Genomic DNA, 126,936 nt, shown 5'->3' with positions numbered 1-126,936 from the left:
GAACTGTTCTGAAGATTAGCAGCATCCTGGTATTATACACACACACACTCTGTATGGTCATACATAAGATTGTATAATTTTCTGCACTTGTTCACATCACAACTATCACACAATTCGGCACTGTTCTCTGCTCAAAAGAGACAGAGGATTGGAATACTGAAGATATTGCATGTCTGTGCCAGGAGAACTTGATTAGTGCACTAATTCTTGGTTCACATTAATACCACTGATTCCACTTTCATGAGTACTGTACTAAATACATTCACAAAATATCAAATAGTCCTACCACATATAAACGCAGGTAAAAGTCATACAATATAATTCCCTGTACTTTTAAAAATGATACTATGTGTTATTGGATTCAGATTTAGGCATAAAACTATGATCTTTTGTACTCACTTTCATACCTTTTAACCTCATGTTCTCAGTCATTTTCACTTACTACTTTTCCAATTTTTCCAATTTTGAAGTTCTCTTAATCCTCCCTTCTTAAAACACCTAGTAGCAGCATCTTATGCTATTTTTATCTGGCAAATATTGGTATAATTTTATGCTTTTAAATGAGCAAAAGTAATGTTAGGCCTGGTCCCTTAGTAATTACACAAGCAAGACTTCCATCACCTTCAGTGCAAGTTGTGCCCCCCCACACACACAAAAAAGAGGGGGGATTGGAGGACTAGACCCAAAAATATATCTACATAAACTCTCATCGTTCATTATGCCCATAAAAAAAAAAAATCAGCCGAGCTGCAGCAATAATTGACAAAAGCACTGCAAAGTTGAAAGCTTGGATAATAGGCTCCAGTCTGAGGTTACACCAACTCAGTTCACTCTTGATTTATATCAGTAAAATAATGCAGATCTTAGACCAACACTTTTATGCATCCTGTCAAAAAAAAGCAGTTAATCTTTCTCCATTTTGCTGAGAGTACTAAAATATTTAAAGTCAATGATATTTCCTCAAGAGTTGCTACCCTGGGAAGGGCTAACTAACATGAGCAGGAATTGTATCCAAGAATGCATTATACTCACACCAAACTCCCAATGAAACCAAATGAGAGTTTTCAATGAGTAAGGTGAACAAGATTTTGTCCTTGACATCAGAACAGCTGGTAAAATAACATACTACCACAGGACAGATTCTAGTTCAGAAATTACTTTAGAACTCTCATACTCAGCAGGATCTAAAAGCATCAGAGATGGTTTTCAATCTCTCATAACCTGCATCACTTTCCCAGTAAGTGATTTTAGAATGGTATTGCAGCCCAATGCAGGTTGTTCTTTCCTAATCAGAGAGAGTTTATGGAGACAGCATGCACCTACTAAAAAGCAGCAGAATAGTATGGGTAAAGGGGAGAGGCACTTAATGAAGAAAGGATGGGTAAAAAGAAAATCATGCAGCATGTTCTAAAACAATCCTTAGTCATTGATCTTGGGGATACCTGGGCTGGGAATCAGCTGGACTGATAAACAGCCCAAGTCTGAATGCTTGGGACCTATCTGACATAAAAAGAATATTTGTGGTGGTAATAGGAGACCTCTATTCATTACCACAATAAATTTTAATATGTATTTTTCTTTATTTAGAATCCCTTTCATTTCTCAACATTTCTCTGAAACTTCTGAAGCACATTTCACTTTATCTACTTGCAAATGTTCTCAAGAGAAAATTGTTACTATGTTATTTCTATTGCCACCAGTGATGGGCACGTGTCAAATTTGATAATTAGCATTAGCGTGTATGCAACCTTGCACAATAAGCTTTTCAACTAGTTTATTAAATCCTGGTTTCCTTTTCAAATTAAGTTAGCATTCAATTGCCAATACTTTATCCATAAATATCTTCTCATGTATTTTTGCTAAAAATTCAATATTAATACAAGACATTACATGTAACTACAGTTTTCCCCACAATCAACTTTTTATATAAATGTATTTTCACAAACCAGTTCTTCCTACTTATATGCTTCCCAGCAATTCTTTGTATTTTCTGAAGGCACAATACCTAGATAAGCAATGTAAAACGTGTTTCCCACAGAAAAGTCTGTTGTCTCAAAAAATCAGAAAACTGTATCAAGAAATTGTTTTCTTAAACCTCAGCATTCAAAACAGATCTTAACAGAGCTGGAGAATAAAGACATCAGCCTTAAATAAAGTCTTTGTGGGCACCTGACATCACATGACAGAAGGGAGAGTAACAACATCTCCCACTTTCATCACGTTTAACAATGGCCTGATATTCCAGGCAAAACTCCCAGCAACTGAGAGCATTAGCATCAAATGAAGATCCAGGCAACAATCTCTGGGAGTCAAAGGGTAGTTTTGCCTGGGTAAGGACTGCAGGATCAGCCCAACATAGGAACAAATCAAAACCTGTATGTTCCTACATACCAGATACACAAACTAAGGGGATGGAAAAAATGAATAGTGCTATACTGTGCACACTGAAACTCCAGCTTTATTCTAGGCTTTTATTTATACCACTTGATCAGCATGCCAGAAGTATGCTTCAAGTATTTTATCTATCCATTGCAGTTGTTTGCACTACAATATATATAGATGTTTATTTAGTTTGCACACATGCAAACCTTTTCAATGTTATAAAATGTCCATTTAAATCCTGTACTTTTTTACAATACGTAGATTGTAGAAATATTTATTCTGCTTTACAGTAACTCCTTGATATGTCCTTCAAGGCTACAAGACTGTTGTGATGGCAAATCTCATGAATATAATATAGTGGCACTTCAATGTAAATTTTTAAATACAACCTTTTAAAAAACCACCAATATTTAAAGAAATCTCTCTTTTGACTATGTGCATATGGCCACAAAACCTACACTGCCGTTATGTGGTTTGTACTTATTAGTAAGAAAGCAGCTTCTAAAACAGGAGGAGATAACATGAGGAAAGTTGCACCCCAGGCCTGAAAGCAATTAAAAAAAAAAAGTGTTGCTATCAAATGTGTATCTGAAGTAAGTACTTTTTCAAGCTAGACATAAACAATGTGTGTGATTCCCAGACAATTGAGGTAATTATAAAAATGAATATCATTTTTATTTAGATCATATTTGAATATTTACTTTTAATACAAAACCCCAGTTCCCAATATGATGTTTCCACTGCACACCATCCCCACTAAGACAGATGTCTCAGAAATTGCACAAGTCTTTCATTAACACAGTCACAACAAGAAGTCTGTAAACAAGATTTTGGTACTGAATCTCATCTTGGGTATAAGAGAGGGAAGGGGCTTTACAGATACCATCAATCCTAATTTTTTTAAATTATAACCCAGCAATGCAAAAATGTCAATGTATATTACCCACAAATGGTCTTTGGAGGAACTCCTGGATTCCTTGATGAATGCTTTTGTAAGGAATACTAGATTTTTTTTTTCCTTATTCCCTCTGTCAAGCAAACAGGACTGTTTCCAAAGCTGTATTTAGCTATCTGATCAGTGGCTAGCTGTCCCTTTGGAGAGGGTGCCTGCTGGCATCTTTTCTGGCCCATTCACAGCCTTGGCTTCCTGAGCAGTGTTTTGCTTAGGTCTTTCACCTCTTCAGGGCTGTTGACTCTCTCGTAACCCAGGACGGCCATAGGTTGGTGGCAATACTCCTCAATCTGTTTGATCTGCTGGAAGCTTAATGCTGTCCTCCAGGCATTCACTGCCTGGGTGGCATTTCTAGCAGACACCACAAAGGGCTTGGAGGAGTAGCCAGGTCCACTGGTCATGTTGAGGGCAAACTTCTCCATTTCCGGGCTTACCACCAGGTTGACAAAGCCATACACCTGCCGTACAGTCTTAATGGGCTCCACCACTAGGTCCTCATAGCGGACCACCAGATAGTTGTTCTTGAGCCAGTCAGGTGGGTGCAGGGCAGTCTGCAAGGTCTTGGCCATGCTACTGCAGATCACCTCCATAGCCCCCAGGGCATGGTAATCCGAGCCACCTGCGCCCTCCTTCTTGCTGTTCAGCTTGTGGCCTGCATCCAGGAGGGGCATGCGATGGATGCGGGGGTCCCGGCTCCTCACCACCTGCAAGCTCTCGCGGATCAGGCCATGTCGTGATTTGATCCTGGAGCTGGCCACTGCCCGGGGGTCCCGGACCAGGTGGATGACTTTGAGCTGCAGCACCGGGTCCTGCATGAGAGGGGCCAGCACAGCCAGGTCAAAGACCCGCACACCCTTGATGACCATGGTGCGGTACTTGTGGCACTCGTCCTGCAAGAGGCTGAGCTGCTGCGGGGGGCACTTCTTGCAGACCTTGTCGTCCACCATTCCCACCATCTCCTTGCGGTAGGCTGGGCAGAGCGGCGAGGAGCAGATCACCTTGTTGGTGGCCGCCCCGAAGATGCCCAGCGTGGTGAGGTTCTTGCCGGCGCCGGCCGTGTTGTAGAGCTGGAAGACGGCCAGGTCGCAGCGGTAGAGGGAGCTCAGCATGTCCCGGGCCGCCCCCTGCAGGGAGACAGCATCCCCCGGGTACAGCTTCTGCCACACGTGCCAGACCGGCTCGTAGAGGAAGAAGACCTCGGGGTTCTGGTTAAAGAGCTCCCCGAAAAAGGACGAGCCCGAGCGCCAGGTGGTGAAGACATAGACCAGCTGGCGCTGGCGGGGCGGCGGCGCAGGGGGCCGGTAGAGGGAGCGGATGTCCGAGCGGGGCTGGAAGTGGGGCTGCTGCGGGGAGGAAGGGGCGCGCCGGGACGGCTCGTTGCATTGCTGCGGCTCCTTGTGCCACTTGTAGTCCAGCAGGTTGAGCATGGTGAGCAGCAGCAGCAGCACGTAGCCCAGGCACAGCACCAGCGCCTTCCTGCGGAAGACTTTCATGCTGAGAGGCGCCGGGGGCCAGGGCAGCAGCACTGGCTCCGCAGGGGCGGCTGACCAGCGCCAGCTGTTGCTCCTCAGCTCACACGGAGCGCGGGGCCGGGGGGGCTTCCCGCACGCCCCCAGCAGAGAGCCCTGCCCGCGGCGGATCTGGCATTTCGCAGGCTCCGGGGGCGGGGAGCCCAGTCCCGGCGGCCCCCCCTCGTCGCCAGCCCGAGCTCCAGCCTGGGGCCAGCGGGTCTCATCGGCTCACAGCAACTTTCGTTTCTTTCTGCCCTTATAGCCGCAGCTGGCGGGTGGGGGGCGAAGGGGGGGCGCTCGGGAAGCGGCAGCGATCTCCCCCCCTTTGGCCGATGCACCCTAGCGGCCGGCCGGGCTCTGCAGCCGGCTAGCGCGCGGCACGGCGGCAGCTGGAGTTTCTGTGCCGCAGCCCGGCGGCAGCAGCAGCAGCAGGGAGCAGGAAAGGAGCAAACTTTAGGGCGGCGCTGAGCTGCTGCTGCCGGTCGCTCCGAAAGTGCATCGCGCCGGCTGCCGCCGAGGGGACCAGCGCTGCGAGGGGGTCCCGGCTGCGGGGCAGCTCCCCGGCTTCGCTCCGCATCGGTCAGACGCCGCCGCCTCCTGCCTCCCGGGGCTCAGTGGCCAGCCCAGGGTCCGCGAGAGACTCGCCGCACGCGCTCCCGGCCCGAGCAACCCCGGCACGCGCCGCCCTCTTGAAGCTGCTGCCGAGCTCCAGCCTACAACGCAAGCAGCCCCGCCTCCTCTTCGCCCCCGCGCTCCCTTATTGGACACTGTGGCCATCCCTCGCTTTCTCCGCCCCGCTCACCCAGCTCTGCCAAGGTTGCTTCTTGCTGCGGCCGGGGAGTTCCCCGCTCTTGCGCTGCGCACCCGCGCAACGGCAGGCTTGGAAGAGAGATATGCACAGTGGTTGCTCCCTCAAGCAACAATTATTTATACTGGGCTTGATAGTAAACACCTGTTTTTATTAAGTATAAAAAGTAGGATTTCAGTGATGGTAAGTGAAAACAGACAGATCAAAGTACGTTACTAAAGCAAAATAAACAAAACACAACAGCTAGTTCTAATCCACTAAGAAACTTGTTACATGCAAATTCTTACCCTAATCAGTTCTTATCATAAACCAGATTTGAACTTTTTCGGTAGTCCGCACAGCAGTATTATTTCAGAATAACTGATGTTATTCTTACTCCAATGCATGTTAACACTAATTTCATGACTAAGGGAAGTCAAAGGAGGAGTGTTCTTCCTTTGACTTCCTGCTGTGTATACAGCATCAAAAGCTGAATTAAGCTATTTCGACATAAGCTATGCAATTGACTTAGCTGAAGTTGCATAGCTTATCTTTAGCCTTGCTGTGTAGCTGTAGCTGAAGTTGCATAGCTTATCTTTAGCCTTGCTGTGTAGATGTACCCTTTCTGACCTGGTCCCAGCAGCTTTGCCTTTGCCCTTTCACTACAGTTCATTGTTCCTAGATTTCTTCATATATATCCTCTTAGCATGGAGAGGCAATTTCAAAAGCCAGCTGAAGACAAAGGCTTGATTGTTTTCCATTCCTTAAATAGACTTTTTTCCCCAAGGCAGGAACCTTTTGTGCAGATTACCCATTCCCATGGAAAAGTATTAGATTCAAGATGGATTCCAGTACCAGGTGGCATGGTCATATGTCTTTTTAACACCAACCACAGTGTGAGCTTACAAGAAAAATGAAACCATTCATGGGTTATTGGTTTGAGTACTGAGCCATTAAGTTCCTAGAGTATCACTAAGGACCTCATTTTCACATTTAGAATTAAAACCAGATTCACTTCATATTTCTAACTTCACATACAAGGATGATGAGTGCACAAGAACAGGATACACAGATTCAGCAGATTTTAACTTTAAAAATTATATGTTACATGGCCTGTTTTACATAAAGCATCTTCATTTGATGTAATTTCCTAAGCCAATTTTCATAAAACATGAGGGGGCTATGAAAATAGGATGCCACTGAACTTCATTAGAGCAGTGGTCCCCAACCTTTCGAGGTTGTCGGGCGCCAGGGGGCATGGCCGATCACCTGCCCGGTGCCAGGGGGCGGGGACACTTGCGCCCCGGGGGCGGCCCTCCCCATAGCTGCATGCCCGGGGCCGGCGTTCCCTCCCGCCCAGCGCCGCGTGCCCGGGGCCGGCGCTCCCCCGCCCAGCGCCGCGCGCCCGGGGCCGGCGCTCCCCCCGCCCAGTGCCACGTGCCTGGGGCCGGCACTCCCCCCGCCATGCGCCCGGTGCCAGGCCAGCCCTGAGCACCTGGTGGGTGCATGGAAATGCCCCCACGGGCGCCATGGCGCCCGCGAGCACCGTGTTGGGGACCACGGCATTAGAGTCTTAAATATCTAAACATTAAATAGGTATTTAATTTGGAATCTTCATGCATATGTAGGAGTTTTCTATTCATCACAGATTTATTTCAGGTAAATTAGGAAGTACTAACACCATACGAACAGGAAGGTCCAGGTCCTCTTTTTGCCCAGATCCAGAATAGACATATTTCATAAACACATTTTGTTCTATAACAGCTCTAGGCACCATTCCAAAATGGAATTACCTTTAACTAAGTGTTTATTCTATACAGAAGCATTGTTTATAGATTGAAGCAAACAGGAGCCATGGTACAGAAGTAGTATCAACCTACTTAATCTGTTCTCTGATCCTCAAGGATATTGATTTAATTTTTACTTCAAGAAAAGTTACAGCCAGCTGTATTTTGTCCTTTTGTGCAAGTATTTGCTCAACCAAGGTCTGCATTGACAGATCTCACTGCTTCACCCTCCCACTCAAGCCCCTCGAAGCATATAGCCCAAAACAACAGTGGCTCAATCTTCAGGCTGTTTGGCAGCATTTAGATCCTCAATCCCTAGTAGGAGATTTATTCTCTCTCAAGATACCTGAATTCTTATCCCAGCTCAGTCACTGGCATGAACTGTTCCATTACACAGCATTTTCAGCTCTGTCTTTTTGTTCAGTTAATTACTAGTCAATAAGTTTAGGTGGCACAATGATATACTGAGGATGTTAAAACTAATGGTGAAAATACCTTTTTAACAACATTAAAAAGACAGGGTGGGTGATGTAATATCTTTTATTAAACAAACTTCTGTTCATGAGACTAACTTTCAAGCTTATACATAGCTCTTCTTCAGGTCTGGATAACAACATGTCTGTTACCAGGCACTCACCTACTCACTGTCACTACTCTATTCATTGCCCTCCACCTCATTTTTTCAAAGTGCTGTTCTGTTCTTTATCTCTTGGCTCAGGTCCTGTCCAGTCAAGTGCAGAACACATCTGTGGAATTTTGGCTGTTACTCTGCCCTCTCTTTAGTTTTCCAAAGTAATCTAATTTCGTTCCATAAATTTGTTTTCAATCAGAGCATTTTAAGAGGTTCTACTTGCTCCAGAGCATATGGTTCCAAGACTAAACATTTTTACGGGCACCACATCCGTTGTCTTTGGTAGTTCAAAATGTTTGACTGATCTGTCAATTTTTGTATTTTTTAATTGTCCCATTTTACACAAGAATGTTTTCAGTGTTGCAGGCAGAGAAGTCTTCAGTGTTTGTCCAGCTATCAGTCCTGCATTATAATGGCACTACATGATAAGCCAGATGTCATATAGAAGTCTGATCACGCTCTTGGGGTTTTTTTTTCCAGCAGTAATAACAATCTGCATCCCCCCCTTTTTTGTCATGGTTCTTACTTGGAAACACCATAGAGAACAGGTGGCATGTTTGAATACATGAGTTGAGACTGCAGCTACTGCTGTTGCATGCATAGTTAATTTAGGTTTCGGATTCATTAGACAATAACTGGTGTTGTGTTTGACAGTCAAAGTCTCTGGAAAGTTTGAGTAATAGTCAGTTTTGTAAAGTCCTTTTCATAGCCATTGCTATGAATAAATAAATCTTGAGCATATATTTTCAAATAGGCATGCATGCGCTGCTCATTTGCCACCATTGACTCTTTGGATGTACAGAGAGACATTTAAAACAACGTGACCTTATGCAGCATCTTCATTCATTACAAGTGTCCTTCAAATATTTCAGTTCCTAAATATCCTTGATGAATTCATTTGGGCCATGGAGTTCCCAAAACTGCACCACCAGCTAGTATTCTGCAAATACTAGCTGATCACATGGCTCTGAATCACCACTTCCCCAGGTGCTAAACTGTATTAAAAAGGAGTCAAAAGTACATACCTAATATTATTTTTCCTAGTAATCAAATCTTATAATTGCCACAGGATGTTATTTAATTGCTAGTAGGAAGGGGAAATGGCCTGTGCAGTCATCAGCCAAATGGTAGGCTGGGTAATGACTAGTAGGAGAAGGCATTTGGTCCATGAGATAGTCTCTCTCAGGCTTTGCCTACACTACAGGATTTTTGCATAAAAACTCACAGAGTGTCTATACCTCAAGCGCATTTTTGTGCAAGAAAATCTACAGTCAGTCAATAGAACAGAGGGCTTTTTGCAGTGTTGGTATACCTCCTTCTACAAGATATAACTCCTTTTTGCAAAAAAGTTCTTGCTAAAAAGGTACACGTCGATGTTCAACAGAGACTCTTTTTGCGCAAGAAACCTATCACAAAAAACACAGGTGCTCTGAGGGCCATTCTGTGAATGGCCATCAGAACTTCCTTGTGCAAGAGTGTTCATGCAGTGTGGACACTCTCTTGTGCAAAAGCACATTGCTTTTGCAATGTGCTTTTGAGGTGTGGACGTGCTTTTGCGCAAGAAGTTTTTGCGGATCTCTTCCACAAAAAGCTTGCTCAAAAATCCTGCCGTGCAGACAAAGGTTCAGTATGAGGCACATGTTAGGAGAAAGATTGAGAACACTTGCTCTAGGTTTTCATTTGTGATAGACACAAGTGGCAGATCTGTCCATTTTTATAATAGTCCTCCTACAAATATTTGGCTGTCCACAAATGGTTGGCATTTTTAGCATTCAATAAGCTCCAAGGTTCCTCTTTTAATAAAGAATAGACATCTTTTATCATAGTATTTTGGACTCTGCTATCATTACAGTTATATTGTTGAAACAAAGTTTACAAAACCTTTGTAATACACCTTTATAGAAACCTCTTTTCTACAGATGTATTCACAACTAACAGCCAACTTGTCAATAATCTTATACACATTTAATTGTTCACATATTTGACAGACTGAGAATTTTTCCCCTCTGTCACCACAACAAACCTGCAAACTTTTGTTATGCTCAGCCTTTGGACTCCTTTAATTTTACTTGTTTGACAAATATATGCCTTGAATGCATCTTATTGTTTATAACTCTCACTCTGTACTAGAGAGGAGCAAAAAAAAATCACAATCAATAATTTATCCAGCAAATTTAACCTATGTTTCTACTTATTGAATGTTCACAAGCAGGCAAATTTCCTCAAATATATAAATTATTCAGCAATATTCAATGATTTTTTAACCCTGTGGATTGATTATGAGTGGGTTTCTCCCAGTATGTGGTATTTGCTGGATGTGAAATTCATGCCTGTGCTGAGAGCCTGCACACGTGCTCCAGTGTTCGTATTTAAGCCCCGAAGTTAGGCACCATAAGTACCATATTAAGGTATTTGAATAAGTGTCCTATTTTTTTTTTACAAGTGCTGTGTATATACAGTAGCTGCAACAGAAGTCAAAAGATGCCTGCTAGATGCTCTAAACTTTTCAACATCAGGTGATTTATTTAGATTCCTAAACAAGTATGTAGAACTAACTTTAGTCATCTGTTTTTTAAAATTCTGGCCTTGGGGTCAAAGATCTGTGACAAAGGCATCAAGTCTGTTGCGATGTTCTATACATCCTATCTATATGTTGCACTCTTTCCTGTGAACAGTAAGCAATAAATTTTTGCAAGATCACTGATGGACCAGAATTTTTGAAAAAACTAAATTGTTCCTTTTTACTTTTTTATGACATGTAAAGTCCTGAAATAAGTTTTGTCGACTTGGAAATCTCTATGATGGTTGAAGAAATAATGGATTATATTACAGGACAAGATACTTGATGTGAGCAATTTAAGAAGGAAAGAACTTTTAGTCAGAATGTTTAAAAGACTCCATTTATTCCTGTTAATGTTTATTTAACTCAAATAATTGAGCAATGCTTGGAAGAAAAGCAGCTTTCATTAAAGGTTCAACATGCACTCCACTCCTTCAATTAAAGAATGAGAATGCTTCCAATGAGAAACCCTCAAACATATCCTTCAGCAAATGCAGGGAAGACCAAATTTGACATTCGTAATATTTCTCATATAAAAAGAAACAGAACCTTTCTTCCCCCTTCTAAAAATTTCCTGTACACTAACTACTTATTTTGTAAATTTGTATTTGCCTTTTTAATTTCCATTTTAGATTTTAGTCAGAATTCATAGCAACACTTAAAACCCATTGAGATTCCCAGATAAGATGCATATAGAAATGTTAATTATTGAACATATTAAAATATTAGAACATCTTAAAATATTCCAAATTATTGGACTAGCCAATTACCTAATGCAATAGCAAGAGATTATTATTAATCAGTATTCAATGGAAAGTGATCAGATTATGTTATATCATTGCTTTCCTGAAGTTCACAGTGCAATACACTAAAACTTAACATTTTCTGGTTTTCAAGTTGAGTTTGTAATGGAAGGGAGGGAACAACGGTCTACCTTCCCTAAGACACCCAGAGCTCAGTCCTGTATTCTTGTCCTATCCAAAAACCCCATTACCTTCAAAAGGAGTTTGGGGTGTCAGAGAATGTAGGTTTGTAACTAAGAATATGAACAGATAATCATTTATTAGATGATGCTTACCAGATAAATGGTACCTGGGAGCAGCTCCCATGGGTGAAGGGCTGTGGGGGAAGGGAGGTTGGGAGCAGAAGCCCAACGCCACACACATAGAAGGTCCAGGAGCAGGAGCTGGCAGTGCCAGCTCCATGTTGCAGGGAGGGGGCATGGAAGCAGGATCCCACTTCATCGGTTAACTGGGATTTTACATCTCTATTTGTACCAACGCTACCATTTTAACTTTTTTTTCCTTCAGCTATATCTATCCAATGCTTTTCTTCAGCTGCAGTACCACCATTGCTGCCTAGACCAGACTGAAAGTAGATACTGTTGCCTCTATTGTTAATTTAGTGCTGCAGCTGTGTTTCAGGTTTAGTGAAGGGTTGGGTGAAATATTCCACCCTCCTTCATGCCAGATGGTATGTTCAACATCCTAGGTCTGAATTGTATTAAAAGTCACTTGAGGATACATTTGCTTATTATGATTCTAGAAGAACTCATCATCTTTTTATTCCTGTTAGTGCATTTTAGAGGTGTAGCATTTTAGCAGAAAACTAGTTGATCTGCATTCTCATGGTATTTTATGATCAAGTCTCCAAACAAACCTCTTTCACAAGAGTTACTTTGGCTGGAATAGAACATACTTTCACAAATGAAGGGAAGATGACTAATGTTTTATATATCAAGAGATACGGAAAGAGTGAAAGTGTATTCAAGTATTATTATGTAGTATTTGTTTTGCTCTGACATGTTTGCTATTGCACAAGATGGAAGGATAAAGACATCCTATGCCTAAGGAGTTTTTAATACTTTTCCCTTTAGTAAAGTAAATATCTATGGACAACTTTTCATTTCACCTCTTTTTTCCTCAGTTACAGAAAATGCAAGATGTGCCTATACAAATGGTCAATAATGTTAACATGCTTGTTAAAGCTAGGGTAATTATTTGTTTTTCCCTCTTGTAAATTGAGAATTGCTATGATTCCGTTTATCAGAATTGGATTGCAAAGTTTCTGCTTGAAAACATTGCTCTTTTCCTGCTTCTGAACATTCTTTTGATAATTAGATTTATTATGTACAAAGTATTGGTCCTAATGAAGCTAACAAAATGTGAGGGCTGCGATCAATGCCTAGGATTAAGACACTTCTCTTAAGACAATAAGTCATTTGTTGTTTGTGAAACAATACCAATGTAACTATTACAGTTTCCTTGTAACAAGTTATCAATAGCAGCAATGAGTAAAATGTCATTGCTACTTTTTAAATTTAAATAGCCTTTTTCTTAAAAAAAAAAAAAAAAAAAAAGAAGAAGCTTGAAATTAATACCAAAATGGTAAATATGCCAGCAAACTCTCAATTTTATTTTTAAAAACTAATTTTTACTGGCCCATTCTAGGTACAATTTTTGAATGCCATTCTAGAGAATTAATTTTCCTTTAGTTGATATCAGGTTGCCAGGGTTTCAATCCGATGCAAATCAAAACTACTGAGCTATAAACCTTAGAGAATATAGTTTTGAATGAAAAGGAGGGGTACTTTTGAAGCACCCTGTAGTAAATAAACTCACCCTGTTTAAAACTCAATTCCTTTATTTACGGTCCAAATCCTTGAACAACAAAAACTCCCATTGATCTCAAGTGTATATAGTTAGCCGCTGAAGAAAAAGATAAAATAGACGGGTAAGTGATTAAATAGATGCATCCTTAAATTAGGAAAAAATTTCCGTTACCCATGCAAAGTCCAAATAATTATTTTTATGTTTAGAAAAGGTTTATGATACCATGAATTGGATAATAGTAAGTCTTCAGTACTCATGTGAATACCCAATAAAGTGAATGATATGAAATATTTTCCTCCTGCAAATATTGTACTGCAGCATTAATGAAATAAAGGATAAGAGCTAGTTGGACACTATAGAGAGGGGAAACAATTCTTAACAGTAAAAAATTATTTTAAAAATAGGATTTGTTACAACTTCCTTTTTCTTTTCATTTCATTTTTTTTTTTAAGACAGGCAAGAATTCTATCTCTACAATTTAAAAACTAAATAGCAAATTATAATAAACAAACATGAACTTTCAAAAAATGGCGACATTCAGAATGACATTACTAATCAGGAAAAACTAAATGTTAAAGGTGTATTTGGATTCTATGCTTCCCTGCTTGTACCAAATGGTGTAATCCGTCTGCCTAGAATGATAAATGTAAAAATATTCTGTGACATTATCTCACAGTTAAGGCGTAGCTAGGAATGGATGGGCGTAAGTAATCGTTTGATTTGGCCTATGCATACACATTGCAGAATGGAGATGTTTGTTTAAAACAGGATATATATAATCTTCTTTGTATGGAAGTGGAATAGTACACACATGCAGAAACCTAGTGATGTCAGTGTGTCTCTGAGCAGTTTCTGTGTTTTCCCTCATGGAACCAGTTGAAGGACTAGGACTTACAGCAACAAGATACCAGTGGATATTTCAGAATAAACATAACATCCTGCAAAATTTAGAAAGTCAGCTTTCAACTAACTATATGCAACCTTGGGATTATTTTCTTTGTTGTTTTTTTAACTGTCAACACATTAGATATAAAGCACAGAAAGCCAAACATTGCAAAGCCACAGACACATGGCTGTTTGAAAGTATGTAGGGATTTATGTATTAAAGTTTATTTCTAAATCTGGGGCTCATTCTTGTAAAACACATTGTTTAGAAGCAAACTATGCAAAATATGGACAAAGCTTTTTCTTGGGATTCGTGGATTTCATGATTTATTTTTCTTTCCATTTATAATTTTTGGCATTTGATTGTGAATAGAGATTTTAATGGGAAACAGATAAACAAACAACATTGAGAGCTGCAAGACCTTGGATTGCTTGGGAGGTTAACAGAGAGCAGTAACAACATTGCAGCAATGCAAAGAATCAGAGCCATAGATTTGCAGCAAGTACCTTAATTCCACATGAGAAACACAACGTTCATCTTCTCCCTTTCTATTTTAAAAAGAAAAGGCTATTTTAGAACATGGGGAGCCTGAGATATGATTGACTGATCAAAATGAATGGTTGATTCCCAAGTGGCAAAACCTGTGTTCAAAACCATTGCTAGACCTCATGAATTGTTCTTGCTGTCTGCATTTAAAGTAGAAACATAGAAACTATTGCAGTTATAAAACTTAAGGTAATTGTGATTTCATGTCTATTTTTAACTATTGCTCTACAGACCAGATCCTGAAATTATCATAGCGCCATTGACTTCAAGAAAGCTATGAGAATTTATACTACAGTTTAAAACTCTCTTAACCAGGATTCTCTGGTCTGGCAACATCCATGGTCCGGCACGGCTGTTGCATGGCTGTCCAGGTTGAAGGTCAGTGGGAAGGATCCCTGCAGGGCCAGCAGGACAGCGAGCTGCCTGTGGCGAGCTGATGGCAGGGCTGCCCAGCAGGGTTGGGAGACCCGCTGCCTAGCAGCGGCAGTGGAGCTGGGAGCTGCTGCCCTGCAGGTCCCGGAGTCATGGCAGCGATGGCTGTCCAGCAGGGTCAAGCAGGGCAGTGGGGCCAGCAGGAGATGGGGACTGGAGGCTGGGGTCCAGAAATTACCTCCAGCAAAATCCCTCATCTGGGACATGTTAGGACCCGAGGGTGCTAGACCAGGGAAGTCCAACCTATAGTTGGGAATCTGTCCCCATGATCTTAACTCTTTTCTCAGGCTTCCTATGACTTCCCCCCCCCCCCCCCCAAAAAAATGCTGTGATAAAAATACTGCCTTAGATGCCGATTCAGGAAAACATCCCTGTCACACTGTCTGGAATGATTCATGACTGGGAGTGCCAGCCTCAGGACAACCTGTTGAAAAAGCCAGGCCGACACCCGAAACTGGCATTTTATTCTATAATTAGATTTTGCCAACCCAGTAACAAATGTGAACTCCTGAGACACTACAGCAGTTTTAACATGGAGATCACAGACAGTCCTTTTTAACATTCCAGTCTGTCTTCCCATCCAGGCAAGCTAGACTTTGTGATGGTTAGTTGCCATACACCAAAGATCACAAGTGATTTCAGTTGTTTCTAGTTGTAATAGACTTATCCTAGGTCAGTTTGTGCCTCAGATATCACACCAAAGACACTACTATACTACAGGAATGACTGACTAAGGATTTATTAACTAGGACAAATAAATGAGGGAATTATTACAAGTGAAAGCGGACAACATACGTATTCAAATGACTTACAGTCTATGATTCCAAAAGGTGATGGAGTTGTAGCAATCTGTCAGCAATGAATGCCTTTTAGGGATAACCTGGGTCAGCAGTGGTCAAATACTGGCCCATGAGCCAGATCCCATTCAGCAGGGTTGGTGTCCTGGTCTGGGACTCTTCCCAGAGCTCCCATTGGCTGGGAATGGTGATCTGTGGCCAGCAGGAACTGTTAGCGCCCATAATTGCAGAGGCACAGGTAAATACAGTGGTGGTAACCCACCCTGGTGAACCACCATTGTCTTAATGCCCATTCCTGACCTAGGTTGACCCTGGGGCGCTCTGCTTCTGTTCTGTAGCTCTAGCACTGCAAGAGTCCAAACACCCAAAGAAAGATCCAGTGTTTCCTTGTCAGAGATTTTTCATCTCATCCGCCCCAAGCTCCAAACTGATAAGTTCATGAGTGTCTCTTTCCTGAAGGGAATTAGGAATGCAGTCAACATGGGCTCTGTCCTCTGACATCACACAATACCTCAGTGGTCTTCAATGGAACATCTTGTATGCAGGACGAGATCGTCTCCTTATTTAATGCTTCTTTTCCTGTTTGGTGAGTTACGCAATTACAAAGGTTTGTACTGCAGACATTCAATATAACTATATACTATGCGCTGTTGAAGTTATAAGTGAGATCAATACATGCAACATCCCACAAGTATTTCTTCAAGTCTAAACACAAATTACATTCTTATATCAACTTCACTTTAATATCTGTTTGATAATGCTAACTCACAAGTAAGCAAGACTGGTTTTCAGTTATGCATTTGTCAGTGGACAGTGTAATCTGGAGCCTTGGGGTGAGCTGTTACCTGGTCTGCTAGCATCACAAAACACTTAAGCATAACCTTAACTTTTAACATTTGCTTCAATTTCATTGAATTTTGTTGAAATGGGATTAACTTTAAGACCACGTTTAAGTACCTTCCTGAATCAGGGCCTTAACAAATGGATATTTATATTTTCAAATAATATGTTAAGCAAGATATTTCCAGCTCCCTTTTTAGGTCCCAATCATGCCAGTTGTTCTGCCCTTGCAGAACACCACTGTGTAGCTAAGGCCTGGCCTGTTATGAGGAAGGCATTGTTTTTTGGGAGATAGAATTAGAGATGGAAATGAATCATCAGGTTGAAAACAGAATGTTTGTGCTAAGTAAAATAAGTAAATAGGTCAGTAGACTAAGGAGCTAGAATGTCTGAGCTAACTAAGATAAGCGGAAAAATGTCCAGGGAACTATTTACTATGAATTAGATAACCAGGGCCCAAATAAACTAGGAATGCAGAGAGGCGGTAAAGAATAAGTTGAACCATGGTCAGTGCCTGGACAGCATATACTGCACAGGGATTGGTTCCTGAAAAGTAATGAAGCCAGTCTAAAAATGTGAGATACAATGTATAGTACATAAAATGAAATGTGTATAAAGGACAAGGTTTTCTGTATAAGTTGGGAGCTGTGATGTACCCCACATCCATCCCCCTGTGTTTCAAACTCTGATTAACTCAGAACTGTATTGCTTTATGCCAAGCAGAGATATCGGAGTGTGAAAGCTGGAGTTGAACTAAGGTTTTGGGGAGCTGAGTCAAAAGAGGTCTTGGAGGGAATCCCAACACACTAAAGACAATGAAGTCTACCCAGGTGTTGTGAAGTAGGGACCTCTGTCAAGCACAGTTGCTTCTAAGGTGTGTGACAGTGTGGCCATGCACAAAGAATTCTACACCCACCCACCTCCTTCGCAGAGCTGCGCAGCAATACTCACTTTCCTGGCGGAACTGGGTTCCAGCTGCGGCGGAAATCACGTGGCCTGGCCAGCAGGGCCGCATGGCAGGCGGCTGCCCTGCCATGTGTGCTGCCACTGGAGCCACGATGAAGCTGTCCCTCTAGGGCAGCCTCACCATGGCCCCAGTTCCTGCTCCAGTGGCTGACACGTGGCCTGGCCAGTGGGGCTGCGTGGCAGGCAGCTTCCCCATGTGCTGGAGCTGCTGTGCAGCTGCTCTTTGGGGTTGGGGCAGGACAACCACACCATGGCTGCAGCCACTCCTCAGCCCCAGCTTGACTTTATCATTTTGACTTTCTGCTCTACCACACCTCCGCCCCATTAATTACTATACTGAAACTTAACATTAAATTTGCATAAAGTGAGAGTGCTTCCTGCTCAGCCTTATGTCCTGCACAATATTCATCCCAGGGTAGGCTTACCATTTTGTAAGCAAAAAGCATGGAGAGTTATCATTGTAATCATAGAGAATATGTTCATCAAAAAGGCTAAGTAAAGGAGCAGTGGGTTTTTTGTGGCTCAGTGATTTGGTACTCAACATTTGTCAGCATTTTCAAGAAAGCTGGGTCTCTTAATGTCACTGCCACTCATTTGTTTAAGTGTAGGCTTGTGTCTGTCTCTCTTTGTTTTACACTGCCACTTTTCTCAAAGCAATTGCATAGTCTTTCCATAATGACATACAATTCATTACTCAAACAAGAAAAAAATATTAATTTGCCATCTGAGCCTTTAGGGTGCATCTGCTTCACATTTTCTAGCTTTCTTCTGCAACTGTGAGGACTACAAATACAGTATTTTTTAAAATGTAAAAGCAGACATTATGATGCAAACTCTTGTTTCCAATAAGGCTTTAAGAAAAGTAATGCAAGTCTCATAATGAAAATCAAAAAATGTGGCAAGACTAGAGTAGGAGAAATGAACAAAACAGCTTGGGTCCCACCATACTCATTAAAAACTGTTGTTTACACCAGGGATGGTTGACAATTTTTGAAGGAAAACGGCATCTGACAACAAACCTTTTCTGTGAAAAATGTTTTCTTCTCTAAAAAAAAAAAATTTTTTTTAGTATTTTCTCCCACTGAATTTTCAGCATTTTTTGACTAGCTCTACTTGTTGTTTGTGAACAAACTAGAGTAAAAATCTTTTGTTATACATGTACTGCGGCCCTGGCCCCAGGAGCAGACACACTGCAGCCCCGGCTTCAGCTCCAGCAGCTGGTACATGGTGCCCTGCCCGGGAGTAACAGGGCAGCCACCATCTCTCTATCCATAGCAAAGCACTATAAAAAATTTAGAGGTGGCGGGCCAGGTTCTGCCAACCTTGAGAACAGCAGCAGTTGCTCTTTACCAAGGAAACCATTCCTGCCACAGTTCATTACTTTGTGTAGCAGCACAGGACAGGTCTTTAAGAAAAACAGCTTATTGTTCAAACTTTGTAGGTGTGTGGAGAGGTGATGTCTTTTTACCCCATCTGTAACTGATGGCATGATACAGAACACATTGGTACTTTGGGTCAGCTATAAAAATAAGGATACCTGGGTGAAAGTTCTGATTTAATTGTTCATTTTATTCTTTGTGAATGGAGAAGGGCTGTTTTAGTATTCTTTCTTCCATAACAGAGACAGAGAGAGTGTGCACATCCAAATGAGCACACATGACCTCAATATTGATGCACAAGACAAAACTCACTGCACTCATGGATGGAAAATCTTAGAGGGAACACTTCTGTCAAAAGAGGCATAGTATCTTTGTGTGAGAAAACTATTGCAGAAGAAATAAATTAATTGAATTACTGCATCAAAAATAAAGCATAAAGATGTAAATAGCAAGGTCCAAACCCTGAGATGTGCTGTGAACACATAATTCAACTGGCTTTAAATGTAGTTGCTGGTGCTCAACATTTCAGAATTTGATCTGAAATTTTGAAACAAATAATAGAGAACATAGTACAGTAAAACTCTGATAGCCCAGCATCCAACTGTTCGGCACTCCCGATACTCCAGCATCAAAATGCCAAGCGATTCTGACCAGCTGATTAAAAAGCCTGCAGCTCAGCACAAATGCTGGCTGTAACCCGACAGAGCATAAGGTTTAGGGGGGGGGGCAATGGGATCATGTTACAGTATGGAGAAGAGCGTTTTGCTTCAGCAAAGGGGAAAGGGAAGGGGAGAGGGAGGAGGATCAGGTTATAACAGGGAGAAGCGAAGAGGAAAGGGGAAGGAGATTATGTCTGGCCAGCTGTTAAGCTGTGGGGACCTCCCAATTCTCCAGCAAATCTGATAATCCGGCACCACCTAGGTCCAAAAGGTGCTGGATTATTGGAAGTCCACTGAATATACATTTTATAGGAAAGTGACTTGACACACAGACCATACATAATATCAGTAGTTAACATTTGATGAGGCACAATGTATATGAAAATGACAAAATGACAGTATACAAGTAAGGTTTGCTGAGCTGGGGGCAGTTTTTTCAGCTCACTGTCTTTATAGAAAACTGTCAATTCAAAAATATTTTAAATTATAAATAAACTACATTTCACACTTCTTCTAAAGCAGTCTTAGCAAAGGTTGCAAAATCAGCTGTAACTATTCAAGTAGAGGCCTGAAAAGCCACGCCAAATGTTCATCTGCTTCCTACTTATCTAGTGAGGGGTGGGAGTAGGGGGCACATTTAAAGATAAAACTGAATGGCTTTCAAAAATGTGACAAATCTCTAGGCAAGTTCTTCACATGTCCTTACAAGTAATATCTGACAGTCTCAAGCCAATATCCTGAAATCTATGAAGAGCCTACAGTAGTAATGCAGAGCTTCTGAAATTAAAATCTGGTTCAATGTTTCAAAGAAGTAGAAGGATTAGAGCAAATTGGAAAGAATACCTTATTTTAATGAGACGGCTTTACTTGAGCCCATAAGGATTTAACTTAGGAATCCTTGAGTTATGAAAGGAATCTGATGAAACAGTCTCTATTCTGAATAAGGGGAAAGGATTTCCCATCTTGTGCCTCAATCCTGCAAATATTTATACCTATACTTAACTTCATGCAGATGAGTAGCCTCTCTGAAGTACTCAGGTGCATACAGTTACTTGTTCAAATTTATAGGATCAGAGCCTCAGTGGGTCTAGATCTCAGAGTCTAATTAAATTTATTATAGATGACGTTTCCAGCAAAGCCATCTGGTTGGCCTCATCTCCATTGGAAGACCCAAGATTCAGTGTGTTATTACTTACTCCAAAGTGCTCTGTTCAGCCACTTAAACATGAGCCACATGGTACATGAGCAATAGGGAATTGGCCCAGAACTTGGGCGATTGTTCATGGAGGGAGAAAATAATACGGGGGCAAAGTGTCCTATTAAGCTAAAGAAAGGGAGGAACTGTCTGAAGTGAGAGATCCCGATTTTTCAGTGTCTCAAGTTATCCCTTAGCTCTTTGCCAGCATCAAGTTAATCACAATGCACTGGGACATGAGCAATAAAGATCACATGTCTTTGGTGGGGCCAAATGACCTAGGATTTGGCAACACTGTCAAAACTGTCCCTGCTAGACCTTGCAGAGCTCCCAGCAGCAGTTTAGCTGAAAGTTGGTCAACACCTGAGGTTAATCCAGATTTTATCTAAGGTTTTGGGCAATCATTTTCACATTATGTCGACTGAAATGGAATGAGATGTAACAGTTAATCCGAACGAAGGACTTAGTTCGGATTAATTTTAAACTGTCGTGTGTAGCCACGAGCAGTTTGTTCGAACTAAGGGGGATTTAAAAATGGCAGCCAGACGGGAACATGCAAATAAAGCCCGGGATATTTAAAACCCGGGCTTCATTTGCACCTACAGTTGCCTGATTTGCCTACCTAGCTCAAATTAACGAGCTAGTGTAGACACCCTGAGAGAAGCAACAACTGAGGCAGCAGCAATCAGCTGGTGGCTGGGAGGCAATGCAGAGCTAGGTGAGGAGGGTGGGGCAAGCACTGGGAGCTCTTGGGGGAAGGGCTAGTGCTGCAGTGCTCTAAGAGGCAAGGGACTGGGGAGTCTCTGGGGGGCAAAGCTAATACTGGGGGGCTCTGGGATGAGGCTAGTACTAGGGAGCTCTAAGGGGTGGGAGACTAAGAGGCGGGGGCTGACAGTGGGAGGCACTGGGGTTTCTGGGGTGGGAATCTGGCACTGGAAGGCTCTGGGGGTGGGACTAGTAGTGAGGGGGCTATAGGGGCAGGATCGGCACTGGAGGGCTCTGGGGATGGGGCTAATATTGGGGATGGGTTTGGCACTAGGGAGGGCTCGGGGGGTTGGGTGCAGTAGGGCTCTGGAAACAGGATGTTGGCACTGGAGGGGTTCTGGTGGTGGAGGGCTCTAAGGGGTGAAGGGCTGGCACTGAGATATTTGGGATGGGAGGCTGGTATGGGGGGCTCTGAGGGTAGGAGGCTGGCACTGCAGGGGTTGGGTGCAAGAGAATGTGGGGTCAGTGGCTGGTGCTGGAGGGGTGGAGGGCTTTATGGGTTAGGGCTGGCTCTGGGGGCCAGGGATTTTGGCAGATTGGTAATATCTTATTTGTACATTTTCATGTTCATTATTTGCATAATGAACATGAAAATAAGATGTTCCCAGTCCGCCAAAAGTTTGTGAATGGGTTTGCTGGTCCCCGGTATAAAAATAGTTGGGAACCACTGCTCTACAGTGATCAGTGGTCCCCATGTCCACTGAAGGTAGGACAAGAAGGGAGGGCATAATCGGCTGCAACAGATTTAGATTGAAGATTAGGGGAAACCTTGTTAACTATAAAGATAATTAAATACACTGGAGGTTGTGGAATCTCAACCACTAGAGTTTTTAATGAACAAGTTAGACAAACATCTGTCAGAGTTGGTCTAGATTGACTTAGCCCTAACCCTGTGTAGGGAGCAGGCCTATATGACACAGGGCAGGCAAAACTGCAGGGTCCCAATGTTACCGTGAGATTCTGGTTTTTGGAGAAGAGATTTAGGTTTATTAGGAACCAAGGAGCCTCTAGGGGAAAAGAAGAGCCTATACAGAAGGAATGAGCTCCACCTAAATCAAAACAGAACCAGATTGCTGGCATCTAATTTTAAAAAGGACAAAGAAGAGATTTAAACTATAAGTTGGGGAAATACTGACAGATGCGAAAGAGCACTTGATTTGGACAGACACACCTCTTAAGGAAATATTTATTGAAGTGGATAGTCTATGTCCTAGTTAACAGTACAAGGTAGCAGCTGATCAAGTACAGGGAGGGACTGAAGAAAAACAGTCAAATTAACAAGTCTCGTTGAGCCACTTCACATGAAGTCAGAAAGCTAAATATTGACATATGACAAAGTGTTTTGTGAAGATAATGAACGTTCTTCTGAGGGCATAGGCCAGCATCTGGCTGGGTCCCTGCTGCACGTGGAAAAAGAACTGGAACTTAATTGACCAATGCTCATGAAAAAAAGACAACAGAAAACAGGATACCACAATGCCCTCCAGAAAGCTGAGGGGGCCAGTGTAGTCTGTAACCTATCACTTAAATCAGCCTCTGTACCAGAGGACTGGCAGATAGCTAATGTGATGCCAATTTTAAAAGCAGCTCCACAGATGATCCTGACAGATGATCCTGATAAGCCTAACTTCAGTACCAAGCAAATTGGTTGAAACTATCATAAAAAAACCAGAATTATCAGGCATACCTATGAATATAATATGCTATAGAAGAGTCAAAATGTTTTTTATAAAAGGAAATGATGCCTCATCAATCTATTAGAAGTTGTTTGAGGGGGAGGTCAACAAACCTGGACAAGAGTGATTCAGTGGATATAAACAACTAGGAGTCCTGTGGCACCTTATAGACTACCAGGTTTATTGGAGCATAAGCTTTCATGTAGTGGAAATTCCAGAGACAGGTATAAATATACAGGCACATGAAAAGAAAGGAGTACCAATCAAGAGGAAGGCTAGAGATAAGGAAGTCAATTCAGCCAGGGAGGATGTGGCCCACTGATACAGCAGATGTGGAGGTGTGAACACCAAGAGAGGAGAAACTGCTTTTGTAACTGTCTAGACATTCACAGTCTTTGTTCAATCCTAAATTGACTGTCAAATCTGCAAATGAATTGTAGCTCTCCAGTTTCTCTTTGAAGTCTGTTTTTGAAGTATTTTTGCTGCAGGATGGCTACCTTTAAATCTGCTACTGTGTGTCCAGGGAGATTGAAGTGTTCTCCTACAGGTTTTTGTATGTTACCATTCCTGGTATCTGATTTGTGTCCATTTATTCTTTTATGTAGGGACTGTCCAGTTTGGCCAGTGTATATGGCAGAGGGGCATTGCTGGCACATGAGGGCTTATATTACATTGGTAGATGTGCAAGTGAATGAGCCTGGGATGATGTGGCTGATGTGATTAGGTCCTGTGATGGTGTCACTGGTGTAGATATGTGGGCAGAGTTGGCACCAAGGTTTGTCGCAGGATACATCAGTGGATATAGCATACTTGGGCTTTCAAAAGCCTTCCAGAAGGCTCCCTCACCCCAGGTTCTTACATAAAGTAATAAGTCATGGGATAAGAGGGAGTGTCCTCTCAATGATCAGTAACTGATTAAAAGATAGAAATAAATCTTCAGTTTTCAAAATGGAAAGTGATAAATAGGAAGTGCCGCATGGAACCTGGGGTCAGCTGGGGAGTCCCCCGCTGATCCCGGGTTCCGCTGAAATGCTCTGCGGAAAAGTGATAAATAGGGAGGTCCTCAAGACTCTGTATTAGGACCAGTGCTATAAAGCATATTCATAAATTATCTGAAAATGGGGATAAATCATCCAGGTGGTAAAATTACACAAGTCCAAAAACTAACTGCCAAGCATTACAAAAGGAATTTATAAAATTGGGTGACTGGGCACATGAAATTAAATCTTGATAAATGCAAAAGGCCACTCCAGTGAAGCAGCCAGCAGTGGCTGCTGTCAGAAGACAGGATATTGGACTAAATGAATCATTGGCGTGACCCAGATTGATAACTCTTATGACCCAACATATTCATCTTTCCAAACGTAGGGTATGTCTATGCTACAGACTTACCTCGTTTAAATCTCTGTTTATCTTGATTCAGACTAGCATGAGACATCATGAACACACTACAGCTATCAAGAATAAACTTTCTGGCATGCCAAGCATCCACACTGGTGCGACATTTTACTCCATTAGATGCCAAAGCTTTTCAGAACATACTGCATGATTGATAGACCCACTACAAACTCTGTGCCGAATGCTTTCAATGGATATTGTGAGTGAAGGTGGTTGTCCCTTTGGAGGAATATGGGAAGAAAAAAGGAACTCCTGCAATCCAGCTGTTTCTGCATTCTCATTTCTGTAGCAGACCTGCATCACTGTTGCTAATAAAATGGAGACTGCATTCGGACACTCCTACCTTTCACTTGTTCTTACCCCTTCCATAGGCCACATTACATTCCTTAAGTTTCTCCTACACTAGTCTCCAGCGCAATGGATTCCCACCACTGCTAGCTTTTGCAAAATGTTGTGATGTAGGTTGGCATTTCACTTTCTGCTACCAAAATCAGGCTGTGCACTAGCTTCAAACCACGGCACAACCAACACCTTGATGTTATGAGATGGCAGCCTCTGGTGAGATGGCATCATGCTGAGATAGCGGCTTCTTTGCAGCCATTATCAGCAGATTTCTGTATCTGAATCTGCAGGCATTGTTGGAACTGGAAGCAGCTTGGAATCTTGTTCAGGCGATATGCAGAGGTGCTGGAAGTTTCTAGAATGGAGGTCCTAAGAACCATTGAACCAAATTGTAAACCCTGTGTAAATAATAGAAGCTGCTTCAAGCCAGGCGAGCAGCAGCATCCCTGGAGCCAGTACCTCTGGCTATATAAATTGGTGACTTTCAGACAAGGTCAGTGCTTAGAAATGGAGAGTAGATAGAGGGCAAGAAAGGCCAATGTAGGAAGTTTCTTGGAGGACTGGGGGATATCAGTCAGTTCGTCTTACCTTGAGATCCCTCCTTGGCTGCTAACTAGGATAGTGAACTTAACTTCTGACTACTGTATCAGTTGCAGTTCTCTGAGGAACCCATGCTAACATCCCTTCACTTAATTTGGAGAGGGACTGCTGGAAGACATTTTCATTGAGGTGCTCCTAGACTCACTTCCAACAAGTGCTGCAGGACTCATCCTTCTGTCTGGCTCCAAACTATGAACCTGTTAAGGACAAGTGTATGAGCTGCTAGTTTCTCAAACACTGTGAAAGCTGTGTTCTGAAACCAAGACGTGAGTTAGGAGAATACATTGCATTTTTCAAAATATGAATAGGATATGTACTCTGCTGAACAGATGCCCAAAAAAGCTGAATGAAAGACCTTGAAGATGTATCAAGCTGTAGAAATATTGATTTTATTTTAGCTATACTGTTGCTAGGGAAGGGAGAAAAATGAAGCAGCAGTCTTTGAAATTATAGCATGATTATATTTTGAAGTGTTCATTTTTAGCACTGCTTATAACTTCCAGCAGCTTACTCAATGCCTTACCAAGTAGCTGCTGATTTGTTTACTTATTTGTACATTCCTACTAATGGCAAAAGTCTTAGGCAGATATTATATTAAGCTGTTAGTGTAGCAAGGAAACATCTATTTTCCTTTAAGCTGTTTCTTCAGAACTGCTCACTCATAAGACTGTGCTGCATGAAGTATCAAAAGTAAGTGATGTGTCAAAATGAAAGTAGCAGTTGATAACTACTGCTTAAAATTTAACAAATTGGGCATCCAATCTGTAGTGAGGTGCTTTTCCCCTCTAGTTTCTACTATACATCTGTCTCCAGTTAGCAAAGTGGCATTTTCAATAAAGTTTTACTATTCTCAGTTTCTTGTTTTTGCAGTTGAAGGAACATTAGAATGTTATGAATGCCCCAAGGACATTATTGCACAATGAAGTCACCATTTCTGAGTTGTACCAAATTGCAATTCCTGTTTCAATTGTTATGTAGTTGTACTATATTCCAAATGGAAATTAAGACCATCATTACACAACTTTTATACTTTAACCACACTGCCCTAAAATACGAATCCAGATTGGCAATTGTTCAGTCCAATATTGTTTAACTAAACCTACAATCTGCTAGAAAGGGTGTGTATGAAAAATAACTTTGAAATGAAAACACTGTTTAACTCCTGTGGGCCTGCAAGTCCTTGGGAGCTAAGGAAGAGGAACAAGCCCTTTACTTTCTCTATAGTATTAACAAAGGACTCCAAGCTCTCATTCCAGGTCACCCAGCTAAGCACCCAAGAGGCCAACTGAATGGCTAGTAATACACACTGACGCAGCAGTCGTCACACATACCCAGGAAGAACTACTGTCGCTGATGAGCCGTTTTTCCATGGCCTGCAAAGACTTTGGGTTGACTATCAGTTTGAAAAAAAAAAAAAACGTCCTAAGCCAGGACACTGTCACTCCACCAGCCATCACAGTAGACGACTACCAGCTTGACGTCGTCCACCAGTTCACGTACTTGGGCTCCACCATCACCGATAATCTCTCCCTTGACGCTGAGCTCGACAAGAGGATCGGGAAGGCAGCCTCTACTTTAGCCCGCCTGACAACCCGAGTGTGGACCAACCCCAGGCTGACAACCGCAACAAAGATGGCAGTGTACAATGCCTGCGTCATCAGCACCCTGCGTACGGGAGCGAGACATGGACCACATACGCAAGACAAGAGCGGAGACTGAACGCCTTCCATCTACGAGGTCTGCGCCGCATCCTGGGCATTACCTGGCAAGACAAAGTCTCCAACCTCGAAGTTCTGACTTGAGCCAGCCTCCCCAGCATGTACACCATGCTCCGACAACGTCGCCTGCGTTGGCTTGGCCATGTACGCCGCATGGAGGACGGGAGGATCCCAAAGGACATCCTCTACGGGGAACTGGCATCTGGGAAGAGAACCACAGGGCGCCCGAACCTGCGATTTAAAGATGTCGTGAAGAGGGACATGAAAGTCATCGACATAAACACGCAGTCCTGGGAAGACCTCGCAGCAGACCGCCTGAAGTGGAGGGGCACCCTGACCACACAGCTCAAGTCAGGCGAAACGAACATGATGCGTGCATCAGAAGAAAAGCGAGCCCGCAGGAAGTTACGCAACAACAACAGCCAAGGAACCACCTACAGCTGCGACTTCTGCGGCAAAGAATGCCTGTCCCGGATTGGCCTTTTCAGTCACCAACAACGCTGTCCCCGACGCTGTCCCAGACAATCCGACACGAACCAAGACAAGAACTAGGATACGTCATCCATGGTCAACATGACCGACGGAGGCCAACAACAACACACTGATGCATAAGTCCTGATTGGGCTTTCCTGTTGTAAAACTTATTAATCCTGCCTGTCAACTGGTTTCTAACATAAGGGAGAAAAGAAATCCCCCTCCCACTCAGATCAGACTCACTAGAATTCTATGGCCTTAAATTAGCTAAATGCTTATCTCTTTCTAAAAATCTATGCACATCTAGATGTCTGCTTTGACAAAGTCAGGCTAGAGGGCTACAGGCAAGTAGTCCTAATGGAAACCAGATGGGTGAACATAAGCCAGCCTACATCTAAAGGACATCCCCCCGGCTTACAGGGAGGATACACTGAACCCTGGAGTCCAAATGATTACGGGGTGGGGATGGGGAGGTTGGAATAAATAAAAACAGTGGCACGCGTGATGGTCAAAGGGCCAAAACAAGGGAACCAGATGTACAGGATAGTACAGGATAAACGCACATAATTATAACTGCCAACAAAATCAAAAAGATTAAAAATAAAAATGTTACTCAACTGAATACTGACAATTTTATTCTCAATGTGATTTGGAAAATTTTCTGCACGTAAGTGAAAAAATCAAAGCAAATGAGGCAAAAAGTGCTAACCATTTCCTCTTGAAGTGACTGCAGAATTTTCTAGCTTACTACAGAGTTAAACAGCAAAACACAATACTTGCCCTTAGGGAAATGTTATTAATGTAACAGGCTTCATGAAGGTGGTGTTAAGATTGAAAGAGGTAAAACAAAACCAACATGCATTTGCTTCAGATTGGACCCCAGAAATGTTCCTATCGCATGAAGATGAAATTCATTAGCATGTTAGTTGTAGCACTAAAATGAAATTGGCTCATTTAAGTTGGAAATAATTTATAACAGTATGAATTAATTTTAAACTATGGACTGTAACTCATCCATTGACAAGAACAAAGGGGAATTACAACTGCTTTAAAAACTTATTTGATATAGTTGTACACTATTAAGTATAGCAAACAGATTTTGGGGGGAAGGTAGCTCTGGAAATTAATTCAATTTCCTCTCTCCATAATAACCCAATTATTTTTTAAATGGAAGTTCACTTAATGTGAAATGTCCATAATATAAACATTAAACAACAGCTTGAAAGAGTCACAGCGAATTCTCATCTTGTCCAAATTCAGGCATCATTAACCTCAATTGTAAGCAGCTTGGTTGTCTTGCTGGACTTTCGTAGTAACACACAACAAGATTGACATTCTGAGAAACATACAAGCAATTTGAGAAGAAAACATTAATGCTTAGTATAAATGTATACAGACAAACATGCTCAGATCAAATAATTTCAATTTATTTATCTTTAAGAATAGCTACAGAGAGGATGACCTTGTGACTCCAGTTGCAAGACTGGGGCCAAAATGAGTCTACAGAATAAGGTGACTGATTCAGATTGTAGGCAATCTCCATCTAGTGTAGGCATTTTACCTTCTCCTCCCAAAATTTCTGTGTATGGTGGAGAGAGAAATGCACAAAATTGCTCAGAATGGATTGAGCATTTCAGGCTAAATCTTTTATTCCTTGCACACTCAGAACTCCTATTGGTTTTATTTGAATTGTTTTTAAAAAGTTGAATGAATGCAAGGAAGGTTTTCCACACACGAATACTTTGAAATGCAGCGTTTTCTTCTTGCTGTGCAGAGACTTGCTTAAAACATTGGCTGACCATGGAACTTGAGAATGAGTTGGACTTCCCCTGCTATAAACTTTTAATTCTGATGCACCACATTTTAGCTGTTTTAAACCACAGACTAGTTATTTGTGCAATTATTTTTAGATATGGCTTTAAGTAGGGCTTGACAAACCGTGATGAGACCAACTCAACAGCCCTGCACCGTGCATGTACCAGACTGGCACTGTGCATGCGCGCAGCGCTGGTGAACGGGGCATCCGGCTGAAATCTACTCGGTATGGGTGAATAGATATAACGATTTGTTGAGCCCTGGTTTTAAGTATGGTTCAAAATTCTAATAAAGCTGACAAATTTGAAAGTCATCCCATTTTATAAGTCTTTTCGAAGTTAGCCACTGTAGGATTTGTATTAACCCATTAATTAAAAAACTGGTTACCTACCTTCTCATAACTGCTGTTCTTGAGATGCGTTGTCCATGTCCATTCCAATCAGGTGTGTGCACACGCATAGGAGCTGAAGATTTTTTTCCTCTGGCAGTTAGCTGTAGGATCTGCATGGGCACTCCCTAGTGGTACTAAATGGCGCCCAATGTAGGACTCTGCTGACCCGCCCCTTGCCTGAGTTCCTTCTTGCTAGCTACTCTGAGAAGGGAAGTGAACACACGTCTCTAAGAACCGTTATGAGAAGGTACGTAACCGTTTTTCTTTCTTCATGTGCTTGTTCATGTGCATTTCAAGTGATGCTCGCGTGTAAGTCTAGGAGGTGGAGTCAGAGTTCTTCACCAGCTGGAGCACTGCACATCCAAAGGCCGTCTCATCTCTAGACTGCTAGGTGAGTGCACAGTCTGTAGCAAATGTGTATGTTGACGGCCATGTTGCAGCCCTACAGATCTCCAGAGTGGGGAGCTGAGCCAGGGACACTGGTGGATGCTAGAGGTCAAATGTTCTGTTAGCGCTGGTGGAGGAGACCATAATTCTCTCAAATACAGGAAACTATCCACAATGAAATATGTTAAGAACCTGGCTGTCCCCTCATTCTGTTCACAACCACCACAAACAATTGCTGTGACTTTTCAAAAGGCTTTGTCCTGTCAATATAGAACTAGCTAACACTCTATGCAAGTTAAGAGAGCAGAGGCTCTGTTCTTTAGCATTTGAGTGCAGTTTAGAGTAAAATACAGGTACAAATATGTCCCAATTCCCATGGAAACTGGAGACCACCTTTGGCAGAAGCACTGGATGTGGGTGGAGCTGTACCTTGTTTTAATAAAAAAAACTAAGGTGGTTCAGATTTGAGGTGGCTCAGAGACCCTGCTTGCAGAGGTTATTACCACCACAAAAAAACATCATATGAAAGGTAGAGAAGGGAACATATGGCCAATTGTTCATATGGAGGAGCCATAAGTTTGGGTAAAACTAAGTACACGTCCCAGGGAGGCACAGGTTGGCAGACTTGAAGGTCTTTGAGAAACCTGGATGGGAAGACCACTTGTGGCCTCTGCTGAGGTGATCAGCCAGTTTGTTCTACATGCCTGGAAGATATGATGCTTGTAGCAGGATCAAGTGCACCACACAAGAGTCCCAGAGAAGGAGGGATTCCCTCCACAGGGGAGAGGAGTGTGCACCCCTGTTGGGTGATCTAACATTGCGGTTGTGTTGTCCACCATTGCCGATACGCAATGTCCTGAGAGGTAAGACTGGAAAGTCTGAAACACCAGGTGAACCGCGGGGAGGGTGCTGCACTCCATGCCCAGGGACAGCCAAGACTCCAGGCTGGGTCACCCAGAGGTTTGGGCCGTCCCTCCCTTGCACAGGCCTGCTGGTGGGGGGTGGGGCCGTGGGGGCCCTTGGGTGGGTGGGGGTGTGTGTGTACGTGCGCGGTGAGGACAGAGGGAATCATGGGGGGGGCCAAGGGAGCGCACACTCACCCCTGCCTTATGTGATGTGTTCCCCTGTGTTTCTCTGCACCCTTCTGCAGGTCGACCACGCCATCAACGACATCCTGCTCCCAAGAGTCATCCGCCTGCGCAACGTGGATGCTACCATGGCTGACTTCGCTGCCCTCAGGTTCCCCAACTGTGGGGGAGCCCTGGATACAACCCACATCCCCGTCTGGGCCCCGGAGCATCGAGCAGCTCATTTCACGTACAGGAAGGGGTACTGCTTGATTGTTCTCCAGGCCCTCATGGACCACCGGGACCGCTTCCTGGACATCTATGGGGGCTGGTCCGGCAGGTCACATGACACCCGCATCCTCCGCAACTCCGGACTCTTTCGCAGGCTGGAGGCGGGCACCTACTTCTCCCGGCGGGACTTGACTCTCGGGGATGTGCCTGTGCCCATCTGCATCATCGGGGATGTGGCCTACCCCCTGCTGCCCTGGCTAATGCGGCCTTACACGGGGCAGCCAGACCAGAACCGGGCCCAGTTCAACGACCGCCTCAACCGGGCCCGAAATCAGGTGGAGCTTGCCTTCGGCTGCTTGAAAGCCCGCTTCCGTTGTTTGCTCAACCGTCTCAAGATGGGTGAGCGGAATGCAACAGAGGTACTGGCCGCGTACTGCGTGCTTCACAACATTGTGGAGCGGAGTGGGGAGGCCTTCCTCCCTGCATGGATGGCAGCCGAGGTACAGACGTTCTAACAGCCCCACACAGCTGCCATCTGCCAGGCGCACCAGGATGGGGTGCGCATCAGAGAGACCCTGACAGACATGTTTGCACAAGCCCCATAGTAGGGTCGCCTGGGTCTTCCCAAACAACTCCCTCCCATCCCCTCCCTTTTCCCCCCCTCCCCATACCTCCTCCCAATTGTAAAGCATCGGTTCCACGCACATCGGCCGTCATCGTGAATGTTCGTCGGGTGCGTCGGACGTAGTTAGGGTTTTTCTTTTTAGTTTAGGCTAGGGTTTAGGCCACCATCGCTTGTCCGAGCTGTCCCGAAGAACAGGAAAAGGATTCATGGTTCGTGCGGAAGGGCTGGAGTCAGCGTACCCGATTCCAGTCATCTTCAAGGGATCTCCTGGCTATTCCTCTCCCGAGGCCCGGAAGGACCAAAAGATTGAGGTTGCCAGCAACACTACAATCGTCCCCTGCGTCGAGATTATGTTACATATTCTTTTGTGTGCATCTTTTAACCTTTCTTGCTTGTTTGTTATCTATGTTAATATAGTTGTGGTTTTTACTTAAAAGTGTCAGTATTTATTTATGCACCACAAAGCAATGACCACTTAAAGGGACGACCGGTGATAGAAACAGAATTTGGGGTCCGCATTTTGTAATCCTCTAAATTTAGGTGGCTAATTGGCATCTCAAATCATTTATTACAGTTACCTTGAGAAACACAAACACAATAATCAACTGAAAAATTGTCTATTTTTATTTACAAGGGGGAGGGGGAAGGAGGAGGAGACCTTCAACTGGGAGGGGGGAGGAGACCTTCAACTGGGACAGGGAGGGGGGGAGGAGCTACTCCTGGGAGGGGTGGCCCCTGCAAGCGCTCCTGCGGGGGCGGACCTGCACGTGGGGCAGGCTGCACGGGGAGGTGAGCAGGAGGAGGGGGCATTGCAGGGGCAGGAGGGGGCATGGGCATTGCTAGGGGAGGGATGGTGGGGGCATGGGGTAAGGCCATGCCATAGTGGACGGCATGTGCTATGTGCACTGTGAGGGTGGCCACGGAGTCGGCCATGCGCGTGCACTGGGCCTGAAAGGCGGCCCAGGCCTCCTGGCGCCATTGCAGGTCCCCCTGCATGTGCTCACGAATGGAGCCCTCTATTCACTCGACCACCTGCACGTGCCAGTGAAGGAGCTGGTCGCGGTGGCGGAGCCTGTGCCTGCGTGGTTGGGCAGCTGGGGGTGCCGCTGCTGCTGGACTGGAGGGTCCCTGGCTTGTGCTCGGTTCCGCTGCAGGGAAGAGAAGAAAAGACGGGTCAGTCAGGCAGGCCGGCCACTGTCCCCACACCTCATGCCCTCCACCCCTGAGCCCAGGTGACCCCATAGTAGTGTGGCTTGGGCCCACTCGGTTTTCCCCCCTACCCCCCATGTTGTATGTTTGCAAAGAGGACCACCCCTGGAGTAGGGTCCTCCTCCATGTATTGTAACCACCGGTCTGTGTCCTGGCCCCATGGAGGGCGCTTGTGTTGCATTCACCTGTGGAACTCCCTGCCGGTGGAGACTGTGAAGGCTTTGAGCTAATCACTGGTGCTTGACAGGGAGCAAGATGCATCCCCACACAGTGCCTGGGAGCACATCTGGAAGAGGTGGTCTGGGCTTTCAGATCCCCATCGCGTGGGATATCTCCTGGATGGAACCAGAAGAGTGACTGGGGGGAGGAGGGGTGTCCCATCCTTGCAGCAAAACTCAGACGGCCCTAAGGACGGCCCGAGCGCTTTCCCCCCTTCTCCCTCCCACTATCCCTCACACACGGTAGCCTAAGGACACGTGTGGCCACAGTGGGGACTTCCCTCGGGGAGCCAGCCAAGGCACCAGGAGCAGGCGAGGGGCTCGGTGGGGGCCACGGTCACAGGGCTGTGATGCTGCGGTTTACCCAAGAGCAGCTGGCTGTGCCTCACAGCCAGGCATGGGACAATATGCCGTTCTCCATGCTGCACCCTTGGCGGAGGTGCGGGCTCTGGGCTGAGTCCCTGGGGCCCTGGCCAGTTCCAGCCGGCATCCACCCTTCCCCCTGGTTCCGCCGAAATGTGTGTGAGCAGCACAGTCCCAGGTGTGCCCTGCAGCTGCCTGCTGTGGCCACATGCTGCTCGGTCACCAGGCTGCACATGGTTGCACGTGCTGCTTGCTGCCTAATGCTACACAGCGTACAACTCACATGACCTGAGTGACATGCTCTCCCCCTCTCCCCTCCGGGCGCCTGGCTCCCCGGCCCCCGCCCTTGTGAGTGCAAAGTGCAAGACTCACCAGTGGATCCTTCCCCAGCCTCGGAGGGGGCCTGCTGGGTCACGATGCTGGCCTCCTCCTCCGAAGTACTGCTTTCTCCTTCCCCCGCCTCAGTGGTCCGGGTGACGGGGGTGCGCTTACAGGTGTCCACGGGCACGTCTGGGACTTGGGGGGCTGGCTGGCCGAGGATGGCGTGCAGCCGGTCGTAGTGGGGGCAGGTGTCTGGTCCTGCCACTCTGCCCTCGCTGGTGTGCACGTAGCCCAGACGCAGCTCCTTGACCTTCACCCGGACCTGGTCTAGGTTCCGGGCCAGATGTCCGTGCTGGGCAAGCGCCTGGGCCATGCAGCCGTAGATGTCGGCGTTGCGGTGCCGGGACCTGGTGTCATGGAGGCCCTCCTCCTCCTGCCAGAGGTCCAGGAGGGTCTTCAGCTTCCTGGGGGACCACGAGGGTGCCCGTCTTTTCCGGCCCCTGAGGGCCTCCTGCGCTGGGGGTGCAGGTGGCTCAGCGCCCAAAGCTGCCATGGCTGGCTCAGATGGCTGCTGGGCAGGACAGGGGTGCTGTGGCAGACCTCAGGGCAGAGAGCTCTGTGGCACGGTCCTGCCATGTGCGCTCAGCAGCCTACGTGTTCTTTAAGAGCTCAGGTTACCAGGAAGTCTGGGGCTCCTACGGGGTCTCCCGGCATCCAAACCACTTTTTTCCATTTAGCCTGCTTTTTCCCAAAAGCATTAGCTAGCTGTCTACACTGGCCCTTTTGCACAACAGTTTTTCGCAAAAAGGACTTTTGCCCGAACAGGAGTGGCAAAGCTTTTCCGGAAAAGCGGCTGATTTCGCACAGTAGATCGTCAGTGCTTTTGAGGAAAATCAAGCGGAAAGTGTAGACAGCTGGCAAGTTTTTCCAGAAAAGCGACTACTTTTCAAGAAAAAGTGGCCAGTATAGACACAGCCAAATAGTATAGAGGTAGATTTATAAATCCAGAAAAAACACCAGAACATAAAACGTAGGGAATCAGGACGTTAGAGAGCCCTCTTGTGTTGAGCTGCTGGATTAATACAAAATGTGATTTGGGAACATATTTGCAAATAGAACTGGTAAATTTATGGGATGAGGGGTAGGGCATTCATAAGTAGATCAGTAATCTATATGGACATTGGGTGTTTGTGAAAAAAGCTCCAAATCCCAAAAGGCGCGTAAATGATTGTGTCCAAAATATGGATGCTAAGTCCATTAGTTTTCATATTATTCTTGTTTATAAATGTATCAGCAGGGATCGACAAATCCACTCACCCACGGTGAGTAGATTTTGGCAGCTGGTGAGCTGTGATGGGGCGGAGCTGCCCCGCGGCAGCGAGGGCAACCTGCCCCGCACTTCAACAGCACTGACCCCCATGCTGCACAGGCAGCGCGGCGTTCTGACAGCGGTCTGCGCCACTTGCTCCCGTGCGGCCCCCCAGCTGAGTGGTGTGCACCGGGTCCGAGTCCTGGGATGGAAGCGGGGCCACACGCGGGCGTAGGGTGGGGCCAGAATGTGCGTGCGTCCCTGACGTCAGGGGGAGAGGCGCCAGAGAAAGAGCGCCGCATTCAAAGGGGGAACAGCGGAGAAGAGTAACGGAGGGAGAGAGGAGAACAGAGGAGTGAGCTAGAAGATGGCGGTGGGCGGAGGAGTGAAGGGTGAGAGTGGAGGGGGACGGGAGACGGAGGAAGTCAGAGAAGGCAGGAGGGAGGTGGGGAATGACCAACCTTAGTGTCTCCTCTCTGGGCTGCTTCCTACCTCCACTTCTCCTTTCACATCCTCTGCCCCCACGCTCTGCTCTCTGCTCCACTCCCCATCTCCCTCCTGCCTTCTCTGACCTCCTCCGTCTCCCCTTTTGAATGTGGCACTCTTGCGCCGGCGCCTCTCCTCCTGATGTCAGGGACACACGCACACTCTGGCCCCACCTTAAGCCCGCGTGCGGCCCTGCTTCCGGCTCCCATCCCAGGACTTGGCCCCCCTGCACACCGCTCAGCTGGGTGGCTGCACGGGAGCAAGCGGCACAGACCGCTGTCAGAACACCGTGTTCCCCATGCAGCACAGGGGTCTGTGCCGTTGAAGTGCGGGGTGAGTCACCCTCGCCACTGCGGAGTGGCCCCGCCATGTCACAGAAGCAAACATGCTGTCCTGGTCGTCCCGTTCTCCCGGTGGCACGCACCTGCACGGTGGGGGTCACGCGGTGGGGTGGCGAGTCCTTTTTTTGTCTGGCGAGTAGGGTTTTCTATAATTTGTCGAGCCCTGTGTATCAGCAATACTGCAAGTCCTAGGTAAACATTGCACAGTGAATAGTCAAAGAGCGAGACTTCCAAAAAGGGCTTAGCTGCCACCCAAGTCCAAAATTTAGACTCTCAAAAAACTCTGTTCAGCTGCTGCCTAAGCTAGTAGTACCTACATTCTGCTGGGGGCCATGCACAGAGCTGACTCAGTCTTGACACCTAACAAAGGTGTCCTTCCCCTAAACATAACATACACACTTCATACCATGCATGTCAGTATGCATTTACCTTGAACCTTTATCTGAATCAACTGAACTCTGCTACTATTGTTTTTATTTGACCTGAAACAGGAGTTTTCTCTCACTAAAGAAGTAGGATTATGCCCTTCAACTAATGTGTCATACAGGCCAAACCTTGCTGGTCCGGCACCCTTTGGACCTGACCGGTCTCTAACAAGGGGATTTGCCAGACCAGGGAAAGTCCCTCTCCTCATGGGACCAAGGAATCCTGGTTAAGGGAGGTACAACCTGTACTTGCTTCTGACCCTAGACAATCTGAAATGAAAATGACAGTATAGAAGCTATTTTAGACAATTTTAAAAAATAATAATTCTTTCATTCCAAGGGCTGTATAGTTGAATTCTTAGTAAGTACTAACCATGTCTACTTTTACAGGGAAATGATAAGGACAAATATTTTAAAAATTAATTTGAACATGTCTAAAATAGTTTCTGTAAAATGGAGTAAACAAATACAGGGCTGTGTATTCACTTCTTGTAAGTAATGCATCTATTAAACTCACTGCAAAAAAGCCTTCATAGCACACATATATTCTCTTTATATTTAAGGATCTAGAATGTCTCCTTCAGTTCCTAGGCTGCCAGGACAAGCTTCTATAATACATCACTTCTAACCATTGCATTTGCATCAATTTAATTATCACTAACTAAAGGACACTAATGGAAAGAGAGGAGGAAAGATTAAGGAACAAATATAAAGATATTTTAGATCTTATACTTGCAACTGACTTCAGCATTTTAAGCTGACTAGATGCATACAAGTAGTATACATATTTTCTCTCCCATTTTTAAGTTCAGACTTTAAAAGCCAAAATATACCAGCACAATAATACATCATTTAACACTCCATGAATCCGATGGGCACAGCTATGGCTTTCAGAAACAGTTCACAGAAGGCCAGGTCCCTTTTTCATTTTACATTTTTATTACAATCTACCCACATCTTCAAATATTAACACTGAACCCTCATTTTTTTCTTCTGTTTAAAAAAAAAAAAAAGTTAAGTGTTTCAGACCAGGCTGAAGAGATTTAAAGTTACATCCAGGCCTAACAAGCAGAGTAAAGCAGGCGAAAATTAAAGTGAAGAAAAAGTTACAGCTGTTTGGTTCAAACATATGATTAAATAAAAAAACAAGGTAATAAAAATTTCATTTTTTTTCTAACCTATTTTGAGCAGTTCTCACGATTGGGAAATAAATTCAATAAAAAACATGTAATGTAAAAGCTCTGCTTTTGGAATAAAAATCCACTTTAGAAAAAGAAATCAAAATGTACTATATGTTGCAATCATTGTAACTGTATTTCTTGAGGAAAATCATTCAGCCTTTGGCCTTTTTTCCTTTCATTGTTCCCAAGGCATGCCACTAACGTGACTTATAAATGCATCATTGCACATATTATCCCTACACTTAACATTCACTTTCATTTCAGAGCTAGACCCCTTTCTTAAAATAAAGAAATACCAGCAGATCAGGTAACATCTCTCATACATCAGAACTTTAAGTGTGCCCAACTGTAGGCACCTATCTGGTCAATTGCTCTTACATTAAGCATCACAATGGAAAATTACACTCATCAGCAGGATTCAAAGGTGCTTTTATTTTGATATTCAACTAACAAAAAAGGACCACTGCTGTTGAAGTTGTATACTCCACTGAGGAAAGCTTAAAACAACATAGTATGTCTGAAATACACAGTACTTCCAAACAAACTATGAATGCCTTTAAAGATCTGTCGTTAAGTGGGGCAAGAAAACCACATTTTAAATTTCTGTTCAGATTTTATTTGAAATCTAATTCAAATTGTCAAAGCTACAAAAAGGGGAAAACATTTGTGTTATTTTTTGCTGTCACAACATTCTAAAACAAAAATATCACTACCGCCAGCAGATCAGATACACACATTTCTGGTGAAATCTCTAAACACAAAAATGTTTCATTTCGGGAAATAGTCACAATGAAGATATTTTGTACAATATAAAACAATGACAGGTCTACAGATGCAGTTACTCATGAGTATACACATGCATTCACAAAAAATTCAGGAATGCTTTTTTGTTTGATTTTTTTTTTGTTTTTTTAAACAGACTGTTCAGGCACAAAAACAAAACCGCATTTCCAGTAAGTGACAGAATCATAAAAAATATGAACATTTTGTCAGTGTTTGCTTTTCTTTGACTTCTTATGAGATCTGTGTGGAGAACGGGACTGCGATCTGGATTTTTTCCCCGACTTTTTAGGAGACCTGGATCGTGACCTTCTTGATCTTTTGGGTGTCCTTGAGCCAGAGGGTGACCTGGAAAAAAAAGTCTGATGACTGACAGGGAACTTCTTTACTTTTTTCTGCAACTAATATGGCCCCTTCCTCTAATATACTGTAAAATAAAATAAAATAAAATAAAATAAAAAAGGGGAACTCCATTTATCTGATCTAATTGGGAGCAGGGCCAGATTAGATCATCAAAAATTCAGATGAGGAAAATGGACAAACAGCATATTAAGATATGGAGCTGCTTTTAAAATGGCAGACCCTTCCCACAGAAGTATTAAAGTATACTTTTTATATTTTATCTTCTTATCTACTTAGCCTATACAAATCCCTGGCTCTTGCAAACAATGTTTTGTTCACTGATTAACAAGAAAACCAACGAGTTTTTAAACAAGTTGCACAGGTATTGACCATTTTCATACTCTTTAACCCTGCGCATTATAGGGACCCATCTACAATAGCGTTTCTCAATATTTTGGTTGAAATTGCCCAGTGCCCTTCCCCCCCACCCCCACAATATTGGACCCAACTAAGTGACATGTTCAACCCCACCACGTGGAGTTTGAGCTTATAGCTCCAGACCCACTGCACGTGGCTGAAGCATCAATTTCCCATAATCCTGTGTGTGCACTGATGAATAATTTAGAGAGATGGATAAGAGAGGCCTGGATGGGGGGAAGGGGGGCCGCGAGGTTCTACTCTTTTTGTCATTTGTAAACAAAAATTAGTGACTTGCCATCAGTCTGCATGTCCAATTTCTAACTTCATACATGTGCACTGACTCAGTTTCAGTGCTCAAAGTATGAGAAAAACAGCATTGACCAGTGTCACTTAAAGCAGGCAAATAATATACAAGCTTCCCTACATGGTTCTGAAAAAGCAAGTTGGCCTTTGTATTAACACAACTTATTCCAATATTGCTCATTTCTATTCCATGTGGATTATGCAAAATGGTGGTGTGCTGGAAAATATCTAGTATTCTAACCAAACATGTTCATGGGTTGTGACCGAACCCAGGAGTCTACAGATAAATAGATAGTGAATAAAACCTAGTGTACCACCTGGTCCACTCTTAATGCACATGTTTAATCTCATCTAATCTCAATTGATTTCATGCTTCATCACGCTATATGACCACTGTATGAACTTTTAGAAGATTTAATTATTCCAAAACAACTTTCTGCTTGAATACAATTGCTAACTTTCTCTACCAGTAGGTGGTTACATAGATTTGCTTGATTAAGAAACCTGACAAATATAATGCACCATGACAATTTTCTTCTTTACTGAGTCACTAATAAAAGTTAAAATTTCAGTAACATGACTACAATACAATTCATGAGCGTAGCAATCTAGACTTGCAGAGCAATCTTGAGGTTTAAAATGCAAACAGAATAATATAAACCACACAAAATAGTAATGAGAAATATATCTGATCTTATGTATAACGTAAGTCGCAGGCCAGTATTTTGGTGATAGCAGCAGTAGGATATTGTTAGGTCTAACCTAGAGTAGGGACATAAGCAAGTAGTCGGGTACTTGACTACCCACCAAGCCTAAGCTTATCAAGTAGTCCAGTCAAGTACTTGACTCCTCGCCTCGCCTCCCCTTTCCCCCAACCCCCGCCCTGGCCTCTTTATCAGAGGCAGCAATGAGTTGGAGGGGATACAGGAGCTGGGGCTGGCTGCAACCAGACGTTGCTGCTGGTGCAGCCTCTGCCCGCAGCCAGCCTGGGGCCACTGCAAACAGGCTGCTGGACCTGGTGTGAGCCAAGACCAAGCAGTCCCGGCTCCCGCCAGGTCCTGGACCAACCCTGCTGTGGCTCTGTCTTTTAAACATAGTAAGAGATGCTTGGCTCTTATCACATTTAAGAGACAGAGCTATGCTGCGGCTTTATAAAGCGCTTTCCCTTATTGACTAATAGTAGCCAAATACCTGCTCCTTAACATCTGTAATCTAGAGTAGGGGATTTAGGGAGCAATTCCCCATCATTGGAAGCCACAGTGTAGACAAAGCAATAATGGTTTCTTGGCATTTTCATGCTAAAATGTCTTCCGTCAACCACCAAAAACTTGTGTCTACACTAGGGCTCTCAACAATGAGAATCTTCATATTAAAAGCATTTCTCAAAATACATACTTGATTTCAAAGAGCATGAATAATTGTTAAGATTGTAGTGGCATGTACAAAGGAAGCACTGATGTTAATCCCAGAACCAGAAGAATACTCTTGTAGTTTGGCAGTAGCCAAAGGACCTTGAATCATGTGGTTTCTTGGTACTGCTGCCTTGCACAGTTCAGGACACGTTTCCGGAAGAGATGTGTAGCTTACCTTTTGGCTTTTTTACTGACATCTCTTGGAGAATCTTTGTGAGATGACCTGGATCGTGAGCTCTCTTTGTGAGATCTTTCAGATCGCTCAGAGCGTTCGGATTTTGGTGATGGGGATTTTGCTCGTCTACTGCCACTACTGCGAGATGGACTGGGTGATGTACTGTGTCGTCTTTTCCTTTGTAAAAGAAAGGGGGGAAAATTACACATATACACCCTATCTAAAGGAATCCCATTTTTGTATAGATTTGCCAATTCAACATGCAGTTGCATTCATTGATTTCTTCCAAATAGCATAGTGCTAACTTTTTATTAAAATCAGCTTCCAAGTAATTCAGTACTGAATCAAACTTTTTATCGGGCTCACAAACTAAGACTTAAGACTCATGCCTGTTTACAGATTAGTGACAAAGTTGCAATTAAATACAGTATTTCTAAAAGTTTTTGAAAAAGCAAAATGTTACAAATAATGCAACAATGCTTACTGAGGTATTACCAAGATTCCATCTAAACACATACACTAATAGAGGGCCTGCGTACAGACTAAAAGTGACTCTACAATTTAAACTGTTTATACTTGTGTAGTGAGGTGAAGAATATTTAGATCAGAGCAATTTTATTTTCTTATGTAATTAGTTTTAGATACAGTTTTCTGACCAAAATGTTACTTCACAGTTAATTTATTCCTAAAATCACAGCTAAACATAGTGCATGGTGTTCATTAAAGTCCTATTTTTACCCACTTTTCTAAATGTGTTGACTGAAACAAAAGGTTCAGAGAGTTACTCAAGGAGTGGTTTGGGCAGGATTCGAATATAAAATCTATTAAATTCAGGAAAAGACCATTATCAGTTTCTGTAATTGCTTTTCTTCAAGATGTGTTGCTTATATCCATTCAGGTTGGGTGTGTGTGCTTGCCACATGCACAGATGCCGGAAGATTTTCCCTTAGGTAAGGTTCTCCTGTAGGGAGAAGGGAGGCAACTCAGGCACTCCATGGAGTAGCATAAGCACACCGCACTATATAGGGCACCTATGGCCCCCTGCACCCTCAGTTCCTTCTTGCTGGACAACTCCAACAGATGGGAAGGAGGGCAAGATGTTAAATGGACATGAGCAACACATCTGGAAGAACTCCAGTTATGGAAACAAGTAACTGTCCTTTCTTCTTCAAGTGATTGCTCATGTCCATTTAATGTAGGTGATTGCAAGCAGTATGTCTAGAAGTGGGAGGAGTTCACTGGCATGCGGACTGAAACAGCTCTGCAGACACAGGGCTCAGTGTGTGGCAAAGGTATGTACTGAGAACTATGCGGCAGCCTTACAAATGTCCAGAATCTGAATACTAGCGATGGAGGCAGTTGAGGAGGCTTGCGCTCTAGTTGAATGAGTCCTGCCAGCTGATAACCTCCTGCATTGGCATGTGCCATCTAATTGAAGATCCTTTGTGTAGTCACCAGGCTCCCCTTCATTCTCTCAGCATAGGCAACAAAGCCCTGGGGCAACTTACAAAAGGGCCTTGTTCTATTAACGTAAAATGCAGGGGCCCTGCAAACATCCTGAGCATGGAGCTGACATTCCTCAACAGACGTATGAATCTGAAGATGATACCCTGGCCGATATGGAATGCGGAAACCACCTTAGCCAGGAAAGCAGGATAGGGATGCAACTGCACCTTGTCTTTAACAAAACCATATAGGTGGACTCTGACATCAGAGACCCGTGGCTTGCCAACATAATGGCCATGAGGAAAGCCACCTTCCAGGACAGGTGCAAAAGAGAAAACACGGCCATTGGCTCAAAGGGTAGCCCAGTTAGCCTGGAGAGGACCAGGTTAAAGTCCCATTGAGGGATGGGGAGGGACACATGAGGGAAATGCTGCTCAGTCCCCAGAGGAATCTCACCATCATATTGTGGGAAAACACTGGCCCTGGATTGGCACGTGAAAAGCCAAAATCACTGTCAGGTGAACTCCTATCAACAAGACAGGCAGCCTCTCCTCCCTTCAAGTAGAGAAGATAATCCAGGATAGCCTGGCTTGGAGCTCTGGTAGGAACAAGACCATTCTGTTGAACCCATAGTGAGAACCGAGTCCATTTGGCCAAGTCTGTCTGGTGGATGGCTTAGGGCTTCCTAGCAGGACTTACTGCTCTGCATCCAATGCCGCAAGGAAGTGACGACAGTTCTACGTGGAGAAGGCAGGCGTGGTCTGGGCGTAGCAGTAGGATCCCTGGGAGGCACACTGCCAGGTTCAGCAGAGTGGCATACCAATGCTGATGAGGCCACGCCAGCAAGATGAGCATGAGACAGGTTCTGTCCTGCTTGGCTTTCCCCAGGACCTAGAAAATGAGTGGAATCAAGGAAAACGCATAAAACAGAGCACCCAACCACGGGATGAGAAAGGCATCCCCTAGTGACCCTGTTCGCCGTCCGTCTGGAACAGAAGCTGAAATACTGTGTTGCATTCCATGACAAAGAGGTCCACTTAGGGAATGCCCCACTTCTAGAAGAGCATGGCAGTGATCAGTACATCAAGGGTTTACTTGTGGTGAGAGCAGAACTCTCGTCTCAGCTGATCTGCAAGAAGGTTGCCCATGCAAAGGATGTGACGGGCCTCCAGGTAAATGCTGTGTAGGATGCAGAAGTCCCAAAAGTGGATTGCCTCCTGGCAGAGTGTGTTGGACTGGCCCCTCCCTGACAGTTGATGTAGAGGATCATGGCCACGTTGTCCCTGAAGACTCAAACCACCTGTCCCTACAAGTGAGGGAAGAAGACCTTGTATGCCCTACAAATCGCCCGTAGCTTTTTGATGTTTATGTGAAGGGGCACCTCCCATGGGGTCCACATGCCTTGGGTCCTCGGATCCCTGGGTCAGAGCTCAAAACCTTTCTGGAGGGAAAAATGCTCAAGCCGGAGTCGAATCCAGCACTGCCCCTACAAACTCTGTGTTGAATTGGAACTGTGACTTTTCTGCATTTATCAGGAGGCCTAGATGGTGGCAGAGAGAGCAGATGGTTTATGTGTAGCTGGTTGTGGCGGAGTCATCGAGGTGAGGGTATATCTGCACCCCTCGGCACCAAAATTTTGGGAGCCACCACCGATATACATTTGGTAAAGATATGAAGGGCCATGGCAAGACCAAATGGGAGAGCCACAAAATGGCAGTAGCTGGACCCCACTAAGAATCTCAGGAAATGTCTGTGACCTTTGAAATGTGGAAGCAAGCATCCTTGAGATCAAAGGCGGCTTACCCAGATCCAGGGACGAAATGATGGAGGACAAGGAGACCGTACAGAACTTGAGTCTTACCAGGTAGCAATTTAGATCTCACAGGTCCAATATGGGCCGAAGCCTCCCCGCCCCCTTGTTTTTCTTGGGGATAAGAAAGTAGCAGTAGAAGAACCTCTGGTAACACTGCAGAACCTCCTCCACTGCCCCCAGCCTCAGCAATCCATCAACCTTGTCATAGGAGTTGTCCCTGAAGAGGGACAGAAAAGGGGAGTGGGATGGGGGGAAAGAGGAGAGCTAAAAGATCTATACCTGCCTTTCTGAGCTGGACCCGAAACGTATGAGCCAAGGATACAGAGCGCCATGTGGGAGTCCTTTAGCCCATGGAGTTTAGTATCTATCTGCTCCAAAAAACAGGGCCCCTCCATCAAAGGGGAGAACCTGAAGGGGCTTCTGTGCCTCCAGGGAGAGCCCTGAAAGAAACCGCCATGATGCCCTCTGCTTGGAGATAGCTGAAGTCATGGAGTACACCACCATGGCTGAGGCACCCTGGAAAACCACCCACACAGCTGTTGCTCCCTCCTCCACATGCAGCTGCAAGCTCGATGATGTATAAAGTTTCCTCCCAAACAAATATAGTCTCTTAAAAGTCCTTATTTTTCGGGGTTTTCCCAAGCTGGCCTTGCCATTCCCGATGACTGAAAGCTTCTACCAGCAGGAAACTGGGAGCTGAGTGGGAGAAGAGGTATTTGTCCCTTCTGCAGGGGTCAAAGTATTTCCTCTCTGCCCATTTTGATATGGGGGAAATGGCAGGGGTGTCTGCCAAAAGGCCTTGACAACCTTAGACCATCATGGAGAAGCAATGCCACTCTGGCTGGGGCTGACTGGCCCAGCACCTCAAAGAGGGTTTCCTCCTGCTCCACTAATTCATTCACTGGGAAGTTTAAGTTAGCAGCCACTCATTTAAGAAAGTCCTAGTGGGCCCTTGCATCATCAGAGGGCACCACTAGCTGCAGCCCCACTATGGCCTCTTCTTTGGACAAGGAGGGGGAAGCTTGCATTGGGGAAATCTCCTCATGGTCCGGGGAGGTTGGTGCCTGGACTTTGGTTCCTTGCTCCTCTTGAAAAACAGGAGCCTGGGATTCCTCCGGTGCCAGGAGTCATTTGACAGAGGCCAAGGCTGCTGACAATGCCTTTGGTATACCGGCAATCGAGTATGGTACCTGTGGCTGCACAGAGAATCCCAAAGGTTCCAGGGACACCACTGTGCCAAGCTTGCAACCTCTCTGCAGCTGGAGTTCTGCCTGCAGTCCTGGAGGCATTGGAGGAGCTTGTGCTAGAGGCACCGAGGCTTAGTCAGAGGCCAGGTTGACAGAGCACTTTGTACTGAGACACAAGGAACAGGGGCTGGTATAGGAGCAGAACCACCCTCTGGTCACAGAGACCGATGCCTGCGATGCGGAGGAGCACCATAAGAGTTCCCTGGGCAATCACACACTATTCCAGGATCAATGATGCATGTGATGGTGGCCATCCGTGTCCCAGCTAGCTCAGGAGCAGCTGCAGGACTGATGCCGATCAGCCACAGTACGGTGCCATGATGTGACAGAGCAGGACTGATATCCCCTGCACTCTTCATGGATGCACTGCAGGGAAATATGAGCTGAGTAGGAGTGCCATCAGGGAACAGTACAGTGTCACAAACCTGTCCCTTAACCAGTGCTCGGACCTCTGTGAAGAATGGTCCCAAGCATAGCCTCCATACTGGAGTGAAAGTATCTGTGGTGATCTGTGCCTAATCCCTGGGAGTCCTGCTTTCTGCCTTCCATGGTCCAGGTTGTCCACCACAGACCAAGCTGGGCTGCAGGCCCTAGAACTCTCACCCTGCATGGGTGAAGCCTTGGATGTCCCACCAGACTGGAACTGGAGGCACTGTGGAGACTGTGAGGGCAGCAAGTGTGGCTTCCCCTTGTGCCTCAGTCCCGCAACTACTATGGTGGGGGATACCGGCATTGACAGGATGTCTTGGGCCGCCTGAAAGGTCTCAGGGGTTGATGGCATCTGCAGCTGCTCCACACCACTCTAAGGGAGGCCTGAGAGGGAGCAAGGGACCCATACACCTATGAGGCTGGAGGAGACAGCTGGGCTACCACAGGAGAGTCCACTGGCATCAAAGTTCTGGGCCTGTCCTTCTTAGGCTCCAGAGATTTGCCCTTGCCTTGACTAGGCTTGCAAGATGCTGGCAAATGATGCCATGGTATCAGCAGCACTGAGGCACTGCATGCCAAGGCACTGAAGCTCGGCCAAGGGACTTAGCACTCATGTACCAAAGCCATGGCGGATTCCATCAGGAGAGCCTTGAGTCGAATGCCCCTCTCCTCCTTGGTATGAGGCTTGAAGGACTTGCAACTGCAGCATTTATCACTTATATGGCCCTCTCCTAGGCACTGCAAACACTCTCAGCGGAGGTTGCTCACTGGCATGGGCCAATTACAAGTGCAATACAACTTGAACAGTGGGAAACAGGGCAGGCCCTGGCCCGAGGCATAGTTCCTGCGGGTCCTACTCTGTTTAGACATGACTAACAATAGAAATATTTACAGGTAAAATGAAGACCAACCATAGAACTGAGCAACAGCTAATGCTGAGACTAGCAGGTTTCGATGCTCCATCCGGTGGCAAGAAGGAACTGACGGAGGAGGTGGCTGGAGGTGCCCTATATAGCGCGGCATGTGCACCCCATTCCTTTGGGGCACCAGAGCCACTTCATCTCCCTTGTGGGTACTGCTAAGAGAAAATCTTCCAGCACCGGTGCATGTGGAGAGAACACACACCTACGTTGAAGAAGAACCCTGTGTTTACTGTCCAACAATTAGATTAAAGTTCAAATAGCTGAATTACTTTTTTATGGCAAGAACCACAAATACAACTTAATTTCAAGTCTAAAGTTGTCTACAAATCTATTAAACAAATGATTTTTATGTACTCTGGGACAGAATAAAAGCTGCACCTCTCTTTTCTTGTTGGTGTACATTCTTCTTTTTCCTTCTTGTCTTTGAATCTGGATTCAGATTTTTCCTTGTCTTTCTTGTCTCTCTCTCGCTCTCTTTCCAGCTCTTTTTCTTTTTCCTGATTTATTAAAAACTGAGAATTTCAGATTAGGTAAGATTTGTTCTCAGATACAGAGAAAGTGTATCAAGTTTATCAATTATTGTGTTACAAATGTAGAGAGACAGAATCAACATTTGAAATCTCCGGATAGGAGAAAATAATGGTTACTCACAAATCTTAAACTTACTTTTACTGATAGAAAATTTAAACAACATCTTAACACGTCCTGTTCTAAATTTCAATTTTCAGGAATAACAGGGTATCTCTAACTATTTAAATATATATATTCCAGTCTGTGACTTGGCAGTGAAACTATTAATTACCTTATGACTGTTTATTCACTGTTATAGAAAAAGGCAATCAAGTACTATGCCAGTCCCCGGCTCCTTCCTTTAACAGTGTATATTGTCACATGCATCAGTACAAAAATTAAAAGGGAGGCAATACAAGTTGATGGCTAAGCATGCTCGTTTAATTTTGCCAGCTGGATCTCGTGTGTCCCATGTCCCCTCCAACTCCTGCCTGCGTAAAGCTGATTATATGAAACAGGACTAAATAGTCCATTTGAGCAGTATTAAAACAAAATAAAATATAGGCTCCAGAATCATGTATACATTTTTGTTATTTCAAAACTCCCTCTATGGTTAGGAAAATTCCACTATACAGTATATCATGAAAGGAGGATGAAGCTCTCTAGATGCTGAGATAACACTAAGTGCTGCATGGCAGCACCATAATTATAGCCGTTAATAAAGCAGCCTAGGAATGCATAATTGTTTCTCAAAAGTCAGTCCATTTAATACAAATACTTAAATATCTCAAAAAGATTATGTTCTACATTACAGCAAATCCCAGGACAACTGTATCATTTCTACTGTCACATCTTTTATATATGAAATAGCTATACTTAAAGCATTAAGCTTGCACTGCCAGTCCACTATACTGAACCTGCTGTATTACAATTATAAACTACCGTCTTACTGAAGTCAATGGATTGTAAATAGGTTACTGACACATTTGATAGTACAGCAGACTAGAACATTTAGCAACAATGAAGCTGTTAAACAGCTAAACATTCGCTATTTTTTCAAACCAATTGCCATAATATAAGGCAACTTTACCCTTGAAATGCTTATTTTTTGCAAATTACATAAGCAGAAAAGGGCAACCATTTCAAATCTTAATGCATTAACTGCAAATCAGCCATTTATGCACCACTTTTGCAGAACTACTGAGGTACACCTGTATCCTATGTTTTATGCATTGTAAACCTCTCTAGTTGTATAAATTCAACAGGAAAGGAGCATTAATTAATGTAGAAATGCTAGCTTTTAATTTTTGTAGCAAATTCAACAAAAATTATTATTTGCCAAACAAAAACTGAACTCTTTTGGTGCCGGTGTTATAATCAGTTATAATTGCCATATTCGATATTTATAATTTATATTTTTTACATTTTATTTACACATTTTTAATGTAATGAAAAGTATACAAACCACTTAAATTAATGCCAATTGAGACAAAGCCATTGTAGAACATACACACAGCATCTGACAAGATTATCTGGATTGTGATTTTATTTTTTTTTAAATTACTCCCTTTTACTACATACATTATGCTTGCTACAAGACAAACACCACTTCTGTCTTTGATTATAGCTAAGACTGAGTCAGAAAGACTCTTTAAATATGAACTCCATTTAAAACAGAAGTTACTGGTTTCAAACACAAAGCACTAACAGCTACCATCATTCCTCAGATGTGTACATTTTCTCCATAGATCACCATTCTGGACTGACAGGCCTCTTTCCTAAAAGTGACCTGCAAGTCTATTTTTACGAGAGTTACTCTTACATTTGGGTATTGACTGCCCCAAAGAAAGTCAGAGAAACACTCAACACAAAATTACTTACATTTATGTTTAGCTTCCAATAAATTGTAGGGTAGTTCTAGCTTTGCTGTGACATGCCAGAAGCAATCGTGCAATACTAGTAACACTGGGCAGCCCAGGTACCACCTCACGTAAAGGCCCTGGCCTCACTAACAAATGCATAACTGGAAGCCAGTCTGGCTCACCTCTGTGTTAGTACTTTTTATTATATTTATAATAATGTGTTTGTCCTTGTAGGATGATGCATGTATTAATCTTACTTATAACTAGGGATGTTAAATATCAATTAATTAACTAATCAAATAGTCGATGGGATTTCCATCGACTATTCATTTAGTCGATAAAGACTAGCATGCATTCCGCCTTTGAAATAGACTGAAACGCCACGCTAGATGTGGGCACTTCCTTTTTGAAATGTACAAGCGGGGCTCTTGTACATTTCAAAGAGGAAGCACCGCCGCTGCCCTGTGCCACGGAGCTGGAGGGAACCAGCTTTTAAGCCAGCACCCCCCAGCAGTCCCTCTTCTTCCCCCTTTGCAGTCTCTTTGTGGTAGAGGCAGCACCATGGGGAGGCGAGGGGGGTTAGGGGAGCGACTAGTTGACTAATGTGGCGACTTACCAATAAGCTTTTGCTTATCGGATAGTCAACTAGTCGCTTACATCCCTACTTATAACACCTGTACCCTATGATCTATGCATTGTAAACCTCTCTAGTTGTGTAAATTCAACAGGAAAGGAGCATTAATTAATGTAGAAATGCTAGCTTCTTACAGGCAGTGATAGATCCTGACCACAACAAGAAGGCCCACTAAAACCAATGAGCCATTGTGAAAAATCAAAAACAAAGAGTATTTGACTGATTCCCCCACCCCACACACACACCCAAAGAAGAGACGATGTGCAGCAGGTCTCATCACATCAGCTTGAACTCTGGGGGAAGGGAATAAAACCCCCTAGAAAAAGGACCATTCACTCTATGTTGCTTTGAAATGTAAGGTAAAAAGAGTATTAGTTCTTTTAAGCATTAGCAAGAGTTTCCTAGGGTTTGACCTGGGTTAGCCCCTAACGGGCATGTAAGGTATATCTACACAGCAACCAGATACTTGTAGCTAGCCCATGCCAGCTGACTTGGGCTATTTCATGGTTACACAGACTTCTGGGTTTGAGCTAAAGTCCCAAGTACTGGGATCCTCTCTCCTCATAAGGTCACAGAGCTCAGGCTCTATCCTGAGCCCAGAAATATGCAATCAAACAGCCCCACAGCCTGAACCTATTGGCAAAGGCCAGCCACAGGTGTTTACTTGTTGTGCAAACATGCTCACAGAGCTTCCCATGACTGCAGCTTCCGTTACTTTTTGGAACCCAAAGCCAATTTGTGAGTGTGTTTACCTATATTAACTTTGTAAAGAACGTATTACTTTTCTTAGCGAATACATTTTTAATCAATTTATTATAGGATTGGCTATAAGTGTTGTCTTTGATGGAAGATCTAGGGTGCCACTGTCTTGGGTAAATGAATGGCCCTTTGGAAAAGGGAGTTACTCACCTCGTGTAGTAACGAGTGTTCTTCGAGATGTGTCCTCCCGTGGGTGCTCCACTCTAGGGGAAGGGTCGCCCTGAGCCGCAGATCAGAGCTTTGCAAAGCAGTTTCCCCCCCTGTTGAGCCACGCATGCTCAGAAGGCGTCTCGAGCCCTTCCCGCCCTCTGCAGCGCGCGGCTCAACCCCCTCCCTTTCAGTTCCTCGTCTCCGCCCGAGTAATTTAGACTCCACGCAGAGGGGAGGAAGGGAGGGTCGTGGAACACCCACGGGGACACACATCTCGAAGAACACTCGTTACTGCACGAGGTGAATAACTCCCTTTTCTTCTTCGAGTAGTGTCCCCGTGGGTGCTCCACTCTAGGTGACTACAAAGCAGTATTCAATATATGGCTGGAGGGAGCCGGAGTCAATGTTTAGCGGTGGTAGAGAGCACCGCTGTAGCTACTGCTGAGTCATGTTTAAGTTGTGGTAGGATTGCATAATGTCTGGTAAAGGTATGGTCTGAAGACCACGTTGCTTCTCGGTAAATATCCCTTAAGGGGACATTGTTCAAAAAGGCTGTAGAAGTGGCCGTGGCTCGAGTGGAATGCGTTCTTGGTGGGCACTGTAGTGGCTTATTGCCCAAGGTATGACACTTGACTATGCATGTCGAGATTCATTTTGAGATTCGTTGTGATGATAGAGGTGTTCCTTTAGAACGCTCAGCGATGGATATAAAAAGCCTTTAGGATTTACGAAATGGTTTCGTTCTCTCCAGGAAGAAGGCGAGCCCCCTCCGAATGTCCAGAGTATGCAGAGTGGCGTCCTTCTGTGATGCATGCGGTTTTGGGAAAAAGGTAGGTAGTACGATCGGTTCGTTGACATGGAATTCTGTACAGACCTTTGGCAGGAATGTTGGGTGAGGTCTAAGTATGACCCTGTCCTTCATAAAAACTGTGTAGGGGGGTTCTGCCATTAATGCCCCAATTTCACTCACCCGTCTGACCGACGTGATAGCTAATAAGTAGCAGACTTTCATAAAGAGAAAGGGGAGTGATACGGTAGCCAGAGGCTCGAAAGGGGGTCTGGTGAGGTGGTGGAGAACAAGATTTAGGTCCCATAAGGGGGGTGGTGCCTTATAGGGTGGGTATACGTTGTGGAACCCTTTAAGGAATCTTTTAGTGATAGGATGGGAAAATATGGAGAAGCCATCAATGAAGGTATGGAACGCTGCTATTGCAGAAAGATGGACTCTTAAAGAAGAGATTGACAGTCCTGACACTTTAAGGTCTAGAATGTAGTCCAAGATCGTATTTAGTGGGGCGACACGGGGTTCTACTTTGGTTCGCTGGCACCAGTGAGAGAATCGTGTCCATTTTTGCAGGTAAGTTTTTCGAGTGAACTGTCTCCTACTGTGGAGGAGGATGTCCTTCACTTGCTGGGAACAGTGATTTTCTATCTCCGAGAACCAGAGAGCAGCCAAGCCTGAAGGTGTAGGGTATGGAGCTGTGGGTGCAGTATCGTTCCATTGCTCTGAGATATCAGGTCTACACGGTGTGGTAGCAGGTAAGGAGGGTGAACCACTAGCCTGTGCAGGTACGGGTACCAAGTTTGGCGGGACCACGACGGGGCTATCAGGATGACTAGGGCTCCGTCTCTGCAGATCTTGCGTAGGGTTTTTGGGATTAGCGGTATGGGGGGGAAGGCATAGTGTAGGGGGGCTGTCCATTTGATTAGAAAGGCATCCCCCAGGGAATGTTTGCCAAATCCTGCGCGTGAGCAGAACTGGGGGCATTTGGCGTTCTGGGTAGACGCAAAGAGATCTATGGATGGCCATCCCCATTGGTTGAAGATTGAGTTTGCGACCTGAGTGAATCTGCTCTGGTGTTGTTCACCCTGGGCAGGTAGGATGCTATCAGGGTGACATGGTTGCGGATGCATGAGTTCCACAGGCGGATAGCTTCCGTACAGAGGGAGCAGGAGCGGGCTCCGCCTTGCCTGTTTATGTAGAACATTGTGCAGATGTTGTCCGTTAGGATGCGGACCGTCTGATTGGCAATGTTGGAGGCGAAGTGTGCGCAGGCATTCCTTACTGCCCGCAGTTTGAGGAGGTTGATGTGTAGTCATGCCTCGGATGGGGACCACCTTCCTTGAACCCCTTGATCGTTCATATGTGCTCCCCAGCCAAGGAGGGAAGCATCTGTGGTAATCTATATAGTGGGTTCGATTTGTTGGAATGGAACACCTGTCAGGAGGTTGTTCGGTATTGTCCACCATCGTAAGGATGCAAGAACGTTTGGTGGAATAGTCACCGTCTTGTTGAGGGAGTGTCATGACGGTATATACACACTTGCTATCTAGAGTTGGAAGCATCGAAAATGCAGACGAGCGTGGTGGACTACGTAGGTGGTGGAAGCCATGTGACCCATTAGTTGGAGAAAAGTAAGTACCGTAGTGGTAGGAGTTGTAAACATCACGCTTATAATTTCTTGTATAGTTATGAAACGTTGTCAAGGTAGGTATGCTCGAGCTGTGATTGAGTCCAGACGTGCACCAATGAACTCTATATCTTGAACCGGGTGCAGTGTTGATTTGTTTTGAGTAGAAGGCCTAGACGATTGAGGAGGGATGTGGTCGTACTTATCATGGAGGCAGTTTCGTCCTGAGTTGAGCCCTTTAAAAGGCAGTCGTCTAGGTAGGGGAATATGATGACATTTTGACGTCTGAGGTACGCAGCGACAACTGCAAGTACCTTTGAAAATACCCTTGGAGCTGACGAGAGGCCGAAGGGGAGAACATTGTATTGGAAATGATCTGGGCCGAGAGTAAAGCGTAGATAGCGTCTATGGGCAGAATGGATAGTTACATGGAAATACGCATCTTGCAGGTCGAGGGCTGTGAACCTTTGATCTAGCGCAGGAATGATTGTTGTAAGTGTGACCATTTTGAAGCGTTGTTTCCTGAGAAACCTGTTCAGTTTGCGGAGGTCTAATATGGGCCTCCAGCCCCCCGTTTTTTTCTCGATCAAGAAATAGTTCGAGTAAAATCTTTTCCCATGAAACTCTACTGGTACTCTTTCTATGGCTCTGATTGAAAGGAGTCGATCAATCTCTTGTTTTAGTAGAGTCTCGTGAGAGGGGTCCCTGAAAAGGGACGGGGTAGGGGGAAGGGTAGGTGGGGTAGCGGTAAATGGAATAGTGTAGCCTACTCGAATTATGTCTAGAACCCAGCGGTCCGATGTTATAGATTCCCATTGTGGAAGGAACGGCCGTAAACAGTGGGTAAAAAGATGGCCATGTTGCGTTATTGCTAGATCGTGAGGGAGGTATTGCAGACCCTCGACCACCTCTTCAAATTTGCTGCTTGGAGGACTGAGCGGTTGGTGGGTGGCCTTGATTAGGGCGCCTTCTCTGAGGTCGTCTTGGCCTAGTGTCTTCATAGGGTCTCTGTGGTCGGTTGTATTGCCCATATCTGTAGCGATTGTACGTGTTATATGGGGTGTATCGTCTGCGTTTGAAAGGCGGTGTGTACATGCCCAATGTGCGAAGTGTGGTTTTCGAGTTCTTACTGTTGTGTAGCATTTCGTCTGTAGAAGCTGCAAATAATTTTTGCTTATCGAATGGTAAGTCTTCTACTTTGGGCTGAAGTTCTCGGGGAACTCCAGATGACTGTAGCCAGGAAGTTCTGCGCATGACTATCGCCGTAGCTGTAGTCCTAGCTGCTGTGTCAGCGACGTCCATTGCCGTTTGGAGAGCAGTGTGAGCGATCGTATGGCCTTCATGGACTATTGCTTTCAAGATAGCTCTTTTGGACTCAGGGAGATGTGGTATCAGTTCTCCCAACTTCGAATAATTATCGAAGTCATGATTCGCTAAGAGGGCAGAATAATTTGATATTTTTAGTTGTAGGGTAGAAGAGGAGTATATCTTCTTGCCGAAGAAGTCTAGCTTTTTATGGTCTTTGTCCATGTTGCCATTCTTGTATTGTGGTACCTTCGCTCTCTGCTGTGCGGATTCAACCACTAAGGAGTTTGCTTGTGGATGTGTAAAGAGGAAATCATTGTCTTTTGGTGGAACGAAGTATTTTCTGTCAATATTTTTATTAGTCGGTTGGATGGATGCGGGTGTCTTCCACAGATCCTCAGATGTTTCCATGATTGCCTCGTCAATTGGCAGGGCAATCTTACTATGCAATGTAGGATGCAGGTTCTTTAACAAGTGATGTTGTTTGTTTTGCACTTCTTGTAGGGAGACATGCTGACTCGTTGCTACTCGCTTGAATAGTTCTTGAAACTGTTTGAGGTCGTCAATCGCTACTGTATCTGATGGTATAACTGCATCGTCCTGTTGGGCACTTAGGTCGTCTGGGTGTGTGATGTTTATTGATTGAATATCGGATTCATTGTCCGAAATTCGTTCCTCCTCCTCCTCTGTGTGTGTTGCAGGAGGTAGGGGCTGTGGATGAGGCAGACCCCTTCGAGATGGTGTGGAGTGGACTGAGGACCGGCGTCTGTATGGATCCCAATGATCCCAGGGCCCCCATTGGGGTGGGTAAGGTGGGGGTGGGTAAGACCAATAAGGGTGCCATGGGCTTTGTTGTGGTCCAACCCTATGATAATAGGAGCGAGACCCCCTTGGCGACGTTTGTCGCGAAGAATATGTTGTATGACGGTCATCATCCGGTAAGGGAGCGTCTTGCAGGGACACTGGAGACATAGATCTGGGAGGGGAATGCCTTGCAAAGGATCTCCCAGGTGAGCAGTCAGTGGGAGGGAGGCATGAATGCTGCTGCCTGCTGTGAGTGTTAGACGCTGTCTTAGGGTACGTCTAGACTACCGCGTTTTGTCGACGGAAGTTTTGTCGACAGATACTGTCGACAAAACTTCCATCGACAAAGAGCATCCAGGCACATTGAGTTCTGTCGACAAAGCAAGCTGCTTTGTCGACAGAACTCCATAGTCTGGATGCAACGTTACAGGCAATAACACCTTCTGTCGACAGAGTTCTGTCGACAGAAGGTGTTATGCCTCGTAAAATGAGGTATACCAGCGTCGACAAAACTGCTGAGTTCTGTCGACGTTATGTCGACAGAACTCAGCGGTAGTGTAGACGCTGGTATAGTTTTGTCGATAAAAGTCCACTTTTGTCGACAAAACTAGGTAGTCTAGACACACCCTTAGAGAGCTCTGTAGCAGACTCATGAGGGTGCATCTCGCTGTCTGCTGCCGGCGCCGGTGCAGAGATCTGGTTTACAGTTGCAGCCGGTGCCGGCTGTGTATGGGGTCTCTTCTGCTGCGGCGCCGAGGGTTTGAAGCGGCGCCGCGGTTTGAAGCGGCGCCGGCTTTTCTTTCCGCCCCGGGTTGTCAGCGTGTTCCCGGGACGGCTCAGAGGCAGCTTGCACCGGTCCCGGTGCTGAACGCGAGGATTTTCCCTCTGCTTTATTAGCAGGGATCCTCAGACTTCTTTGCCCCTCTCCCTGGGTCTTAGGGGAGGAAGAAGGCGGGAGACAGCGTGACGGTGAGGCTCTCTGCCTTGTAGCTTTTGGTGGCGGGGGGTTTTCATGATGCGGTTCCCCCTGCTCTGTAGGCTGCAGAGCCTTTTCAAACAAAATCATCCTCAGGCGGAGCTCTCTGTCCTTTCTAGCTCTTGCTGTGAGGGAAGCACAATGTGTGCAGCTGTGAGGTGAGTTTCCTCCAAGCACCGAATACATTTTGTATGGCCGTCAGAAGCCAGCATAGGCTCGCAGCACTGCTCACATTTTTTAAAGCCTGAGGAGGCAGACATATTTCGGGAGCTTCTTATTTCTTTAAACTGTTGGTATTTTCAGTGTTTTATTTATTTGTGACTGTTGTTATAGTCCTTTCCTTTCCTTTTCATGTAGTTTATATGTTTTTCCAGCTGAGGAGCCAAGAGAGAGAGAGCCCCGGTTCACCGGGCTCTGGTCTGAAGCGAGTTTTAGTCCCCGAGGGGGGATTTTATTGTCAGTTTCGTTGTTCTTATATAAAAAAATTTGTTGTTATTATTTTAAAGAGAAAAAAACAAGGGAAACTAACTTGGAGTAACAGGGGAAAAACTGTGGTAACCTAACTAATGGAAATACAGTCTGAGAGACTGAAGGGAACTCCTGCTCGCTCCGTCCGCTGACGAGGGCGGTTGAAGAGGAACTGAAAGGGAGGGGGTTGAGCCGCGCGCTGCAGAGGCGGGAAGGGCTCGAGACGCCTTCTGAGCATGCGTGGCTCAACAGGGGGGAATCTGCTTTGCAAAGCTCCGATCTGCGGCTCAGGGCGACCCTTCGCCTAGAGTGGAGCACCCACGGGGACACTACTCGAAGAAGAACTGGGAGTTACCTGAATATTATTGAGAGTTTTGGTGTAAAGGACACAAAGGCAAGCTTGCTTGAATACTTAAGAAGCCACTCAGCAACTCCCATGTTAAGGCTGTTATTAAAAGTGTTTGCATACCATGGTTTGAGAAGTTCAATTTTTATACTGTTATTGGATATACTTTAAAAATTCTGGAATATACCGCTTTCCAGAGCTCCTCTGATCTAGCTCTAGGTGCCACAGACATGACAATGGTAATGTTGTAGAATGATTCATTCTGTGGGGTAAGCACCAAGTTGGAGCTAGCCACAATAAACTGAAGTATATAGGAACTAGAGGAGTTACTAACAATGCATTTCCTGAATGCCATTCTCTCTCGCTATCTGGAAGCATTTGACAAAATGAAGTTTTTATCAATGTCAACAGAACATTAAAAAAACCTGGAGAAAATCTAAGTGTAAACTGCAGATTTTTTCCACTGAAGTCAGTCTACCTTGTTTTATATACTCGAGAAGGTCCATAAGTGACCCTCTCAAACTTCTCAACTGATTTATTACAAACTATTTTTCTATGCATTTTCTTCTTCCCAAAATTGTTTACTGATAGAGCTTTAACTGTTGAGTTTTCTTGTCCCCACATTCTGATGGCAATGAACCAAATCACAGTAAGCCAAGTAATATGAGATATATTTTGACACAAATAAATAAGTTATATCCATTCTGAGGAAAGTGCTTGAATTGAAACAATTTAACAATACAGTGGAATTTAAACTAAATGCATCTGCTAATACATTAGCTTAATTCAACACTACACTTAAAACCTAGAATTAGTACTGAACATGAGGAACATCTCTTACCCGCTGAAGCAGTTTGTCTCTATAGTGTTCAACCTGTTCCTGAAAACTCTGGCCTGGTTTCTTGGGTCTTTTTCCAGACTCCAATTCGTCTTGAAATTTCATCACCTTAAGCTGCAAAATTAATAACCATCATTTAAAATACAACTTCACTGGACTTTGTCATCCATGGGTTTTAGACAACTATCTGAAAACTGAACTTGGTTGAAATGAATTACCTCTGTATTTTGTTCTCCCAACATTAAATGTACAAGTGTCACATATGAAAGGGCATCAATATCAAAATAGTGAAACTGCATTTGACCTCGGTCTCATGCAACTATTTGCACACTTGATTTTGTTACACCTAAAATCTCTCTCAGAACACTGCCTACAAATTGCCTTTTTTTTTTTATTTAAACCCAAATTCTACCTCACTGAAATCAATTGATTGTGATAGACAAGATAAAAGTATCATTTTATTAAACAAATTTAATGTTTTGGTAAACTAATTCAACTTTCAAGAGAGATTATTTTATGATGTAGATGGTCTATATACCAGTGACATTCCACCAAATAGCTCTGCTACAACAAATGTTATACTTAGCTGTGATAGCACCTCCATTACAAGTCACAGTAGCAGCCAGGTGGCTTTTGGAATTTTTATTTTGAGGAACTTCTCATTTTTTTCTCTGCACACTTAACTTCCCACCCAACATATTCTGAGCACCTACTTCTCACATATTTCTAAAGCCTTAATTTAACTCTATTCAGTTTCTCCATATAAGCAGCATTGTATCATTAAGCCCGCTTCCAGCTGACTATGCCCTATGCCTCCTGCTTTTATTCACTTGTTCCAATACTGACTTGTGCTTTTATTTATATTACTTCTTCAGTGCTTTTAAACATTTACTGCAGTGTCTACAGTTCACATTGATACTTAGTCACCCACTTATTTATCCTAAAAAAGCCACCTTTAAAATACATATATTTAAGCCTGCAGCTGTGGCAGGCAGGGAGCCTGGTTGAGGGCCACCTAGATAAGTGCCTTCCAGCCAGAGTCTACTTCTGGCACCTCAGCCATTCCCGTTCCCCAACTCCCTGCCCCAGGTCACAACTCCCTCCCAGACCCTGTACCCTCTCCTACATTTTTCCAAGCCATTTTTCCTCTCCTGCACCCATATCCCTGACAGACCCTGAACACCAATCCTCTGCCCCAGGTCACAGCCCCCTCCTTCACGCAAACTCCCTCTCAGACCCCTCATCATCTTCTGCACCACAGCCCCCTACTCTGGGCTCTCTTTTGCACTCAAGCTCTGTCCCAGACTCTTGCCCCCTCCATAGAAAAGTGCAGCCCCTGACCACTTATCAAAATCTTGGAGTGACCCACATCAAAAGCTAGATGGTGCTCAGTCTTGCCATGAGTGCAGAGGGCTGGACTTGATGATCTCTCAAGGTCCGTTCCAATTCTAGCATCCTATGATTCTATTATTTATTTTACTTTTATTTATTTAGTAGGGGGCTGTGCCCCCTGCTCGCTACGCTAGCCTCCTCCTCCCCTGCCCCCCGGCTGCTTTCACTTCGCTGAGAGAACCTGTTGATGCTGATGACATGATGATGTCATTCTGTCACCCGGCAGGAACATTCTGTCGTCCAGCAGGAAAAACGTTTTTATATATATAGGGAGAGATTATACACTGACCTCAATCTCTCTGAGTTTGGCGCGCTTTTCTTCACTCATTTCAGAGTACTTGACTGATGACTTGGATTCAGGCATTTCTTCTTTGATGGGATTGGAGTACATATGCTGCTCTTCTGATTTTGAACTCTGAGTGTCCTCTTCATCTTCACTTTCTTCTTCCTGACTTTAAAGGACAAGAGTACAGAATCTATTGGCATGTAGTTATCTACCTGATTCAATAATTTGAACATTACAAATCTTGCTTACCAAAATGTCTACTTCTTGCAGTCTTAGGTCTGGCCTTTTGCCAATTTCTGAATAAGTTAACTGATTACCAGATGCACCTAAACTTGCAATTTAATGGTGTACAGTGTCAGACACTAACCAGGTGCATGAGGCAGCTACCATTTCATACTTTTTTATATAAAACATTTACATTTAAGTTTGTTATTTTACGCTGTACACTAAATGCATTCCAATGAAGTACTTCAAAATTTATACAAATTGAGTCCATAATTATTCTAGTAATGGTGTCTGAACACTATTTACAAGATCAATCTAAGTGTCAAAATTTCTGCTTCTTCAAATGTAATTAGTTCCATTACAAAATTAAAATATTGCTTTTATCATATTTCTTCATTCAAGTCCTGGCAACAGACATCAGAAGTACAGCCATTCCGCAAGTTGCGAACAGTCGAGTTACGACCATTAGCATTTACGACCAAAGCTTCCATGGAGTGGTCGTAAAGGCAGTCCCCGAGTTATGAACACAACCCGCGCTTACGAACAGCGAGGTTGCTATGTAACTCAGTGGGGTCCGAGTTACGAACAGATCGAGTGTTTGGTCCGTAACTCGGGGAGAGGCTGTATCAGAATCTATAATGATATTCCAAAACTGGCCACCAGAATGCTGCAGCTCAACATATAATGTAGTCTAAGATGCTGTAATCATTATTATTGATTCTCTCAAACTACTTAAAGAACAAAAGAGCAAAGACTGGCCAACAACTATAACACTGAATGAGGTCTAGTAGTATCCAAAAAATCATCTATGTAAGAAAGCTACCACCTGCTCATATGATTCAAAAGTTAATGCTGAACCTTCAAGATGGGTTAACTTTATGGGTGTGTCACATGACAAACCTCAGGTAGTATTGGACACATACTATCTGACATTAATGGGTTACTGAATACAGCTTCTTTTTGAAAAAGTTCAATTGACAATACTATAGGCTGAACCTCTCTTGTCTGGCGCCCTCAGGATCTGACCAGTGCCAAACCATGAGAGCTCAATATTGTAGTGAGTGGTCTCTATTCTTATTTCATCGAGACAATTAAATGGAACAGCTTTTGCAATGCTGCTTAATAATATACGACTATACTGATATGCTCTATAGAAGCACACACCTAGTCTAGGCTTATCAGCTCTCTTCATAACAATGCTTTAGCATTGGCACACAATTTTACTGTATTGGCACAAGGAAATAAGTAGATAAAGCATAAAAACATGCTTATGCTTTGCACCATTACCTACATTTCCACTGCTTTCTGGTTTCTTAGAAGACATGAAGGGATAATTTAGAGCTAAATAACAGCACAGAACAGAGCCAGGACTGATGGCTATAAACAAATGTTATGGTTATGGGACCGCGGGACACTTGGTCACAGCCATGAAAGGTGGATAAACAACTAAAATCCAAGTACCATCCAGACCACGGATGTTGCCAGAGCAGAGTGTGCAGGACTAGAAAGGTTCAACCTATACTACAGAAAATAACTGATGAAATTAGAAGGCAGCAAAGATTGACAGAAAGGTATGCAGTACTAAAAACTTTGCTCACATCTACATTTTCATATTCTCCTTTTCAAATTTAATTTGGATTTTAACATACATATTCAATATGGCTTTTTCAAAGGATCCAGGATATCAGACACAGAAAAGAACTAACAGATCACTGTATGCATCCAATTGCCCTGACAATGTAGAACTATGTCTTAAGTGGTCTCATGCATTTGATAAAAAAATATATTCTTAGAAAAATATACTGAAAACAAGCTGAGATGATAGGTGCTAAGCGAGCCCAATGATAATGGAAATGGTTTGTGAACACAAACTTATGTTTTTAATTAAAAAGTGACCATATGTGTCTTGAGTTATCTTCCTCCCTATTAGGGGAAACAAACAGCTACATATTGTTGACAACTATGTAACCACTACTAGAGAGACATACACTTTGGCCTGATCAACAGTACTGCATCAACATAGCAATGGATTTGCCTTCACTTGAATTTGACTCCTGCTGCTGTTAGTAGGAGTGGGCAATAATTTTTGATGAGGGGCCACTCCAAGAATTTGGTAAATAGTCAAGGGCTGCACTCTTCCATGATATTAATGGAGAAGGTGCAGAGTTTGGGATGGAGGTTGGGTAAGGGAGTGGAGTGCGGGGGGATCTGGGAGAGACTAATCACCTAGGGCAGGAGACTGGAGTGCAAGAGATGGTGCAGAGTTCAGGAGAGGGTATGGGTGCAGGAAAAGATTCTGACCTGGAGGAGTGTAGAAGGGGGTGCAGGGTCTTTGAGAAGATATGGGTGCAGAAGCAAGGATGTGGACGGTTTGGATTACATGGGGTAGGGTTGTAGGAGGTGGGCAAAGGGTGGGGGAAGAGGGGCTGAGACACCGGAGACAGACCCTGGCTGGGAGGTGCTTACCTGGGCAGCTCCTGGCAAGCAGCCCAGCTGGTTCCTCGGCCAGGGTCCCTGCCTTTCATGCGCCAACTGCAGGGGCCATATGTGGCTCTGAATGCTGTGAGCCCGGAGTGGGGAGAAGTATTTCACGCTCTGCCTGTCCTGCAAAAAGGCAGGTCTTATTGGCCAGAAACCAGCCAGTTTGAGCTGCAGGATTGTTCTGGGGGCAGGGGCAGCAAATGAAGCCTCTCCTCCCTCTCCCAGGCTCTCAGCATTCAGAGAGTTGCTTGAGCAGCATGCAGGGGCAAGGCAGGCAAGGGAGCCTGGCAGAGACTCCTATTGGCCAGATCTGGCAGCTTCGAGGGCTGGATCCAGCTCATAGGCCATATTTTCCCTGCCTCTGTGTTAGTGTGTCCTTGGTTTGGTAACTCCACCTCTGTAAGCAACAGGGAGTCACAATTGATTTAATTAAGTCAACACAGTGTCAGCGTAGACAATGTATTTATTATATCTACTATTATTGGCTTTCAGGAACCATCTCACAATGCCTCACAATTGATACGATGTTACGATGCAAAGAGCCCAGAGTTGCACCCTAAGTAGTCACAGGGGGTACTAGAAAGTCCATCTGTGACAGAATCCTATCCTTAATTATAAAATATTCCATAAACTATCTAATACGAGTTACTTTGTCTAAATCCTTCAAAAGGAGTAATGAAAGCATTGGACAAAGGTGGGTACATCTTGTGAAAGTATGAGAAGGCACAAAACTCTTTGAAATATTAGTGGATATAACAACTTCCCCAGGAGGAGTTTTCCCGTAGACTTCAATAGAGCACCTCCTATCATTCAGAAAGAAGCTTACATAGGTAAACTAGAAACATCTAGAGCCTTACTTTTGATTTTCTTCCTCTTCTGATTCTTCATGCTGGTCAAACAACTCCCATTTAGAAGTTGTAACAGCTAGAAGAAAAAATAAGATTATAAAAATAAATAAAATTATTTCATCTGAAATTTGGACGTCATATGTAAATATTATAAAATTCAAAATGTAAAACTGTTGCAACCAGAGTTTGCTACAAATATCCCCTCTTCATGGAAATGAATTACATCTTTACTCAAACCTTCATTTTATGAGAATAGTAAAATATATTTCCAATTTATTTAATGGCAACATGCACCACACTTAGGTATCACCTGAGTAACTTTTAGAAGTTTAAAAGTCCCATTTATGATAGGCACTTATAAGACTAAGTCTCAATAACAATTAATGAGACTTAGAAGCCCAAGTATATGTATTACTTGTGAAAATGGAACTCTGGATGTTTTTAAAAAAATTTATTCTCAGAATAAACATTTGAGAATGAGTAATCAGTAGTACATATTTGTTATGCACTGGAAGATTTTTTAAAGTTTACATGTTACTAAAATGCGAAAAACAGATGCAAAACAAAGCTTAATTTACTTAACAGAGAATTTAAATTGCTTTAGCAGTTTTAGATAGCTTACTTACATGTTCATAAAAAGCAGTCAAATAACTAAGTAAAACATTAAGCTTCCAATTTACTTACAAAAGTGCTTCAGTTTTAAACATTTTTTTTTAAACTAACCCTGAGCTTCCAATTCCGATTCATCCACGGCTTCCCATTTTGAAGGGGCAACTTTGAATATGGGCTCATTCTTTTTAGACTCTTCAGAAGTATCCACTGTTGAGGAAAAATTTTAAGAAACTTATTGTCCAAGGATCTCTCAGTAGATCTTAAACTCTGAATTTTATTAGGGCACTTGCAGAGTAATAAAATATTTAAGTGTCTTGTGCCATCTTGTTTATTACTTATATCAGGACTACTCTCAACACACGGCCCACAGGCCACACGTGGCCTGTGGCCCGTTTGTTTGCGGTCCACAATGCAGTTTGGGTTTATGCAGGATTGTAGCGACTCAGTTTTTGCATAATTTAAAAACAAAGAGGATATAGTTAAACAAATATCAAAACTGCAAGTGTCTGATTCAACTGTAGTAAGACGAATTAAAAGTGTTTCAGGTGATCTGTTTTCTAAATTTCTAAGAGACATTGAAAGCACTGACGAGGAGTCCTGTGGCACCTTATAGACTAACAGATTTATTGGAGCATAAGCTTTCATGGGCAAAGACGCATGTCTGACGAAGTGGGTCTTTGCCCTCGAAAGCTAATGCTCCAATAAATCTGTTAGTCTGAATCTGCAAAAGTGACGAGGAGTCCTGTAGCACCTTATAGACTAACACGGCTACCCCTTTGATACTTAAAAGCACTGAGTATATCAGTGTGGCAATGGATGAATCTACTGATCATTCAGACATATCTGACCTCATAATCTGGGTGCGTTTTTTCAATGGCAAAAAGTATGTCGAAGAAATGCTTACTCTGCTACCTTTGACAGGTCAAACTAGGGGAGAGGATGTTTATTCTGAGCTGATGGCATTTTTTGAAGGACCAGGAAAATGCATTGATTTGAAGAAGCTTACTTCAGTAATAACTGATGGCGCCCCTCCATGGCTGGAAAAGAGAAGGGACTAATTTCTTTGCTGAAGAAAAATCCAGTTTCCTGATTTCTTTTCAAACCATTGCATTCAGCATCATGAACAGTTATGGAATAAAGTGATGAGAAGATTTCTCATGAGCACAATGGATAGTGTAACAAAAATCGTCAACTTCATTGTTGCAAATGCTTTGAAACAGACAATTTTGAGTATTAGTTGAGAAGTACAAAACACAGTATGGTGACTTGGCAAAGCTTGCAGAAGTTAGATGGCTGAGTCGAGACAAAGAGTTAGATCGGTTTATGGATCTACTGCCTGGTGTACGAGTGTTTTTGGAGACAAAGGATCGCCAGGATTTACTGTCATGTTTAGACAAAGAGAAATTCCTGCTAAACGTGTCTTTTCTCACTGATATGACATGCCTCTTAAATGCACTCAATCTTAAACTTCAAGGCAAAGAAAAAAAACTGCCTTCTCTGAAGTGTGATGTTTCTGCATTTGAAACAAAACTGGCACTTTTTGCAGATCAGCTTTGTGAGAAAGACAACTCACTTTCTCATCCTCAACTCACAAGTGACACAGCTGAGTGAACATGCATTTTTTTTTTTATGGAGTACATCTCAGAGCTGAAAACTGAACTTTCTTCTCATTTTCTAGATGTCAAATCCCTGAAGACAGTTCTTTGATTTTCTGAAAATCCATTTTCAGTTGAGGTAGAGGCAGTCTCACCTTCAGCAGTGAGATTTGGTGTTGAGAGGGCCACATTTGAAGAAAAGATGATAGAACTGCAAAACAATAGTATTCTAAAAGGTAGGCATAAGGAAAAAGACACTGAAACATTTTGGATGATCTACGTACAGGAAGACATGTATTACTGAAATGTGCCAAAAAAGTGCTAAATTGCTTTGGGTCTACATATGTCTGTGAAAGTTCATTTTCCTCAAATGGGGATCATCAAGTCAAAACTGTGAACCTCTCTTACTGACAGACATCTGACAAACTGTCTCTGTGCTGCTACAACAGAATACAAGACTGATGTGAAACAACTGGTGAAAAGTTTGCAGACACAATCTTCACATTGATCGTACTTATACTCCAGTAAATTCCAGTAGCGCATTGGCAGTTTTTATTTGATGTGTTAAAATTGTGAAGCCAAAACAAAAAAGTAGTCAATATAACCGTCTTCTGTTGATATGTGTTTTAGTAGTTAAATTCCTGTACTGTCAATGCTCATTAAAAGTGCTGTCATATGGGTAGAAATCGGGTAAATATTGCATTTTATTAATATCAGCCAGAACTGACTTAAAATGGGGCCTACATGTTGCGTAGTCTTACCTTAATCTTTGTATTCGTGCCTGTCAGTGTGAAAGAAGTTATTTGCATATATTGGCACATATATTTTCATGTATATGCAACCACACTTAAGTTGCAGCCCTCGCCATGTGCTGAGAGTATCATTATGGCCCCTGGGGCTTCCAAAGATGAGTAGCCCTGATTTATATCATTAACACCCAAAACTATCAGTATTGGGAGCCCACCAGGGTAGGCATTGCATAAACACTTGAGAGTCATGGACCCTGCATCAAAAGATTACAATCTAAAAGCAACAAACTATAAATTAATTCTTGTTTACATCATAAAATTAAAAACAGTCATCACATCAACAATCTATTTGTTAAATACTCTGTCTTATTCTTTGTTGTTGCTCAATTTTTAGGTTTATTTCATTCTGAAATTCAAGTTTACAAAGCAGACACCAGGCCATTAACTTTTTTTAAGTCAAGCTCCTATATCAGCATTAAGTACATTATAGCAGGAAACCTAGGATTCCAAATTACAAGTTGAACTTACAAGGTACACCATCCAGATCATCATCAAGTGATTTAATAGGGATTCCATCAAGATCATCCATTGGAGCAGTATCAATAGGAATTCCATCAACATCTTCCAGTGGTGCGCCATCAAGCTCTTCCTCAATGGGAGCTCCATCAAGATCATCTGGAATTTCCTGAAGGCAAATATATTTTTGTAAATAATTAAATTCCTTCAGCTAGTGGCTGCCCAGTGAATGTTCTATATTGTTTACTTTTTAATGTTTCTAATTCATTTCAGGTAACATTTACTTATATTTTTGTGTAGTTCAAACATCTTAAATAGAAAGCAACAAAGCATTCCTGGTAGCATATACCTTAGTGCATTAATCTAAACTGATATTTGCTCCTTTGTAAGTACAACTGCTGTGCAATTTCAATAGAAGTGGCTAAATTTATCTCATACAGAAGTGGCAAGCAGGAAGCTTACTTAGAATTCTGCAATATCCATATCTAAAAGAAAGAGGATGAAACTTATACGTTAACAGCAGCTTTGGTACAAATGAGCCAAATGAATTAATTCACTGAAGGACACATAGCTGTGCATCTGACTTCAGATATGTGAACAATTCCTTCAGTCAGTAAGCACCCATCCCATGCTCCAGGTGGTCTAACAACTAGGAGTATACAGTGAGCTGTACTGTAATTATACATCCAAGCACCACACACAAACATCCTTCAGACGTCCTCTCCTGTTAAAAAACAAAAGCAATTCTTGGCTCTGATAGACCAAGCTTGGGGTACGCAAGCCACAGAAGACATCCTGTTCCTCAACATGCCAATAGTTTACCTCTTTTAAACTGAGATACTACTTGAGTTGGAAGTGCCACTAATTCCAACTATTACACTATGGCAGAGGAAGAGAGAGTCTTTAAAAGGTTAATACCAACATCTTAAATTCCACCTGGGAATTCACAAGTCAGCTCTACAAGGTACTTAGAGTACTAAGTAAATGGCCTGTCACATACTGCACTAGTTTCAGTTTCCAAACAGTCTCAGGATGTAACTCCATGATATACTGCAATACAGTAATCTAGTATGAAAGTGACAAAAACATGAATTATGGTAGTGACATCCATATCTGAAAGAAACTGTCACATTTATCTTCCAAGGTACAAATGAAAAGAAATTCTCTTAGCTGCACCTGAGGAGCCAATAGCTGCCTCAAGTTTATAAAAATACATAAATTTCAAACCTGTCAAACAACAGCGACACTTATCCAATCAGGGATGCCAAAATAATCCTTGCTGGCTTTTCTGGTTGCTTCCACCACATTTGCATCATTAGCAAGGTTTAGTTTTAGTTAAGTGAAGCACTTACCTCTGTTTCTTTTTCTTCTATAATATTTACAAGCCCCAGGAAAATATTCTGCAGTTTGATCAAAAAAGGTTCCGGATAAATCGCCCAATCTTCCCATGCTCTGAAGCATGTCATTACCCGTTGCTAAAAACAGAAAAATGCTAGCTCTTTGTAATAAGAGGTATTTTTAAATTATCAGAAATTGATAGCATAGCACTATAAAACTATAAAGTTTTAAAACATGCATGTAGAATATAATCAATTTTCAACAGTAAAACAAATACTGTATGTTTTCTGAACATATAAATTAGAAATAAATTTACTTTAAAAAAGTAGCAAATGATCATTCTCTGTTAAGGATTTATAAAGTCTAATTATCAACCACTAATAAACAAAAAGGATGAAAATAAAACTGTGTATTTTGTGCTCAGCAATTTCTTTTAACATTAAGATTTCTTTCACAGAAGGGGATATGGTCTAACATAAAACTAAAGTGATCATACCACAACAAATTCATTCTCAAATGCTACATTTCTTTCCCAATACCACGAGTATATAATTCACTAATTCATTAATTAGCTGTTGGTTTTTTTCCCCATTTACACTGATCACTACCTTTACACAAAAAACTTCTAGGAGAAAAACTGTTTTTCCTTTAATGTTTTTTAAAAGTAACATCTGTATAAGGACACACTTTGAACACAAATTCAAAGCAATTATCTCTGATAAAAGAAACAGAAATGGAACTAAATTCAAAAAGATACTACCCTTAATTTGGAAGTTTCTGGAAGTTGGGGGGGGGGAAGAGTTATCAACATGTTATAAACATATTCTCTTGTGCAGAAGTATATTATTAATTCACATTCTCAATATTCATATTAAGAATAATACACATACCTTGAAATTTTCAGACTGTAAATGGCCTTGTATTGTACGGTAGGTAGCATTGAGATCAGAAAATATCTGACATAATTTTGTTTCAAAACTGGAATTAAACATAATTCTTAAGTTAAACAGCATAACATGAGGATTGCAGTCTAGTTCATGAGTGCCCCTGGAACCTATTCCTTTTAAATATGTGGGTTCATCGTCAGGATTTGTAGCCATGAATTTGCATTGTAAACCAAATACAGTTACCATATATGAAATTTGCTTCAGTGAATGGTGGAATTATACAGGGAGATACTCATCAGTAGGGATGAAGTGGCTGGCATAAAAGATCTTTCCAGGCAGAAGAGTCCCTCTATGAGGACACCACAGTATGAGGCCTGACATGGGGGGGATAGGCTGAGTTGAGGGCTGCAATGTTTTGGAGAGTCAAAACAGTGGTGTAACAAGGCAGCCTGGAAGGCTACAAATAACTTTAATAAGGCTCCAAAGAAACCAAGGAGCAAAAGAGATCAATGGCTTGCTCCCACTCTCTGGTCGTGAGTTCTAGTTTATGCTTATCACAGTGCTTGGAAAATTATGAGTGAGATTCTGTTTTGTATCTACCATCCAGATTTCCAACGGAGAAATTCAACTTTTAAAAATGCTTCTGTCTATAAGATTTACTTGCTATATTACTAGAAGAAACATCAATAGCCCCAATTACATAACGGGCCTCCTCAGTGGTGTGAAGGGGCCACCTGGATGATTCATTGCAGAAAGGACGAGAGGAGGCTAACACTGAAACAACATGGATTTCAGGGAAAATATTTCTATATTCTTTCATTTGTATTCTTTTTGCCTGTGACAGGTTTTCATATGTAGTCAGTTTCTTGATTTCCTTGTACAATATGCTTCTCCTGTTTGTGTGGACTTTTAACACAGGAAGTCAGAAGCAAAGAAATGTGATTGTGAAACAACAAAAATCAGCAAGGAAACGTTAGGGACAGATGTATCTAAAACACCTAACACCTCATCAAATTCTTTTAAAAATATTTCAAGGTGTCATTCTCTTCTTTCACTCCAAAACTTCAAAATGTTTGGCAGTAAATTCAATACAACTGACCACAAGATAAGAAATGAAGGTGATAAACGATGTCACAAAGAGCTGATGTTCCTATCGTTCTAATTCCTGCTGCTATTTGATCCACTGATATGATTTAGACCACAAACCAGTGGCAAGAATAAGATGAAAACTAAGAAACTAAGTGAGGAAAACTGTGCTAGGAGTGGAAGGAAAAAACTAAAAAATATTGTTTAAGGTAGTGGCCTGACTGTTGCAAATGGGTACTGGGTCCATGAGGCCATTTCTAAAATTAAAGCCAATAAAAGCCATGTGTATAGATGATCCCATGTGGAAGAAGGGGGAACAAAAAGAACCCACCTACCACATATATTTTAAAAACATGCTATATGTAGTATGATAGGGTATGTCTACACTACCCCGCTAGTTCGAACTAGCGGGGTAATGAAGGCATACCGCACTTGCAAATGAAGCCCGGGATTTGAATTTCCCGGGCTTCATTTGCATAAGCGGGGAGCCGCCATTTTTAAAACCCCGCTGGTTCGAACCCCGTGCAGCGCTCGAACTAGGTAATTCGAACTAGGCTTCCTATTCCGAACTACCGGTACACCTGGTGAAAAGGGGGGGGGTGCTGATGTGAGTGTCCCTCCTCCCCCCACTCCTATACCCTATCTCCGCACAGAGAGAAGGGGATGGAGGAAGCTTGGCAATGCAAATATCTCTGTCACTGTCACACAGTGTGTGTGTGTCTGTCATACTCACAAACACACACTGTCCTTCCCTCTCATCTCCTGACACAACACATATGAGGGGGGTTGTTGTTACTTCTTTTAAACTGCTTGCAGAGTGGGTTACTTTTGGGTTTTGACTGGTTTGTGCATTTCATAATTTTCATTTCTCTTTATGCTTAAATGTAATTCTTTGAGTACTGAGTTCTAAAATGCTTAACCTGTCATGGCTGGAGTAATTATCCCTGTGGTAACTGCTGCTCCTGGATGTCTCCACATGCTGTCCTTGCCGGGAGACATCACTCCCATTGATCAATAAGGGGGAACCGTGGCCAGTAGAAGCTGTGGGATCAGTGCCTGTAGGCGAGCGGCAGCACATGGCGCCATGGAGCCACTGCTGTGCATGCCAGCTACTTTCAGGAGTGGTACAAGACCAGGGAAGGAGTAAGCCTGCTTTAACTCCACTGCTCCACCACCCAGAAGCCATCTCAGTTAAACAGAGCCCAGCCAGAGCTTGTACCCTGAACCCTTGTCCCAGCCCTGAACCTCCTCCTGCACCCAACCTCCTGCCCCAGATGTGAGTCCCCCTGCACCCAAACTCCTTCCTAGAGCTTGCATCCTGAAACCCCTTCTGGACTCCAACCCTGAGCTAAGCCCGGAGCCCCTACCACACTCCAAACTCCTTGGCCCAAAAGCAGAGCCTGCACCCCAACTCCCTATCCCAGCCTGGTGAAAGTGAGGGGGAGAGAAAAGGGGTGGAGTGAGTAGGGTGAGGCCTTGGAGAAGAGGTGGAGCAGGGGCAGGACATCAAGAAGGGTATGAAGAAAATGGGGCAAAGGTATTGGGGTTTGAGGTAGATCTTACATTGCACTTAAACTGAAAAGGTGATCTTGTGGTTAAAAAGGCTGGAGCCCACTGAACTAGATGGATATACTTTTAAGGCTATGATTACATTCCTTAATTTCTGTAAAGAATTTTAAAAAACTGATACTTACAATTTTCTATAATAAGAAGCATTGGCAACTTTAGCTGAAGAGTTGTATAATACATCTGACACCAAATATAATCTTGCAATCTACAATAAAGAGCATCCAAATTAAGATCAATTTAAAAAAATTAAATTATGCTGTGATAATATTGTAATATTTTCAGATAAATCTAAAGACATGGAAATTCAAAATACTTTGGGCAGTTGTAAATTAAACTAGCTTGATGCCAACTATCCTTTCACATGTTTCTCTCCACTGCCAACAAGAAAAGTCATCAGAACTTAAGGTTATACAGTGAATGTATGTACTGAACAGGTAAATATTACATTTCTGATTTATTTTCCATCTGTATGAACACTCACAATATTCTATTCAGGCAGTGAACTGGCAACGCTTCCCTCACCCATATACAAGGCTAATTTGAGAACGTGAAAAGATTCAAATGGAAAAATACTAGGCAAAAAGAAAATAAGAATTTGCTTCAACAAAATGGCACCTCTCAGAAGAATGTAAAACAATCTTCAAACTCTGGTTTTAATACAGAAACTCAGTATCATCCTAAACATGGGAAACAATTTTAATTGCATGCACTCCTTGAAGTGAAAGATCCCCAATTATACTTAGTATGATTAGAGAAATGCTTTATACCTTTTTAGGAAGAGGAGTCTTCAAAATGGACAATGACTCAGTAATGCAGTCTACAATTTCTTCAGCAGCTTCAGCATTATTAAGACAGAAAACCATTGCATCGCCAATATCATTCTTACGAGGTGTTAATCCACGCAGGATCTCCTCTAACTTGTCCCTCTGTCTAAAATTTCACAGTGTTTTTCACATTTTAATATAATAGAATATCACTTTGCCTATATGTTTCTAATTAAGCATGTAGTGAAATCAACTTGTTTAGGGCCAAAATAAACTTAAATAATCAAAATGTAAAAACAAACTAGCCAACCAAACAGACCAAGTCTACTATAAACTCTCCTCTAATTTATGCCACATTGTAGCCTATTTCCACAGCTGCACATATTGCAATAATTACATGGTGTAAATAAAGAATAATGAAACAGAAGTACATACTAGGGATGTTGAGTAAACTAAATTTAACATTGACTAGCCAATGGATTTTCCATCAACTAGTCAATAAGCGAGGGAGCCACAGCAGGGTTAGCTCCCAGCCGTGGAAGCTAACTCCACTGAGGCTCTGCCTTTTAAAGGTATTAAAAGCTAGCAAGCTCTAAATATATTTAAAAGGCTGGAGCGCAGCAGGGGGACCCGGCGCGAGTCAGGCCAGTTGATTTCCGTCTTGTGTTGGGTTCCTCCACTATGCACCAATCTTAAACGTAAAAAGGCTAAAGCGCAGTGGGGAGAACCCAGAGCAAGCCAGGAATCAGCTGCCCTGGCTCATGCCGGGTTCTCCCCATTGCACTTCTGATTTTTAAATGTATTAAGAGCCAGCTCATGCCCAGTCCCCACTACCTCCCATGCCTCCCCTGCCCTCCACAGAGACAGTGCTAGGGGAGAACCAGCTTTTTTAAGCCGGCTCTCCCTAGCACCAGCTCCTGCTTCCCACGCTTGGGGAAGTGACTAGTTGAGGGACTAGTCGACTATCCGCTTAGATCCCTAGTCCACACATTTTTTTTTAAACATATGAGGGGGGAGTTGACAAAATGGAAGACATATATAAGGAGAGAAAGGTTATACCCTATTTTCCTCTCACAATTATGTAACAAGTGATTTAACTATTTTGACTGCAATAGAGTTATTCCTAATTTATTTCTGTATCAGACCTGTGACTGTCAAGTTTTTATGGGGTATTTCAATACAAAAAGGTATTCACAATTCGTGTTCTTGTCTACTCTCCTTTGTGTATAATAATCTTAGAATTTGTGTGCCAAACGAAAGGTAAGACTATAGAGAGACTAACAGAGTTTTCCAGCTTCTGTTTTGAATTGAGTTGAAGTTTTCAATAAGTTCAGCCACAAAGTTCCTTCTGTAACATAACACTTTGTTGTGCACTACTGATATTAACATGTCACTGCAGTTAGACTAAACGGAAGAAAATTTATATTGCCCTGTGAACTAACTTTCCCTCTGCCAATTAGTAACTATTTCATATTTTAATTTCCAGTTAATGAAATCATCAGATATAAAAGTATTAAAATCCATCTATCTAGAATAGGGTCAAGGTGGATCAAATGCTGGTCATTGGTAGAACTCTGAAAATCTGCCTATATCCGCATTATATCAATGCAGATGTCCACGACTCATTTTTGTGGATACAGTTGTAGATTCAGATACAAACTCAGATATAAATTAGTGCAGGGCTCTAATGATAGGATGAGTAAACAGGGACAATATTTACATTTAAGTCTTTTCAGACATCCAAAGCAGGCAAGTTTTAACTGTTCATTTATTTTCTCCAGCCCACTCTGGAATTAGTGTCACCCACCAACACATGAAGATAAGAAAATGACAAATACTTTGACATTATCCTCCCTTAAATAGGGGGCTGCACTGACCAACAGTCTGAGCACTTTTCAAGCAGTTAAATAAGCAAGGGTGGGAAAACTCAACAAAATCTAAGTCAAAAACCAGATGTGACTTGAAATTAATCACACTAAAAATTCATGAACGATACTAAAAACATACATGCAACAACAGTTCTAAAAGAGATCCAAACTCTTAACATTACAGTAAAACACAGTAGGGTATCTGGGATAGCATGCCATACTATTAAAAAAATTAGCAGATAAGACATCACAATGACATCTTTGAAAATACTAGATCTTTTAAGTTCTTACTCCTCCTTAAGTGCACCCTTCTTGTTAGGTTCCTCTACAAAGGCTTCAGTTTCTTGCTCTTCTGACATCCCATGCAGGTATGGATTTAATGGTGGCGGCCTCCAAAATGATCCATTTTTGAACATACGAAAATCTTCTGTCCTCCATTTGGTTGGAGCATCTCCCTAAAAACACAAAACATTTCACTCAGTGTTCCCGTACTTTATCATGTGCAACATTGTGAATTATCACTAACATTTTACTTGCCTGTAAAATTGAATAAAGCTTCCATCTGTAATATACATGGGCTGGAGTTTGGTTTTCAAACAAAAACCTAAGTAAGGTACGAGGGGGGGGGGGTAAAAAGTAAAGCATTATTACATGTATACCTTAAAAAGTAAAGTATTATTACATGTATACCTTAAAACACACACACACAATTCAAAGGAAACACTATTTAAATAAATGAAAGGCATCAATATGCAACTCCTTCCCCTCATCCCACTCTGGCCACAAGCTACTTAAGAGCAGCAGAAATAGAGCGTTGCCCCTGCACAGCGATAGCAGTTTGGGGGAATCAATACATGGAGACACAGACAAACAGCAGGATGAAATGCAGAACTCCATTAGAGCACCTTGTGCTCCAGGACAGAGTAGGATTTTGATAGCACAGCTACTGGACCTATACAGATTAAGTGGCTTGTCCTTCAGCAAGTGGGAAATATATGAGCTTGAAGAGTTATTATAGCCCCCAAGACTGAATTTAAGTTTTTCATAAGTTTGTTTTGTAGGAAATTTTGAAGTTTCATTCAGATTCAGGACAAAAGGAAATTACAAAATGCCATAGTTTCTTGTGGGACAAACAGCAGCTGTGCTAGGGATTTTATCTGATTCCTGCTCCAAGTTAATATAAAGACTCCTAACTTCTACTGGAGTCTGGTGTTCATATAATATATTGTGTAAAATATGCATTTTATACTTCATTATCAATGACATTGAACTCTTCAGACTACTAGGAGTCGCATGACATTTGAAAGAATTTTATTGTACCAATGGCTATAATAGCATGAGAGCTTTCTGAAACAGTTTATCATTGGAAAAACACCTACTTTACCATTTGAAACAATCAAAATTTCACTGACAAAATTTTGTCTTTAAAATATTAGAAAAAATCATGCTGAAAGTGTCAAAACATAATATTTTGTTATTTAACACAAAAAATTTGTTGTGCTTAAAATTAATATAATTTTGAAACTATTTTGTTTAGAAATTTTTGTCAGGGAGGAAATTTTGTTTCACAAAAAATGCTGACGTTTTAGCTTTCATTCTGATTCAGGACACATGAACAATTAGTAAAACTCACAAATTTTCAAAAAAATAACTTATTTACATTCAAGATACACATCCAGAAAACATCTCCCACTATAATTAAAAAAAATACTAACAATAACTGAAACAGATTCAATGTTACTGAATATTAAACAAAATAAGTACCTGAACATTGGATTGTTGATTTCTCGGTTCATGATCATGGCTTCAAACATAGGCCCTTCACGTACCACGAACTCTATCATTCGATGTATTAATGCGAGCAAATTCCTACAACAACAACACAGTTAAAGAAAAATGGATTCAGACCTAACGCTATATAAAACTACACTCCACCTAAAATACTATTACTGTGTGCAGGAGATTATTTTGCTGTACTGTTAAAAAAAGTAATATAAAAAGGTAACATGGAGCAATGTTAAATGTGCATCAAGAACACAGGCATACTAAAATGAAAAGATGCCTGATAAAGGTGGAGTGTGCATTTTCTACCTGAAGCTCATATTCCTAAATTTCAACAATTTAGCCCATGTCTTCTTCTTCCTTAGTCAAAACATAATGATCTTACTTATAAAAAAGGGCAACTGAACACCAAAAAGTTTTCTAAGTTAGTCAACGAAAAATTATCCCTGAACTAGTACTGATACATTCTAGTTTAATGTATCATTTAGTGTTGATACATTTTAAAAGTTAGTGTTCTGTAGACTGTCTATTGTTTGCTTGTTATACTTAAAATTAATACAAATTATCATGTAACCACTTTAATAGAAACTCCATCCAGCTTTCAAGTTAAAAAATACAGAAGAAAAAATGTCTGAGGGTGCAAAATTGTGCATCAGCTTTCCTTATACAAACCAGATGAAGATTTTATTAAAATTAGGTCATTAATGAGCCAACATCCTTTTGATCGACATTTTAAGATGTATGCCATTAAAACAAACCTGTGTGTCATTTATCAAGACATACCATTTGCTGTTTCATCCATTCTGTAGCAACCCAAACTCAATAAGCCAAATTAAAATTCCAAAATCTATAAAGAAAGCTAGATTCCATGTTGTTCCCCACAACAGCCTTAGACATTTACAGTTAGACAAATCTGTTGGATGAAAATCTGAAGGTATTATTTAATTTGAAAATTTAGGCCCACTTAAAGACTGATAAAACTCCTGTAATATGGCAGAACCTGATTTTCAATCAGAATACATTTATTATTTAACAGTGACCTTCTTTTGGCTAAATTAATATTAAGTATAATGGAAACAGGTTTACATTTTGAAACAGGGCCCTAAGTTTTCAAATATAGGTCACATCCTGCACATCAATGAAAGGCTTCACAATGTAAGTGTTTCAGATGTGGTACAAGCAAAAAAAAACAAAAAAAAACACAGCTTTATTTTTAGCTGCTTTGTGTTTCTATCCCATATCAGTTATTTAAAAGCAAAACAAAAGGATATTGGCTCTTCAAACATTGTACGTATATTTCCCTTTCAGTGACTCCAAAATAGGATAAAATCCATAAAGTATTATGTTTAAAATTTGGTAACTGTTCATAAAAGAAAAATAACAGAATTACTTCATTTGTGTCTCCATGTACCATATGATTACTAGGTGATGGCTATTTTATTTTTTACCATCATAATAGTTCAAAGCTCTCACAAATATAAAATTCGTAATTGGACTATTTTTTCCCCACAAAACTAAAGAATGTAATGAAAAATAAATTTAAGACTAAAGAAACATAATTTGTTCCTACAGCTTAGAAACTGGCAAATGGTCTGAATTATGCATTAATTATTACTAGGACTGCATTTCCTTCATATATTACACAAAAGACCAAAAGCAGTACTTCAACTAAGCCCTACTTAAAACTCAGTGTTTTTCTGCATGATACTACATTTGACAACAAGCCTGGAAACATTCTGCAGACAACATACTCAAAATAATTCTGCAGCCATTTTATTCAGTGCAGTGTTCTGAAAGTCCAAGTAGCAAGAATGTTTCATAAACAGCAAGCTAATTACTTGAAAATAACAGTGAAAAATTAAAATGAGATTTGAGCCTCCTGATGCTGATAAATTCATAGATTTTTAAGGTGAGAAGGGATCATTGTGATTAGCAAACCAAAGTTCTTGCATAACACAACCATGGAAGTTCAACCAGCAACTCCATCAAGTCCATTTATTTGTGACTGAACAAAAGCATATATTTTAGAAAAATATCCAGTCTTAACTGCACAACTGCACAGGAGAAAAGATTTAGTACATCACACTTCTGACAAGACCATATCACTTTTAATACCTATAATGAGAGTACAATACTTTAAAACCAGTTTCGCTTGCAAAACAATGAAAATATAAACAGAAAATTTTCAGTGTATAAACTAAAATATATACAAAATTAAGTATTGTTCGAAGGAAAAGAAAGGAAACTGGCTTTATAATCATAGGCCTCTAATCTTTCAGATATGTACACATTATCTGCAATTGTATGAGCAGTCCCATTGAAGTCAATTACATAAATTTGCACAGTAGGGACATCATATAGTCTTTTCCCACTACTGGCATCACTAATGTCACTTCAATCAAGTTACCAACAGGAAGCTAAAAAACACTGAATTCAAAATTATTTTTGAACACAGTTCAGGTAATGTGATAAGTACTCCTCACCACATGAACTTTCAAAATGCTGCAATACATAAAATGGGAGCATAGTTTTCTTTGAAAGCTAGTTACATTACAAACATTCCTATTTCAATACTTGCTTTACTAACCAATACAACTTACTAAGTCTGATTTTAAAGGCAAATTCCTGCTGGCCACTGTAATAATTCCACATCAAACTAATCAAAAGTTGCATTATCCTGAAATTTAGTAAAATTACACTGTTTGTGTATGCTGGAAAATGTGTTTATACTACTGCCTTAAACTATTTACACAAAACCCTTTACACACAAAAAAATAGGGGCTATTTTATGACAATAAAAACAGTGTAGTACAAAAGGATGATGGTTTAAAGTGCATTATTTAAAAATGTCAATTATCTTAAGTTGGCCAACAAAAAATTTCTTTCAGTTACAATAAAACCACATTTATTGGAGCCGATCGTACCAATGTCTGGTCAAAAACTGTATACTTTCCCAATCCATCCCATGATGTTTTCCTGGTCCCCCGCTGCCGCAGACAGTTCAGCTGGTGTTGCTCACCAAGGCCAATGTCAAAGAGAATTTGGTTTCTTTTGTGCTCATTAATTTTTAAACCAGTGTTGTGTTCCTATGTTTGGGAGAAGGTTTTAGCTTAACTGAGCAAGGGTGTACCTACATCAATGCCTTGGCAGTTAAACTAATGTGAGGTCAAACTTAAATACATACTCATTGCATTACAGAACACCCTTTTCTACCTGATTACCTATTTAGTTGACTGCTGTGTATGAAGTAAACAAAAAAAACAAAACAAAACAAAAAGGGTAATGAAGCTCAATCAATAGGGTCAACTACACCAGAGTTCTGAGTTATGTGTTCATAATTCTGAAAAGAAAGCAGTATATACAGAAATGTTATAGCTCTGAATTATTCAGATGTTAATGGCAAGATCTACAGAACTGTCACTAATCTTAAATACTTCTCAGACTAATGTTCTCTGATTAAATTACATGAACTATACCCTAGTATTCAAGTCTGGCTGCTGAAAATCATAATTCTGTTCTTCTCCACCAAACTGCTGAGGTAAATATTAAGTGTGAAATATAGGCTGTAAAATAAATGAATTTCTATTATAAGTAGTATGAAAGAACCATTGCTCAGTCAAGCCATTACCTTTTCCTCAACATCACAATTTTTCTTTAAAATTCCGAAGGGGATATTTTCTATATTTAGATCAGTAATAATAAAGAAAAACATGTACCTTTCTGTTGGGATAACCACTTTGACTATGGCTTGCGACAGAGTCTGTATATGAAGTCACATCAGATAATAAACATAGAATATGTGAGTATTGTTAACAAGTAACAAGCAAAAATATACATATGCATTGAAAATACTACACATCTATCACAAGACTTGCAGGCAATCACTGCTGGAAAGTTATAACTAAGCAATTACATAAAAAGCAGATGGTTGTGTTCAGTGAATCACAAAAGTTCACTAGTTGCAAAGTATTAGAACATTCCTGTCGGAATGCACATCAATGCACTGAATAAGTACTACACTGAGAATAACTAAGGAATTTTAATTTATGAAACAGTTCTCAACTATTTGACCTGAATCATACTAATTTTTCCTACTCTGTTCCCAAGCCTGTTAAAAAATAAACCTATCTTATAAATTTCATTCATTAATCAACAACTTCTTACAAATATAAATCAAATTGGCTTGTGTTTAAAAAAATACTTACCCTTCATTTTATTGTCATAGCTAATGTTCTAAAAACCTCTGAAAACATTCTGACTCCAGCTATTCTCAAATACTGACTCAAAGTCTGAACTTACTAGCAGCCATCTAGACAGAAGAACTATTTTATGAGCTCATTCTAGTGTAAAAATTAAGCTATCTGAATTCATATGTAGCATTTGCTTTAAAGGAAATAATTTAGACACTGCAAATCTGGCAGCTTACGAAAGGGGGGACGTAGGAGAAAAAACCCCAGGGAGTTTGGAGGGGGAAAATGATGGCCAGATTTAAAAGAGAAATAAAAATAAGACAAGGCCCAATACCATGGCCTAATGTAGTCAGACAGTGCCTCAGGGATAAAGGTCCCTTAGGCTAAGGCGGGGAACAGCTCAGTTTGTGTAGCTAAGGGCCACCAGAAACAGACTGAACAAAGCAATTCTATAAAGCCATTGAAAAAGACTACCATAGATTTAATATATATAAATTAGATATGGCCCATGGTACATTTTTAAGTTACCTTCTCAAAATCCTCCTTGTTTTTTGGTGGTGGTAACATCGGAGCATTAGGATTCTTCAATCTCTCTCTAGGCTGAGCGTTAAAAGGCAGTCCTGATGGAGGTGGAGGGAGGGTGTGCTCCATCATGGAAGGTGGAATGTATATTGGGTGTGGTGGAATAGGTACTGCTTTGCCCCAACCTAGCTTCATTTCAAAGGACATAATCATCTTGCCTGTAAAAGTGAATTAGTTGAAAAAAACTGTAAGCAATGTTATAAATTGGTACTGTGCCACTGTTCACAATGTTTCCTTATGGCTTTTGGGCCCAGACCTGCCTATACTAAAATTAATCTGTTTTCACTTACTCAGGTAAGATTATATCAAGATTGCACTTTACTCGGGAAGTAATAGCAAAACTGTTTAAACGGTTAATTGATAAGCATGAACTTATCAGTTACCAGAACAGTTACATGCAGGCTCACCCCCCACGCCCAGGGAGCCAGCTGCCACCTCTACACTGCTGCCTCTGTCACGGACAGCAGCAAGCTTCCCAGTAGAAGGGAAGCAGGCAGGAGCCGATACATGCTGGCTTCCAACACACACCATCTCCAAGGGAGCTAGCTGTGGCCCGTGCTGCGTTCTCCCTGTGAATGGTGCCGGCAGCTAAGAGCCCCAGTATGCATGCACTGGCTACCAGCTCCACTCCCAGGGAGCCCACAGCTTGTAGTGATTATAGTCACATTACCTAATTAACTGCTTTTTAACATCCCTACAGGTTACAACCATCCAAAATGAAAATCCACTACATAAAAGATTTTTGGAGGGGTTCAAAGTATGCTGTCAAAAGAGTACCGTGCACATTGATGTTGAATTGTTAAAAACTAACTAAATCCACAGTAACCATAAAGTCTTTGCATATATACTGGTGATTAACACTCCATTCTCCAAATATTAGGTTTCTCCATATGGAAGTTCTGAAATGAGTACTAAACAAAAAAAACTACTCTTCAGAAAAGGCCAAAGATAGTATGAATAAAATATACAGGAAAGTGAACAACTCTCACTACAAAATAGGAAGTATGTAAGGCAAAGACAATAAAAACTGTTCATTATTTATTCCCCAATTGGGATAAATATGTAACTACTAAGTTAAAAGAAAAATCTGAAGTTTTATTCACAGATAAACAATTTAGTGAGTGTAAATAAAAATATCACACATTTTAAATGCACTTTTGCATTTAATTTTAAATGCATGACCTTTTTGAGCATGATCTCTTTATTATCCAAAACATTCTGAATTCCCTCTGGGAATTTTCAACTTCAAAGCAACCACTGGCAGTCATTGTGGCAAAACTGAATTAATCACAAATTAGCCATTCTATAGCTTGTTGTATCTTCCTTAAACCAAGTAAAAAATTTTTCACTCACTCGCAACAACAAAAAATTGGATATGTAGGCTGGAGAGAAAGCCTTTCCATTCACCCACAGTTACATGAAAGCAGTACTTTAAGTACTTTTTCCTTTCGTTTTTTGTGTTATTTCTTCATTTGGCAGGTTTTTCTTTTCATAACTTGCCAGTATTAACAGCACAGGATTTGTGCATCAAGTCAAAGTTTTTGAAGATCACTGTCCTAAATTCAATTGATTCTAATACTCATATCAAATTGATGAGCTATAAAATAGTTTGTAGAGCATTATTTAGGCCTAGTTTACACAAAGAGATTTGCCAATACAGTGGTACTATGGGAAATGTCTGCACTACCCCCTTTGTGAGCAAAACTTACGCTGCTCAAGGTATGAAAAAAACCCACAAGTCTCTGAGCGGTGTTAGCTTTTTGTCAACATAAGCACTCCTGTGCACAACCAACACTCTCCCACAAACATAGTTACTGTCTCTTATTTAGGTGTTTGTATTATGTTTACAGGAGAGCTCTCCCCCATCAGCAAAGAGTGACTACATGAGCGGTCATAGAGCAGTACACTTCATTGGTAGTTGTGCAACTGAGGGTATGTCAAGACTGCATCCCTCTGTCGGCAGAGTGATGCAGATTAGGCAGGGTGACATTGTAAATGAAGCAGGGATTTAAATATCCCGTGCTTAATTTGCATAAAAGTGGCCACCGTTTTTGCAAACAACACTTTGTCAGCAAAAAGCAGCAGTCTAGAGGGGGATCTGTCAAGAAAGAAAGCCTTTTTTGACAGATCCCTTATGCCTCCTTGCAGGGATCTGTTGAAAAAGGCTTTCTTTCTCAACAGTTCCCTTTTTAGACTGCCGCTTTTTGGCGACAAAGTGCTGAGTTGGCAAAAATAGCAGCCATTTTTATGCAAATTAAGCACGGGATATTTAAATCCCCGCTTCATTCGCAATGTCGACCTGCCTATCTGCATCACTCTGCCGACAAAGGGATGCAGTCTAGACGTACCCTGACAGTTCACTCACGTAGATATGGCCCTAATATAGACCCAGCTAACATTATTAAGAATGTGCTTTCACTGGAATCGTTATGTCATTTCCCCAAATGAAACACACTACATCTTCAAAACACTATTTTGCCAGTCTATCCGCATCTATACCAAGATTTTGGCAAATATGAAAATGATGTAACAATTTCACACTTCTAATCAACTTTATTATAGTAGCACAAATATTAAGTATAGACCTGCCTCAATTCACACCTTTAACTATTTACGAAAAATAATCAATTCACTATTTAAATGTTTTAATTATGTATAATACAGTAGCATTCTTTCCACCCTTTGCAATTAGAAAAACTATTTCCACTCTCAGAGGAAAGCAAGCCATAAAACTTCAATCTTATTTTTAAATGGCATTTAAAACTGCACTAGCAAATAAAAATGAAATAAGAATATGGTAAGTTTCAAACTTTTCTATCACATGCAATGTTTTCAATAACATTTTGAAACACTGAGAAGTCCTGTGGCACCTCATAGACTATCACAGTGTTTCCCAATTGGTGCTCCACGGACCCCCGCAGTTCTGCGAAGCGAAAGTAAGGGTTCCGCGAGGAGCCGGCACTCCCCTGCCCCCTCTTAAAGACAGAGCTTTTTTGCGTCAGGTCTCTCCCCCCCCCCCCCCAACTAAAAGTGGAGGGGGGTGTCTTTGCCTCCCCCCGACTAATCGCAAAGCAACTCTAGAGGTTCTGTGGCCAAATAAAATTGGGAAACACTGGACTAACAGATTTATATAGACTAAATCTGATAGATTTATAGACTGTTAGTCTATGAGGTGCCACAGGACTTCTCAGTTTATGCAGATTCAAACTAACATGGCTACCCCTCTGATTCTGACACAACTTAACTCTAGGATACATGTCTACCAAACTTATAATCAAGCCTCCCACAAAAGGTAATTATGACTAGACACAATTTAAAGTCCCTTTTACCATTTAAATTCTTTAATGCTCGTTCAGCATCTCTCCTGTTCATAAAGGCAACAAAACCACAGTTCCTCTCTCTGGCTCTTTCCTCATCAGTTCTTGGCCACATAATTTTAACACTAGCTAATGGTCCAAACCGCCCAAATTCTTGACATAACATCTCTTCATTCATCTATAGGAAAAGAAACCAGAATTAGCATTTAGCTACAGATTTGGTGAAGCACATATATCATGCTGAGATATTATTTCTCTCGATTCTCGGAAAAAACAGGCAACTATGTAGATCAGTGGTTCTAAAACTGTGGGGAAGTGGGTTGTAACTTCCTTTTAATGAGGTTGCCAGGACTGGTTTAGACTTACTGGGGCCCAGGCCTAAATCCTGAGCCCTGTTACCCAGAGTCAAAACCAAAGCCCCAGCACACAGAGCTGAAGCCTGAAGGCTTTAGCCCTAACCAGTGGGGCTCAAGTTTTAGGCCCATCTTCTTTGCCCTACCCCAGAATGGCAGAGTTCTAGTGAGCTCAAGCTTCAATCCCCTCTCCTTGGTTCATGTAGCAATTTGTATTGTCAGAAGAGTTTTGCGGTGCTATGAATTTTGAGAACCCCGACGTAGATATATGTGAGTTTTCAATGTGGTGCTGTTTTTGGCCTCATTCTTGGGGGAAGGCTTGAAAAGGAATGTCTCATATTCTGACCCAACACAATCAGGCTTCAGCTCAGCCTGATCTTTTCCAGCAAGGAGATCTACAGTAAAAATGTTTCCACAGAAAATGCTGCCCTCAGTATTCCACTGTTTAAATCTGAATCTACAGTGTGATAATATTTTTCACTAATAAATACTACTTTAAATGTACAGTCTAATTATTACTGGTCACCATAAAACAAAATTTCACTGAGATAAAAATCCACAGAAAATTCCTGAAAGAGTTCAACTGGAGTCAATGTAAATAGTGCTCTTGTTACATGGCTAAATTCCACATTACCTGAGGATTAATGTTTCCAAGGTACAAATTTGTTGTGCTTGGATCACCAACATCATGTGAACCTGGTGCGTAATCATCCAGTACTAAAATGAACAGAAGATTATTATAATCCAAAGCATTAATTTAAATGAAACAATATAGTACTAAATGAAAAAGAATCTATATTACCACCAGAAGATCTGTTTCTTCTTGAAGGAGCATCCACTAAATAAAAAGAAATTATGTATATTTAGTCTACACATTTTTTCAAACACACACACACACACACACACACACACACACACACACACACACACACACACACACACACACACACACACATAATAAAATAATGATTACTTACTGGAACGGCGCTGGCCATCTGAATCCGACTGAGGAGGCTCAAAACGACTTAATCTACCTTTTGTTTTATGCCTTTCATCACGCTCCTCTTGAATTCTACAAAAACGTTAAATACAGAGCGCAATTAGCTACAATTTGAGTGATCGTTTCTAAACAATTTTTAACTATATCTTCCAAAATATGAGCATTCAACATTTTACATAAGAACATAAGGCCATACTGGGTCAGACCAAAGGTTTATCTAGCTCAGTATACTGCCTTCCCACAGTGGCCAATGCCCCAGAGGGAGTGAACAGAACAGGTAAATATCAAGTGATCCCTCTCCTGTCATCCATTTCCAGCCTCTGACAAACAGACTAGGGACACAATTCCTACCCATCCTGGCTAATATCTATTGATGAAATTAACTCCCTGAATTTATCTAGTTCTTTTTTGAACCCCGATAAAGTCCTGGTCTTCACAACATCCTCTGGAAAGGAGTTCTACAGGTTGACTGTGCACTGCGTGAAAAAACACTTCTTTTATTTCTTTTGAACCTATTAATTTCATTTGCTGACCCCTAGTTCTTATGTTAAGGGAATAACTAAATAAAACTTTTCCTTATTCACTTTTTCTACACCAGTTACGATTTTATAGAGTGCTCTCATATCCCTCCTTAGTTTCCTTTTTTTAAGTTGTTTTCTAAGTTCTTAAAAGCCAGTTCCCTCCCCCTCTTCCCGCCCCACCACCCCCCGGTGCCAGCACTGTCTTCACAGGGGGCAGGAGAGGAGAGGAGCAGGGGGGAAACAGCATGAACGGGAACTGAAACAGTCCCACTCATGCTGGTCCCACTGCTGCTCCTCTCCCTTTGGAGTGTATAAGAGCCGCCTGCGGCTGTTGTACATTTCAAATGAAGAGACACAGAGGGGAACCTGTGCCAGCGGGGACTGCTTTGCTGCCTGCTGGCACGGGTTCCCACTGCCTCTTTCCATTTGAAATGTACAGGAGCTGCTGTGGCTCTTGTACATTTCAAAAGCAGAGAGGCAGAGAGAACTCGCTGCATCTCTCCCTTTGCAATATACAAAAGCTGCAGGCTGCTCTTGTACATTTCAAAGGGAGAGGTACAGTGGAATAGCAAGCAACCCCACAATCGACTAATCGAGTAGTGGATGGAAATTCCATCCACCACTCAATTAGCTAATTAATCGAAATTTAACATCCCCAGCCTAGAGAATGGTACTCGGGCGCAGAAAATCTCCTCCTAGATCTACCAATCCAGAGAATGGAGGACTTTGGGGGGAACCATCACCATTCTGCCCCAAGAGTGCAGGGACAGGTTGTGAGCCCACACCAGCCACAACTGCAGCAGGAGCATGTGGAGTCTGCTGTACTGGATGACATAAGTAAAGGTGACCATGAAACCCAGCAGGGGCATGCAGTTCCTGGCCACAATCATTGGGAATGCCCACAGAGTCATGACAATGTCTCTGATAGCCAGAAAACATGACCTGGGCAGGGAGGCCGTGGCAAACGTGGAGTCCAGCTGAGTGCCCATGAATTATGACTTGACTGGGGACCAGGCCTTCTCTTGGCCACATTTAAGAGAAGGCCCAACTCCTGAAATGGGTCTCGTACCAGGGCAATGTGGGCCAGCACTTGGTCGGAGAAGAGACCCCGTACCAGCCGGTCATCCAGATACGAAAACACTTGGACACCACTTTTCCTCAGAGTGGCAGCGACTACGGCCATGCATTTTGTGAATACCCAAGTGTAGCCAGACAGCCCGCCCCCCCCCCCCCCCCCCCATCTCATCCATCTTATTTGCCTCTCTGAGGTTCCTGAAGCATACAGGACAGAGAAGGAGCAATAATATCAGTATAGTCTATGCTGGCTCATCTGATCCTGAGGAGCTGAAAACAGATATGAGGAGAGAGAGAGAGCGATTAAGGCAATAAGCTGGCCTCGAGGCTGCGAGAACTGCCCAGGCTGACACCCATGTTGATTCGAACACACACAGTCCCTGGGAGAGGAATTTCCCACTGAGAAAAGAATCCCCAGTAATTCCAATTTAGTTATCTCTCTTACAAGTGTAAATTAAGTTCACAACTCCCTTGTAAGAACTGGTCTCACAAAAGACAGACCAGCCCCATTTGGCATGACAGACAAGAAAGAGAAATACGTGACCCCATGAGTATAAAAATAGGTCCAGCAACACACTCACTCTGAGTATCATTCTACCCTCTACCTGCTGATCAGGTTAGGTGTTTGACCTCTCGAGGTTCTATGGGGGCGCCCACCTCATATTTTCGTCTTTCCTAGGAATTGAGGGACCGGCCCTGGCCTGACCTGTGCCTCTCGACTCCAGCATAAGGGGGTAAAAATTGTACCTGGATGTGGTCCTCTGTCTTAAGTGTACACATAGAAAGAGTAAGCTGTTACTTGGTACCATTATTTCTATTTTTCTATCTATCTTCTTTGTAACCATTTTTAAGATCTATATTTTGTTAGTAGTTAAGAAATAAAGCAATAGCCATTGTAACCATATGATTTATAAGCTTCCTCAATAAACCTGTAACTGTTTAAGCTTTAACCTGACTCCTTCAGTTGCTGTAATAGAACCAAGCACAATTTAAAAGAACTTCAGCCGGTCATAAAGGGACAGTTATAGGAAGAGCTTGGGCGTTTGGATCTGTGTCACTCCCAGGTGACAGGGTCCACTGGGGCACTTCTCAGCCTTTCCTGGGCTGCCCGCTGCAAAGGAATTATGAATTCTAGCAGCTAAAATCTGAAGTGTAATAAGCTCTTCCTGTACACACTGGGGCGTCTGTTAGCCTGTTTGGCTACCCTCTGCGATGGGACCTCGGTCCTAGCAGTAAAGTCACGGACGTTAAACTATTTTTCGGGGCGCCCTCCAGCCTCCTAGGCTGCCCGCTGCAACGAGACTTTGCGTCTCAGCAGTTGAAGACTTGGGTGTAACACACACGCACATGCTGCCCTGACCGTCGGCTGACACCAAGGGCCATGGACAAGCCGAAGGGGAGGGCAGTAAACTGGTAATGATCCTGGCCAACCATAAAATGTAGGAACTGCCTGTGGTGAGCAGCGAACAAAATATGAAAGTAGGTGTCCTTCAGACTGAGGGCAGCGTACCAGTCTCCGAGATTCAGGGATGGGATGATCAATGCTAGGGTCACCATCTTGAATTTGGCTGTGAAGACGAAGGCATTGAGATCCCTGAGGTCTAGAATGGGTAGTCCAGAATGGCCACTGCACAGGCACCTGTAGCTGAGGGGGCAAAGACTGTTGCACTCCCGGTACATAGTCCTGCTTTAACTGAGGAACCAAACTCCTTGGCTATTCATGAAATGTGACTCCCCCCAAAGGACTAGTAGATGCCATGCACTCTATTGGAGTAACACTCAAGCGTACTAGAAACTGATGTGATGATCTGATTCCTGGTTTGATATCTGTAAAAAGGGAAATTTAAAACGTGTGCCATCGTTGCTACTTACTGTTTTAGTTCTTCTTTGAAGAGTTCTAAATTGCTCTTTTTCTTTTCTTTCTCCCCCTTCTTCAAAGGCTAAAATAAAGAATGTGTCAGCAAGAAAGGTGCTGGATGTTTCAGAACACCACACAATGAAATGGTTTGTCAAATAAATGTTTGAGTGATGTGTATTTTAGATCAGTTCCAGTCCATATTATCTTTGGACTGCAGGTTTCCAAATGACTGAATTGCAGACAAAAATCCACCTTTAAAAACATTAAAGCTGAGCCCTATGAACACAAAGTCAGGAAATACAAAAGTTACGGCAGAATGTAAATCTTAACTCTGTCTTTGGATTTATACATGACAATTCAATCTTTAATTGTGTTCTCATGCTCAAACATTATCTTCACGACGTAAGATACATACTTAACATCTTCTAATGCTGTTTGTCAATCTTATCACTTACTTTAATCATAAAAGTGGACTACATCCTTAGTAACTAAGGGCAAAACTTCACTACAGTGCTACATCGGCACAGCTTTGCCACTATAATGTGTCTCATGCAGACACACTGTGCTGAAAGGAGAGTGCTCTCCTGTTGGCACAATTATTCCACTTTGGCAAGAAATAGAAACTATGTGGGCAGCACAGAATCTCTCACCACCATAGTCCTTCCCATGACACAAATTTCACGTGTACGCTGGTGCTTTTTCACAACCTTGGGTGACATAAGTTAGATCAACTTAAGTGGTAGTGTAGATCAGCCCTTAGGGGTTGAACCCTTAGACTTTGAAAGTTATATTCTATGTCCAGTTAAGTAATTCATGCATACTGAAATATACATTCATACACAAACACTATACTCAAGCAGTATTTCCTTCTATTTCTACTTCAAATACAGAAATAGCTCTGAAGGGATGTTTACTCTTAAAAGGAAAGTGTGTCAGAAAAATACTTGACTTAAAATTAAGAATGAGAATATTCTAATATTTCATGCTTGCTTCTTAATGCATTAATATATGCTTCTTATCTAACCCATGTGACCCATTCTTTCTTCTTTAAGATAGCTTTTGGTTTATGCCCACGGAAGTTCACAATACCATCTACATTTTTGTTAGTTTCTAAGGTGCCACAGGACCATTAGTTGTTTTTTAAGTTCTCAGTTACAGACTAACATCGCTACCCCTCTGAGGCATGTAATTTAATGTAACTGAATACATTTTTCCAGTTAGCTGACATATAAAAGTACTTTTTCCCCTAATCACTAAATATTATACACTACAGCTTTGGGGAAATACTACTTCTTATTTTGTGGAGACATGTTTTGCATTTGGAGGATTGCAGGATGGGGATGGAAGTAGTTGGCAAGAAAATAAAAATTGCTTCCCTCATCTGTTATTTTTTACAATTTTACAAAACAGTAACATTTTCACAGCAACACACTGAAGGGCTCAGTGGGACAAGTAAAATGTACTCAAGAAGTGCAACTAAGTAGCTCTTTTTTGTAACTAAAACTCTGACACACTGAAATGTTTAATATGTTGTCCATTAATATCCAACTCTATAAATCCATGGCATATTGTTTTATGTTTAGGGTAGGTTTGACTAATTTTAATATTACTTATTTTTCCCCCACACTGGCACCCAAGACTATAGGGATATGTCTGGACTACATGCCTCAGCCTATTTTACATGCCTCTGTTGACAATCCGACATAGTCAACAAAGTGGGGATTTAAATAAAAATGTCCGCCGCAATGTGCTGGCTCAGCTGATCGTCGGCACAGCACGTGAGTCAAGACGTGGCTCGGTCAACAGGGGAAGCCTTTGTCAACCACTCCCTTATGCCTCGTGCGCTGCACCGACGATCAGCTGAGCCAGCACAGCATGGCGGCCATTTTTATTTTAATGAAGCCGGGGATATTTAAATCCCCGCTTCACTGACTATGTCGGGTAGCCTATTTTACATGCCTCTGTTGGCAGAGGAATGTAGTCTAGACATACCATAGATGCTTTACACCATCTATATATTGTTGAAAGCATTCTATCTAGAAAACAGGATTAAGTAGCTAAAGACCATCAAAATGAATTGGCCCAGGAACAGCATTAAGTTTTCAGGTTAAACCTTAACTTTCAAATTTTCTGATTTGAGTGTTCATTCGAACCATCTTAATATACTCTTAATAGTTTTTGTAATTTTTTTCCCTAAAAGCAAAACAAACTAACGATATACATGCTGACAGAAAAGAGAGAAAAATGAAAGATAAAATAAGTGCTTCATCTTAGAAGACTTGCCAGGGATAAAAGGATTTTGCTTAAGCTTCAAAAAATTCACCTTGAGACAGAGACCAAGCATGGAAAATGTAAATCAGTCCAAAAGGTGAAAGTTTCTTAAAGTTACATGCATATGAAAACAGATGACAGCTGTTTTGAAAACTGCAAAGAGCTGGTGCTACCAAGTACATATACTTGAATGATTGGAAATTTTTTTTTTAATATTCACCAAATACTAATTCACGATGAAATTATCTTGGTTAAAAGGAATATTAGACCATGTACAATATTTCTTCTGCACAAAATCAAGACAGAGCACCATTTTTAGAGAACCATGAGATACTGTTTTGAATAAAGGACTAGCAGACCTTGACATTGTAAACTCTACGATGATTCACTATAATGTTTGGGCAATCAATGTCCATATCTTAGCTCCTCCAATTAAAAATGTGGATAAAACTACTATATCTAGTTAATGTGTCTAAATGCTTTGAAAAATAATTAAATAAGTAGTAAATATCTGTAAAAGAATAACTTACAGGCTTTTTGGTTTCTATCATTAGAAGAGATGGAGGCTTCTCATTAGAGGATGGCTGACTTGGTGGATTTTTTTGATCTGCAAACCGTGCTGAAGGTTTGTAGATTTTACCTCGTTTTTCATCTGTTTCGTGTTCATCTGGATTTTAAAAAGGAATCCTGTTAGCAGTTACTGCATAATAATGAGCTATAGAACCCAGTTTTTTTTAATTTATTTCTGAAATTCTATCCCTTTAACACAGAATATAAAAAATAGCTATTTATAAATCAAAATGAAATGCTATAATAGTATCACACTCTCTGCAATTTAACTGTAATACTCAGGAAAGGCATGTGTAAAATGTGTAGTTGGTTAATAAAAAAAACTTTACTTTTAATATAAAAAAAGTGATAATTTCACTGACATGCTAGTAAGTTTTATAAACATCTCCTAAAAGCATAATGAAACATTTTGGCGGGCAGAATATTTTATTAGACTTAACACAAAATAAAATCCAAACCTAACCTTTGTTCTTTATAATTATCCAAAAATTGTTAAGGATGAAATATTCAGTCTTACCTTTAGAGGCATTAACAATTCCTCCTCTTACAAAAGTTTTCACTTTATTACCATCACTTCCTTCAAAAGCAGCAAGGAATTCTTCGTAAATTTCTGCAGCTGCCTTCTCATCCTCCTACACACCAAATGTCAATTTGTTTACTATTTTTACAAACAGCAACCTTGAGACATCAAACCTTAAGCGGTCATATGACTTTCTTTTCTTTTTTTTTTTTTCTGGCGCTCATCACATACTGAATTAGAACAGATAAGTTTCACTTTCAGACAAGATGGTTTTTCAGAGCAGATTTTTTTTAAACAATTTATAATTTCAGAGCTAAAAAGAAAGGTCAAACAGAAAAATATTTAAAAAACCACAGACTGTAACCTCTGTGCTGCAAAAAAAAAAAAAAAAAAAAAAAAAAAAATTGTATAGTGTATACTATACGAGTCAAATTGTGTGTCTGAATGAAATTAATAATGGGATCAATTTTACATGGTATATTTCAGAAGTGACAAATAAATACAAATAAGAGGCTGCAAATTAGCAACACTAAATTGCCTCACATTAGGATTTTCAAAGGAGTATGAGAAAGTTAGGAAGCAAAATCCTATTGAAAATTCTGAGAAAGTTGAGCACTTAACTTGCTTAGGCTCTTTAAAAAACTCCAACTTTAATTAGCATCAGTTCACAAGCTAAAGCAAAGAGTTAAAACATATTGAGATATTTTAATGGCCTTACAAAACTTATATATTTCAAGTTGTTCTTAATCCATTTTATATCAGATATGTGCATTTCTGCGCTAAACCATATTTAACAAATATACTGTGTTCCCAAAATAAAAATATCTAGTTTGAAAATAAAATTATTTTGTAGGAAAAAAATATGCAACACTGAACAGTGCCTCTGATACTCCTGATAGCAATTAAAGTCAAACAATATACAAAATAAAACCACACAAGAAAAAAGTGGCCTAAGGTGACAGCAGGTCAAGGGTACGGGCTGATTTCCTGGAAGCTTTTTATTATGACAACAGTCACTGAACTGTTATAACACAAAGCTTCCAGGAAGGCCACAAAATCTGATCTCTCATTCAGATTTATCCCAGCTTTTTTCCCTTTTCCAAGACAGAGCTCTGTGTTCCCCAACATAGTTGACAGCAAATATTTTAAAGATTACCATATGCAGGGCTCGCCAAGCTGCGGCGAGCCCCACTCGCCAGTCACGCTGTCTAGAGTTCTGTGCATGCACAGATCGTTCTGCGCATGGGCAGATCGCCCGAACCCGGCTCTTCTGGGTTGTAATCTACTCGCCACAGGCAAGTAGATTACACAGACTGTCGAGCATAATTTCGATAGTCACTGCCACTTCTTTCTTTGTATTAGCAAATATATCAAGATAATTTAATATATATATATATATATATAAAAATAGAAAAAAAAACCTTGGCTATTTACCATTACCTTCTTTTTTAACTCCTCTTGTTCTTTCTTACTTAAAGTTCTCTTGGCAGCACTCATTTTGCCAATACTGAATGCTTTAAGTTTATTTTCCAAAAGAGGCTACCAAAGGAACAGAAAAAAGCAAATGTTAAACAGAATGTTTAGAAAATTTTTTTTTAAATGAACCTCATTCTTGGAATCTAACATCCAAAATAACGTTTTACTTGGAAAGGACTCAGCCAATCTGCTAGTTGGGAAAAAAACTCCTTGAAGTCTGCCTAGACTTGTCCCACAGGACAGATAGTATTCCAACAGCAATACAGTTTTGAAATATTTTGATAATTTAAAACTATTCAGCAATAGCCTATGGAGAAAAGTTCTGACATCCAAATTTAGATGATGATCTAGGTTGGTTGTCCTGTGATATGCTAAGCTTACTTGTGGGGAAACCTAACCAAGTTTGTGAGCCCAATAATATGGGTCAGCAGAAGCTGAAGATGCCAATGTGGAGAACGGTAAGTTAACCATAACATAGTGGCAACTCCTGCAGCCATTTAAGAAATATGGACAGACACTGAAAATAGTTGCAACTAATCAAATTCTATTGGCCAAAAAAACAATTTTGTGATCCTAGCCAATGTTTTCTCTAATCTTTTCCATCCATTTGTAGAATAAATTTTATACACACTGAAGCATGTGCAAATGTGTACCACCAGTAAAAACAAAAACCTAGCTATGATCTCTCTATTAACCATCTGGGCAGCATATGACTATCTTCTGAGTGGCTGTACAAGCACAAAACTTACAGGGAATACTGTTCCTAGCCAGTTGTGGAGGATTTTAGTGGTAATAAAATTAAAAGAGTGCTGAGAAGTTTAAAATAATATTTTTGCTGGGGGAAGATATAGAAGAAAGTTATATTATTGAGCTCTTTTAGCCCCAGTGCAATTAAAACTTTCATTACCCAATTCCTGATTCTTGCCTCTCTAGCACTATTACACATGAACAACTGAAATACAGGTTGCACCTCTGAAAACCAGCACACTCTAGTCCAGCAACATCCGGCAGAACCATGAATACTCCTGGACCAGAGAGCCCGGGAGCAGCAGGGCCAGAGGAGCCCCACAGCAGTGCTGGGGCTGGTGATCAAAGAACTCCAGCAGTGCAGAACCAGGTGATGGGGAATCCCAGGTGCCCATGGCAGCATGGGGCCAGGAGCTCTAGAAGCCCAGCCACCCATGACAGCACAGGGCTGTAGAAGCCCCGCTGTCTACAGCAGCACAGACCCGGACAACCCCAACAGCCTGCAGAAGTACGGAGACAGGGGCTGAAGAAGCTCGTCCGCCTGCGGCAGCACAGAAACTAGGGAAATATGACTGCACACAACAGCGTAGGCCACGGACAGAGAACCCCTGCCACCCTTGGCAGCCCAAGGCGAGGGCAAAGGTAGAGGGGCCAGAGGCAGGGGACCAGCTGGCTCCTGGCCTAGGTCACCATGGTGCTAAACCAGGGAGGTCCAACTTGTAGTAATAATTGATCATCTTGAGGATTTGCCTGCTTGGTGGATGGAAGAAAGACATCAAGGCACTGAGAGGGAAGATATCAGTTGAGAACAACTTCCCCAAGAAGTGGGGAGGCTAGAAAGAGGAAACAAGACAGAAACTTGTTTGACTATTGGGAGTTTAAAGGATAGTAAATATAGTTTGAATCTCTCTAGTCCAGCACCCTCAGGACCTGACTGGTGCCAAATCAGAGAATTTGCCAAACTACGGGAGGTCAAAATTGTTTAGCCACATTACCAACATTTCCACTGCTTACTGGGCTCTTGGAAGATATTTAGCATAAACTAGAGCTAAATAACAGTACAGAACACAGAGCCAGCACTGATGTTTGTGGACAAACTTTATGGGACCACATGAAACTAGGCCACACACATGATAAGTGGACATCTGACTGACTAAAATCATGTTAGACCATGGATGTTGCCAGATGGGAGAATGATAGATTAGAGAAGTTTAACTGGTATTAATCTCAATTTTTAAATGCCACTTCTGTTTATTATTGAAACTAAGAATCAAAATGGGACTAGGTGAATAAAGAAAACTTCTCCAGTAGTTACCAGAACTCTACATAATACACTTTATCCCATCAAAATATTTTCAGAGTCCTACCACTGCTATCAACTCATTTATACACAAAGTATGGGGCAATTCAGCTGGGGCAGAACCAGCATGCAGCAGCCTGTCCAGGACCGAAGTCAGCATCCGTGGAGCCCAGCAAGACCAGCAGTAGAGTGACCAGTGTCCAACAGCCCAGCCAGAGCTGTCAGGGTGGCCAGCTGGGGTGGAAGTGAAGCCAGCAGTGGGGAGCGGCAGGATGTAGGGGACTCCTCTGGTCCAGCAATTCTCTCGTCCAGGTCCAGTCACATCCTGAAGGTGCTGGACCAGGGAGGTCCAACTTGCAGTTTATTCTAATATTATTATTGCAACAAATATTATATATAGCTCATCTAATATCAGTAAGAAAGGATCTTGTTCTAGTATTTTGTGCCTTTCTGTCAAGAAAGAGAAGTGAGAGGAAGACAAATTCCGTAGTACCATCATTAATTACGGTTTTCTAAATTGTTTAAGAAAATAATCTGAAGTGCTAAAATCACAAATGGCATTTCTCAGAAGCATGCATGCAGAATATGCCAAAAGCTCAGGATGCAGAGACACATACATGAAACTGGCAAGCAAGATTGAAATAATTCTATGTATCATTTACTAATGCATATCAATCATTTATATGTATTACCCACTAATGGGAGATGACTATGGCAAAACAAACTATTCTTTGTAATCTAACAGCTATATTCTTCAGGACTTACATGACTATCTGCAGATCCAGTAGTGTGTACCGCATCTGGAATTCTGGCCTGCAAAAGATGGGGGAAAAGTCACTTACGAATATACAAACAGCATTCACTAATAAGCAAAAGACATTGGCCCTTTCAGATATAGCTGTTGGAATTCCATTTTCATTTCAATTTTCTCTACCTCTATCCCAGCACGCACCTTTGCCCTCATATATTTCAACTTTTTAAAAATATTTGAGCAGTCCAACAGTTATACTCAATATATTGATAGTATCTGAGGCAGCAAAGAATAGAAAAAAGGCTCTTGCAATTATCCATAAATATCTGAATTCTGCTCTTTGGATTTCAGATTATAGAGGTCTAACTTGTATTAGCCTTTAACACTGAGGGTTCTATGTGCACAGATATACTCACACACCAAAAAAGATGGTATCATAATTACCAAATAAAACAAAGAAAACAATTGTAATGTAATTAAAAACATCTTAAGACCATAAATGTGATAAAACTAAAGGAATACATCCACAAGAGACAATCCCCACATCATGGTAATCCCAAAGCCTACAGCTGCTAGAAGTGCAATTTTCCAAAAAAGAAACGAGAACTAAAGCAATCATTTTGCATTTAGTACAATATTTGTAGGGAATTTATACAAAACCCCCAGGACATCCAAACCAAAACAGAAGTTTGTGTTCCACTATTTTCCAAGAACTACACAAAACTTTTATATTAAGACTAATATAGGATACTGAGAAATTACTCTTTGAGGGCTATATTTGTTCATCAGTACATAATTTTTCTAACAGTGGGGATGCGTATTATGTTAAATTTCATCTACATTTCCTAAGGCAGCAATTCCAATCGCTGGTCTGTGGACCAGTGCCGCTGGCTGCTGGGCCACAGCAGCTCTGGGAGGCTGGGGTACACCACCCAGCACATCCCCTCCCGCTTGTTGGAAGAGCTATGTTCTGCCTTGCCTCTCAGCCAACCAGCACTAAGCAGGGGTGGGGTCTCCTTCCAGACAGGAAAGAGCGGTTCTTTGAGTGGTGGGAGGGCTGCACGGAGCCCGGCACAACAGCCTTAGAGCAGTCACGACCTGGGCAACGGGGGGGGGGCTTACCACAGGGGCATCCAGGGTGGGGAGCTGGCACTGGAGGGCTCTGGGGACAAGGTTAGTAGATTAGGGACCTACAGGGGCAGGGCTGGCACTGGGGGTTCTGTGGATAGAGCTAATGTTGGGGACTGGTGGCTGGCACGGGGGGGGGGGGGTTGGGTGCAGTAGGGCTCTGGAAACAGGGCTAGCACTGGGTGGGGGGGTCTGGTGGTGGTGGGCTCTAAGGAGTTGGGGGCTGGCACAGATGTTTGGAATGGAGGGCGATTGCCAGAGCTAAAGCCGGCTATTCGCTGCAGCTCTGGGGGCCAGGGCTTTTGGCAGACGGTATCATTTTGTTTGCATATTTCCACATTCGTTATTTGCATAATGAATATGCAAATATATAAATAAAATGTTCCTGGTCCACCAAAAGTTTGTGAATGGGTTTGCTGGTCCGTGGTATGAAAAAGGCTTAGAGCCATTGTTCTAAGGGCTGTAGGACAGTATAGTGGATAAAATCTTTGGTGAATGTAAAATACACAGCATTTGAAACTCATGTATAGAATGCACAAAAGCACCATGTTCTGTACTCTATCCACTAGTGTGCGATTCCACAAATGTTGGAGGAGGAAAGGAGAGAATAAAGGGAGCAATCTGAACATGAATTCAACGTATATTGTCAGAGAAACAAGAATACTAATATTTCTGGTGGCTTTTTATGTTGTAGAACTCAAATGAGACCAACAAGCTAGATCATACTGATCTGCAAACATATATTAGGTAGCAATTTTTAATCACTGCCAACTGGAGCCTAATTCAAGTAAACCAAAAGTTGGAAAAGTCATGGCCCGGATTCCTACCCTGCAAATACCATCTCATGCTGCTCAGGCAGTGCATGGGAACTCCTTCAGGTGTAATGTGGAAGGCAAACACAGTGAAGTTCAAAGAACTGAAAAGCTGTAAAACTGGCCCCCAAATGATACTCTACTACAACCTGTTCTGACAAGTGGACCTCAGCGCAGAAGAAAAAAAATTACTCCATAGCCTAGTACTTGGGATACCAAAAATTGACAGATGAGGACAGAAACATGCATTCATTCCACTTGCTTAAGGCTTTGCAACACACATACTCTATGAGCATTCTTTTGATTATTTTACAATTTTATCATTTAAATTTTGGAAGAATTGATTTGCAGTATTCTAAGTTGTGGGAAGGATTGTTCTCAAAAGTTTATCTTCAAACAGACATTCTAATACTTTAAAATGAAATTAATCATTTTATGGCTATTTTCAATTCAAAAGTATGGAATCGCACAGCAAAATGGCTCAGTCTTTAAGACTATGCATACCTAGTCGTAAATATTTTGCTGTCTACAAGTTAAATCTCTAAAACAGCTGTAGCCAACCTGCAGCTCGTGAGCCGCTTGCTGCTCTTGCCCCCCAAAAGTGCAGCTCGCGAAGCCACTCCTGCGCCCTGCCAAACAGCCTCCGCCCCAGGCTTCCCTGTGCTTACCGGGTCGGAGCTGTGGGGTTTTAAAAATGGCACCCAAGATGGCGGCTGTTTTAAAGGGACAGCCTCCTTCTTAAAAAATTTTTGCTTTTGGTTTTGCTCGACAATTCTGTTCTGGGGAGCTTTTTTTTTTTCCTTGACAATTCTGGTGCGGTTCTTGGCAATTTTTTCTGTAGCTGTTTTGGCTCTCGCTGTTAAATGAGTTGGCCACTCCTGCTCTAAAAGATCATTTAAGGATTATAATGTAGAGTGGCAATTTATTACACAGCTCTACTTTTACACATTTACTTTAATTTCTCCCTCCCCCCACACACTTTTATTAATAAGTATGTTTCAGTATAAGAAAATGCATATTCAATTAAAATATAAAGGTTGTGTGATATTATTGTTAGGTGACAAAATATTTTTATCCTAGTTATGCTGTTTGAAGACAGACACGTTGGGCTACTGTTGAAACTGAAGGCACAATCAGACATGTACTATAATATACTCCTGGGAGAATTCCACATCACTCCCTATGCTCAAAATTTATGTGCTGCGCAGACACCTATGAGGAGCAGAGCCTGCTCAGCCTTTGCCCCCAGGCTACGGAATTCTCTCCCCCGGGACATTCGCCTGGCACCAACATTGGCACAGTTTCAGTGCCAGGACAAAGCCACCCTTTTTATCCGTTTATATATATTTATAATATATATAAACATTTCGTAAGCCGCTTCAAATATTTTACAGAAAGAGGCAGGATAAAAATATTTTAAATAAATACATAAATTCTCCCCTTTTGCACTCTTCTCCTTCCACCACCGCAGAAAATACATTTCACCAGAAAGGTGCTGTAATTACTCCTTTCTATCATTCACTGTGGCACCAGATTAGAGAGCAGCCAGCCACTCTCAGGTGACAGCAGCTCCAGCTGTGGATAGAAAAAGAGCCTTCCTCACTGAACCCTGCTCCTGGGGCCAAGTCAGGAGGCATGGGATATGGAGGGATGGCCAGCATTGGGCACATTGAGCTTCTGGGAAGTCACAGACTGGGATTCAGAAAGCCTAGTGGTGGGTAGGGGGACAGATTGGTACAGGGGTTAAATGGGATTGGGGTGCAAGGACACATGGGGATAAGGGGAAAGAGATGGAGCAATACATTAGGAAAAAGTTCCTAACTGTCAGGGTAGTCAAACACTGGAATAAATTGCCCAGGGAGGTTGTGGAATCCCCATCTCTGGAGATATTTAAGAGTAGGTTAGATAAATGTCTTACAAGGATGGTCTAGACAGTATTTGGTCCTGCCATGGGGAGGGGACTAGACTCGATGACCTCTCGGGGTCCCTTCCAGTCCTAGCATTCTAGGATTCTATGGGGATGGAGAATGGCTTAGTGAGGGTCCAAGGCCACATGGGAAAGAAGAAATGGGGTGTGAGGGATACATGTCACGCACCATCTCCCACCTGCTGCCCCACTCCCAAGAGAGCTGGCTGCTGCCCCATGCTGCTGCCTCTGACACAGGGGCATCAAAGCCAGCTCCTACTGAGTATAGGCTCCTGCCTACTGCCACGGTCCCAGGGAGCCAGATGGGGGGGACCATTTGGGTTACTGATAAGCTCATGCTACAGTCTTACATCCCTAGAATGCAGAATAATCATTTATTTAAACAATACAGGAACTTATTTCCTGCTCCGCTTAGAAGTCACACAAAGGCATGGGTTGTCAGGGGAAATGGAAGAGCTGAGCGAGAGGGAAGTAGGTGCTAGGATGGAGCCTGTTGCACGTGGGTGGGAGAAGTGTGGAACAGGGTTCTTTCTAAAAGGGAAGGATTGTTAACATGGGTTGTTGGTGAAGGCAGGGCTGGGGAAGGCAAGCCCCCAGCTCCACCACTTCTTAGCCACCAGCTTTTAAGCTGGCTTCCCCCAGCACAGACTACTGTTCCCTCCTTGCTGTCCCTCTGATAGTGGCAGCAAGAGGGGTGGGGGGAAATGACTAGTTAAGTCACTAGTCAAATGCTTATCAGATAGTCAACTAATCACTTACATCCCTACATGTAGACAGCCATTTCCCTGTATTTTAACATCCCTACCGCATTCTGTACTAATATTCCTAGTACGGAATCTATTTGTCAGAAAGCATTTCCTGCATCTTTTTTGTTGTCTGTATTGTTACAAGCATACTTGCTGATAGGTATTTGAAATAAATTCATAACTGAAGCTTGTTATCAGTGTTCCCTCTCAGCTATGGGGCAGCACAGCTTTACAGGTGATTAATCAGCCCCACCCAGTCAGACAGCTCTGTGCACAGAGCCCGGAGCCTCTGACTGAGGGGGGCTGATTAATCACCTGTGAAGCCATGCGGCCATGCACCTAGAAGGAACACTGGTTGCTATAATTATAGTGTTTTTTTTTACAAATAATATATGCAGAATTTTGAAGAACTTTAAAATACTGTGCACAGAGTTTTTAATTTTTTGGTGCTCAATTCCCCAGGAGTATAGACTACAGTTTGGATCTCCCTAGCCCGGAACTCTCAGGACCTGACTGCTCCCGGAGGAGGGGTTTTTCTGGACATGGGGAGGTCTTTTCAGGTCCCCTGTTGCCAGCCCCCCCCCCCCCCCCCCCACTGCTGCCCCTCCCACAGCTCAGCTGAGCTGCACACTGGCTCCTGACTCCCCCCTTGCAGCCCAGTTGAGCCACATGCTCAACCCAGTTCCTTACCCCTCCCCCAGAAATATGCCAGGATTCTCTGATCCTGGAACATCTGTGGTCATGCCAAACTGCAGATGTTGCTGGACCAGATAATCCTGGTGGGGATGTGAAGAACTAGTTGACTATCCGAAAAGCAAATGCCAGCTCCCCCCAGCATGGGCTCCTGCTCCCCCCGTTTGCTGCCTGTCTCTAATAGAGGCAGCAAGGGAAGGCAGGAAGAAGCAACTAGTCTCTTACATACTTCCCTGAAAACTCCACTACTACAGAAGAGTCCCCTTTAATTTATGGCTTTTTCATACACATTTATCTTTAAATTAAAATTAACAATAAAGTGTAGAGATTACCAAATTTCCTCAATGTTAGCTACATGGGCATTAACAATCTTCTTTATTGTAAGAAATTTGTTTTTTAAACATGTCACGTGAAGAAAATGTTATTCCTCATTCAGCCAGATTGGAACAATGTCAGATACCACTAGTCTAAGAAATGCATCACTAAAAGTATTCCCCATTTCCAGTCAACCAAGATATTACCACTTATATCTGCATGCACTGTGTTTCCTTAAGGACACTACCTCCATTTTTAACACTACCAAATCCACTTAAAATAAATGATGGACAGAGCTTCAAGATTTGAATAGAGATGTTAAATCATGATTAATCAGAGGACTACTCGATTAGTCGATCGGGGAGGTGCTCGCTAATCCCACTACGGCTCTGCAGTTTCAATGTAGTAGGAGCTGGGCATGCAGCAGCCCAGCTCTTACTACATTTAAACTGAAGAACCGCAGTGAGGTTAGCTCCGGGGGGGCAGGATTAAGCAATCCCGGCCAACGACAGCCCTGGGAGTTAACCCTGCTGTGGCTCTGCCTTTTAAAGGTAGTACAAGCTGCAGCATCCCGGAGCCAGCATGAACCAGGACTGCATAGTCCTGGCTTGCACCAGCTCCAGGAGCTAACCCCACTGTGCCTCTGCCTTTTAAATTTAGTAAGAGCCACTGGGCTCTTATTACATTTAAAAGGCAGAAACGCAGCACGGGACCTGGCACAAGCGGGGACTGAAACAGTCTCCACTCGTGCCAGGTCCCTGACTGCTGTGGCTCTGCCTTTTAAATGTATTAAGAGCCAGGCGGTGCGCACCGGGTCCTGTGCCTTGCCTGTCCCCCTTCACCTCCTCACCACAGAGATGGCTCTCCCCAGCATTGGCTCTTGCTTCCCTCCCGCTTTCCTTCCTGCCCCGCTGCCTCTGATATAGAGGCAGCAGGGGGAGGGAAATGCAAATAGTCAACTTGCAGGGTGGTGTCAGTCTGGATCCCATTCAATCAGTTAAATGTTAGTTCAATCTTCTGTTAAACTGGTTAACTGACTAATCAGGATTGTACATCCCTAGTCTACACTAGAAAACAAGACTGAACCAGCTACGTCACTCAGAGGTGTGAAAAATCCAGACTCTGAGTAACATAATTAGCCAACCTAAGACCTCTTCTAGACAGCACTGGATCAATGGAAGAAGTCTTCTAATGACATAGCTATCATCCTTTCTTTCATCTGAAGAAGTGGGTTGTGCCCATAAAAACTCATACCACCATCTATATTTTTTATTAGTCTCTCAGGTGCTGCAGGATCATTTGCTGTTTAAGTGTTTTCAGTTACAGACTAACATAACTACCCCTCAGACATCTTGGGAGTGTTGGATTACGTATACTAGTGCTTCTCAAGCCTCTAAGTGTAACTCCTTTATACATTAAAAATACGTTTATTACATTTCTTTATAGTTAACACTATTATAAATGCTGGAGATGAAGCGGGATACAGGGTAAGGATGTTAAGTAGCGTGTAATTCACTAATTGAATTGTTGATGCATTTTTGCATCAAATATTAGATTAGTCAATAGGGTAGCTCTGCCCCTTTGAAATGCCGCCACCACGTTTCAAAGGGGCAGCGCTGCAGGGAGCCCGCAATCAGCTGGGGATTCCCGGGCTTCATGTGGCACTGCCACTTTGAAGTACTCCTCCTCCCCCGCTGCCTCTATGGTTTTATCTAGATTATGGGCAACAGTCAAAAGAACAGTCAAATTCCTGCGGAATTTGCATATCATCTTCCGATTGCGCTTTCGGAAGTAGTTTAGATGCAGCTTTTTTGGCGAACTCCCCCCTCCTCGGTTTACACGACTTTTTGACCAAGGGGCCGTTCGCCGAAAAAGTCGCGTCTAAACTACTTTCACTTTTGAAAGCAGAGACCAGCCACCACCACCACCAGCTTGGCGAAGGATGGACCAGGCACCATTGGAACAAAGGAAGGATAAAGGGGGCCCAGAATGTGGGGACGTTGGGGGGGCTGAGGCTCCCCCAGTGGCGCAGTGGATAAGGTACCTGCCTCTGTAGCCAGAGGTCACAGGTTCGAGCCCGGAGAGCTTTTGAAACTGCCATCAGAAGATATGCAAATTCCCACAATTTGCATATCCTCTTTCAACTGTTCCCCATAGTCTAGATAAGCCCTATTTGGTAGAGGCATGCTCCCCCATCCCTAGGCCCTGATTGGCCTAGGGGCGGGAGAGTTGCAGGACTTGTGCGGGCCAAATCAACCCACTTGGTGGGCCACATGCAGCCCACAGAGGCTCCTTCGCCCACTCCTGTCAAACAGTAAAAGCTAGAACCACCAAATTCAATATACAGCCTCCTCTTATCATAACTTAAAGCAAGGTCCGGGTTAAGGATATGAACGACTAGTCCTCAGCTGGCCCAGGCTGCACGCGATGTTTCAAAGGAGCAGTGTCATGTGGATCCCGGGGTCAGCTGGGAACTCCCCCGCTAACCTCAGGCTCCATGTGGCAATGCCACTTTGAAACAGGGGCTTTTGCTACACTTCAATGGCGGAGACACACTTATCGACTAATCAAATAGTCAATGCAAATTGCATTGACTATTTGATTAGCCAATTAATTAAAATTTGACATGCCTAGTCAAGATTTGGCTGTACCGGGAGAATGGGATGTGCTTGGAATGAGGTTGCTTCTCATAAAACCATACAGAAAAGAGACAAAATCACCAGGTAGGTGAAAGGGGCTGGCTGGGGGTGACCCTTCCCTCCTCATAGGACTGCACCAGCCCTGAGTGGCTGAACCTTCTCCCCCCTCCCTCCCAGATTTGTACAGGACCATTGCTGGCTGTTCCCCTTCATCAAGGAGAAAAGGGAAAGAACAGAGTTTGAAACATATGCACTTCCTCCAGCTGGGAAACACAGAGGGCAGACGAACCTGGACCTGCTCCAGCCAAGAGACATACATCCTTCCCCGGATTATGCCCGCAAGAGCTGCAGTGGCCATGGAGAGGCACTTTTCACCTGACCCCATGCTGCTATGGTGAGAGAGGGTTGGGGTATCCTACCATCAAGGGACAACCTGCATGCTGAACCCCTCATCCCCACCCCTACCACAAGGAAATGATTTAACTGAACTATGTACATTTGTATTTTATTTTCCAAGAAACAAAAATTAATTGAGTTAAGAATTTGAACAATTGCAGGTAAATCTTCTAGTACAGTGATTCCCAACCTTTTTATACTGCGGACCTGCAAACGCATTCAAAAACTTTTTACGGCCCAGCACTGGAACATTTGCATATTCATTATAGTAATTAATTTATCTGCATATTTTCCTATTCATTGCGGTAATTACTTGTAAGTGGTCATGTATTATTTTACACTGCATCTGTACACACACAATACATGTGATTGTGTGGATGGGAAGATCAAAATCATACTTTGTTAAACAGATGGCATGCTTTGCAGGATAGTTCTGGTTTTCACCAATTTTTGGAGAAAGGCAAAGGGGTACGGGAGGCAGGGCAGGAGAAGGGGGGCTGTACCCAAGAGGAAGGGAGGGAAAAAAAGAAAACAGGGACCAAGTTGGGGAGAGGCTAGGCTGAAAGCAGCAGGGCACTGACTTCAACTTGGAGAGCTTCTCCCACTTTGTCCTGTCACCCCACCCTCTTCAGTAGTGGTGGCCCCTGCTCAGCTCCAGCCGCCCCACAAGGGGGTCCCAAGCCAACCCCCAGGGCTCATCATGGCTGAGCAGCCTGTTCCACCATGCAGATCAGCCGCCCCCTAGAGCATGCTCAACCCCCAGAGGAGCCCTGCTCCACCACACAGCTCAGCGACCCCAGAGCAGGCCCACTCAGTGGCACAGCCCAGCCACCCCCGGATCAGTCCCACCCCTTGGATCAGTCACCACCACGCAGCCCCATCGGCCGGGCTAGGTGGCTGCCGCGGAGCTGAACCCAGGGCCATGATGAGGCTGCCCCAGTAGGGACAGCTCTAGCCGCAGCACATGGGGCAGCTGTTCCTTATGCTGCCCTGCCGGCCAGGCTGCGTGGCTGCCACAGAGCTGGAACCAGGGTCTTGGTAAGGCTTCCCCAGTAGGCTGGGGGCATGGCCTGGCAGAATACCGTGGCCCAGCAGGCAGGGGTTCATGGCCCATCACCGGTCCACAGACCAGTGGCTGGGAACCACTGTTCGAGTACAGGTGACCTCCACACTTACGACCTAATTGGTTCCTGAAGAACCGTCGTAAGTCGAGCCATTGTAAGTCGAACACTTTTTCCCCCATAGGTGCAACGATAAAAGTGGGGGTTACATTTCTGGCCCACTTTGCCTCCTGGAAGTTGTAGTCCATGGCGCAAGCTGCTCCCAGAGCCGGCTGGGGGCTGTGCCAGCGGAAGACTGTATGGCACGAGCTGCTCCCAGAGCCAGCTCGGAGCTGTGCCAGGTGGAGGTGGCAGCCAAAGCAAGGCGGTCAAAAATGCAGGGGTTAGTATATCAGGGGGTCGTAAGTCAGAGTTGCCTGTATACTATAGAAGCAAACCACTCCTAGCATGGAACAGCTATCCAGGCAAGCTTGCATTTTACATCAGTACAGTAACAGTCATACTCGCTTAAGAGAAACGACATGTACCAGTAAAATAAAAGTTTTGCCAGTATAACTTCATTTACAGCAGTGTTTCCCAATTGGTGCTCTGCGGAACCCTGGGGTTCTGTGAAGTGAAAGTAAGGATTCCGCGAGAATGCGGCACTCCCCCGCCCCCTTAAAAAGACAGAGTCTATTTTGCAGCTTTTTATTTATTTATTGCTTGACCGATTCTGGTGGGTCTTTTTTTTTTTTTTTTTTGGACAGACTTTACCCTGGCAACCCTAAGGGTTCCTTGAAATTCTTTTAAGTTGAAAAGGGTTCTGTGGCCAAATAAAATTGGGAAACACTGATTTACAGTATCACACCTCTTCACATCTGACAATAGTGCAGAATCGGTAGTATAGGCATAGCCACAGCTGTAAAGTTACAGAGAACAATACCGTATTATATCAAGGCTCCTCAACTTTGGAAGTCCCGGATGCCACAATGATACTCACAGCACATGCAGAGGGCCACAACTTAAGTGGGGTTGCACATGCATGCAAATATATGCAAATAGCTTGTTTCACACTGACTGGCATGAATACAAAGATTAAGCTTTAAGTGGCCAGTGAGAGCCAGTTAGCACCTCTCAGGCTCTGCCCACAAGGTTAAGCAGCCAGCACTTCCCACAATGCCCCAGCACTCCTAGCACCTCCTCCCTGAGGGCTAGAAATGCCGACACCCTGTACCCGTCTGTTTCAGCCAGCCTGTCCACTTGCGTCTTTCAATGATCACCCCGTCTGGGAGATGCCTCGCCGTTCTGGAGCATGTTCCCAGTAGAGGCCATGTTCAAAAGACCCCAACCGCGGGCCACATGTTGAGCATAAACCCAAACCCCACCACGGGCTGCAAACAAACAAGCTACAGGCTGCATGTGGCCCACAGGGCGCATGTTGCATAGCCCTGTTGTATACAATTGTTTGAAAGACAATTGAGAGAGATCAAGTAATTTTTATAAATTTGCTAGACAAACAAACTAGACAGATGAAATGTAAAAAACCAGAGGGTATGTACGGTGTTCCACCAACAGATGCAACAGCAATGTGCTAGAAAAGAAACCAAACCTAAATACCAGTAGGAGGATGGAATTTCTTCTGAAGAACCCGTTTTGGACTCCAGCTTATGTATCAGATTCTACTTATAGATGTCTAATAAATATGACACACTAATCCCCTCCAGTTGTTCCCGGCTGCTACAAAGAGAAAGAGTTAGTCCTATACTACCCTTCTAGCAAGATTTTTCAAGTACTGTTCTCCCATGAATAACTCTAGTTTCTGCCCCTGCTGCTGCTCACAGCTTTACAAGTACCCACTGGAAACTGTCCTTGCTTGACCTTTATACACTACTGCCACACTTCTAAAAAGCATCAATTAAACTAGCCAGTAGTGTTAACTTTCTCTCATAGTTTAGTGCCTTTTCTTCTTCCTCACTGTCTGAGGCCATGCCTACATAAAAATGTTATGTTGATCAGACCTTCGGATCACTATCCCTTCCTCCTTTTCCATGTAGGAACTAATGATATGGCCAAGAATGACCTTGAGGAGGTCAATGAAGATTATATAGATCTGGGGAGACGGTTCAAGGAATCTGAAGCGCAAGTGGTGTTCTCGTCCATCCTCTGTTGAAGGAAAAGGTCCAGGTAGGGATCGTCGAATTGAGGAAGTGAATGCATGGCTGTGCAGGTGGTGTCGGAGAGAGGGCTTTGGTTTCTTCGACCATGGGACTCTGTTCCAGGCACAAGGATTGTTAGGGAGAGATGGAATCCACCTAATCGAGAGAGGAAAGAGCATCTTCACAAGCAGGCTTGCAAACCTAGTGAGGAGGGCTTTAAACTAGGTTTGTTGGGGGACTCTGACCAAAGCCCCTGAGGTAAGTGAGAAGGTTGGATACCAGGAAGAAACACAAGGAGGAACAAGCAACAAAGGAGGACCCTGATTCGAATGGAGAAGGTAGGGCAATCGACTGATTATCTAAGGTGTTTGTATACAAATGCAAGAAGCCTGGGGAGAATTAGAAGCCCTGGCCCAGTCAAAGAACTACGATTTGATCGGGATAACCAGGGCTCGACAATTAATGTAATCTACTCACCCGTGGCGAGTAGATTACAAGCTGGCCCAGCCGTGCAGCGTGGTCAGCGCATGCGCAGGGTGCTTAACTACGCAGCTGGCGAGCTGGGCTCGCCGCAGCTTGGCGAGCCCTGGGGATAACAGAGACTTGGTGGGATGACTCGCATGACTGGAGCACTGTAATGGAAAGATATAAACTGTTCAGGAAGAACAAGCAGGGGAGAAAAGGAGGAGGAGTTGCATTGTATGTAAGAGAGCAGTATGATTGCTCAGACCTCTAGCATATAGAGGAAGAAAACCCTGTTGAGAGTCTGTGGGTTAAGTTTAAAGATGGAAGCAACAGAGGTGGTGTTGTGGTTGGTGTCTGCTATAGACCGCCGGATCAGGTGGATGAGGTAGATGAGGCTTTCTTCAAAAAACTGAGATAAGCTTCCAGCAGGCCCTGGTTCTCATGGGCAACTTTAATCACCCTGACATCTGTTGGGAGACCAATACAACAGTACACAGACAATCCTGGAAGTTTTTGGAGAATGTTGGGGATAACTTTTCGGTAAAAGTGCTGAAGGAACCAACCAGGCGCCATGCACAGCTTGATCTGATGCTCACAAACAGGGAGGAACTAGTAGGGGAAGTAGAGGTGGGTGACAACCTGGGAAGCAGTGATCATGAGATAGTAGATTTCAGGATCCTGATCAAAGGAAGAAAGGAGAGTAGCAAAATGGACGTCAGAAGAGCAGACTTTGACTCCCTCAGAGAACTGATGGGCAAGATTCCCTGGGATGCTTACATGAAGGGGAAAGGAGTCCAGAGGAGCTGACAGTATTTTAAAGAAGTCTTATTAAAGGCATAGGAAGAAACCATCCTGATGTGGAGTAAGAAAAGTAAATACGTTAGGTGACCAGATTGGCTTACTGGGGAAATCCTTGGTGAGCTTAAACACAAAAAGGAAGCTTACAAGAAGTGGAAACTTGGACAAATGATTTGGGAGGAGTATAAATATACTGCTCGAGAATGCAAGGGAGTTATCAAGAAGGCAAAAGCGCAATTGGAATTGCAGCTAGCAAGGGATGTGAAGGGTAACAAGAAAGGTTTCTACAGGCATGTTAGCAATAAGAGGGTGATCAGAGAGTCTCTATTATGTCTCTATTATGTAGTTAACCAATCTATTGGGTGATGCTTACTGGGTAAGCAGTTTACTGGCAACCCAGCCAGGCTGGAACAGCCTCTCACCCTCTGTGCAACACTATTGGCCTGATTAATCCGTGGCCTGGAGGGCTAGCTGTTTCAGCCCACCCACCGCACTGCAGGCAGAGGATCCCCCGTCTGTGGGAATCATGGTTAATCAGTTAACTTAACATTTAACTGGTTAACTTTTTTAAATGGGATTTTACATCCCTAAATAAAATAAATAGGAATGACAAAGTAGGTTGCATTGGTGGGAGAGGGCTCTATCTGTGAAAGAAAATAGAATCAAGTATAGTAAAAAACTGGAATTAACCCAACTACCACAATCTTTATGGATAGAAATTCCATGATTAAATGTAAGAATGCAGTATTACTAGTATATAGTAGCAACGACCATGACTGTGAAATACTCTGTCCGAGAAGAGAAGCTACAAAAACAGAAAACCCAACAATAATAGGAGATTTCAACTATCCCTATTTTGATAGGTGTGTGTCACCTCACGATAGGATGGCAAGATAAAATTTCTAGACATGATTAATGACTGCTTCTTAGAGCAGCTAGCCCAGGAACCCACAAGGGAAAAATCATTCCTGATGTTGTCCTAAGTGGGGCACAATATCTGATCCAAATAGTAAATATAGCCAAAGCCTCAATAACAGCAACCATAGTGTAATTATATTTAACGTCTTTGAAGGGAGGAAAACAACAAAGAAAACCAGAACAGTAACATTTACCTTCAAAAATGGAAATGACACAAGAACAAGAAAGCTAGTTCAATGGAAATTTAAAGGAACAGTCACAAGGGTGAAATGCCTGCATGCTGCAGGTAAACACCATTCCTGAGATTCAAACTATACACATTAAAAAAAACCAGGAAGAGGACCAAAAAATGCTACCTTTGCTAACCAACAAAAAAAGGCAGCAACAGGCAAAAAAGAATCCTTTAAAAATTGAAAGCCAAATCTTACTGACAAAAACATGAAGGAACATACTCTAGCAAGTCAAGTGTAAAATATAATTAGGCAAGACAAAAAGAATTTGAAGGACAAATAGCAAGACAAATCTAACAGGACTTTTTAAGCACATCAAAAGCAGAAAGCCTGATGTTCAAGCAGTGGGGTCATTAGATGACTGAACTGCTAAAGGAGCACTCAGGAAAGACAAGGCAGTTTTAGAGAAGCTATATGAATTCTCTGTATCAGTCTTCACTGTAACTACAGATATGAGGCAATTCCAATACCTGAGCCATTTTATTAGGTGACAAATCTGAGAAACTGTCCCAGATCGAGATGTCAATAGACGAAGTTTGCAAACAAACTGACAAATTAAACAATAGTAAGTCACCAGGACTAGATAGTATTCACCCAAGAGTTCTGAAGAAACTTAAATATGAAATTGCAGAAATATTAACTGTGACATGTAGACTCTCTCATAAATCAACTTTTATTGCCAATTTTTAAGAGAGGCACCAGAGACAATCCTGACAATTACAGTTTGATAAGCCTAACTTCAGTACCAGGCAAAACAACTGCAACTATACTAAAAGAACAGAATTATCAGGCACATACATGAACACAATATTTTGGAAAGTATCAACATGGCTTTTGTAAAAAGAAATCATGCCTTGCAATTCTATTAGAATTCTCTTAGGGCATGTCTACACTGCAAGGCAAAAGTCAAAATAAGATACATAACTTCAGTTACATCAATTGTGTAGCTGAAGTTGAAATAGCTTAATTGGGCTTTATGGTGCTGTCTACACAGCAGAAAGTTGAAGAAAAAAAAAACAACAACACTCTTCCCTGGACTTTCCTAACTCCTGTGAAATGAGGGTTACAGGAGTTGGAGTAAGAAGTCCTCCATCTCAAAATTATTTCAAAATAACAGCTTGCTGTGTAAACACGCACTATGTTATTTTGAAATAATGTCCATTATTCCAAAATAACACTTGTGTGGACGTACCCTCAGAGGGACAACAAACAAGTTGCCATGGGAGATCCAGTGGCTATTGCATACTTGGATTTTCAGAAAGCTTTTGTCAAAGGCCCTCGCAATAGGCTCTGAAGCAAAGAGTCATGGGATAAGAAGGTCTTCTCATGTACCAGTAAGGTTAGGAAACAAAGGGTAGAAATAAAAGGTCCATTTTCAAAATAGAAAACAATAAATACTAGGGGTGGGGGTTCCCTCAAGAATCTGTACTGGGACCAGTGACATTAAGCATATTCCTAAATTATATGAAAAAGGGATAAACAGTGGGATGTCTAAGTTTGCAGATTCCAAAATAAGGATGTTAAATATTGGTTAATTGAATAGTCATTTAACCTCATGAATTCTTATCCATTACTTGACTATTCTATAGTCCCCAGGAGTGGGGCCAGTAGTCAGCATGCTCCAGCCCTACTCCTGAGGACCCCCTGTCACTCTGCATTGCCATGAGTGCCAAGAAGGTGCTGGTCCATGAGGGGAGCCAGTTTAAAAACTAGTCCCTCTCACAAATTAGCTGCTTGTCGCCCTGTGCTGCTGCCTCTGATACAAAGGCAGCAGCTTCTGTCCTGGTGGGGGGAGGGAGGTGGACTGAGCTCCTGGACCCAGCGGAAGCCAGAACTGAGCCAGTCTGCCTGCCCCAAATGCAGAGCAGCAGTGGAAGTAGGTCTCGGACCTGATGCAAGCCAGGACTGAGCTGGGCTGCTGGCCAGCTTACTAAAAAAATTGCTGGCAGGGAGGGGGAAAAAGAGTTGTGGTCTATAGCATTAACCTATAAGTTTTTGCTGATCACTTAATCTACTACACTATTACATCCCTAGTCCAAACTGCTAAGAGTCACAAAGGAATCTCACAAAACTGAATGACTGGGCAAAACAATGACACAAATACATGTAGACAAGCACAAGAGGCATAATCCCAACTATAAAAAAAAGTGCTGGGATCTAGAGTAGCTGTTACCACGCATGAGACAGATCTTGGAATCATAGTGGATAGTATTCTGACACCATCTGTTCAGTGGGAAGTGGCAGTCAAAAAAATAAATGTCAGGAACCATTAGAAAAGGGATAGTTAAGATGATACATCCACTCTTTGAATACTACATGCAGTTCTGGTCACCCCATCTCAAAAATACATTAGAATTGAAAAAAAAAAGTACAGAGAAGAATACAAATTATTAGGGTTATGGAACAAGTGATTAAAATACTGGGACTCAGCACCTTAAGAGAGAAGAGATTAAGTGTGGAATAAGGTGGAGGATCTAGAAAATCAGGAATGGTATGGAGAAAAAAAAAGAAAATATCTATCCCTTCTATAGCAAAAGAACCAGGGGTCACCACTGAAATTAACTGGTTTAAAACAAATATAAGGAAACACTTCAGATAACACACAGTCAATCTGTGAAAATTGTTGCCAAGGGAATGTTGTGAAGGCCACAATTATAACTGAGTTTTAAAAAAACAATTAGCTAAATTCACAGAAAATGACTTTTGTCCAGGATGGTCAGGACCCCAACCATACGATGTAGGGATGTTAAAATGTGTGGCTACAGCTGGAAGACAATATACTCGTTTAGATAGACAACTGGTTCAGACATGGCCCAATATGACCATTCTTATGTTCTTCAGGTGGATGCTTTCTTCTACTGCAAAAGAAACAGAGAAAGCTCACAACACACACACAAAAATATTCGGCTTGTTTTTACAATTAGATCTTCTCACTCCTGTGGCATCCACTGAGCAGATAAAGGGGCAATAAACAAAGAAGGAACTTTAAGTCACAGCATAAAATTGACAAGATTCTTGATGGTTATACTATTGCTCACAGCAGGGTAGATAAAAATCAATGAAGCATTTTAGAAAAAAAATGGACTTTTTTGGTTTTTTTAAGACAATAAAAGACTAAATTTCTCTCCCCTTTAAAAAAATTAAAATTAAATTTCATCACAAACATGATAAACTTACACTTAGTCTCATAAAAATGAATTAATGGCTCTAATCTATCCAGAAGAACTACCAACTCTTGCTTCTTGAACGTTCTGGGTTTTCAGTTTCTGTTTCACAACAGACTGGAGTCACATGTGAAATGACACAGGTTGAATATGACAGTTGCTGATCTATGCTTATGTGCTGGTGAAGGTGGGCCAAGCAAGGCTGAGGAATTAGTTAAGACACCGTCTTAAAGTCAGACAATGTATATGAAAGTAGGCAGAGTATAAAGCAGGGGTCAGCAACCTATGGCTCAGTACTCAATCAAATATCACTCTTTTGTTATTCCCAAAATACATGCAACTTTTTAAATTAAAATGAAAAATTCAAAATTTTAAAAACATAACAACATAAGTTTTTAAGTACATAAGAGCATGCTGTAGGGGATCTGTGCGCACTCCCAGCCGGGATAGTGAGAGGAACTGGAGGAAGCAGATGCCCCCATCTGGCCACAGTCACCCCACTGTGCTCCTGGGGCATATCCTATGGCCAACCACTGTGCTCCTGGGGCATATCCTATGGCCCAGACTTGGCAGCCCTGTGACTTCTGCAACGGTCCAGCTTGAGCTCCAGCCACAGCAGCCTAGTCAACAAAGCCTCAGTTGGGGCCAGGCCCCATCTGGCCATGGCATCCTGTCGCCGGCCCTGATCCTGGGGCTGGCCCCGCAGTCAGGCCTCCATCTGGCCGCAGACAGTGTTCATGGCAGACCCCTTCCTGCTGCAACATGGGTAGGATGAAAGGCCACAATATGGCTGCCGCTATCCTGGTCTAGCCCCTCATCCAGCCATTGCTGCCCCGGTGCAGCAGTCCAGGGGCGGATGAGATTGCCGCGGGGCCCCGGGCAGCACAATTTCACGGGGCCCCCCCCTTTGACACGGCGCATGCACGGGGCATCTGCAAGCGCGGGGCACGGGGCAGCCGCCCTGCTCGCCCTGCCCCAAATCCGCCGCTGCAGCAGCGTATCCCTGGCCAGATAAGTAATCTGGCCCCTGAGCCGCCCCCCACATACTCTACTTTCCATCCTTAGCAACCTGTCCTGCCTCCTGCACCTCCCACACACCAAGCCTCTGCCCTGAGCCCCTTACAAACGCCAATCCTGACTCCTGCACCCCCACATCCACAGACTGCTACTGCTGTTGAGGGTGAAGTCCCATTAAATAAAGTCTCTGAGTACAATGTTTTATTTATGCTATTATTAATCATGTCAATTATTAATATTAAGTTATATATATTTTCAGTCATGCAAATGGGCATTCTGATACCGGCTCGTTGTTGACCACTTCTTCCAAATTTTGATGTAATTTGGCTCTTTGGTTTGAAAAGGTATAAAGGAACAGGGGAGTGGACTGGAAAGAAAAGAGCAAAATATTATTCTGTTCAGTACACTCACAGCCTCTCTCTCTCTCTTCTCCCCCCTCGCACCCCCCCTCCCCCCCCACACAGAAAAACTGCCATGGCTTCTGAGTAAGAAAGACTCTATCTGGGAATATTTTGAAGAAATTCCTTCCCTGGGTGAAAAAGGAAAACATGTCAAGTGTAAGTAGTGTGAGAAGATGATGCACGGCCTAGTTGCAAGAATTAAAAATCATAAGGAAAACTGCTTACTGGGAGAATATGTTGTGTATATGTATGAACAATCTGGATCAATTGGGTTAGTAACTTAAATAATTCACCTTGTGATGGATCATTCTTCAAGACTATGTCTTTTAATAAGTGATTTAACAAGTAAATTCTCAAACTGTTTGCTATGTTGGATGTTGCTAGAAAAAGTTTATTTTAGCTAATCCTTATAGCTTAATTAAATTAACTAGGTTTAGACTCTATCACCCAAATACACAGTACAGAAAGCTTCAGTTAGAGAAATCTAGAGTTGCCAGTTGCCACTGGATGTCATTTTTTTTATTTTACATTACATAATACATGCCCCTTATTTTGGAACATCATGATTAGGGATATTAAATATCGACTAATCGAATAGTTGATGGATTTTGCATTGACTATTTGATTAGTCGATAAGGCACCTCTGCCTTTGAAGTGTAGTTTCAAAGACAAAAGCACTGTGTGGAGCCCAGAGTCATCTAGGGACTCCCCAGCTGACCCCAGGCTCTGTGCAGTGCTGTCGCTTTGAAATGCAGCATGCAACCCGCAGTCTGGCCCCAGATTTCAAGCAGTGCTGCTGCTTTGAAGTACCCCATCCTCTTTCCCCCTCTTTCTGATAGAGGCAGCAAAGAGGGGCCCTTTGCTTATCAGATAGTTGACTAGTCCTTCACATCCCTAATCATGACCACAGACCATACGAGTGATGCCAGAAGTTGGTCACGATTTTACTTCAGCATAAGTCAGCTCTCTCAAGGGAATCCTATTCTATACTTGTTTTTCCTCAAAAAACAGAAGTGCCAGTGAGTTCAATGGGGCTTGCTCCTAAAGGAAGTGCATTCAGTCTTAGCTTTTTTGACAATCTAGAATCGGATCTGCATCCTTGTCGAAAAATGTAAATGATTAACTGAATAACAGAGTGAGAACAACTGAGAAGAATGGGTATTCTAATCATTTTTTAATTTTGTTTCAAGATCCCCTTTAACCATAAGATACTTTGACTATCTGCAATAACTTTGGAGTCATCCATTAGCACTACTGCTAAATGTGCCATAACTAAACATATTTTAGAGAACAAGAGTGTCAGTAGCAAGCAAAGGATTTAAATCATCCATAAAACCACCCCCATGAATGGGTTTGTAGTAAGAACCAGCATATACCAAAAAGATAACATCCATGAAATCATTGCTCAATTCATTTATTCCACAAATTCTCTTTTGTGCACTGTAAATAAGAACTTTGTAATAACTCGATTACTTTAATAATCAGGCTCCACTCCACCTGGTAGAGCAAACTTTGGTGGAAGGTTGCAAGATGCAGCATATGAGAAGGAATTTGAACAGTGTGCAAGCAATACTGAGAGGAAGTTTGCCAGTTTAAGCCTTGCTGGGTGAGCACTGTACACAATAATCCAATAACATGTGCCTGTATGACACTAGATGATGGGGTTGCATATCTTTCAGAAATAATAGATACATCGAGCCACACAATAGAATATTTTTAAAAAGTGGCAGTGAAAGCTGTAATATACTGTGACCAAAAATTGAACTGTCACATGCAGTTTTGACAGAGATAATGCTGCAAACATGGCAAAGATGAAGAAACTTAGAAGAAACAGAAGGATGTTCCTTAACAACATGACTGCAGTGCTCATTTAATATATCTTTTAGACAAAGACTTAAATGCGTCTTCTCCAAGAATAAAAGAAAATGTTGTGAAGTCGCAAAATACTTTTGTTGACAACCATTTTGCTTCAGCTTCACTGAAGAGAGCAGGAGGATTCAAACTAACTCTCCCTCCAGATGTTCTGGGGCTGACTGTTTTGAACAATTTATTAAGAATTGGCCTATCTTCATACAACTTTGTGAAGAAAGCCATGATAAAATAGAAGTATCTCATCCAAAATATCTAATGTTGGAATAAAGATAAATGTAGAAGATATGCTCAGTAGGCTGAAGGCTATATCCATAGCCTTAAACAAACTTTAAGAAAATTCTGCTGCGTTGCTGATCTTGTCGAAATTTGAAAGACACTTCAAGAGACACTGACTAAAGAAACAATATGTGACTGGATCAAGCACTATTCTACCTCATTTTCTTGCAATCTTTCTTGACCCCAGAAATAAAGATAGATGCCTAACTTCTGAAGGAGATGCTACTGTCACGGCACAGGCATCTCAAAAATCACTCCGTTATCCCAGTCTTAATAAATTTTAGTTCCGGAGTAAAACCATCTAAACCAGTGATGAGCAACCAAAAATAGAGACGGGGGCTGTATGAATGGCCCTCTTTCACCTCAGTGGGCTGTAGCAACCCACATTCCACTGGGGCTCCACCTGCGACTCCATCCCTCCACCCCCTCTGCCACTATCCCATGCACCTCTCACACACTCGGCATCGAAGCTGCACACTTCCTATTAGGGAAGTTAAATAGCGTGTAATTGAATAGTCATGTAACCAGATGAAATTTTAGCAGTTATACCACTATTCGATAGTTCCCAAAGGCAAGACCAGCAGCCAATGTGCTATCAAAGGCAGCAGCATGGGGCGGCAGGCGGGAGCTGGTCCGTGAAGGGAGTCAGTTAAAAACCAGTTTCCCATACCAACCGGCTCCGTCTACCACCCCACATTGCAGCCTTTGTCTCCACCCCCTTCCACACACACACGGGCTGCTGTTGCAGAGCACCCTCTGTCCACAGGGAGCTCAGACTCCCCCAAGGACAGGGTCTGCTGCCATTCCATACTTCTGCCTCTGTATCAGGTGAGCCTGGCCACCACAGACAGAGGCTGCTTCACGGCAGCCTCTCCTACCCTCTCCCCCCAGGCACTACTGACTTAGAGATGCAGCAGCACAAGGCAGGGGGAAGGAGGGTCAGGCAGCACCGCAGAGCTGGTGCTGGGGGGAACCGTGTTTTAAGCCAGTTCCCCCCAGCATTGGCTTCTGCCTGCCCTGGCCTCCCACTGCCTCTGTAGACGACACCAAGAAGGGGGGGTAGGTGGGTCCATGGAGCTAGCATGCAAGGGGAGCCTACCCGAAAGCCAGCTCCATGTGCATATTGGCTCCCGCCTGCCCCCCTCACGCTCCATGCTGCTGCCTCTCTATCAGAGGCAGCAGCATGGGGGGGGGGGGGGAGAAGAGGAATACAGGCAGATCCACCAGTGCTCGTGGGGAGCCTGCTTAAAGCCAGCTCCTCACCAGCAACAGCTCCCCTCCCTCCTTGCAGCCTCTAGTACTGGCTACTGTAGCCCAGGCTTATCGGTTAATCATGCAGTTGTTCACACAATGACATCCCTACTTCCTACAACTCTTCCCTCCTTCCCAGCACTTTCGGGGTGTGCAAATCGCCTGATCTGTGTTCCATATGTGCTCCTCCCACTCCCTCCCAGAAATTGAACAGCTGCAAAAAAAGCAGGGAGAGGAAGGAAAAGGAGCAGAGATGAAGCGTCAATCAGGTGATTCACATTTCAGAAAGTGCTGGGAGGGAGAGAGAGAAAGAGGTGAGAAGAATAGAAAATATGGGGCTCCAGTGTATGAAGCATGTGGGGGAAGGGAGCAGATAAAGGGTCTTCAGGCCACAAGTGGAGCCCCAGTGGGCCGCATACAGTTCCTGAGCTGCAGTTTACCCACCACTGATCTACTCAGTGCACGCTTGCTGATACGTTGTGAACAAAGTCACTCCTCTGAATTGGTGTAAATCATTATCCAGGCACTTTAAAACAAAGTTCCTCCAGTTGCTAAGCCAACTTTTCACAGCAGCACTTGCTTTTACACTGTTAGGAGTAGAGCAGTACAGTAATAAATTCAAATGTCATGTGTTTCAGAAGAAACTACTACTAATTCTTATTCAGGTCTATAAGTGATATGGATCAATGGAAAAAAACAACATTCCAGTGATGGGAGACAATAGGTATTTAATACGTACATATAGCACATTTCATCTGAAAAGTTAAGAGGTTAAATAATTTATGTATTAAGTAGCAATGGAAACAGAATCCTGGTCCTCCAAGTCCCATATCCTATTCCTGGTCCATGACCCTTCCTCCTGGGAAGGCTGAATAGTCAGCTGCTAGGAAGAACTACATACAGTTACTGGCTAGCCATTCTAAGGCTTTGTCTACAATTGCACTCTTCTAAGCAACATTTTTGTTAATTACTTTTGTGAAAAAATACACCCCAAACCAATGTTTCACCAAGACAAGCACTAGTGTACACAGCTCTATGTCACTAGAAGATACTCTCACGCTGACCTATCTACTCCTGTTTATTGGGAGGGTGCTTTAATCTCCTGCCAGCATAGAGCAGCTACACAGGAGACCTGACAGCAGTGCAGCTTTATAATGGTACAGCCGTACCATTATAAGGTCCACAGTGTAGTCATAGCCTAATACCAGCAACATTATTGAGTATGAGATAATTTATTGCTTAACTATGTCTAGGATCATTGTCAGATGCTAAAAAGCATTCAACCCTGGGAGTAGACTAGAGTCCTTACTAATTCCTCACTTTTGTGGGAGACGCAGGAATTAATGGTTCTCCCACATCTGGATATTACTCCTAAGCATCCACTCTTGCCAAATGCAGATTTTGTGTGTGGCTTTAAACAAACTAACCAGTGACTACCATACAGTTTTGACTTGGACCTCGCTATCCTTGGTAATGTTAATTATGGAAAATAAACTTGGCTCACCAAAGAAAAACATCAATGTTTTCAATCAAAAGAGAGAACCAGGCCATGGAAACAGAAAAATCAACCTCAAGTTAACTACAAGTTTTTAATCCACAATTGGGAAACAATAGCCAAACAGGTATAAATATTTCCAAACTAAAAAATGGGACCACCTATGTGAATCAAGTTAAGCACATGCATGTGTCTGCCAGACTGAGACTTAATATAACAACAACCTCTTCCTAATTTCCAACCACTACCCCAAAAATATCAATTCCAAACATTTCTAGACTTTTGAGTCAAGAGGATAGAGTATTTAGGCCTCAATCGTACAAGTGCAATGGCTATCTAATCACACAGGATCTGTGCAAATGCTGCTGCAGGACTACAGAAAATACTGGCTTATTCCAGTACTACAGGAAATAAAGTTAGCCATGGAAATTAGGAACAGAGAGGAAGAATGACTGAAAAGTTGTCAAGCCAAACAATCTAGTGGGGGAAATGCCTAGTAATCTGAGCACAGGATTAGGAATCAGACACTAGAAAAATGCATGGGATTTAGGACAAGTCTGTCCATTTCTCCAGAGTCTCTAGCTACATCTACACTAGTGAACTTACAATACAGATGAACCAATGCAGTTGAGCCACTATACACTGGCTTGTGTAGCCACATTATGGCAAAGGGAATGAGAGCTCTTCAGTTGACATAAAACCATATCAATGAGCAGCAGTAGCCGTATCAGGAAAAGTTATCCCACCAATGGTGCACACTACCATTTAAGCTGGCAAAACTTTCACACCCTTGAGCAACATTAAGTTTTGCTGGCAAAAATGGTAATGGGAAGATGGCCTAAGAACACCTGAATCGCTTGCCCTCACCCCCCCCCCCCCCCACACACACACACATTATAACAAATAATTAAAACATAAAACAGATAGAATAGGGAAAATGTTTTCAATCTGGAACTGAAACTTAAAACTACTCATCACCAGCGCCAGACGCTTTAAAAATAATGTTTTCAAGCAAGGCCCGGGAAAGCTACTGAGACTGTTTCAGGGAAACAAAAAATAAGGCAAAATCCATCCCAATGAGCAAAGAAGCTATTTTAACAGGTATCCAGGTAACGGGGGACACACCGATCCCAACCCCCCGAATATGCAGCGCTGAGAGGGGGCGAACCCAGAGGAGCAAGGCTGCATCTTTGCCCCGCTCTGCCCCAACGACTATTCCCGCTCGGGAGGGGGGACGCGGTGCCAGCAGAGGGTGCAGGGAAGGGACCCGAGGGCTCATGGTGCAGTGGGGGGGGGGGGGGGCGCATCCCACAGGCCTTACACACGCACCCCGATGCTGGACAAGCAGTAGGAGAAACACTGGGCCCGACCTCCCTGCCCCAGCCCTTGCCCGCCGCCCCATCCATTCCGCCGCCAGCAGCCCGCAGTAACGCCGCGGACGGGCGGGACGGAGCAGGCCGCACGGCCTGCGCGGCCGGGTCCGAGCGCCCAGCACGGCCTGACGCCTCCGGGGCATGGATGCCGCTCCCGCCCCTGCCCCGCGCGGGGCCCAGGCAGCGGCGCCGTTTGCAGGGCCCGCGGGGCGGCCTCACCTTCGCACTGGCTTTCTGCGACCCGCCTGGCGTTTTGTCCGCCATCTTGCTTCTCTCCCCAGCTCAGCCCTGGCGGCGAAGAATCGAGCACCGATTGTAAAGGGAAGGAGACTGGCCGCGCTGAGGCGGGGAGGAGGAAGTGCGGCGAATCGATGGCTGAGCCAGCGATTCGGTCGGCCGGGCTGCTGCGGCTGGCGCCGCGCGGCAGGAGGGAGGGTGCTGCGCGCGCTGCCAGCCCCGCCCCGAGTGGCTGGCTCCAGGGGGCCTGGCTCCCTCGCCACTGACGCGAGTTTAGCGCCGGGGTCACGCCGGCTCCACGCGGGTGGCAAATAGGCAGCGGCGAGCGCTGGCAGGGGTGTCAGAGTGCGGGGTTGGAGGCGGGGGCGGTAGCCGAGGGGCTGTGTAACCGCATGAACACTTAGCGACACCCGACTCTTCGGAAGTCCCAGGGCACTCCCAGCCCCGCCCCCTGCCACCGCCGCTGCTGCCTCTTGGTCAGGTGGGAGGCCGAGCTGCTTCACAAGAGGAGCCAGTTTAAAAAACAGCTCACCTCACCGGCTGCCTGCCGCCCTGCTGCCTCTGATACAGAGGCAGCAGCCTGTCTGTGGGAGGGTCCGAGCTCCCTGCAGACAGAGGCTGCTGCCTCGGAGCAGCTTCTGCCTGCTGCAGGCCCAGGCTCGCTGAGGACAGGCTGCTCAGAAGGATGTGGAGCAGCCTCCACAGGGAGCTCAGACCCCCACAGGCAGAAGCTGCTTTGCAGCAGCCAGGGACAGATGAGAGTGCCACGGGGACGGGCAGCAACATTTCGCAGCCCCCCCCCCCTTTGACCCAGCACATGCACTGTCGTGCCAAGGCTCAAGCACGGGGCCCGGGGCAGCCGCCCCGCTCGCCCTGCCCTAAATCCGCCGCTGGCAGCAGCCTCCCCTGCAGTTCAGGAGGCGGGGCAGGCGGCACCATGGATCTGGTGCTGAGGTGAAATGGCTTTTAAGCCTGCTCCCCCCAGCTCCTGCCTGTCCCTCCTCACTGCCTCCTGCAGAGTTGGGTCCGCAGAAGCCCATGCACATAGGGAGCTGGCTTGAAAGGCAGCACATGTATCAGCTCCAGCCTGCCCCCCTCACCTGCCGCAATGCTGCCTCACCGAGAAGTCTCCTCGCCGCACAAGAGTGTGCAGCTGCCGGAGAGACAACACTGGCTGTTTAAAGCAGTCAGCCTGTCTCTCTAGCCCAGTGGTGGGCAAAGGGCGCTATGTGGGCTGGATCCGGTCTTCCAAGTCAGTGGATCCAGCCCGCAGCCGCCCTGCTGCTCCCCAAGCCAAACAGGGAGTGGGGGTGGGGAGCATGTGAAGTCCTCCCACCTCTCACCCTCCGCGGCTAGAGAGACACACCAGCTGTTTTAAAACAGTCATCATGTCTCTCTAGCTGCTGCACACCCCTAGCAGGGTGGAGAAAGGACACAAGAGACTTTGCCAAATGCACCTTAATATTTAGGGAAGAAGGCAGGGACAAAAATAGCAAAAAGAAGAAAATGGATGACAGCATAAAGGGCATAAGAACGGCCGTACTGGGTCAGACCAAAGGTCCATCTAGCCCAATATCCTGTCTGCCGACAGTGGCCAGCACCAGGTGACCCAGAGAGGCAAGCGATTTGTCTCCTGCCATCCCTCTCCAGCCTCTGACAAACAGAGAACAAGGACACCATTTTATCACCTGGCTAATAGCCTTTTATGGACCTAACCTCCATGAAATTATCTAGCTTCTCTTTAAACTCTATTATAATCCTAGCCTTCACAGCCTCCTCTGGCAAGGAGTTCCACAGGTTGACTACACGCTGTGTGAAGAACTTTCTTGTATTAGTTTTAAACCTGCTACCCATTAATTTCATTTGATGTCCTCTAGTTCTTCTATTTAGGGAACTAATAAATAACTTTTCTTTATCCACCCTCTCCACACCACTCATGATTTTATAGACCTCTATCATATCCCCCCTCTGTCTCCTCTTTTCTAAACTGAAAAGTCCCACTTGCTTTAACCTCTCCTCATATGGGACCCATTCCAAACCCCTAATCATTGTAGTTGCCCTTTTCTGAACCCTTTCCAAGGCCAAAATATCTTTTTTGAGGTGAGGAGACCACATCTGTACACAGTATTCAAGATGTGAGCGTACCATAGTTTTATAAAGGGGCAATAAGATATTCTGGGTCTTATTTTCTATCCCTTTCTTAATAATTCCTAGCATCCTATTTGCCTTTTTGACTGCCGCTGCACACTGTGTGGAAGTTTTCAGAGAACTGTCCACAATAACTCCAAGATCTCTTTCCTGATTTGTCATAGCCAAATTATCCCCCATCATACTGTACATATAGTTGGGGTTATTTTTCCTGATGTGCATTACTTTACACTTATCCACATTAAATATCATTTGCCATTTTGTTGCCCAATCACTCAGTTTGGTGAGATCTTCTTGGAGTCCCTCACAGTCTGCTTCTGTCTTGACTATCCTAAACAGTTTGGTATCATCTGCAAACTTTACCACCTCACTGCTTACCCCTTTCTCCAGATCATTTATGAATAAGTTGAACAGGATTGGTCCTAGGACTGACCCTTGGGGGACACCACTAGTTACCCCTCTCCATTCTGAAAATGTACAATTTATTCCTACCCTTTGTTTCCTGTCTTTTAACCAGTTCTCAATCCAAGAAAGGACCTTCCCTCTTATCCCATGGCCATGTAATTTACACAAGAGCCTTTGGTGAGGGACTTTGTCAAAGGCTTTCTGAAAATCTAAGTATACTATATCTACTGGATCCCCCTTGTCCGCATGTTTGTTAACCCCTTCAAAGAACTCTAAAGATTAGTAAGACAGGATTTCCCTTTACAGAAACCATGTTGACTTTTGTCCAACAAATTATGTTCTTCTACATGCTTCACAATTTTATTCTTTACTATTATTTCGACTAATTTGCCCGGTACTGAAGTTAGACTTACCGGTCTGTAATTGCCAGGATCGCCTCTAGAGCCCTTTTTAAATATTGGTGTCATGTTGGCTATCTTGCAGTCATTAGGTACGGAAGCCAATTCAAGGGATAGGTTACAAACCACAGATAATAGTTCAGCAATTTCCCATTTGAGTTCTTTTAGAACCCTTGGATGAATACCATCCGGTCCCGGAGATTTGTTAACATTAAGTTTTTCTATTTGTTCCAAAACCTCCTCTAATGACACTTCAATCCGGGACAGTTCCTCAGATTCATCACCCACAAAGGACAATGCAGATTTGGGAATCTCCCCAACATCCTCAGTCGAGAAGACTGAAGCAAAGAAATCATTTAGTTTCTCCGCAATGGCTTTATCGTCCTTGATTGCTCCTTTTATAGTTCGATCATCTAGGGGACCCACAGGTTTTTTAGCAGGCTTCCTGCTTCTAATGTACTTAAAAAACATTTTGTTATTTCTTTTTGAGTTTTTGGCTAGCTGTTCCTCAAAATATTTTTTTGCTTTTCTTATTACATTTTTACACTTGATTTGACAGTGTTTATGTTCCTTTCTATTTATCTCACTAGGATTGGACTTCCACTTCTTAAAAGATACCCTTTTGTCCCTCACTGCTTCTTTTACATGGTGGTTAGGCCACGGTGACTCTTTTTTAGGTCTCTTGCTATGTTTTTTAATTTGGGGTATACATTTAAGTTGGGCCTCTATTATGGTGTCTTTTAAAAGTTTCCATGCAGCTTGCAGGGATTTGGCTCTAGTCACTGTGCTTTTTAATTTCTGTTTAACTAACCCCCTCATTTTTGTGTAATTCCCCTTTTTGAAATTAAATGCCAGGGTGCTGGACTGCTGAGGTGTTCTTCCCACCACAGGAATGTTGAATGTTATTATATTATGGTCACTATTCCCAAGCGGTCCTGTAACGGTTATTTCCTGGACCTGATCCTGAGCTCCACTCAGGACTAAATCAAGAATTGCCTCTCCCCTTGTGGGTTCCTGCACCAGCTGATCCAAGAAGCAGTCATTTAAGTCATTGAGAAATTTTATCTCCGCTTCTCTTTCTGAGGTGACATGTATCCAGTCAATATGGGGGTAATTAAAATCCCCCATTATTATAGAGTTCTTTATTTTGGTAGCCTCTCTAATCTCCCTCAGCATTTCGATGTCAGTATCGCTGTCCTGATCAGGTGGTCGGTAATATATCCCTACTGCTAATTTCTCATTATTGGAGCATGGAATTACTATCCATAGCGATTCTACTGAACATAAAAACGAAACAGGAATGGGATAAGAAGCCAAATGGAAGGTTGGAAGGGAACTAAAAGGGGGAAGTGTGTGAACAGAAAGAAAGGGACTGAGCAAAGGGGAAGAGAGGGAGAGATCAAGGATAGACAGAGAAGAAAGGGGAAATGAATGAGGGGAAAGACAGGTTCTGAATCAGCGTGGTACAAGTTGAACCTCTGTTAACTGGGA

The 126,936-nt window shown here is 43.0% G+C and overlaps 2 protein-coding genes across 2 annotated transcripts; both read right to left on the bottom strand.

Moving 5' to 3' along the window:
- Positions 1-1,560: 1,560 nt before the first annotated feature.
- On the bottom strand, positions 1,561-5,636 carry CHST2 (carbohydrate sulfotransferase 2). Its single transcript, XM_075937665.1, has one exon. The coding sequence runs from the start codon at positions 4,825-4,827 to the stop codon at positions 3,514-3,516; it is 1,314 nt and encodes a 437-aa protein (XP_075793780.1). The 5' UTR covers positions 4,828-5,636; the 3' UTR covers positions 1,561-3,513.
- Positions 5,637-38,676: 33,040 nt separating this feature from the next.
- Positions 38,677-122,654, bottom strand: U2SURP (U2 snRNP associated SURP domain containing). Its single transcript, XM_075937664.1, has 27 exons — positions 122,477-122,654; positions 97,160-97,207; positions 94,312-94,410; positions 92,869-92,983; positions 92,312-92,448; positions 89,525-89,592; positions 86,035-86,129; positions 85,860-85,895; positions 85,692-85,774; positions 84,717-84,882; positions 81,334-81,545; positions 80,332-80,375; positions 76,598-76,702; positions 75,371-75,437; positions 75,125-75,288; positions 72,969-73,131; positions 72,327-72,406; positions 69,550-69,637; positions 68,674-68,796; positions 67,334-67,490; positions 64,573-64,668; positions 63,859-63,925; positions 60,299-60,461; positions 58,621-58,731; positions 47,933-48,051; positions 41,697-41,873; positions 38,677-39,392 (listed from the first exon to the last, which is right to left on the bottom strand). Exons 1-27 carry the CDS (start codon positions 122,519-122,521, stop codon positions 39,254-39,256), a joined length of 2,967 nt encoding a protein of 988 aa, XP_075793779.1. The 5' UTR covers positions 122,522-122,654; the 3' UTR covers positions 38,677-39,253.
- Between the last annotated feature and the right edge of the window lie 4,282 nt (positions 122,655-126,936).

Source organism: Pelodiscus sinensis, chromosome 10 (genome assembly GCF_049634645.1).
Source record: "Pelodiscus sinensis isolate JC-2024 chromosome 10, ASM4963464v1, whole genome shotgun sequence".
Taxonomy (NCBI): Eukaryota; Metazoa; Chordata; order Testudines; family Trionychidae; genus Pelodiscus; species Pelodiscus sinensis.
This window is presented reverse-complemented; position numbering and strand designations above follow the sequence as displayed.

Coding starts and splice junctions, on each gene's coding strand:
- CHST2 (XM_075937665.1), bottom strand. CDS start 4,827: ATGAAAGTCTTCCGCAGGAAGGCGCTGGTGCTGTGCCTGGGCTACGTG.
- U2SURP (XM_075937664.1), bottom strand. CDS start 122,521: ATGGCGGACAAAACGCCAGGCGGGTCGCAGAAAGCCAGTGCGAAG. Junction 97,208..122,476: donor CGCAGAAAGCCAGTGCGAAG/GTGAGGCCGCCC, acceptor CATCTTTTGCAG/GCCAGAATTCCAGATGCGGT. Junction 89,593..92,311: donor TGATAGAAACCAAAAAGCCT/GTAAGTTATTCT, acceptor TCTTTATTTTAG/CCTTTGAAGAAGGGGGAGAA.